This window comes from Leuciscus leuciscus (genome assembly GCF_965113295.1).
Source record: "Leuciscus leuciscus genome assembly, chromosome: 1".
Lineage (NCBI taxonomy): Eukaryota > Metazoa > Chordata > Actinopteri > Cypriniformes > Leuciscidae > Leuciscus > Leuciscus leuciscus.
Window position 1 is genome coordinate 73,634,227 of NC_138725.1, and position 109,522 is coordinate 73,743,748.

General features: G+C 40.9%; 2 protein-coding genes and 4 long non-coding RNA genes across 25 annotated transcripts; 3 read left to right on the forward strand and 3 right to left on the reverse strand.

The window, feature by feature from the left end:
- Positions 1–25,998: 25,998 nt before the first annotated feature.
- On the forward strand, positions 25,999–92,100 carry LOC309509929 (uncharacterized protein). 20 transcript variants are annotated; one of them, XM_082184933.1, is made up of 12 exons: positions 26,019–26,328; positions 26,428–26,557; positions 29,111–29,216; positions 31,545–32,408; positions 40,323–40,406; positions 40,855–42,789; positions 56,824–56,997; positions 68,169–68,342; positions 72,568–72,741; positions 76,989–77,150; positions 91,236–91,282; positions 91,358–92,100. In XM_082184933.1, exons 4-12 carry the CDS (start codon positions 31,600–31,602, stop codon positions 91,912–91,914), a joined length of 4,116 nt encoding a protein of 1,371 aa, XP_082041059.1. In that variant the 5' UTR covers positions 26,019–26,328; positions 26,428–26,557; positions 29,111–29,216; positions 31,545–31,599; the 3' UTR covers positions 91,915–92,100. The 20 variants fall into 20 exon arrangements, with proteins under 20 accessions (XP_082041049.1, XP_082041059.1, XP_082041050.1 ...); XM_082184924.1 differs by lacking the exon at positions 29,111–29,216 and having other exon boundaries at positions 31,545–31,605; positions 31,653–32,408; XM_082184934.1 differs by having other exon boundaries at positions 26,428–26,553.
- On the reverse strand, positions 42,902–43,621 carry LOC309513062. The gene is made up of 2 exons (XR_014211259.1): positions 43,493–43,621; positions 42,902–43,304 (listed from the first exon to the last, which is right to left on the reverse strand). It is a non-coding gene; the product is annotated as an uncharacterized lncRNA (long non-coding RNA).
- LOC309513054 lies at positions 59,342–61,939 on the reverse strand. The gene is made up of 2 exons (XR_014211252.1): positions 59,598–61,939; positions 59,342–59,566 (listed from the first exon to the last, which is right to left on the reverse strand). It is a non-coding gene; the product is annotated as an uncharacterized lncRNA (long non-coding RNA).
- LOC309512604 lies at positions 91,771–92,615 on the reverse strand. Its single transcript, XR_014211101.1, has 4 exons — positions 92,586–92,615; positions 92,386–92,539; positions 91,984–92,032; positions 91,771–91,906 (listed from the first exon to the last, which is right to left on the reverse strand). It is a non-coding gene; the product is annotated as an uncharacterized lncRNA (long non-coding RNA).
- Positions 92,613–94,253, forward strand: LOC309512597. The gene is made up of 2 exons (XR_014211100.1): positions 92,613–93,402; positions 94,083–94,253. It is a non-coding gene; the product is annotated as an uncharacterized lncRNA (long non-coding RNA).
- Positions 94,254–96,200: 1,947 nt separating this feature from the next.
- On the forward strand, positions 96,201–106,268 carry luc7l3 (LUC7-like 3 pre-mRNA splicing factor). The gene is made up of 11 exons (XM_082186115.1): positions 96,201–96,417; positions 97,592–97,658; positions 97,747–97,786; positions 98,480–98,624; positions 99,545–99,619; positions 99,709–99,813; positions 99,920–100,081; positions 100,375–100,709; positions 101,199–101,374; positions 102,966–103,162; positions 105,967–106,268. Exons 1-10 carry the CDS (start codon positions 96,319–96,321, stop codon positions 103,127–103,129), a joined length of 1,368 nt encoding a protein of 455 aa, XP_082042241.1. The 5' UTR covers positions 96,201–96,318; the 3' UTR covers positions 103,130–103,162; positions 105,967–106,268.
- The last annotated feature ends 3,254 nt before the right edge of the window (positions 106,269–109,522 follow it).

Sequence of the window (109,522 nt, forward strand, 5' to 3'; positions counted from 1 at the left end):
TAATAAACTCTGAACTCTAAACTCATTTAAACTTATAAACTCTAAACTCAAAAACTTGTACACTTATAAACTCATCAATTTATACACTTATAAACTCTAAACTCATAAACTCTGAGTGTGTGTGTGTGTGTGTGTGTGTGTGTGTGTGTATCTATCTATCTACCGCTCTGAATACCATAGCAACCACCCAGAACACCCTAGCAACCACCTAGCAACCACCCAGAACACCCTAGCAACCACCCAAAAGACCCTAGCAACCACCCAAAATATCCTAGCAACCACCCAGAACACCCTAGCAACCACCTAGCAACCACCCAAAACACCCTAGCAACCACCCAAAAGACCCTAGCAACCACCCAAAATACCCTAGCAACACCATAGCAACCACACAAAACATCCTAGTAACCACCCATAACACCCTAGCAACCGCCTAGCAACCACCCAGAACACCCTAGCAACCACCCAAAACACCCTAGCAACCACCCAAAAGACCCTAGCAACACCATAGCAACCACACAAAACATCCTAGTAACCACCCATAACACCCTAGCAACCGCCTAGCAACCACCCAGAACACCCTAGCAACCACCCAAAAGACCCTAGCAACCACCCAAAAGACCCTAGCAACCACCTAGCAACCACCCAGAATACCCTAGCAACCACCCAAAACACCATAGCAACCACCCAAAACACCCTAGCAACCGCCTAGCAACCACCCAGAATACCCTAGCAACCACCCAAAACACCCTAGCAACCACCCAGAACACCATAGCAACCGCCTAGCAACCACCCAAAAGACCCTAGCAACCACCCAGAATACCCTAGCAACCACCCAAAACACCCTAGCAACCACCCAAAAGACCCTAGCAACCACCCAGAATACCCTAGCAACCACCCAAAACACCCTAGCAACCACCAAAAAGACCCTAGCAACCGCCTAGCAACCACCCAGAATACCCTAGCAATCACCCAAAACACCCTAGCAACCACCAAAAAGACCCTAGCAACCGCCTAGCAACCACCCAAAAGACCCTAGCAACCACCCAAAACACCCTAGCAACCACCTAGCAACCACCCAAAAGACCCTAGCAACCACCCAGAACACCCTAGCAACCGCCTAGCAACCACCCAGAATACCTTAACAACCGCCTAGCAACACCATAGCAACCACCCAGAACACCCTAGCAACCGCCTAGCAACACCCTAGCAACCACCCAAAATACCTTAGCAACCGCCTAGCAACAACATAGCAACCACCCAGAACACCCTAGCAAACCGCCTAGCAACCACCCAGAATACCCTAGCAACTGCTTAGCAACACCATTGCAACCACCCAGAATACCCTAGCAACCGCCTAGCAACACCATAACGACCACCCATAACATCCTTGCAACTGCCTAGCAAAAAACATTCTGGTCCAAACTTTCTCAAGCCAACTTAAAGTTTGTCTCGACGAACTTTCGCATCTAGTTAAGTTGGCTTGAGAAAGCCAACATATTGAAATCCTATTTAAACTTATTATTATTATTCTTCTGTAAAAAACTATTGACTCAAACTCGCCCTAGAGCTTTAACTCTACATACTCCAAACTCGGCTCAGACACTCAAACTGATCTGAAGTTTTATGCTATATCTTTTCAGACTGATCGGACTTACGGTTTTCCTACAAATGACGATCAAAACTCGGAAAAACTCCCATTGACTTAACATTGGGCATTCAAAAAAAATTCAAACTCACCAACCGACAAAAATTCAAATCTAAATCCCTTGAAAACTAAATCAAACTGCCATTCTATATATATTAGCCAATGAAACTCATTTAAACTAATAAACTCTAATTTCATACACTTATAAACTAATTAACTTAAATTGAATAACTAATAAACTCATGAATTCATAGACTTATGAACTCTTAAACTCATAAATTAATAAACTCTGAACTCTAAACTCATTTAAACTTATAAACTCTAAACTCAAAAAACTTGTACACTTATAAACTCATCAATTTATACACTTATAAACTCTAAACTCATAAACTCTGAGTGTGTGTGTGTGTGTGTGTGTGTGTATCTATCTATCTACCGCTCTGAATACCATAGCAACCACCCAGAACACCCTAGCAACCGCCTAGCAACCACCCAGAACACCCTAGCAACCACCCAAAACACCCTAGCAACCACCCAAAATATCCTAGCAACCGCCTAGCAACCACCCAAAAGACCCTAGCAACCACCCAAAATAGCCAAGCAACCACCCAAAATACCCTAGCAACCACCCAAAACACCCTAGCAACCACCCAGAACACCCTATCAACCGCCTAGAAACCACCCAAAAGACCCTAGCAACCACCCAAAATACCCTAGCAACCGCCTAGCAACCACCCAAAAGACCCTAGCAACCACCCAAAATAGCCAAGCAACCACCCAAAATACCCTAGCAACCACCCAAAATACCCTAGCAACCGTCTAGCAACCACCCAAAAGACCCTAGCAACCACCCTAAATATCCTAGCAACCGCATAGCAACCACCCAGAATACCCTAGCAACCACCCAAAACACCCTAGCAACCACCCAGAACAACCTAGCAACCGCCTAGCAACCACCCAAAAGACCCTAGCAACCACCCAAAATATCCTAGCAACCGCCTAGCAACCACCCATAATACCCTAGCAACCACCCAAAACACCCTAGCAACCACCCAGAACACCCTAGCAACCGCCTAGCAACCACCCAAAAGACCCTAGCAACCACCCAAAATACCCTAGCAACCGCCTAGCAACCACCCAAAAGACCCTAGCAACCACCCAAAATACCCTAGCAACCACCCAAAATACCCTAGCAACCACCCAAAATACCCTAGCAACCGCCTAGCAACCACCCAAAATACCCTAGCAACCACCCTAAATATCCTAGCAACCGCATAGCAACCACCCAGAATACCCTAGCAACCACCCAAAACACCCTAGCAACCACCCAGAACACCCTAACAACCGCCTAGCAACCACCCAAAAGACCATAGCAACCACCCAAAATATCCTAGCAACCGCCTAGCAACCACCCATAATACCCTAGCAACCACCCAAAACACCCTAGCAACCACCCAGAACACCCTAGCAACCGCCTAGCAACCACCCAAAAGACCCTAGCAACCACCCAAAATACCCTAGCAACCGCCTAGCAACCACCCAAAAGACCCTAGCAACCACCCAAAACACCCTAGCAACCACCCAGAACACCCTAGCAACCTCCCAAAATATCCTAGCAACACCATAGCAACCACCCATAACATCCTAGCAACCGCCTAGCAAAAAAATTTCTGGTCCAAACTTTCTCAAGCCAACTTAAAGTTTGTCTCGACGAACTTTCGCATCTAGTTAAGTTGGCTTGAGAAAGCCAACATATTGAAATCCTATTTAAACTTATTAAGTTGGCTTGAGAAAGCCAACATATTGAAATCCTATTTAAACTTATTATTATTATTCTTCTTACTAAAACTGTTGACTCAAACTCGCCCTAGAGCTTTAACTCTACATACTTCAAACTCGGCTCAGACACTCAAACTGATCTGCAGCTATATGCTATATCTTTTCAGACTGATCGGACTTACGGTTTTCCTACAAATGACGATCAAAACTCGGAAAAACTCCCATTGACTTAACATTGGGCATTCTAAAAAAATTCAAACTCACCAACCGACAAAAATTTAAATCTAAATCCCTTGAAAACTAATTCAAACTGCCATTCTATATATATTAGCCAATGAAACTCATTTAAACTAATAAACTCTAATCTCATACACTTATAAACTAATTAACTTAAATGTAATAACTAATTAACTAATAAACTCATGAATTCATAGACTTATGAACTCTTAAACTCATAAATTAATAAACTCTGAACTCTAAACTCATTTAAACTTATAAACTCTAAACTCAAAAATTTGTACACTTATAAACTCTAAACTCATAAACTCTGAGTGTGTGTGTGTGTGTGTGTGTGTGTATCTATCTATCTACCGCTCTGAATACCATAGCAACCACCCAGAACACCCTAGCAACCACCTAGCAACCACCCAGAACACCCTAGCAACCACCCAAAAGACCCTAGCAACCACCCAAAAGACCCTAGCAACCACCCAGAACACCCTAGCAACCACCTAGCAACCACCCAAAACACCCTAGCAACCGCCTAGCAACCACCCAAAAGACCCTAGCAACCACCCAAAATACCCTAGCAACACCATAGCAACCACACAAAACATCCTAGTAACCACCCATAACACCCTAGCAACCGCCTAGCAACCACCCAGAACACCCTAGCAACCACCCAAAACACCCTAGCAACCACCCAAAATACCCTAGCAACACCATAGCAACCACACAAAACATCCTAGTAACCACCCAAAACACCCTAGCAACCACCCAAAATATCCTAGCAACCACCCAGAATACCTTAGCAACCACCCAAAACACCCTAGCAACCACCCAGAACACCCTAGCAACCGCCTAGCAACCACCCAAAAGACCCTAGCAACCACCCAGAATACCATAGCAACCACCCAAAAGACCTTAGCAACCGCCTAGCAACCACCCAGAATACCCTAGCAACCACCCAAATCACCCTAGCAACCACCCAGAACACCCTAGCAACCGCCTAGCAACCACCAAAAAGACCCTAGCAACCACCCAAAAGACCCTAGCAACCACCTAGCAACCACCCAGAATACCCTAGCAACCACCCAAAACACCCTAGCAACCACCCAGAACACCCTAGCAACCGCCTAGCAACCACCCAGAATACCCTAGCAACCACCCAGAACACCCTAGCAACCACCCAAAACACCCTAGCAACCACCCAAAATATCCTAGCAACCGCCTAGCAACCACCCAGAATACCCTAGCAACCACCCAGAACACCCTAGCAACCGCCTAGCAACCACCCAGAATACCATAGCAACCAACCAAAAGACCCTAGCAACCGCCTAGCAACCACCCAGAATACCCTAGCAACCACCCAAAACACCCTAGCAACCACCCAGAACACCCTAGCAACCGCCTAGCAACCACCCAAAAGACCCTAGCAACCACCCAAAAGACCCTAGCAACCGCCTAGCAACCACCCAGAATACCCTAGCAACCACCCAAAACACCCTAGCAACCACCCAGAACACCCTAGCAACCGCCTAGCAACCACCCAGAATACCCTAGCAACCACCCAAAACACTCTAGCAACCACCCAGAACACCCTAGCAACCACCCAAAAGACCCTAGCAACCGCCTAGCAACCACCCAGAATACCCTAGCAACCACCCAAAAGACCCTAGCAACCGCCTAGCAACCACCCAAAAGACCCTAGCAACAACCAAAAAGACCCTAGCAACCGCCTAGCAACCACCCAAAAGACCCTAGCAACCACCCAAAACACCCTAGCAACCACCCAAAATATCCTAGCAACCGCCTAGCAACCACCCATAATACCTTAGCAACCACCCAAAACACACTAGCAACCACCCAGAAAACCCTAGCAACCGCCTAGCAACCACCCAAAATACCCTAGCAACCGACTAGCAACCACCCAAAAGACCCTAGCAACCACCCAAAATAGCCTAGCAACCACCCAAAATACCCTAGCAACCGCCTAGCAACCACCCAAAAGACCCTAGCAACCACCCTAAACACCCTAGCAACCACCCAGAACACCCTAGCAACCGCCTAGCAACCACCCAAAAGACCCTAGCAACCACCCAGAACACCCTAGCAACCACCCAAAAGACCCTAGCAACCACCCAAAATATCCTAGCAACCACCCAGAACACCATAGCAACCACCCAAAACACCCTAGCAACCACCCAAAATACCCTAGCAACACCATAGCAACCACACAAAACATCCTAGTAACCACCCATAACACCCTAGCAACCGCCTAGCAACCAGCCAGAACACCCTAGCAACCACCCAAAAGACCCTAGCAACCACCCAAAAGACCCTAGCAACCGCCTAGCAACCACCCAGAATACCCTAGCAACCACCCAAAACATCCTAGCAACCACCCAGAACACCCTAGCAACCGCCTAGCAACCACCCAAAACACCCTAGCAACCACCCAGAACACCATAGCAACCGCCGAGCAACCACCCAAAAGACCCTAGCAACCGCCTAGCAACCACCCAAAAGACCCTAGCAACCACCCAAAACACCCCAGCAACCGCCTAGTAACCACCCAAAAGACCCTAGCAACCACCCAAAAGACCCTAGCAACCGCCTAGCAACCACCCAAAAGACCCTAGCAACCACCCAAAACACCCTAGCAACCACCCAAAAGACCCTAGCAACCGCCTAGCAACCACCCAGAATACCCTAGCAACCACCCAAAACACCCTAGCAACCACCCAAAAGACCCTAGCAACCGCCTAGCAACCACCCAAAAGACCCTAGGAACCATCCAAAACACCCTAGCAACCGCCTAGCAACCACCCAAAAGACCCTAGCAACCACCCAAAAGACCCTAGCAACCACCCAGAATACCCTAGCAACCACCCAAAACACCCTAGCAACCACCCAGAACACCCTAGCAACCGCCTAGCAACCACCCAAAAGACCCTAGCAACCACCCAAAACACCCTAGCAACCGCCTAGCAACCACCCAAAAGACCCTAGCAACCACCCAAAATACCCTAGCAACACCTTAGCAACCACACAAAACATCCTAGTAACCACCCATAACACCCTAGCAACCGCCTAGCAACCACCCAGAACACCATAGCAACCACCCAAAACACCCTAGCAACTACCAAAATATCCTAGCAACCGCCTAGCAACCACCCATAATACCCTAGCAACCACGCAAAACACCCTAGCAACCGCCTAGCAACCACCCAAAAGACCCTAGCAACCACCCAAAAGACCCTAGCAACCACCCAAAAGACCCTAGCAACCACCCAAAACACCCTAGCAACCACCCAAAATATCCTAGCAACCGCCTAGCAACCACCCATAATACCCTAACAACCACCCAAAACACCCTAGCAACCACCTAGAACACCCTAGCAACCGCCTAAAAACCACCCAAAAGACCCTAGCAACCACCCAAAACACCCTAGCAACCGCCTAGCAACCACCCAAAAGACCCTAGCAACCACCCAAAATACCCTAGCAACACCATAGCAACCACACAAAACATCCTAGTAACCACCCATAACACCATAGCAACCGCCTAGCAACCACCCAGAACACCCTAGCAACCACCCAAAACACCCTAGCAACTACCAAAATATCCTAGCAACCGCCTAGCAACCACCCATAATACCCTAGCAACCACGCAAAACACCCTAGCAACCGCCTAGCAACCACCCAAAAGACCCTAGCAACCACCCAAAAGACCCTAGCAACCACCCAAAAGACCCTAGCAACCACCCAAAATACCCTAGCAACCGCCTAGCAACACCATAACGACCACCCATAACATCCTTGCAACTGCCTAGCAAAAAACATTCTGGTCCAAACTTTCTCAAGCCAACTTAAAGTTTGTCTCGACGAACTTTCGCATCTAGTTATTATTATTATTCTTCTGTAAATAACTATTGACTCAAACTCGCCCTAGAGCTTTAACTCTACATACTCCAAACTCGGCTCAGACACTCAAACTGATCTGAAGTTTTATGCTATATCTTTTCAGACTGATCGGACTTACGGTTTTCCTACAAATGACGATCAAAACTCGGAAAAACTCCCATTGACTTAACATTGGGCATTCTAAAAAAATTCAAACTCACCAACCGACAAAAATTCAAATCTAAATCCCTTGAAAACTAAATCAAACTGCCATTCTATATATATTAGCCAATGAAACTCATTTAAACTAATAAACTCTAATTTCATAAACTAATTAACTTAATTTGAATAACTAATTAACTAATAAACTCATGAATTCATAGACTTATGAACTCTTAAACTCATAAATTAATAAACTCTGAACTCTAAACTCATTTAAACTTATAAACTCTAAACTCAAAAAACTTGTACACTTATAAACTCATCAATTTATACACTTATAAACTCTAAACTCATAAACTCTGAGTGTGTGTGTGTGTGTGTGTGTGTGTGTGTGTGTGTGTATCTATCTATCTACCGCTCTGAATACCATAGCAACCACCCAGAACACCCTAGCAACCACCCAGAACACCCTAGCAACCACCCAAAAGACCCTAGCAACCACCCAAAATATCCTAGCAACCACCCAGAACACCATAGCAACCACCCAAAACACCCTAGCAACCACCCAAAATACCCTAGCAACACCATAGCAACCACACAAAACATCCTAGTAACCACCCATAACACCCTAGCAACCGCCTAGCAACCAGCCAGAACACCCTAGCAACCACCCAAAAGACCCTAGCAACCACCCAAAAGACCCTAGCAACCACCCCGAACACCCTAGCAACCGCCTAGCAACCACCCAGAATACCCTAGCAACCACCCAAAACACCCTAGCAACCACCCAGAACACCACAGCAACCGCCTAGCAACCACCCAAAAGACCCTAGCAACCGCCTAGCAACCACCCAGAATACCCTAGCAACCACCCAAAACACCCTAGCAACCACCCAAAAGACCCTAGCAACCGCCTAGCAACCACCCAAAAGACCCTAGCAACCACCCAAAACACCCTAGCAACCGCCTAGCAACCACCCAAAAGACCCTAGCAACCACCAAGAACACCCTAGCAACCGCCTAGCAACCACCCAAAAGACCCTAGCAACCACCCAAAATACCCTAGCAACCACCCAGAACACCCTAGCAACCGCCTAGCAACCACCCAAAAGACCCTAGCAACCACCTAGCAACCACCCAAAAGACCCTAGCAACCACCCAAAACACCGTAGCAACCACCCAGAACACCCTAGCAACCGCCTAGCAACCACCCAAAAGACCCTAGCAACCACCCAGGACACCCTAGCAACCACCTAGCAACCACCCAGAACACCCTAGCAACCACCCAAAAGACCCTAGCAACCACCCAAAATATCCTAGCAACCGCCTAGCAACCACCCAGAATACCCTAGCAACCACCCAAAAAACCCTAGCAACCACCCAGAACACCCTAGCAACCGCCTAGCAACCACCTAAAAGACCCTAGCAACCACCTAGCAACCACCCAAAAGACCCTAGCAACCACCCAGGACACACTAGCAACCACCTAGCAACCACCCAGAACACCCTAGCAACCTCCCAAAATACCCTAGGAACACCATAGCAACCACCCATAAAATCCTAGCAACCGCCTAGCAAAAAACGTTCTGGTCCAAACTTTCTCAAGCCAACTTAAAGTTTGTCTCGACGAACTTTCGCATCTAGTTAAGTTGGCTTGAGAGAGCCAACATATTGAAATCCTATTTAAACTTATTATTATTATTAATATTATTATTATTATTCTTCTGTGAAAAACTATTGACTCAAACTCACCCTAGAGCTTTAACTCTACATACTCCAAACTCGGCTCAGACACTCAAACTGATCTGAAGTTATATGCTATATCTTTTCAGACTGATTGGACTTACGGTTTTCCTACAAATGACGATCAAAACTCGGAAAAACTCCCATTGACTTAACATTGGGCATTCTAAAAAAATTCAAACTCACCAACCGACAAAAATTCAAATCTAAATCCCTTGAAAACTAAAACAAACTGCCATTCTATATATATTAGCCAATGAAACTCATTTAAACTAATAAACTCTAATCTCATACACTTATAAACTAATTAACTTAAATTTAATAACTAATTAACTAATAAACTCATGAATTCGTAGACTTATGAACTCTTAAACTCATAAATTAATAAACTCTGAACTCTAAACTCATTTAAACTTATAAACTCTAAACTCAAAAACTTGTACACTTATAAACTCATCAATTTATAAACTTATAAACTCTAAACTCATAAACTCTGTGTGTGTGTGTGTGTGTGTATCTATCTATCTACCGCTCTGAATACCATAGCAACTACCCAGAACACCCTAGCAACCACCTAGCAACCACCCAGAACACCCTAGCAACCACCCAAAAGACCCTAGCAACCACCCAAAATATCCTAGCAACCACCCAAAAGACCCTAGCAACCGCCTAGCAACCACCCAAAAGACCCTAGCAACCACCCAAAACACCCTAGCAACCACCCAAAATACCCAAGCAACACCATAGCAACCACACAAAACATCCTAGTAACCACCCATAACACCCTAGCAACCGCCTAGCAACCACCCAGGACTACCTAGCAACCACCCAAAACACCCTAGCAACCACCCAAAACACCCTAGCAACCGCCTAGCAACCACCCAAAAGACCCTAGCAACCACCCAGAATACCATAGCAACCACCCAAAATACCCTAGCAACCGCCTAGCAACCACCCAAAAGACCCTAGCAACCACCCAAAATACCCTAGCAACCGCCTAGCAACCACCCAAAAGACCCTAGCAACCACCCAAAATACCCTAGCAACACCATAGCAACCACACAAAACATCCTAGTAACCACCCATAACACCCTAGCAACCGCCTAGCAACCACCCAGAACACCCTAGCAACCACCCAAAACACCCTAGCAACCACCCAAAATATCCTAGCAACAGCCTAGCAACCACCCAGAATACCCTAGCAACCACCCAAAACACCCTAGCAACCACCCAAAACACCCTAGCAACCGCCTAGCAACCACCCAAAAGACCCTAGCAACCACCCAGAATACCATAGCAACCACCCAAAATACCCTAGCAACCGCCTAGCAACCACCCAAAAGACCCTAGCAACCACCCAAAATAGCCTAGCAACCACCCAGAATACCCTAGCAACCACCCAAAATACCCTAGCAACCGCCTAGCAACCACCCAAAAGACCCTAGCAACCACCCTAAATATCCTAGCAACCGCATAGCAACCACCCAGAATACCCTAGCAACCACCCAAAACACCCTAGCAACCACCCAGAACACCCTAGCAACCGCCTAGCAACCACCCAAAAGACCCTAGCAACCACCCAAAATATCCTAGCAACCGCCTAGCAACCACCCAGAATACCCTAGCAACCACCCAAAACACCCTAGCAACCACCCAGAACACCCTAGCAACCGCCTAGCAACCACCCAAAATACCCTAGCAACCACCCAAAAGACCCTAGCAACCACCCAGGACACCCTAGCAACCACCTAGCAACCACCCAGAACACCCTAGCAACCTCCCAAAATACCCTAGCAACACCATAGCAACACCATAGCAACATCCTAGCAACCGCCTAGCAAAAAACGTTCTGGTCCAAACTTTCTCAAGCCAACTTAAAGTTTGTCTCGACGAACTTTCGCATCTAGTTATGTTGGCTTGAGAAAGCCAATATATTGAAATCCTATTTAAACTTATTATTATTATTATTCTTCTGTACAAAACTATTGACTCAAACTCGCCCTAGAGCTTTAACTCTACATACTCCAAACTCGGCTCAGACACTCAAACTGATCTGAAGTTTTATGCTATATCTTTTCAGACTGATCGGACTTACGGTTTTCCTACAAATGACGATCAAAACTCGGAAAAACTCCCATTGACTTAACATTGGGCATTCTAAAAAAATTCAAACTCACCAACCGACAAAAATTCAAATCTAAATCCCTTGAAAACTAAATCAAACTGCCATTCTATATATATTAGCCAATGAAACTCATTTAAACTAATAAACTCTAATTTCATACACTTATAAATTAATTAACTTAAATTTAATAACTAATTAACTAATAAACTCATGAATTCATAGACTTATGAACTCTTAAACTCATAAATTAATAAACTCTGAACTCTAAACTCATTTAAACTTATAAACTCTAAACTCAAAAACGTGTACACTTATAAACTCATCAATTTATACACTTATAAACTCTAAACTCATAAACTCTGAGTGTGTGTGTGTGTGTGTGTGTGTGTGTGTGTGTGTCTGAGTGAGTGAGTGTGTGTGTGTGTGTGTGTGTGTGTGTGTGTGTGTGTCTGAGTGAGTGTGTGTGTGTGTGTGTGTGTGTGTGTCTGAGTGTGTCTGAGTGTGTGTGTGTGTGTGTGTGTGTGTGTGTGTGTGTGTGTGTCTGAGTGAGTGTGTGTGTCTGAGTGAGTGTGTGTGTGTGTGTGTGTGTGTGTGTGTGTGTATCTATCTATCTACCGCTCTGAATACCATAGCAACCACCCAGAACACCCTAGCAACCACCTAGCAACCACCTAAAAGACCCTAGCAACCACCCAAAATATCCTAGCAACCACCCAAAAGACCCTAGCAACCACCCAAAACACCGTAGCAACCGCCTAGCAACCGCCCAAAAGACCCTAGCAACCACCCAAAACACCCTAGCAACCACCCAAAATACCCTAGCAACACCATAGCAACCACACAAAACATCCTAGTAACCACCCATAACACCCTAGCAACCGCCTAGCAACCACCCAGAACTACCTAGCAACCACCCAAAACACCCTAGCAACCACCCATAATACCCTAGCAACCACCCAAAACACCCTAGCAACCACCCAGAACACCCTAGCAACCGCCTAGCAACCACCCAAAAGACCCTAGCAACCACCCAAAATACCCTAGCAACCGCCTAGCAACCACCCAAAAGACCCTAGCAACCACCCAAAAGACCCTAGCAACCACCCAAAATACCCTAGCAACCGCCTAGCAACCACCCAAAAGACCCTAGCAACCACCCAAAATACCCTAGCAACACCATAGCAACCACACAAAACATCCTAGTAACCACCCATAACACCCTAGCAACCGCCTAGCAACCACCCAGAACACCCTAGCAACCACCCAAAAGACCCTAGCAACCACCCAGAATACCCTAGCAACCACCCAAAAGACCCTAGCAACCACCCAAAAGACCCTAGCAACCGCCTAGCAACCACCCAGAATACCCTAGCAACCACCCAAAACACCCTAGCAACCACCCAGAACACCCTAGCAACCGCCTAGCAACCACCCAGAATACCCTAGCAACCACCCAAAACACCCTAGCAACCACCCAGAACACCATAGCAACCGCCTAGCAACCACCCAAAAGACCCTAGCAACCGCCTAGCAACCACCCAGAATACCCTAGCAACCACCCAAAAGACCCTAGCAACCGCCTAGCAACCACCCAAAAGACCCTAGCAACCACCCAAAAGACCCTAGCAACCACCCAGAATACCCTAGCAACCACCCAAAACACCCTAGCAACCACCCAGAACACCCTAGCAACCGCCTAGCAACCACCCAAAAGACCCTAGCAACCACCTAGCAACCACCCAAAAGACCCTAGCAACCACCCAAAACACCCTAGCAACCACCCATAACACCCTAGCAACCGCCTAGCAACCACCCAGAACACCCTAGCAACCACCCAAAAGACCCTAGCAACCACCTAGCAACCACCCAGAAGACCCTAGCAATCACCCAAAAGACCCTAGCAACCACCCAGGACACCCTAGCAACCACCTAGCAACCACCCAGAACACCCTAGCAACCTCCCAAAATACCCTAGCAACACCATAGCAACATCCTAGCAACCGCCTAGCAAAAAACGTTCTGCTCCAAACTTTCTCAAGCCAACATAAAGTTTGTCTCGACGAACTTTCGCATCTAGTTATTATTATTATTCTTCTTACTAAAACTGTTGACTCAAACTCGCCCTAGAGCTTTAACTCTACATACTTCAAACTCGGCTCAGACACTCAAACTGATCTGCAGCTATATGCTATATCTTTTCAGACTGATCGGACTTACGGTTTTCCTACAAATGACGATCAAAACTCGGAAAAACTCCCATTGACTTAACATTGGGCATTCTAAAAAAATTCAAACTCACCAACCGACAAAAATTCAAATCTAAATCCCTTGAAAACTAAATCAAACTGCCATTCTATATATATTAGCCAATGAAACTCATTTAAACTAATAAACTCTAATCTCATACACTTATAAACTAATTAACTTAAATTTAATAACTAATTAACTAATAAACTCATGAATTCATATACTTATGAACTCTTAAACTCATAAATTAATAAACTCTGAACTCTAAACTCATTTAAACTTATAAACTCTAAACTCAAAAACTTGTACACTTATAAACTCATCAATTTATACACTTATAAACTCTAAACTCATAAACTCTGAGTGTGTGTGTGTATGTGTGTGTGTGTGTGTGTGTGTGTGTGTATCTATCTATCTACCGCTCTGAATACCATAGCAACCACCCAGAACACCCTAGCAACCACCTAGCAACCACCCAGAACACCCTAGCAACCACCCAAAAGACCCTAGCAACCACCCAAAATATCCTAGCAACCACCCAGAACACCCTAGCAACCACCTAGCAACCACCCAAAACACCCTAGCAACCACCCAAAAGACCCTAGCAACCACCCAAAATACCCTAGCAACACCATAGCAACCACACAAAACATCCTAGTAACCACCCATAACACCCTAGCAACCGCCTAGCAACCACCCAAAACACCCTAGCAACCACCCAAAACACCCTAGCAACCACCCAAAATACCCTAGCAACACCATAGCAACCACACAAAACATCCTAGTAACCAGCCATAACACCCTAGCAACCGCCTAGCAACAACCCAGAACACCCTAGCAACCACCCAAAAGACCCTAGCAACCACCCAAAAGACCCTAGCAACCGCCTAGCAACCACCCAGAATACCCTAGCAACCACCCAAAACACCCTAGCAACCACCCAGAACACCCTAGCAACCGCCTAGCAACCACCCAAAAGACCCTAGCAACCGCCTAGCAACCACCCAGAATACCCTAGCAACCACCCAAAACACCCTAGCAACCACCTAGCAACCACCCAGAACACCCTAGCAACCACCTAGCAACCACCCAGAACACCCTAGCAACCACCCAAAATATCCTAGCAACCACCCAAAACACCCTAGCAACCGCCTAGCAACCACCTTAAAAGACCATAGCAACCACCCAAAACACCCTAGCAACCACCCAAAACACCCTAGCAACCGCCTAGCAACCACCCAAAATACCCTAGCAACCACCCAAAATACCCTAGCAACACCATAGCAACCACACAAAACATCATAGTAACCACCCAAAACACCCTAGCAACCGCCTAGCAACCACCCAAAAGACCCTAGCAACCACCCAAAATACCCTAGCAACACCATAGCAACCACACAAAACATCCTAGTAACCACCCATAACACCCTAGCAACCGCCTAGCAACCACCCAGAACACCCTAGCAACCACCCAAAACACCCTAGCAACCACCCAATATATCCTAGCAACCGCCTAGCAACCACCCAGAATACCCTAGCAACCACCCAAAACACCCTAGCAACCACCCAAAACACCCTAGCAACCGCCTAGCAACCACCCAAAAGACCCTAGCAACCACCCAGAATACCATAGCAACCACCCAAAATACCCTAGCAACCGCCTAGCAACCACCCAAAAGACCCTAGCAACCACCCAAAATAGCCTAGCAACCACCCAGAATACCCTAGCAACCACCCAAAATACCCTAGCAACCACCTAGCAACCACCCAGAATACCATAGCAACCACCCAAAATACCCTAGCAACCGCCTAGCAACCACCCAAAAGACCCTAGCAACCACCCAAAATAGCCTAGCAACCACCCAAAACACCCTAGCAACCACCCAGAAAACCCTAGCAACCGCCTAGCAACCACCCAAAAGACCCTAGCAACCACCCAAATTATCCTAGCAACCGCCTAGCAACCACCCAGAATACCCTAACAACCACCCAAAACACCCTAGCAACCACCCAGAACACCCTAGCAACCGCCTAGCAACCACCCAAAATACCCTAGCAACCACCCAAAAGACCCTAGCAACCACCCAGGACACCCTAGCAACCACCCAGAACACCCTAGCAACCTCCCAAAATACCCTAGCAACACCATAGCAACATCCTAGCAACCGCCTAGCAAAAAACGTTCTGGTCCAAACTTTCTCAAGCCAACTTAAAGTTTGTCTCGACGAACTTTCGCATCTAGTTATTATTCTTCTTCTGAGACTAAAAAAATATAACTTTAATACAGCCTAGAGCTTTAACTCTACATACTCCAAACTCGGCTCAGACCTTCAGACTATTCTGACTCGGTATGCTATATCTTTTCTAACTGATCGGACTTACGGTTTTCCTAAAAATGACGATCAAAACTCAGAAAAACTCCCATTGACTTTTTCAAACTGACCAACCGACAAAAATTCAAATCTAAATCCCTTGAAGACTAAACCAAACTGCCGTTCTATATACTATATGAGCCATTGAGACTCATTTAAACTAATAAACTCATCTATCTATCTACTTCAAACTAAATTAAACTTCAAACTAAATTAAACTTCAAACTAAATTAAACTTCAAACTAATTTAAACTTTAAACTTCAAACTAATTTAAACTTTAAACTAATTTAAACTTCAAACTACTAAATTTACTTCATTTAAACTAATAAACTCATCTATCTATCTACTTCAAACTAAATTAAACTTCAAACTAAATTAAACTTCAAACTAAATTAAACTTCAAACTAATTTAAACTTTAAACTTCAAACTAATTTAAACTTTAAACTAATTTAAACTTCAAACTACTAAATTTACTTCATTTAAACTAATAAACTCATCTATCTATCTACTTCAAACTAAATTAAACTTCAAACTAAATTAAACTTCAAACTAATTTAAACTTTAAACTTCAAACTAATTTAAACTTTAAACTAATTTAAACTTCAAACTACTAAATTTACTTCATTTAAACTAATAAACTCATCTATCTACTTCAAACTAAATTAAACTTCAAACTAAATTAAACTTCAAACTAAATTAAACTTCAAACTACTAAATTTACTTCATTTAAACTTATAAACTCTAAACTCATACACTTATAAACTAATTAACTTATAAACTCATGAATTCATAGATTAATGAACTCTTAAACTCATAAATGTATAAACTCTGAACTCTTAAACTCAAACTTATAAACTGTAAACTCAAAAACTCGTACACTTATAAACTCATCAATTTATACTTATAAACTCTAAACTCATAAACTCTGAGTGTGAGAGTGTGTGTCTGAGTGAGTGTGTGAGCGAGTTAGTGTGTGTGTGTCTGTCTGTCTATCAATCTAACTTTATCTATCTATCTATCTATCTATCATAAACTTCAAACTACTTTAAACTACTTTAAACTTCAAACCACTTTAAACTTCAAACCACTTTAAACTTCTTAATTTAAATATACCAGCTCCAAAGCAACGCCATAGCAACCAAACTTGAGTACCCTAGCAACCGTTTTGCAAGACCTATATCTCTGTATCAGAACATCGTATAGAGATGAGGTTTGGCTCTTTTGACTCATGCTAGCAAACAGCACTTTCAACATGCTACACATGCTAGCAGTTAATAGCTACATGCTAATAGCGATTAGTTAAGTAAGAACTCTATAAAAACTCCATAGTAACCATCTGTGACAATTACCAACCAACCTAGTAACACCATATCAACCGCTCTGAATACCATAGCAACCACCCAGAACACCCTAGCAACCACCCAAAAGACCCTAGCAACCACCCAAAATATCCTAGCAACCACCCAGAACACCCTAGCAACCACCTAGCAACCACCCAAAACACCCTAGCAACCGCCTAGCAACCACCCAAAACACCCTAGCAACCACCCAAAATACCCTAGCAACACCATAGCAACCACACAAAATATCCTAGTAACCACCCATAACACCCTAGCAACCGCCTAGCAACCACCCAGAACACCCTAGCAACCACCCAAAACACCATAGCAACCACCCAAAATATCCTAGCAACCACCCAGAACACCCTAGCAACCACCTAGCAACCACCCAAAACACCCTAGCAACCGCCTAGCAACCACCCAAAATACCCTAGCAACACCATAGCAACCACACAAAATATCCTAGTAACCACCCATAACACCCTAGCAACCGCCTAGCAACCACCCAGAACACCCTAGCAACCACCCAAAACACCATAGCAACCACCCAAAATATCCTAGCAACCGCCTAGCAACCACCCAGAATACCCTAGCAACCACCCAAAACACCCTAGCAACCACCCAAAATAGCCTAGCAACCACCCAAAATACCCTAGCAACCACCCAGAATACCCTAGCAACCACCCAAAATACCCTAGCAACCGCCTAGCAACCACCCAAAAGACCCTAGCAACCACCCTAAATATCCTAGCAACCGCATAGCAACCACCCAGAATACCCTAGCAACCACCCAAAACACCCTAGCAACCGCCTAGCAACCACCCAAAAGACCCTAGCAACCACCTAGCAACCACCCAAAAGACCCTAGCAACCACCCAGAACACCCTAGCAACCTCCCAAAATACCCTAGCAACACCATAGCAACATCCTAGCAACCGCCTAGCAAAAAACGTTCTGCTCCAAACTTTCTCAAGCCAACTTAAAGTTTGTCTCGACGAACTTTCGCATCTAGTTTTAAATGCAACAGGTAAAGGCTTTGCATGGGAAATAAAGGGGTGGGTTAATGAAGATGGTCTAGACTCAAAATCATTTGCACCAATAGTAGTAATATCTCCAATTCCACCTTGGATACTCAACCTGAAATTGACATACAATTACACGAGAATAGAAGGGAAATGGATGAAGTTGTTAGTATAAACAAATATGTTAATGAGTATTTAAAAAAACCTCACACTACTCATTTCTTCAAATATATACAGATGGTTCGAAGAGTTTAGAGACTGGAAGGACAGGTACGGCATTCAATGCTCCAGAGTTTAAGGTGAGGAAGGCTGGAAGGATAACAGATGGTACATCAGTATATACAGCTGAGATGACAGCTATTCTAATGGGTTTATGAAGTTAGACCTGATAAAGTAATAATATGCTCTGATTCAATGGCAGTTCTTGGGAGTTTACAATCATTGGAAACAAATAGAACTGACATTTTAACAGAAATCATGATCAGGTTATACAGTTTACGACAGGTGGGAATAATAATTCGATTTATGTGGGTTTCAGCACACGTGGGAATTCAAGGTAATGAGAAAGCAGACAAAATAGCCAAAGAATCAATAAAAATGAAAGAACCAAATATAAACATTTCACTCAGTAGATCAGAAGGAAAATATTTTATTTTAGAAGCGTTCAATAAGAAATGGCAGACAGTTTGGGACTCGTGTCGTACAGGTCGGCACTATTACAAGGTCCAAAAAAACCATAAAGAGAGGCAATATAATTCACAATTAAAAATAATATAATTATTTGTATGTCCTTGCTAAAAAATATCTTTGCATGCCAGAAACAAGTGTTCATTGTGAGAGGATTTTTTTCAAAGGCTGGAGAAATTATCTGTAAAAAAAGGACTAAGTCCTTCCACAGCAGAGAAATTCATATATTTGAATAAAAATCTATAAAAAAAGTGAGACATTGTGGCTTGATTTATTTTATTAATATTCATTTTTCATGACCCAAATAACATTATGCACAGTGAGGAGCCTACAGGTTACAAGCTTCACATATTAGAAAAATACAATAATAAAGAGACCACTAGGTGTCACCGTTGAGACGGGTGTCGGATTGTTTCGAAGCCTCGAGAACTGTTTCATTGTTTCACGAAGCCTCGATCTGCCCACCACTAGCTATAGGCGCATCTCCAACAAGCCTATTGGTTTAAACAAGCGTGATGTATTGTTCTCTTTTAAACTGTTTGATTTTAAAACTCTGATCTCATGTTTTTATGTGTGTATAAATTATGTGTTAGTATTCCCAAACTCTCTGACAGTGTGATCTATGGGTTATTTGATTGTCATATTTATACAAATATATATATTTGTATACCATGTAATTAAAGTAAAAATGATTGATAAACACGTCTTTGGTATGTTATTAAATGGGTGTCTTGTTCATTATAATTATTTTCATATAAAAGCAACAGAACTTAAATTATATCCAGTTTATTAGCCACACTGTGCATGAGCGTGAATCCCGCGATATCCACCTTTGATCTCACAGGTGTCAGATCCACTGCGAGAAGAGAGAACTGTCAGTCTTGCCTGCGCTTTTTCCACTCCTCCTCTCACTGCAGCCGCTCCTCCTCTCACTGCAGCCGCTCCTCCTCTCACTGCAGCCGCTCCTGCTCTCACTGCAGCCGCTCCTCCTCTCACTGCAGCCGCTCCTCCTCTCACTGAGCCGCTCCTCCTCTCACTGCAGCCGCTCCTCCTCTCACTGCAGCCGCTCCTCCTCTCACTGAGTCGCTCCTCCTCTCACTGAGTCGCTCCTCCTCTCACTGCAGCCGCTCCTCCTCTCACTGCAGCCGCTCCTCCTCTCACTGAGCCGCTCCTCCTCTCACTGAGCCGCTCCTCCTCTCACTGCAGCCGCTCCTCCTCTCACTGCAGCCGCTCCTCCTCTCACTGAGCCGCTCCTCCTCTCACTGCAGCCGCTCCTCCTCTCACTGAGCCGCTCCTCCTCTCACTGCAGCCGCTCCTACTCTCACTGCAGCCGCTCCTCCTCTCACTGAGCCGCTCCTACTCTCACTGCAGCCGCTCCTCCTCTCACTGAGCCGCTCCTACTCTCACTGCAGCCGCTCCTCCTCTCACTGCAGCCGCTCCTCCTCTCACTGAGCCGCTCCTACTCTCACTGCAGCCGCTCCTCCTCTCACTGAGCCGCTCCTCCTCTCACTGAGCCGCTCCTACTCTCACTGCAGCCGCTCCTCCTCTCACTGAGCCGCTCCTACTCTCACTGCAGCCGCTCCTCCTCTCACTGAGCCGCTCCTCCTCTCACTGCAGCCGCTCCTACTCTCACTGCAGCCGCTCCTCCTCTCACTGAGCCGCTCCTACTCTCACTGCAGCCGCTCCTCCTCTCACTGAGCCGCTCCTCCTCTCACTGAGCCGCTCCTACTCTCACTGCAGCCGCTCCTCCTCTCACTGAGCCGCTCCTACTCTCACTGCAGCCGCTCCTCCTCTCACTGAGCCGCTCCTCCTCTCACTGCAGCCGCTCCTCCTCTCACTGAGCCGCTCCTACTCTCACTGCAGCCGCTCCTCCTCTCACTGCAGCCGCTCCTCCTCTCACTGAGCCGCTCCTCCTCTCACTGCAGCCGCTCCTACTCTCACTGCAGCCGCTCCTACTCTCACTGCAGCCGCTCCTCCTCTCACTGAGCCGCTCCTACTCTCACTGCAGCCGCTCCTCCTCTCACTGAGCCGCTCCTACTCTCACTGAGCCGCTCCTCCTCTCACTGAGCCGCTCCTCCTCTCACTGCAGCCGCTCCTCCTCTCACTGAGCCGCTCCTCCTCTCACTGCAGCCGCTCCTCCTCCTCTCACTGCAGCCGCTCCTCCTCTCACTGCAGCCGCTCCTCCTCTCACTGCAGCCGCTCCTACTCTCACTGCAGCCGCTCCTCCTCTCACTGCAGCCGCTCCTACTCTCACTGAGCCACTCCTCCTCTCACTGCAGCCGCTCCTACTCTCACTGCAGCCGCTCCTCCTCTCACTGCAGCCGCTCCTACTCTCACTGCAGCCGCTCCTCCTCTCACTGCAGCCGCTCCTACTCTCACTGCAGCCGCTCCTCCTCTCACTGCAGCCGCTCCTACTCTCACTGAGCCGCTCCTCCTCTCACTGCAGCCGCTCCTACTCTCACTGCAGCCGCTCCTCCTCTCACTGAGCCACTCCTCCTCTCACTGCAGCCGCTCCTACTCTCACTGCAGCCGCTCCTACTCTCACTGAGCCGCTCCTCCTCTCACTGCAGCCGCTCCTACTCTCACTGCAGCCGCTCCTCCTCTCACTGCAGCCGCTCCTACTCTCACTGCAGCCGCTCCTCCTCTCACTGCAGCCGCTCCTCCTCTCACTGCAGCCGCTCCTCCTCTCACTGCAGCCGCTCCTCCTCTCACTGCAGCCGCTCCTCCTCTCACTGCAGCCGCTCCTACTCTCACTGCAGCCGCTCCTCCCCTCACTGCAGCCGCTCCTCCTCTCGACTACATATCAGGCGAGGCAATGCGCATCTCAAACAAGCCTATTGACTCCCATTCATTTTGGCGTCACTTTGACAGCTAATAACTTTTACATCTGAGGCGTTTAAAGACTCCATGTGTCCATTGTTTATTTCTAAAGAAACACGACAATGTATAAAAGGCTCCATTACCTTGTGTCTTACGCTATGGCCCCGCAGAAGTCTTTTTATCTATTTATTTATTTATTTTATTTTATTTTATTGAATACAAAATTATACGTACAACCAAGGCAAAAGTATTCATTCTACAGTATGTACAAAATTCGAATGAAAGGCTCAACACAGTTTAACCAAACAATTACTTAAAAAAACTAAGAAAATAGACATATTTGAAATCATATCTTACATCTCACTTAGGGTAAAATAAATAAATAAAATAATTAAATTAAATTAAATTAAATTAAATTAAATTAAATTAAATTAAATTAAATTAAATTCACACCAAATCATATGAAATCAAAAGATCAAGCAGCTTCATCGCACTCCCACCTCTCATTCCCTCAAAGGCTTTAGAAAAACACTTTAGATCATTTTTGAACACAAGTAGTGGACTTCTCTTAAGGATTTAAAAAATCTACATTTGTGAATGAAATATTTTGCCATTATTACAATGTAATTAATCAAATAAAAATGAACACATCAGTCTTTGGAAATTCCAAATAAGATGTTGTAAAGTAAAAGCAAAACCATCAACAACCACCTCCTTTTCTATCAACCAGTCCTGAACTGATATCCAGAAGACTTTGGAAAAATTGCATGTAAAGAAGATATGGTCAGTGTCTTCAGGGGACAATATCTGTATTACATTTTTGATTTAAGAGTTTGTTAGAAGGATAAATCTCATTTAAGATGTTGAAGTGTGTTTCTTTGCTTTAGGAGGAATAGGAAAACTTAAATAAGCTTTTCTAAGATATTTTACAGTATTCTTATTAAACATGTGATCTAGCTTATTTCTTTTAATTTGACAGGGATAACATGTTATTAAGACGACCTGTCTTATATACTTGTTAGTACAATGAACACTTTTAAAATGAATATCTCCAATGAATAAAGTGGGAAGAACTGGTTTAACTTTAGCATAAGAAAGGGAGCATCTCATCAGCATTTTTATGCCAGAAGGTATTGCATTAATGACAGTGAAGAACTCTTTCGGGTGACAGGTAAATCCATGCTTCAATGTAAAAGCATTATAGTCTAAAAGGTTTTCATCCATTAGATCCTTCACCGACCACATACTTCTGCTTAGCCAATTCTTAAAGCATACAGATTTGTTCCTGTGCAATATATATTTGTTGTTCCAAATAGAAACATTATGAGGTGTAAAATTGTGTGTATGTGCCAATTTCCAAAATAAGAGAACTTGATGAGGGAATGTTGATCATTTCACCGGGAGTTTGGATAAATCAAAATCACAATAGAGCAAATATTGAATTCCACCAAATTCTTGAAACAAAGCTGAAGGAACTGTAAACCAAAAACTATCTTCATTACATACAAACATTTTTAGCCATTTGAGTTTTAACAAAATATTCATGTTTTCAAATTCAATCACATTCAAACCACCTTGTTCGTAAGATTTAACAATATCAGCTTTTTTAATATAATGAGCTTTTTGCCTCCAGATAAAATTATACATTTTCCGGGAACATGTTTTAATAAAATTTGCGGGGGGAGCTAAAGAAAGATCGGGATAAATCAATCTGGATTTAATAAAATTCGACCAAAACTTGAAAGGTCTCTTTGTAACCAGCAATTTAAGATTCGGTTTGCTTTTTGTAGATTATTTTCAAAAGTATCTTTTGTACAAATTTTCTGATCTTTGGTAATTGTAATGCCTAAATATTTCACCTTATATTTTACCGGAATATTATGCAGACAAGTGATATCACTCTGATGTAGGGCAAAAAGTTCACATTTGCTTAAATTTAGCTGGAGTCCTGATGCCTTAGAAAAGGTATTAACTAATGAAATAACCAGAGGAATTTGATCTTTGTTTTTTAAGAATAACGTATCGTCTGCCAATTGACTGATTGCTATACTTTTATCAAATACATTTCATTTCTGTATCGTTCGATCATGAATAACTAAAGTAGACAACATGTCTGCAGCCAAAATGAATAAAAGAGGGGATAGAGGGCATGTCTTATTCCACGACTAATAGGAAATCTTTGTGAAGTGCCGTAAGGAAGAGAAATGGAACTGTTCATATCTTTATAAATAATTTTTTATAATATTGACAAAGTGCTCACCAAAACCAAAGTGCTCTAAAGCTTTAAATAATGTTCTAACGTGTCGAAGGCTTTCTTAAAGTCTAAGAAAAGAATATATCCATCCTCCTTTATCAAATGATTGTATTCAACCATATTACATTGTTGTGAATAGATCTTCCTTTAAGGAATCCCGATTGAACCTCATTAATTACCCCATTAAGGCCCTCTTTCAATCGATTGACAAGAACGTGTGTACAATTTTTATAATCATTGTTAAGCAAAGTGATTGGGCGGAGATTATCTAAATATCTATGATCTTTATCTGGTATGGGAATTAAAATAATCAAGCCTTGACTCATTGTAGAAGTCTTTTTGTAAAAATAGGGTAACGATTGCGTCATAACCAAGCGACTCTCTGTCGCACAGAGAAATTACCGTATAGACAGGAGGAGAAGCTCGCAGTCAATCGGGGGGATGTGGAGGCATAAAGTCTGATAAAGTCAAGGGAGAAGCCCATAGAGAGTCATTAAGTTGCTCCTACTCCTATAGCTCATGGACAGCTCCTACTCACGCTCTCCGTCTCTGGAAGATTCGGAAGGGAATGATTCAGATTTCTCTTGGCACAGCTACTAGAAGACTTACTACTGTCAGACAGGTCGTTTACGTCACATCTAGAGATCCAGTTAGTGGGAAAGCTGGATTTGGGGTATATGTGGAACAGCTAGGGTTGGAAATTGGTCGACGTATTTCTAATGGAAGTTCTGTTCTCACTGCCGAATTAATGGCAATTGTATGGGCTCTATGGTGGATTGAGGAAGGAAAACCAAGGGAAGTCATTATTTGCTCTGATTCTGCAGCTGCTCTAGAAAATTTTAAAGTATGAAAATCTAAAGCTCGTCCTGACATTGTAAATGATATCTGAAAAAAAATGATTCGTTGAATTTAATAATTTTTTATATGTTAAGTGGTTGCACACAATTGATTTTAGCTACATTTAAACAAATGCATTAAGTTGAACTCAATAAATGTTAGTTCAACTTAATGCATTTGTTTAAATTCAACAAATAATTTTTTTTCAGTGTTGACTGTTGAATGTGTTTTTTAGAATTAGGTTTGTCTGCAACATGAGGTTTTGCTGTGTTCCCGGGAATGCTGGGGTGAGGGGGAATGAGCGGGTGGATAACATTGCAAAGGAGAGCTTAGGAAGAGAAGTAGATGTCCATGTATTATTAGGGAGAGTGGAACTGAGGGAACAAATTAAAGAGGGCTTAATAAATGAATGGCAGAGAGGGTGGGAAAAGGAAACTAGGGGTAGACACTACTTTTCCATACAACCTAAAGTTAGGAAAAGATGTTTATGTATCATTTTGTCCCGTATGGACTCAGTTAAAATGTGTAGATTGAGGTTGGGGCACTGTGGGTTAAATTATTCTTTGTGCATTGTAGGAAAGCATGTTTCTGGATTGTGTGAATGTGGGAGTCTTGAGACGGTAGTGCATGTTTTCCTAGAATGCAGAAAGTATAGGGCAGAAATAAATATATTATTTATTAAACTGGCAGGACTTGGAGTTAAGGCTTTTTCTCTTTTCTCTTTGTTTGGTCACAGTGACGAGCATAAACTGATCTCCAAGGCAGTTCTTCAGTTATTGCATGATACAGGACTGTATGTGAGAATTTAGTTCAAACTTTGACCTGTGGAAGGCAGTAATACGCTCAGCAGCGTCTACACTGCCGGAATCCTACAAGAAGAAGAAGCTCAGTTTGAGGCTGCACAGTTCGCTCAGTCATCAGGAGTGAGTGTTTCTATCTGACTTCACTTTTCTCCGTTGAACTCTTTGGGGTCGCTGTGTCCATTTCTTATACTATGTCAGTAGTCTATGCAGCAGACAGAACTACAGAGAGCACGCAGCTCAACGTCATCGTTCAGTTCAGTCTGGGAGGAACTCTCCTGTCAACAGTGAAACCGAAAGCGTTCATATCGGATAACCAGACACCATTTCGGGTAAATCAAAATCTAACAATGTCTTTACATGTCACGGTAAGTTTATTAAAACGTTTCACAGTTATTATATCAATGAGGACCGTTTGCGTCTAAACTATTTAAACAAGTTTGTTCGCTTCGACTCTCTCCTGACAGCTCCTCCTATCACGGTAGAAACTGTAATGGCGGATCCCGGACTAGAAGCGCAGGGAGTTTAGGACAAACTCACTCACAGCTACAGCACACCGACTGCGACTCTACTCGTGTGTTCAGCCCAAAACAGTAGGTAAATATAATAATACAGGCAAAAAGTTCACTTCAAAAATGAACAAAGAGGGATAAACGAGTTTTAGCGAAAGCAAATAAACTTAGGCCCATAAACATACTAAACATGTAGGCCTACACACTCATCCGGTCGGTAAAGTTAACGTATATAAATGAATAACTATTTGGGACAGTTATTTAATTGAAAATTAATGGCGTGTCAAGATTTTGAGCACATGAGTTCAGCAGCTCTGTGTCAAAAACATTTTGTAAGCTTATTTAGTGTTTGCCATTGAAGGGCGTGATGGGCTAATATTTTTACCTTAATATTGTTACAAATAGTACGTACCATATGGGCATTTAATGTAAAATATACTGTATTTAATTATAAATAAACAAAGTAATTTAAAATACCAAATAATAATTATATAAACAACTCATAACTGTAACAAAAACACAAACTTTACATAAAAAAATCAGTAAAATGTATTACAAGAACGGTTGATTCTTAAACCCATTTAATCATTGAATTCCTGTAGAAATGAAAAATAAAATTAATATGATTAATAATAATATCTGTTCATATCAATTGAACTGACCACAGAAAAAAAATAAATCGAACTTTAATAATAAAATGAGAAGAAATGCAGAGATGGAGATTCAGTCATTTTAGCAGATAAACGCTTAAATCACATCATGACAGAAATCTTACTTACTAAATATTCCTCATCATGATTATTCTGTTGTCAATGAGCTTTCATCAGACAATGGGTCGATGCTTTCCCGTCGATGAAGCTTCTATCACTACCTCAATCACACTTTGATGTTCTTTTTAGTGATGCACCGATGTGAAAATTGTGGCCGATACCGATAACCGATATTAATGTTGTTATGGCCGATACCGATATTTACCGATGTCGATATCTCTGTATAGAAAACAAATTTGAATGATTATCAAATAAAGAGCTATTTTCCAAAACTTTTTTTTTTTTTTACTTTAGAAATGACTGATATTGGGCACCTTTACCTGTGTGCAAAATATGTCACATATACGACACACATGCATTATATTGCATTGCATATAATGTGTGCTGGTCAACTTGTCTAAAATGTATAAACCCTTAGAAAACAGTAAAAAAACAAAAAAAAACAGGAACAATTAACAATGTACAATTAAGATAGGCTACTTAATTTATTATTCCAATATCCAAATATGATACTAAAAATTAACCACAGGGAAAAGGGCTTCTATTTGTGACGTGCTGTCTTTGCGAAATGTTAGCCAATACAAACATATTTATAGAAAACAGTTGACAATGAATAGACAGGAGTCCAATAATAGCATAACGAATCACTTATTCTAAAAATAATAACAAGTAGGCTTTAAGACGAATCCGACATTACTGTGTTAACAGTAAAACGTCCGTCATTTAACGAATTTTAAAAACACGGATGGATAATACAAAATGCTTTCTGACATTTTGACAGAAAAAAACAAGCAAGAACAAAATTTAAACTTAGCCCGTCAATTTTTCATTTTACAATTATCTTCTCTCTCTGTGTGCGCGCGTCCGTGTTTGTGAGAGAGAGAGCTCGCGCAGCACTGATACAACGGTAGCCTACTTTTTAATCCATAAGTAATGAACGCGCTAGTTTTCATACAAGATAAATATGTAACATAATTAGGTAGGCTACTTTAGTTATTATTAACACAATAACGTAACACATGAAGGCTACGTTTCTCAACACTGAGAATGAATCAATAAACGCCTGTTACTCCAGACTCGCGCTTATCAGTAATCCACAAATCACACGTGCTGTCACTTTTGAGAAAAATCTAATTCGAACGGGTATCAAATATCAAGCAATATATTCAAATATCTACGAGTCAAAAAACGATCAGTCAAAAATGTGTCATGAAGAGGAAAAAAACATAAGTCGCACTGGACTGCGTTAACAATGTTACGGATGGGACAGTTCTCCGTTATGGACGTGAGCGCTCTGAAAGCGCCATTAGAAGACTGATTTAAAACTTTCACAGAGACCTCAAACAGAAAGCACAAAGCCTGTATTTAAATTTAATTTCGTTTTGTATTAATTGTATCTTAATTTTGATCAATGTTTCATCAACCAATTGCCATTGCAATTGCAATTTACAACTAAATATAGTAGAAATATTTAATCAGGACATGGAGGCGACGGCACGTGAACCTGGAGCGCGTCTCATAAATTAACCGAAACCTACTTGCCTCACAGACCGGAGACATATATAGAAAGCTTGAAATGTCTATTTTTAAACAGAACAATTCAAAATGAAAGAAAACAGACTGTTCTCTGCTTATGTCATCTGTATGAAATGTGTATTTCTCTCAGGCGCGTTCACTACTGCTAAGATCGAGTCAGCATCGTCAACTTCATCTTCAACTTCACACGTCAAATATCGGCCTGTTCACATCGGCCATATTTTGACATCGGAACGATACCGATGTGTAAAAAAATGACCATATCGGACGATATTATATCGGCGGCCGATATATCGTGCACCACTAGTTCTTTTGTTTTCTTTTGAGCGTAGAATCTGTTTCTCAGCTGCGCAGCAAATACCCGACACGACTCCCTGTTGCTCTTTGTAGAAATGAAGCTTTATTCACGGCTGGGAGATCACTGGCCACAACAACCAAGTGAGTCTCCTGAATAGAAAGAAATATGTACATTTATATCATACAGTTGAGTAAAAATCAATGTCACTCAAGTCTTCTTCACTGTGATTTGTTCTGGTGATTGGTTTGTAATGATCTGAGCTAGTCATATGACTGTTAGTTATACTTTGTTAAGCACTTTTTGGTTAAGTATATATGGCCTTCGACCTGAGCATCCTTAGTCTGTGTTTCTCTGTACATTTAATGTTGAAAATACCCATTACATAAAACATTTCTATCACACATAGAAGCTAGCGCTGCACTGTTAGGGCATGCTTTATTGCAGGGCTATTCAATTAACTTCATTTTAGGGCCAGATTATTAAATCGAAATGTTGAGGAGGGCCGGTGGGTTTAGCTTATTTATTGAAACATTATTTATTACTTATTGAAACATAACAGTATCAATAAATAAGCTAAAGTAAACCTAAAAAAAGTATTGTATTTACTTGGAAATGTGGTACCCAACAGTATGCAGATTTATGAGTCTTTAATAAATAACTTATTTACAGCTATGTACAAAAATATGATTTATATAAGATCATAGCTATTGGTAAGAATTATTTTATTTATAGTTAGTATTGGCGTAAATGAAAATATTCTGACAGTGAGACTTGATAACCACAGGTAAAACCATGCACGGCTACTCACTCACTACCACTGTATAACAAAATGCCTAAACACAGGTAAAAACTATACATAAAATGAATTGTATATTCCTCTACCCACCTAATTAATCTACTGTAATATAAATAACGATAAGATAGTATTCAGTATAAATATTACACATTTCTGCCCAAACCATAGTAAATTACTACAGTCCATTCATGGTAAATGTGGTGATGAGGGGATTTAAAGTCTTCTAACTTTGTTCATGGCACAATGTTTCTGCTGTTTACCTCATCAGTCGTGTTGGGAATGTTGAGGCCGTTTCATCTGATTTAAAACTAGTTAAATCATTGAGTGATTTGTGGTTTGTAACAGAGGTGTCGAATTGAACCACTTCTCACTGGATGTCGTATTGCTGTTTAATAATAGTGTCCAGAACCGGGAGTAAACGCAACTTCTTTAAGCTTGCGTTCTGTTATCCACTGGGCGGTGCTGAGCAGTTCAAAGTAAACTAAACTGCGAGTTTAACTGAAACTAAACTGAAAACAGCGCTATTTGTTCTATATTTGTTGTTACTGACCGAGAAACAGCTTCAGATGATTCAGTGGCACTGGTGAGAGTTTTTCATTTCCTGAAAGAGCAACACGGGTGCGTTTGCGAAAACGTTTCTCTGGTTAGTCGGAGCGCTCATGGTACGCACAGTGCGTATAGACGTACAGCTGCACGGGCCACTACGGCCACTCGCATATCTAACCAAATGTAGCCACACCGCCAGGAAAAGAGGCGGAGGGAGGTCGGGGTGCCTTTGGGCCAGATGGAGATGATTAGCGGGCTGCCAATTGAATAGCCCGGCTTTATAGTTTCCTGGTTGTGACGTCACCCGCCTTTGATGTTCCGTCACATTTCACATTTGTGATGCTGTGGTCCCACATTTCCGACTGATTTCACACATGCTTCACGACACAATCACGCAGAGCATTCCCACAGCGTCATTCAATGCAGTGCAAGTTCCCTTGAAAGGAAACACAGAACATAAAGTTCTGTAAGTTCATAAAGTTCCCTTGAAAGTTAGTAGATGGTTGTTCCATTAACTAAAAAGAAAAATAAACTACATAAATCAATGTATATGAATACAGAAACTAACAAGAGCAACGTCTATAAAATAAAAAAATGATTGTTTGAAAATAGAAAGTTGAAGTTGGTCTGCAGTATCATTTGGTAATAGTAGATGTAGATATTAATTCAACACAAGATTCATGACACGTCTGTTAAACACAAACCCACAAACTAAGTAAAGCACAATTGAGATCCGTCACACTACCAATCAAATATCCTGAAGGAATGAACTCATAAATTAGCATGATAAAATTGATAGTTCTGGTCCTTGGTTATGATTGACAGAGTTGTGTGCAAAGCAATTGTAAAATATTCTATAAACACACACCTGTGAGCTCATTATCCCAGTATTATTGCATCAACAGTGGGTGTTGCTGTATCTGTGTTTTTTGTGTCATCATAACAACGGCCCTTAACTGGCCTAAAATCCATGTAAACCACAGCTTCTAGGGCCCCAACACACAGCGTCGGCACCACAGGGGGCCCGGCCACTTCAGTCACTGTGCACTCTCACTTCTGGTCACCAGCTAGTACTGAAACTTAATTGTGTCAAAATTCATTGTATGTTCTGTGTTTCCACATACAGGCCTGAAATGAATTCTCTTATATAGGAAGAAGAGAAGTCGAAGTCTGCCTGTAAAATGAATGTGTATGAGGAGAGAGAAGAGGAGGCTTCAGCATCTTCAGGATTCAGCTGTGTGTCCATGAAGAGTAACAACTCCATGCCTCTGCCCCCTGGTCTCAGTGATGGACCATCTCCAGGATTCAGCTGTGTGTCCATGAAGAGTAACGACTCCATGCGTCTGCCCCCTAATCTCAGTGATGGACCATCTCCAGGATTCAGCTGTGTGTCCATGAAGAGTAACGACTCCATGCGTCTGCCCCCTAATCTCAGTGATGGACCATCTTCAGGATTCAGCTGTGTGTCCATGAAGAGTAACGACTCCATGCGTCTGCCCCCTAATCTCAGTGATGGACCATCTCCAGGATTCAGCTGTGTGTCCTTGAAGAGTAACGACTCCATGCGTCTGCCCCCTAATCTCAGTGATGGACCATCTCCAGGATTCAGCTGTGTGTCCTTGAAGAGTAACGACTCCATGCGTCTGCCCCCTAATCTCAGTGATGGACCATCTCCAGGATTCAGCTGTGTGTCCTTGAAGAGTAACGACTCCATGCGTCTGCCCCCTAATCTCAGTGATGGACCATCTCCAGGATTCAGCTGTGTGTCCATGAAGAGTAACGACTCCATGCGTCTGCCCCCTAATCTCAGTGATGGACCATCTTCAGGATTCAGCTGTGTGTCCATGAAGAGTAACGACTCCATGCGTCTGCCCCCTAATCTCAGTGATGGACCATCTTCAGGATTCAGCTGTGTGTCCATGAAGAGTAACAACTCCATGCATCATCCACCTAATCTCAGTGATGGATCTGCTGAAACATCTGGCCCTGTGTGAGTATCATGAAGTGGAATGTGAAGTTTTTTTTAACATGATGATTCACTCACTGATGTTCTTTTCTCTGAATATTAACATGTTAATAATAGGGCTGTCAAGCGATTCAAATGTTGAATCTAATTATTTACATAATTTGGCTGAGAAATTACCCCCAAAAGATCATTTAAAGTCTTCATGTTAAACAAGAAAAGCATCAAATAGACATGAAAAATATAGCTTTAGAAGAAAAATCTTATTTGATTTAACAAAGAATTTATTACACATAAACCAGGGATGTGATTTTTCCATATTTTCCGACCTGTAAAGTATGACCCATATGAATTGCGTAATTCCAAGGGGGGGTTTGGGGGTTAATGATGATTGAAAGCGCGAAATGGCCTTTAACAATTACTAAATAAACTGTGAAATAGGGCTGGGTGGTATGATGGTATTGTTACCACTGTATAATGTCAACTGTAACAGACTTTTTTAATTCCATGTATACTGGAACATGTCAATAAGTGGACGTGGTTAACTCACATGCAGAGACTGAGACACTGATATTTGTTAAAGAAACATGAAGAAAGAAGAACGAGCAGATCAGGAGGATCCACAAAGGAAATAGATTTTATAAAGGATTGTTAATAACGTGATATTGTCAGAACAAAGGCGGCAGCAGTTTAGAGGAGCTTACTTGACAACAACAGTTAATATATCAATATCCTAACGAAAAGAATAGCCTTAAATAATGTATAGTTATCGTCATATTTTCGTCTCTTATGTGTACAGTTACTTTTTACATCGCATTCAGCGTGGACACGTAAGCGGTTACCGTGGTAATGAACAATACCTGCTTGTTAAAGCAAATGTACATAATCCTGTATCTGAGGCAAAATTGCTAAATATTGAGAATGCAACAGCGTGTATTGTATTTTTCTTACTCCAAACAATCGGCCACTGATCAGAACCAGCATAAAATCTTCCTTAGATTTGATATGTCTCTCAACTTTGCATTTTACTGATGCAAAACTAAGCACGTGCTCACACAGCGAGAGGCGAATATGAAAGGCTGAGCGGAGGTGTGTAATGTCTTCACCGGACTTGAGTTAAATAATGACGCGGTTATAAGGTGTGTATCACTACTTAGTCAACACTAACAGTTGCTGCTGTTCAGTTTGCAAACTTACTTCTGAACTCTTCCTTCTCTTGATTAAAGCTCCAGGTGACGGGTTGCCAGTTATCACAAAAATAGCAAAACAAGCCCCTTAAACGCAATATAATAAGCAGACATGGCAAAACTACCGGGGAACACATTTAACCAATATAACTAGTATTAGTATTATCCTACAAAATTAAAAGGAAGTAACTTTAATTTATTATTAATAGAATAGTTCAATATAAAACATTTAGATATTATAAACTGATTGATGAAGTAAAACTTTATTTATTAAGTTCAGTTGCACCCTACGAGTTGTATTTAATATCAGTCAGTTGATGGCAGTTCATTTAAAATTTTAGTGTGTTTCATTTATTATATTTAGCTATCAATATAGTTTACCAAAGAAATCATTTACCAAGAAAAAGAAAAATCAAACTAGGTGAAGTACTTTTCATTTCTAAAGTATTTGAAATTATTTATCATATAAAGCCCTTTTTTGTTGATTTTAAGAGAAAATCTGAGAAATGTATGTCTATTACCTCAGGTTAATGTTTTATCTGTACATCAGCATCAATTTTATCTGTACATCAGCAATTAACATTATAATCTCGTTCACGGTAGAGAAAGCTTACATGTACAAAACTAAATGTGAAGACTTAAATGTAAACACAGCTTTTGTGTCTTTATCAGCTTTTCCATAAATATACTGGCCCTGATAATCATCACAAATACCGCTTGCTTCATTTCTGTAAATCCATTTTTATGAATGAATGACTCTCTCACTCGTTGCTCTATAGTTTTCTCCGTCAGCAGCCGCTTGCACCCCCTGCTGGTGAGGTCGACTAACAGCTATGGAGATTATCAATCGGCAATCTACTGATATTCCTGCCGTTCCCGGATGTCAAAGGTTGAATTTTCTGACGAGTTTGAACCACTGAATTTGTGGAAGAGAATTTGTAAAGCGAAATAAAATGGACCAAAAATTGCCTGTCGAATATTATAGGTTGTATTTTTTTAACAGAATGAATATTTTGGAAGTGAAATCTGAAAGGTGAATATGGATCATTGAATTTTTAAAAATGAAAATGTTTGTGAAATGTTTTGAATTTTCAAAACTAAATATTCACAACGTAAATATACAACCATGTTGAATTTCAGCCCATAAAAATGGAAGCCCTAAAAATACAATGCATTAAAATGCAAGCAGGGTTAGTAACGTTAGGTAACGTGTGTCCACCAGAGAGTATTTAGCCGGCTGAAAATGCCTGGTGCTCTTCTGGGAACAACCAGCTGGTGGTGCTTGAGAGTGCTCTGGAGGCACAGCGTTTTTCCAGCTTTTTCAGTCGTTGTACAAGTAGGATGGTTGGTCAGTGTAGTGTTTGTCCTGTCCCTCCTCCGCTATGATTGGATGGCTGGGTAAAAAGTGACAGTGATGAGCGCTGCATTTCACCCAAAGTTGAACAGTTTCAAAGTTGAACTCTCAGCTACCAAAAAAATAAAAAATAGACTGGGCAAACAAACATGTGAATATTATTATGGAACATAGTGCATCAAAATGCAGTGTCATCAGTTTTCCTAAAAGAACACAGAACATTCTAATGTTTTACGCACCGTTTACACAGTCTACATTTATTTCGTATCAACTAACATTTTGAATTTACAATTTCATGAATCTGAAAATTTATGTCTGAATGGCTTTATGAAAGATTTACACAAATTCGTTCCGCTGGTGTTTATGAATGAGGCCCAATTATACCTTGTCTTCCCCATTTGGTCAGTCAGACATTTCCCTGAAGCCATCTCGCTCTTCTTCTGGTACAGTATCTTGCAACAAAAGACAATAACACACACAATACACGCAGTTTCTTCCTCAAGACTGAAAGCCTGAAACTCTTTAACTCCAGCCGTGGCCAAACGTATGCGCAGTGACATACATCTTGTGTTTTACAAAGTTTGCTGCTTCAGTTTTTGTAGATATTTCTATGTTGTACTGGAAACCACTGATAAGCATTTCATATGTTTTAAAGGCTTTTGCTGGCAAAAACATTAAATAAATACAAAGAGTCAAAATGTACAGTTGATCCTTCTTCATAACCTCTGCAAATCTCTCTTGTTGTGCTGGATATGAGCTTCTGGGCCAAATCTTAACTTATGGCAATCCATTCATGTCTTATTAGTGATTCTCAGTTGATCACAATATGTGGGCATCTGCTTGTCCACTCGCCTTTTAAAGATTGACCCCAGGTTCTCTATGGCAGTGCTTCTCAAACCTGTCCCGGAGAACCCCCACCACAGCACATTTTATTTTTGTGCTAATGTGCTGATGAGTTGTATCAGATGTGTTAGATGGAGACAGGCTGCCTGGCCACAGATAAACATGTAATGTAATAATCTCAGAGCCACTTCATTACCACTCTTGCCTTGTGACATCATGGTTCTCCATCATGCTGGAAAATGCACAGATCATCACCATATTGCTCCTGGATCGTTGAGAGAAGTTGCTCTTGCAGGATGTTTTGATACCATTCTTTATTAATAGCAGTGTTTTGGGCAGAGTTGTGAGAGAGCTCGTTCCCTTGGATAAAAAGCAACCCGACACATGGATGGTCTCAGGATACTTCACTGTTGGCACGACACAGGACTCATGGTAGTTTTCACCTTTTATTCTCCGGATAATCTTTTTTCCAAGTTTCCCAAACAGTCGGAAGGGGGCTTCATCAGATAAATTAACTTTGCACATGTCTTCTGCTTTCCAATCCTTGTACTTTCAGAATTTCAGTCTGTCCTTGATGATTTTCTTGGAGAGAAGTGGCTTCTTTGCTGCCAATATTGAGCAGTTTAACTCAATATTGACTCCTCAGGAGGAGACAGTCCTGACACTTGCTGGACACTCTGGGACGTCCTGAAGCCTTCTTCACTGCAGTTTAACATTTCTTGATGAATTTCCTTGCATGTGAGGCCATTATAATGCAAAGGGATAATGGCACATCTTTCTTTGGATGTAACCATTGCTAACACAAGAACACAATGATTGGAAGCACTTCTTCCAAGGGCTGTGCGATATAGCTAAAAAATGTATCAAGATATAATGTCATATCGTTTGGTATCGATAATTATAGACGTTTTTTATAACCTTTTTCTATAAGACAAGTAGAAAAGTTTGAATTTAAACCGCTGTTTTTGAATTTATCCACATTATTAAGGCAAACAACAAATTATATTAGTTTTAGCAGTCAGAAACTAAACTAAAATGTGAACAAAAATATATTTGTCTTATATTACGATAAAGTAAGTGTTAAAGAAACTCTTGAACTTAAAATGTTACAAAATGTGAAAGTGAAAGTGACACGTGACAGCCAAGTATGGTAACCCATACTTGGAATTGGACCTCTGCATTTAACCCATCCAAGTTAATGCACACACATTAGGAGCAGAGTAGTGAGTAGTTAACACACACACACACTGCAAACGTGGATACACACACCCAGAGCAGCGGGCAGCCTTTGTGTGGCGCCCGGGGAGCGATTAGGGGTTAGGTGCCTTGCTCAAGGGCACCTCAGTCATTTCTCACCGGTTCTGGAATCGAACCAGCAACGTTTGGGTTACCAGTTCAACTCCCTAACCACTAGGCCATGACTGCCCCTTCTAGGCCATGACTGCCCCTTCTAGGCCATGACTGCCCCTTCTAGGCCATGACTGCCCCTTCTAGGCCATGACTGCCCCTTCTAGGCCATGACTGCCCCTGTGCAATGTAAAAGTGTAAACGTAGATCAATCAAGGCAAACTTTGAGGTAGATCAACATCTGTAATAAGTAGGGGTGTAACGGTTCACAAAATTCACGGTTCGGTTCGATAGGACACAGTGGTGTCACGGTTAGGTACGTTTTTGATGCAGCAAAAAGAAAGAGATGCCAGAGAAAGAGTAACCTTTTAAATTTAAGTAGGAGTTTTCCTAAATCTTAAAACTCTTAGTTTTATAAATGGGGGTAATATTTAAAGGATGAAAAGATAATATTTTGGTCATCACATTAAAAATAACATTTAATAAAAAACAAGGTAGGGACGCAATTAATATATTTTTGAATCAAAAGGTCTCTCAAAGTAAACAACTTTAAACCTTCAGTTTACATGCAAATATTTTTATTTATGACCCCACACTGTTTGAACAGGAATTAACATCACATTCAGGAAAAACAAGTGGCTCTAAAAATGTGACTAATGGTGACTAAAACCCATGAACATTTTATACAAATAAAACATTATGGCCTGGTTTCACAGACAGGACTTAGATTAAGGCATTTAGTTGAAGATTAAAAGTAATGAAGAAATGATCAGAAATGTGCAGAGGTTTCACCAAAATGTTGTCTGGGATGCAGTTGCGTGTGTAAATAAGATCAAGTTGGTTACCTGATTTGTAAGTACATGAGGTGATGACCGTTTGAGTTCGAATGAGGCTAGGAGAGATGAAGTCTGTTTTATAAGGCTTCTCTAGATGAATGTTGAAATCGCCAAAGACTACAAGTGGGGTGTCATCCTCAGGGAATGAGTACAGCAGCACATCCAGCTCCTCTACAAAGGTTCCCAGTTAGCCTAGGGGGTAGTAAATAACTACAATATCAGTCTTAATGGGAGTTGTAAGTGTAATAGCATGATATTCAAATGAATTGTTAGTGCATAGAGAAGAGGGAGTTAAGTGTTTCCAATTGTTAGAAATGAGAAGACCTGTACCCCCACCCCTCCCAGACTGGTTGTTGAGAGCAGCAGGGGTTGCTTAATCTTCTGGACGAATCCAGGTCTCAGTCAAGCCCAAGATATTGAGAGTAGATTGAGTTGCAAAGGCTGGAATGAAGTCAGCTTTATTGACTGCTGACTGACAAATCCAGAGACCCACAGAGAAAGAGAGAGAGGTGCGTGAGAGGAGGAGCAAATAGGACGCAGAGAAGCAGTATTGCGCCGCCTTCTGTGTGCGACGAGAGAGCGTTGTTTAGACACAACAGGAATGTACTGAAAGCACATGTTGAGTAAGAGAAAAAGGAAGTGGGAAAGGAAAGGGGAAAAAAAGATAAAGTGTGATACAGGTGTCCTTGCTCGGTGGAGTCGCACTGGTAGAGTCGCAGGTCTTTACCCGAGTCAGTCTTCACACCAGGAGGCTGAACACGAGAGCTGAACGCTTCTGTGGCAGCGCACACACTACATACATATACTGCTTTCCAACGCTTGAGTGAGGACAGATGTGCCCACCCTTGCCATTAGCTCAGCAAAAGCAGATAACCCGTAAATGGGAGAAATAGAAACTAAAGTGTTGGACAGCACGACAGTAAAATTGCAGTAAATAAACAGCAACCCTTAGCAAACGTGGCTGTTATTCAAAATAGCAATGTGTCTAATAAAATACAGATTACTATAATAGTAAAAAATAAAAATAAGCCGATAAGCGAAAATAGTCCTTCCTAGTAGTGAATAATAATCTAAGCACCAACAGAACTGGGTATTAATCAAAAGCCACTTACGCGCTCTCACCGTGTTCACTGTCTGACCGCTTGTCTTGGCTTTCTCCTAAATCTCTCCAGTTAATATTTGCTTATACAGTCGCTGTGCCCGCCCTTACAATAAGCACAGCAAAAGCCTGTAAATGGGAGGAATCGTAACTAAAGTGTTGGACAGCACGACACTTAAGTGTAAAGTGGGAGAGATGATTGATTCTGGTGCGCTCTGTCTTTCCTCTTGAACAGATATGTGGCTTTAGCGATCTACAAATTTATATAAATTGCATTTATCGTTTGAATTTCATGATAAAATTCTCCGAATTTGAAAGCTGAGACCTTGTTCTTATCACAATAACAAAGTAAATATCTTGCCAATTATTGAACGGTAGTAAATTAAACATTTACTATGTTTGTAAAATGATTACCCTCATCTGGGCATGAAACTCTGGATAGTAATGATCCTTACGGTGCTGTAACATTTTAGATGTGTTCGCCGCTTTTGATGACACTTTTCATCTGCATGTTTTACATGTTGAATACTGTCTTCAACCACTTCTCAATTATTTTTTAGATAGTCAAAGGACTTCTAAATAGCTTATTTAATTTTGCTTATTCAGCAGATGCAAGTCCAGGAGATCATGTTGTTCCTGCATGTTTACATTTTGAGAGTTTCACTCGTGCTGAAAGTTCATGCTTTACCCAGATAATCACCTTGTGAACTCACTAGTAACAGCCTCACAGAGCATCCAGGCAGACGCGTGAAGCACGTGCTCAATCTCAGTACGAAAGACTCTTTTTCATGTTTTTTTTTTTCTTCCGTTTTTTAACGGTATCGTCCAAATTATTATGGTTTAATAACTGTGACTGTTTTAATCGCGGTTAATTGAAATCAGGTAATCGCGACGTCCTTGGTCAGTTTAAACTTAAAATGTTTTTTGTCACATATTTCGGGGAAAAAAAATCAAGGAAAACAGTGATCTGTGTCTGCTTCATTCAATTAACATTTATTAGTTTATACATAATATATAATATTTTAAAGAGAAAACAGAGGTTTCATTAACAGTATTGCATTAAAACAACATGAAAATGAACATGCATACTGGCTTAGTTTAGCTTTCTTACATTTCATGTGTACTAGTTTGAAGTTTGTCTTACTGTTGACAAAATCTCGGTTTACTTTACATGTTATACAAGTACTGCTCTATAAACCAGTATTGGTGTTCATTTATTGGAGCACACAGATAATCTGCAAAGAAACAATCTGAAATCTTCTCTCTTTCTCCCAGTATCTTCAGCAGGAAGAGAAAGAGAGCAGCATCTCCTCTACAGCCCCCTGATCTCAGTGATGAAGCAGCGCCCAGCGGCCGTCTGTGAGTATATTCATGTAGAGTGAGACATTCAACACAAGAACACACAGTGTACACACAAACACCAAGAGGGATATATGCAATAAAGTTTTTTAAACAGAATAAGAAAATCATAAACTGAGATCATGTTCTCTTTTTTTAACAACAAATACAACAGAAACTGAAATTGTGATGTAAAGAGAGTCGGTTGGGCCTTTGTTAAATATTGTTTTTATATGCTTCCCTGTCATTTCTCTTTTATATGTCTATATGACACTGTATTTTTGTCACATGTGTTTTCTGCATCAGCGTTATATGGACAGTAATCATATTATAGTCTATTAATCAAACACTTCTTTCTAAATGTGTTTGTGGTTTGATTTCAAATAGGATAATTTAATATTAGAGACATTTAAACAAATTCTCTCTTTAGTTTTTGTCTTTCTGTTCATCATAATGTTTTTTTTTCCAGTGATTGGAGATCTGACCAGATCAGAGATGTGTCCTGTCAGACCAGCTCATCCTCCTGTCAGAAACACATCAGTCATCATGACACAGAAGCAGCCCTGCAGCTCGATTCTCTCCAACCAGTGCATGATGATCTTCAGAGAGTCAAAGACCAGCACAAAACCAGCATGAAGAACAGATATGAGAGAGTTTTTGAGGGAATCAAACTACAAGAGAATCAGACCCTCCTGAACAGGATTTATACACAGCTGTACATCATAGAGGGAGAGAGTGAAGGAGTGAATGAAGAACATGAGGTGCTACAGATGGAGAAAAGTTACAAGACACTTCAAGACACTCCAATCCACTGCAATGACATCTTTGATCCTTCACCTGAACCTGGATATGAGGAGAAGAGAAGAGAGAAGAAAGACAAAATCAAGACTGTTCTTACTAAAGGCATCGCTGGAATTGGAAAAACCGTCTCTGTGCAGAAGTTCATTCTAGACTGGGCCGAGGGAAAAGCAAATCAGGATGTAGATTTCATGTTTGTGCTTCCATTTAGAGAGCTGAACTTGATTAAAGATCATCAGTACAGTCTTCACAGACTTCTGCTGGACTTTCATCCTGAACTTCAACATCTGGGCTCAAAGATTTATGATGAATGTACAGTTGTGTTGATCTTTGATGGTCTGGATGAAAGCAGATTGACACTGAAGTTTTCATACAGTGAGAAAGTTTCTGATGTGACTGAGACTTCATCAGTGGGTGTGTTGATGTCAAACCTCATGAAAGGAGATCTGCTTCCCTCTGCTCTCATCTGGATCACCACCAGACCAGCAGCAGCCAATCAGATCCCCTCTAACTACATCAACCGTGTGACAGAAATTCAGGGATTCAATGACCCTCAGAAGGAGGAATATTTCAGCAAGAGAATCAGTGATGAGCATCAAGCCAGCAGAATCATCTCACACATCAGAAGAGCAAGAAGCCTCCACATCATGTGCCACATACCCGTCTTCTGCTGGATCTCAGCCACTGTGCTTCAAAACATCCTGAAACAAGATCTCAGTGCAGAAATCCCTCAAACTCTGACTGAAATGTACATCCACTTCCTCCTCATTCAAACTCATATGAGGAACCAGAAGTATGAAGAGAGAGATCCAGAGAAACTCCTGCAGTCCAACAGAGACGTGATTGTGAAACTTGCTGAACTGGCTTTCAATCAGTTGATGAAGGGCAATGTGATGTTCTATGAGGAGGACCTGAGAGAGAGCGGCATAGACGTCACTGACGCCTCAGTGTATTCTGGGATTTGCACTGAGATCTTTAGGGAGGAATCTGTGATTTATCACAGGAAGGTTTACAGCTTTGTACATCTAAGCTTTCAGGAGTTTTTTGCAGCACTGTATGTGTTTTTCTGCTATTTACACAAGAAGAGTGAAGTTCTGAAAGAGTTCCTCACAGGAAAGTCCAGAACTCAGTGTGAGAATATTCTTCTGGACGGGCTCCTGAAGGGAGTTATGAATAAAGCCTTGAAGAGTAAAAATGGACACCTGGATCTTTTCCTTCGATTCCTTCATGGCATCTCACTGGAGTCCAATCAGAGACTCTTACAGGATGTGCTGATTCACACAGAGAACAACCCAGAGAGCATCAAGAAAATAATCCAGAACCTCAAACGAGGTCAAAAAAACAATGTCAGTCCTGAAAGATGGATGAATCTGTCACTCTGTATGATTGAGATGAAGGATCATTCTGTTCTTAAAGAAATGCAGGCATTTTTAAACTCTGAAACAAAAAGAAAAAGTCTTTCTCTTGCTCAATGCTCAACTTTGGCAAACATGATCATGATGTCAGAGGAGGTGATGGATGAGTTAGACTTTATGAAGTACAAATTCAAATCAAAAGAGGGGAAATGGAGACTGTTCCCTGCTGTGAGGAACTGCAGAAAAGCTCTGTGAGTGTGAAAATATAAACATAATTATATTTGACAGAAGTTGTGACAGAGGTTTGATGAGTTTTATGGGGGTTTGTGTTCAAAAACACTTCTTTTTTTTTTATACTTATACGTTTTATACTTTGTGAACATAACCAAGCTACCAGTAAAACTAGTCCAACTCTAAGGCAGATGTTGATGCCATTTTAGTCAATATAATTGGTTTATATAATAAAGTACTTCATCATATCGTCGCTGTCGGGCAGAATCCTCGTATCTCCAAAACCATTATTTTTCAGGAAATTAAAAAAAGGCATATTTTTTTAGTTATTAAACATTGTATCGTTAAAGTTGGTATTATCATGTTTAATCGGAGATACGAGATTTATGACTTGGGAGCAGGGAGATACGAGGTTACGCTGTCATTGATAAGAATGGTACGGACACAGACGTCGCTGCTGCCAGCAGTGTTCATAACAGTCTGCGGTCGCGTTCAGCCTTTTGACAAGAGATAAGGCTTTAAGAGCTATTCAAATCTAATGATTGTGGTTACATACATCTTCCTAAACTCCATTTTAAACGTTTAAGAGATATGAGTGATGCAATACCAAAATACTAGGCTGTCTAAAATAGGCGGAAATTAATATCTGCATGCAAACAAAATCGGCGGTCGCGTTGAGCCTTTTGACAAGAGAAAAGGCTTCAATAGTTAACAAAAGCTAACGACTGTGGTTACATACATCTTCCTAAACTTCATTTTAAAGGTTTAAGAGCTATAAGTGAAGCAGAACAAAAAACGATGCGGTGACTAGGCTGTCTAATAGGCGGAAATTAGCCTAATCTGCACGTAAACTTACCTCCGTGGCCCACGGGCTTCCTTCTGCACCGAAGCATTACAGCTGTCGATTTTTAACAAAACAGGCCTACTCAAATGTATCTAACCTAACTATTTTCACTCGTTATTGTCTAAAAAACAGACAGAGTTATCCAAAGATAGGCTTACTTGGCACCAGTAGACAGACCTTTTTTCTCCCATAAATAAAACCTGCTACTTTACTTGGGGTATTTTACATGCACAATGCCAACTTCGAGTCAGTAAAATAATAATAAAAACAATAATTTAATGCTGGTATCCAAAACATTTAATTGAATTCAAGTATTATCTTAGATACATTTTAAAACTTCAATGCACACGTATAATAAGCCTAGTAATAATACGCCTAGTAATAAGTAGACATTTAAAATACATCAATAACTGATATCATAGTTTAACACAGATAAAATCAGAGTTAAGGCTTGCTTTATGTGTTGCTCGACGAGGATTTCTTAATCGTTGCTACTTCCAATTCTGAGGAGACAAAATGCCGCGAAGGCTCCCGCCGCGGAGAGAAGAAGAGGTGGAGTTACGAGGATTCTCAGACAGTTGAAGTGTCCAATGGAGTTGAGAGATTTGCTCTCAAGCTATTTTCAACACTTTAGATTGGTTAATAATTTGTAAAAAATAACAGAATCACGTGGGGACTGACCAATAGCATCGATTTGTGAATCAAATTAACAAAATTTGGACATACGAGGTTTCCACCCAAAAGCGATGATATATATATATGCTGAGTTTAGGACACTGGCCCTCCAAATTTCCTCACAAGCGAATCTTATTCAGATTTACTTGCAAATTACAGACAGGTGTGTTTAATTAGAGTTAGAACTTAAGTCTGCAGGACATCAGCCCTCCAGGACTGGAGTTGAAGATCCCTGATGTACAAAATATACTTTTAATTAAGTCAAATGTTTGTTTTAATTTTGAACAGAGTGAATGTTAAAGGAAAATGATCTTTTATGGTGAATTTGGTTAACTAAGTCAGTGCTTCTCAAACCTGTCCTGGGTCCCCCAACACTGCACAGTTTTGATGTCTCCCTCATTTAACACACCCGATTTTTGGTGTGACTGATGTGAGAGACCTCCAAAATGTGCGATGATGGGGAATAATATACATTAATATACAAACCCGATTCCAAAAAAGTTGGGACACTGTACAAATTGTGAATAAAAACAGAATACAATGATGTGGAAGTTTCAAATTTCAATATTTTATTCAGAATACAACATAGATGACATATCAAATATTTAAACTGAGAAAATTGATCATTTTAAGGGAAAAATAAGTTGATTTTAAATTTCATGGCATCAACACATCTCAAAAAAGTTGGGACAAGGCCATGTTTACCACTGTGTGGCATCCCCTCTTCTTTTTATAACAGTCTGCAAACGTCTGGGGACTGAGGAGACAAGTTGCTCAAGTTTAGGAATAGGAATGTTGTCCCATTCTTGTCTAATACAGGCTTCTAGTTGCTCAACTGTCTTAGGTCTTCTTTGTCGCATCTTCCTCTTTATGATGCGCCAAATGTTTTCTATGGGTGAAAGATCTGGACTGCAGGCTGGCCATTTCAGTACCCGGATCCTTCTTCTACGCAGCCATGATATTGTAATTGATGCAGTATGTGGTCTGGCATTGTCATGTTGGAAAATGCAAGGTCTTCCCTGAAAGAGACAACGTCTGGATGGGAGCATATGTTGTTCTAGAACTTGGATATACCTTTCAGCATTGATGGTGCCGTCCAAACTGAAAATGCCTGCGCTTCTGGATCCTGTTTAGATATGGCTTCTTTTTTGACCTATAGAGTTTTAGCCGGCAACGGCGAATGGCACGGTGGATTGTGTTCACCGACAGTATTTTCTGGAAGTATTCCTGAGCCCATGTTGTGATTTCCATTACAGTAGCATTCCTGTATGTGATGCAGTGCCGTCTAAGGGACCGAAGATCACAGGCATCCAGTATGGTTTTCCGGCCTTGACCCTTACGCACAGAGATTGTTCCAGATTCTCTGAATCTTTGGATGATATTATGCACTGTAGATGATGATAACTTCAAACTCTTTGCAATTTTTCTCTGAGAAACTCCTTTCTGATATTGCGCCACTATTTTTCACCACAGCATTGGGGGAATTGGTGATCCTCTGCCCGTCTTGACTTCTGAGAGACACTGCCACTCTGAGAGGCTCTTTTTATACCCAATCATGTTGCCAATTGACCAATAAGTTGCAAATTGGTCCTCCAGCTGTTCCTTATATGTACATTTAACTTTTCCGGCCTCTTATTGCTACCTGTCCCAACTTTTTTGGAATGTGTAGCTCTCATGAAATCCAAAATGAGCCAATATTTGGCATGACATTTCAAAATGTCTCACTTTCAACATTTGATATGTTATCTATGATCGAGTGACCCTGAAACAACTAAGAGAGAGTAGTCAAAATGGACTGTTTGACATCAGTTTGTTGGACTCCTTTCCGGAAATCCTTCGGGATGTCGGTGCGACACCAGGCCAGGCCCGAGCAGGCGTGGTCCCTGACAACCAGAGCCGAAAGCGGAAACGCGGCAGGCGGGGAGGAATCGACAGGAGGATTCGCCGTTTGGTTAGCAGAGGAAGGCTAACGTTACCGGTCATAATGTTTGCAAACGTCCAGTCACTGGAGAACAAAATGGACGAATTACATGCACGGATATGTACGCAGCGATACATTCAGGATTGTTCACTGCTGTGTTTTTGTGAAACGTGGCTAGGAGATAAAACCCCCGATGAGGCCATAACACCAGAGGGCTACACGGTCTACAGAGCCGATCGCAACACAGTGGAATGTGGGAAAACCCGCGGGGGAGGAACAGCGATCTTTGTCAATCAATCCTGGTGCACAGACAGTAAGGTAATTTCACAGCACTGTTCTGAGGACGTGGAGTTTTTAACCTTGATGTGTAGACCTTTTTATTTACCCAGAGAACTGCAGTGCATTGTTGTGACTGTTGTATACATCCCCCCCCTCTGCCAGTGAGGAGGCCGCATTAAAAAAACTGCATAACATGATCAATGAGTAGGGATGCACCGATGCATCGGCTGAACATCGGTAACGGGCGATATTTGCCTCGTTAACTGCCATCGGCCATCGGGAAATAAAAATGAAATTCGCCGATGATATGTGTCATGAACGCTGTGCTCAGGAGAAACTTTTTTTCCCTCTTTTTATTTGGGCGGGGGGAGATACCGAGACGGAAGAGGGCACCCGCGCACTCTCCTCAGTAACTTAGATTAAGCAAAGAAGATGGCGGTCGTGTGGCAATATGTTACAGTTTCAGAGAAAGATCAGCGTTTTGCAGTTTGCAATACGTGTTCCATTGACATTTCAAGAGGGGGGGGGGGCTGTTAGAAAGTCATTTAACAACTTGGGATCCGCCGCGATACGGTTCTCACTTGCGCTTGAATAAGGCCGGCGACACACTGGCTGCGTGGCATGTCCGTTTTTATTTAGGCTCCCATGTTAACAGGTTGGAGTTTGCACACTGCCTGCGTGAGACACGTTCTTGCAGAGAAAGTGCATGCCTGAGCTTGTGTTTTGGGTTAAGCTGCGTTGCTTTGATAATAACGGGTAAAAAGGCTAATACATTTTGTTTCTATTATTCTATTTTCCACAATGTCAATCTAAATTAATCTCTTTTTTAATTGAACTTAATTTTGTTTTTCTTTATTTAAATTTCGTTTTTTCTTTATTTAAATTTCGTTTTTCATTATTTAAGTTTTGGTTTTCTTTATTTAAATTTCGTTTTTCTTTATTTAAATTTCGTTTTTTCTTTATTTAAATTTCGTTTTTCTTTATTTCTATTTCGTTTTTCTTTATTTAAATCTACCCTTTACTGTGTCAGTAATTTGTTAGTCAGAAAAATATTAGACTACCTTAAAAGTATTGCTTAATTTAACAGACCTGTGTGTGTGCGTTTTATATCACTAGTCCAGTGTCCGTTCTCGGAGCATATAAGTCCTGCCCGCGCTTCCCGCTCGCGCTGTTCTGTAGTTTACTAAAAGTTTATTAATTCTGAACGTGTCGTGTCTCGCGTGTCCGTCTATATTGCACCAAATGCGACACTGCACTCCCTTGTGAAGTCGGTTGGATGAACGGTTCTCGAAATAATAAAAATGCAAACGGACATACAGACACATAGAGATTCCTGCCTTTATTAGAGAGAAGAATATGTTCAGCACCCTCTCTCTCCAAAGCTTTGAATATTCGATGTTCATTACTAACGAAGCTTCGAAGCTCAAAAAATGGTATTCGGACCAGCCCTAATAGTGTGATCAAGAGCCGAAAGACTTGTATGTTTCCGTGGCACAAAAGAAGGAATAAATAACAAAAATAAAAAACATCGGCATCGGCCAAGTTGTTATGTTAAACATCGGTATCGGTATCGGCCCAGAATTTCCCAATCGGTGCATCCCTATCAATGAGTATGAGAACATGTATCCCGACGCTGCTTTTATTATCCTGGGAGATTTTAACCACTGCAATCTGCGGAAGAGTATTCCGAAACTGTATCAGTTTGTAACCTTTCCCACTAGAGGAAAAAATATTCTGGACCAGTGTTATAGTAATATTAAAAATGCTTATACAGCGGAGCCCGAACCGCATTTTGGAAAAGCTGATCATTTAGCAATTCTCTTAAAGCCAACTTATATAAGAAGACTATCCGATCCAGTTACAAAGAAAGTTGTTAATATCTGGACGGAAAGTGCACTGATGAACTTGCAGGGCTGTTTAGAGGCTACAGACATGAATGTCTTCAAAGATGCTTCAGAGGACATTCATGACTACACAGAGACTGTCAGTTACTATATTAACTGGTGTACATCTATCTGTGTTCCTTCTAGAACTGTATGTATTTTTCCAAATCAAAAACGCTGGTTTAATGGTGATATACGTTTAAAGATTAAGCAAAGACAGGTAGCATTTAAAGCAGGGAATGGGGAAGAATATAAGAAAGCCCGATACGATTTGAGGAAGTCCATTAAAGTAGCAAAGAAGGCATATTCCCAAAAACTTGAAAGCCATTACATGCAAAACGACACACGCAGTATGTGGCAGGGAATTCAGTCTGTTACTAATTATAATAAGAGAAGCACAAACAGGATGGAGATTAAAGATGCCACCTTACCAGACTGCCTTAAAGGAGACATATCATGCTTTTAAATTGTTCCTTTTTACATATAAATCATACATTTGTAGTCTATATAAAGCGGAACTGCAATGCTTGGGTCTGAATTCCTCATTATTATAGCTCCACAGGCCCCTTTTTTACCCCTTTTCTAATGTGCTTCTGAAAGCAACTCGTTTTGGTGCGGTCTCTTTAAATAATATTGAGACACTTCATACCCCGCCCCCTCTCCAGGTTGTAGCGGTGACACTCGGTTCAACTCCACCCCGTTCGGCCATTTTTGTAGTCTGGTAGCAGAGATAGGATTATCTAGCGCACAGAAACTTTTATACACACGTTATTAACAAAATGTCAACAACGGAAGACTTGTCCAGCCAGCCTTACATGTTCGAGCCAGAGCCGGAGCGAGATGAAAATGAAGACGACGAACCTGCAGAACAACGTCTTCATATGGATGTATCGCAATGGTGTGTACTGTATTTACACATGAAACTTTGGTCTTCCGACCTTTTACCACCGTGTCGATTTATTTTGATTAATATGTCCGAGGGAGAGAGAGCAAGACAGCGTCTAGTTTGGAGACGGTGATGTCTTGTTTACACTTTCGCCTGGCTCTGAAGAGAGAGAGTGAGCGCGCGCGCGACCGGGTCTCTCTCTCTGCTCGTTCTTTCAGTTAAACATGCTCCTGTCACAAGCGCGGCAGTTCATCTAAATTAGACGGTGTAATGAAGCGTGTGGGTTACTACATCCAACAACCGAACATTTTAACTTACCCTCTCGTAACTTCTGCATCCTTTAGCTTGGACTACAAAATTGCAGCGAGAAATAATAATGGCGGATTGCTCGAAGTGTTGGGCCGGAAGTCAATGTCCTTATTTGGCAGTTCCGCTGCAAATACTGTGACGTGATAGTTCAAAAAACGTCATAGATAACAGAAAAATCTGAACCGGTTGAAAAATATGACCAAAACAGAATATAAAGATATCAACGAAGCACCTGAAGAGAATAATTTCATCTTTTCTGTACTTCTAAACACTCCAAATATACAACAAAATGCATTTAAGGGCTAAAAAAGTGCATTTAGCATGATATGTCCCCTTTAACAATTTTTATGCTAGGTTTGACCGACTGAATGGGGACACTCCATCAAAACTCGGTTTGAATACTGAGGAATGTGCGCTCCATGTCACACAAGAACAGGTCCGAAAGGTTTTTGGGCAGTTAAACCCCCGTAAGGCAGTGGGACCTGATGGTGTATCGCCGAAAGTTTTGAAGGTCTGCGGGGAACAACTGGCAGGTGTGTACACAGACATTTTTAATCTGTCTCTTACACATGGAGTAGTTCCACGCTTATTTAAGTCATCCATTATCATACCTGTCCCCAAAAAAGCAAACACTTCTACCCTGAATGACTTCAGGCCAGTCGCTTTGACCTCAGTCCCTATGAAGTGCCTAGAGAAACTTGTGCTCAGACATATTAATTCTGTGGTTCCTGACACTGTTGACCCCTTACAGTTTGCATATCGCCCTAATCAGTGGCGGACTGGGACAATAATTCAGGCCGGGAATTTGACTCCACTGCCAGGCCACCTCTGCTGCTGCAGTCACCACCACCCTATTCATGTAATCTACTGGACTGATAAACTTGTAGGCTAACCCTATTAATGTAACAGGTAGACTACCAGATGCAATATAAATGAATAAAAAAATAACCCTAAAAACTCACTAGGAATACACCATTTATACTACCAAACCAATGACAAATAGAAAATTGGCTTTTTAAAAGAGATAATAAGAGACACATTCACATGTTGAAATATTTACATTTTATGTATTTTCAGTGCTCAACTCTAGTATATCAAATGTATCAGAAACACAAACACAAATAAACTTAACAAAACCTATGACAGCGTAAGTAACAGATAACAATGTTTACTCAATTATGGCATTATGTGGAACTGACCAGTAAGAGTAAACAGTAAGTAATTAGCACTACTAGTACACCAGTAGGCGACGCAGTAGCTCACTGCTCTCTGCCATCTTGTCAATTATGTCATCTTTATCAAGTTCCATAAGAATCTCCTTCTCAGTTGCCATCAAAAGGAATGCTTCAAGGTTATCTTGACTCAGGGAGGTTCTCAGACGGCTCTTCACTAACTTCAGGGTGGAGAAGGTCCTCTCACAGGCAACTTGAGTAATAGATAGTGTGAGGAGGAACTTGTAGCCCAAACCAATGATGTGATAAGCATCAGTAAGCAGATTGTACTGAGACAGGAGGAGATAGCAGCATATTGGACAGTTTTTGCATGTGGAACAACTTCTGCTTACAAACTCTACACTTTCATCAGGAACCTCAGAGCCTTCCCCTGCTTCATCATTAGAGGCAGCACCCCTAATGTTGTAGTTCTCCATTAGTGATTGTTTCAATCTTTCCCAGTGCTGTGCAAGGCTGATCAGTTCATCCTGCAATGTCTCAAGACTGGCACGTTCATCAAATTGCAGTAGGCATTTGCTGAGCTCCTTCATGGCTGTCCCTGGAAGGCCTTTTTCTCTGATTTCAGGGAAGTTCCTAGGATCCATGCAGGAGACATCTGAACACAGCACTGCATTTTCTGCATAACGGCTATGAAAGCTTTCAATAACAGTGTCCAAGATCACATTGTGGATGTTGATTTTGTAGTCAGTGTCTGCATTAGCAATAGGCTCATCTTGTGCCAGCTCACCTGGTTGCCTCTTGTGTTTTCTAATTCTCTTCTCTGGGAGAGAAGTCTGAACTTCAGCCTCACTGTCCTCAAGCTTCTCCAGAATGCTATTGGCCCATTCAACAAAGTCATCTGCTGCCCTCATTACACCCTGAAAGTCCCGGGCACACTTTCTCAAGCTCTCCTCTGTTCCTGTCACCAAGTGCTGTGCTGAAGCAATATCCATGCCACTTGTTTGTAAATATTTAGAGAGAGGGGTTGTCTGCTCAAAAATCCTGAGGAAAATCTCAGCTGTCAGTATGGTTTCATACTTTAGGAGAGCAGCCTTGTACCCTTGGGCCTTGTTTCGGATGACAGGTTTCATGGTCACATCCTTTTCAATTTTTTCCATAGTGATGACCAGATCTGTGTAAAGTGCATTGTCAGGCTTTGCAAACCTTCCAAATACTTTCCTCAAGGCCTCATCTTTGGCCCACCAGCGCGTTTCACCAATTACACCAAGCCGTCTGTGTCTCTTGTCCTCACTGTTTTCCTCCCATAGCTTCATGCGCTTGTAGGAATCACGAATGAACACTGCAATGTCATTCAGTAGTGAGAAAAGGGACTCACTTGCCACAACAACCCCTGTAGTGTCAGCTAGAACAAGGTTGAGGACATGTGAGTAACACCATATGTGTACTTGGTTAGGTGATGCTCCTGTGAGCAATGCAGAGAAACCTTTGTATTGTCCCTGCATGTTTGCAGCTCCGTCTGTTGCATTACCAATGCACTTTTTGATGTCTATGTCCATCTTCTCTAGGGTCTGTTTCACAAGCTCCACAAAGTACTGTCCAGTTGATGACTCACAGTCAATGACTGCAATGAGTTTCTCGTGGACAACATCAGTAACATATCGCAGAACTACTGCACACTGGTCTTTGGATGTTAAATCCTGTGTTGTCAATTTGTATTGAGAACATCCCTGCCTTTCTCACTTCAACAGCAATTGTCTGTTGAATCATATTTCTTATTAATTCAACTACTTTATTTACTGTTGTTTTGGACATCAAAGTTACCATGGACCCTCTTCCTTTAGTTCTCACCTGCTTCTTTTTCTTCTCAATACAATCACTAACATGTTCCTGTAGGCAGACATCATACTTGCTCAGCAAAAGTATGAGCTCAAGAAAGTTACCATGATTGATAGCCGTGTTTTCAAGGTCATTTGTAGCTTCATGACTGTGCCCTCTGTAGCTTAGCCCACATTTACCAATAACTTTCACTACATCAATCACACGTTCCAAGACCTGCCTCCTCTTTCTAACCTGGTCTCGATGGACGGTCATTTGCTTATCAGTCAGAAGGGTATGGATATCTGCTTTGTTGACTCTAAGAAAAAAGGCTTCAGCACTTTCTCTATGGATACTGCTTCTCTCATGTTCCTGTACTCTCTGATGGGCATGTTTCCAGGCCTGCATACCTCCTTTGACAAATGCACTGTCACTGCCTAAAGGTTTTGCAAATGCAAGACATACTGAGCAGAACAGGGAGTGATTACTTTCATTGTATGTCAGCCATTTTCTGTTTGTGCCATCTTTTGAATGGAATACATCAGGAATGGCTCTTTCAGATGTTTGGATTGGGTGATACTTAAAAAAAAAATCTAAATCCTTAGACTGTGGACGGGCAAAATAATCAAAAGGCATATCAAGGCTTTCACTGTCTCCTTCATCTTTCCCTGAATCCTTCTCTCTCTCACTCTGCACATCTAGTTGCTCTGCAATATGAAATAAGCGTGTTCAATAATCTGTATTTATAATTGTGCAGCCATCAGTTGTATGTCCCCAAAATCACAGTCCTACTACTGATCTTATAAATCATAAAAAGCACATGTTGTTTAAAAAGTATAGCCTGCTGCCTGCATGTTTAGTTTTGCTTATCTTAAACTTTACCTGAAGGTTCCTGCTCTGACTCAAACGCTGAACTGTCCACCACCTCTAGCTCAACAGCAGGAGCATTTGCAGCACTAGTGCTACTGCTGCTTCCTTCGTCACCTTTTCAAAATAAATAAATAAACAAACAAACAAACATTGTAGGCTACATATTGTAGACTAGAAATGAAAAATCTAAATAACTAACACTGTATTCTTTTCCATACCATCTACTTGATTTATTTATTATTTAAACAATTTGACCCACTAACACTATTCTGTCTACTTTTTATTCAATTTTATTTATTATATAAAAAATATGCTACATGTAGACGAAACGAGACTTGACACAGCACAGCAGCACTTACATTTTGTTGCTCGTTTGTTGGTTTAATTTTATCTATTGTTATTATCTAAGTGATTTGGATGAAAGCGTTCGTCTGCCAAATTATTATAAATATAATGTAAATGTAATCTTGACCGACCTGTTCCCTTACTGGCGAACATGGCTGGGATTTTGCAGCAGCTTGCTGCGTCTGTGGCCAGGGCTTTTTTCCTTTTTATACGCTCCCTCTCTGCTCCTCCTTTGCGTTTACGCTCCATTCTTTGAACGATTTAGTCAGATATACCCTGTCTCTGGATATAGCAGCCAGATATTAGGCAGTGCGTCGCTGACGTTGGGTGGGAGTGTCATTTTCACTCCGCCATTGCCTGATTCGTCGATTGGCTGCAACACAGTCACACCCCAAAACGTCATATACTGACGCGTCTTGACCATGCGTCAACATACGACGAAAAGGGTACCCCCATAACGTCCATGTGTGACGATTCGGGTTATGGGTAGGTTTAGGTATGCGTTAGGGTACCGCTAGGAGGCGCTGCTGGTGCGCTTCTGTCTGCGTCTCATATTGACGTTAAAGGGGTACCCTTTTCGTCGTATGTTGACGCATGGTCAAGACGCGTCAGTATATGACGTTTTGGGGTGAGAGATCCGTCAATTAATTCGTAGTTGCACACCAGCCTATCACATGTCAGGCTGATCGTCTGCACAGCGGCAGCCGGCAGGCCAGAACGACCGTCAGGCCACCGGGAAATGTCCCGGTGCTCCCGATGGCCAGTCCGCCCCTGGCCCTAATAGATCAGTGGATGATGCAGTGGCCATGACTTTGCACTTTACCCTTCAACATCTAGACAGAACTGGAACATACGTAAGAATGCTTTTCCTGGATTATAGTTCTGCTTTCAATATGATCCGACCTGGAAAGCTAATTGAGAAGCTGGCTGACCTCGGGGTCCCATCCACCACCTGTAACTGGGTTTTGGATTTTCTGAGTGACAGACCACAAAACGTGAGGATGGGAGGTAACATCTCAACTGAGCTCACTTTAAGCACAGGAACACCTCAGGGATGCTGTCTCAGTCCAAAACTCTTTACTCTTTACACACATGATTGTGTTACTAACCAGAACAACACTGCGATTATCAAATATGCTGATGACACAACTGTTCTGGGCTTGATTAAAGGGGGGGATGAGACTGGTTACAGGCTGCTGGTTGACAAAATTCTGGCTTATGGGGATGATAATGACGTCATTCTTAACTTAGATAAAACAAAAGAATTAATCATGGATTTTAGAAAGAAGAAACCTTATTTACAGCCACTGATCATCAAAGGGACGGAAGTGGAACAAGCTGAGAGTCACAAGTTCCTAGGCCTGCACGTGGCATCAAATCTGAGTTGGACCATAAACACTGCTGTCACAGTGAAGAAGGCCCAACGGCGGCTCTATTTTATCAGGCTGCTAAGAAAGGCAGGACTCAGCCGCAAACCACTTATCCAGGCCTATAGAGGACTTGTGGAAAGCATTTTAACAAATGGGATAACTGTGTGGTTTGGAAGCACTACCCAGGCAGAAAGGAGAGCTCTCCAAAGGGTGATAAAGACAGCACAGAGAATCATCGGATCGGATCTTCCATCTATGGATGCTCTATATACACAACGCTGCAGAAAGAGAGCTAAGAACATTCTCAGGGATACAAACCACCCTGGACATTTAATGTTCAAGCCTAAACACTCAGTATATAACTTGAGATATGGCAGACCGGACAGTATTATATCACACAGGGTGCGGTTTTATAACAGCTTTTTCCCTGCGACGGTTAGACTGATGGCGAAGGACATAACAGGGGAAACATGTGTCAGTCTCTGTTAAATAGACATTTTTCTTTATTATAGTAAGCTTTTAACACTGACAATAATATGTATTCTCTTGGGAAGGTCTTCCTTTTTAACTAAATTAAATCAAATGTGCAATAATGTTATTTAAAGTTTAATTTTAAGCAAAAATCTTAGTATGTGAGTATGCTTGACAGGTTTTGTGCTGCTCTTTGTTAATTGTTTCTAAAGAGTCTACTCATAGTGTGTAGTTTAGTTTATTCACTGTGTGTAGTCTATTTATTGTGTGTAGTTCATTTATTGTGTGTAGTTTGTTAGGTGGTCTTTTATGTTGACTCTTTCTGATGTATTTTCTTTTTATGTATTGTATCTTAATGCTGACTCAAAGAGCTTTGCTACAAAAATTCCTATGTACCTGTATTGCGGTATAAGTACAAATGGCAAATAAAACTTTCAACTATTATTTCAACTATTATCTATATTCTATTGTGAATAAAATATAAGTTTATGAAATTTGTAAATTATTCCATTCCTTTTTTATTCACAATTTGTACAGTCTCCCAACTTTTTGGGAATCGGGTTTGTATTACGATATATTGAATAATGCTGAATAATGTAATGTACATGTTGAAAACATGTAAAGTCTAATTGGTCAAACAAAATTATTTTGAGTTCAAAAGACTCAAAATTCCCATCAAAATAGTTGCCTCGATTGTTTTAGTTAAACCAAGGCAATATTTTTTAGTTTTGAAACCTGTTGCCTTAAATTTCTCAATTATTTCTAACACATTCTCAAGCAAAATATTGCTTTGGTTTATCTTAAAAATAATTGGGGCGACTGTTTGAATGAGTATTTTGTTTATTTTATATCTTTATTATCTATATTTTGTTTGACCAGTTAGACTTAAGTAATACCAACAGAACTTTCCTCGTAAACTCAACCCAAATACTTTGTGTGGCAGAAACATAACTCAAGTGAAAGTAACACATGAATACACATTAGTGCAATAATAAATATATTGTCACATATTTTTCAATATATGAAAAGTGTAAAAAATTCCTTGTTCATTATATTTTAATATATTAACGCAATATATTATTCTTTATATTTCCAATATATTTAAACCATTTAATATATTGATCATAAATACGTGTATGGAAATATATTTTCTTTGCATAAGGGGACATCAGCACAACGGCATGCATTTTAACCAGAGTCCTTGCTGTTTTCAGGTTGGCAGGCTGTAATCTCACAGATCAGCACTGTGACATTTTGGCCTCAGCTCTACAATCATCAAACTCCCCCCTGAGAGAGCTGGACCTGAGTAACAATGACCTACAGGATCCGGGAGCAAAGCTGCTTTTTGCTGGACTAAAGAGTCCAAACTGTCAACTTAACATACTGAGGTTTGTGTTTCACACTGATGATAATTAGTACAGACCCCCGTCAAGCATGTTCAAGAAGAAAACATTTTGGGAAATAGAAAAATTTTGTTTTTCCCTTCATAAGCCTACCACAAATCTAACTGCCCTGCTGGAGATGTGTATACAGTGGGGTCCAAAAGTTTAAGGCAAAAAGTGAAAATGTTTAAATTCTGCACTCTTTTATCATTTTATAAACATATTTTCATGACAAATTACCCTTTTCTAAGCCGTCTTTAAAGTTTTACTGACCAGTCCTACATTAACCACTGTTGCTTTTTTTCCCCACGTTTGCTTTTTTTAAAAACTATATTTATGAATCGTCTTTGTGTTTGGATCATTTTAAATACAAACAAAAATATGCCAAAAATATGCCAATTTGTTTTTGTTGTGTCATCCAAAATAGTGACACAAGGTTTCTAGAAATACAAGTTTTTCCCCCCTTTTCCAAATCTTTAAGACATTCATGCTGTAGATTTGTCACCTTCATTTCTGTGACGTCCACCAGCTAGAGTTCTCCATGATCTCCACCAGAGTACATTCTTTCTGACTCTTTAGCGTCTCCACCATGAACTACATCTCCTATAACCCATTGCCCAGACTCATTATGGTTTGATTACTTCTACCTGTCTATCATTTGCTTGCATAAATTTGTCTATTTAAGCTCTGTGCTTCTACCCACTCTATGCAAACTGTTAGTGTAAATACTGCAGTTCTGAGTACTTGTATTTTCGGCCAATGCATATTGGCGTGCAAGATTTGCATCTCCGTTCTGCCCCGCAGTGTGGGTATAAATATACGGAAGCAGATGCAATGCACATTCAGGTTCTCTTACGAGAGGTCTCTCGTACTGCGTAAGATATCTTACGCTAGGGGAAAATCCTTTTCCGCAAGATATTGAAGCCAAAAATTATCCTTAATTTTTAATAATGCAAAACGCGTTGCGGCAGCATGCAGACATAGGCGAGACAGCTCGCGCGCCTATTGGCTGCTCTGCAGCAACTGCAGCAGCCTATCGAGCGAGGCCTGGCGTGACGCCAGACCCAATCAGGGTGCTTCGCGCCCACTGCGTCACGTCCCGCCGAAACGGGCTAGGCCTATAAATACCGCTCGCAGGCAGCTATTATCTGATTTTTCATCCTTCAAGCGAAGCACACGCATCGCTGGAGCTGTAGATGAAGCCGCGCCGTCTGAGAGAGAGCACCTTCAGCGGGACGAGTCACTGAAGTCGCTGGCCGCGCCGCCTTCCTGCCTTCCTGCTGCGCTTTCCGGCGCTTATATCCTTTCTATTACTCTGTACTCTGTTTGTGTGTGTGTGTCGCCGCCGCGACACACATTCTAAAAGAGCTAGCGTCTTTTTCAAGATGCCTTCCTGCGGCTCGTGCAGAGCCACACTCAGTGACGGGGACCGCCACGTGGTTTGCGTTTCCTGCCTGGGTGAGGAACATGCAGTTCTCGCGCTCGCTGACGGCGGCTGCCCTCACTGCGAGCTGATGACTATGGCGACTCTGAGGACTCGCCTGGCCTTCTTCACCGAGACTGCTCCACCGCCCGCCGCGGCATCGCGCCGTAAGAAGCGCCATGCCCAGCGGGTCCCGGAACCTACCCCCAGCCGCCAAAGCTCGCCGGTTCGCCCGCTTGCTTCACCGGCTTCGTCAGCCTCTCTTCCTGACGGACAGCGGCCGCTGTCTGCCGCCGCTTCCGTTGACATCGCTGACGAGGAAGCCCTGCTGGGAGAGGATGATTCCTGCTCTATCCTGGCGTCAGGCAGTGAGGATTGGGCGGGCTCTGAGGACCCCGCGCCCCCTGCCCACACACCGTCAGGCAAGAGAGCGTCCATCGAGACGGAGCTCATGCGAGTACTCACCTCGAGTGGTCTTCGCCCGAGCAGCCCGCTCACAACCGGCTGGATGGCTTTTTCCTGCCTGGGGAGCGCGCTTCGCCTGCGTCCAGACCAGCGCCTTTTCTTCCTGAGCTACACGAAGAAGTCGCTAAGTCATGGAACGCCCCCTATTCAGCTAGAGTGCGTCCTGCTGTCTCTTTGGCATTCTCTGCAATCGACGATGCCAAGAACAGGGGATACCTTTCGCTGCCGCCGGTCGAAGAGGCGATAGCGGCCCACTTATGTCCGCCCTCCGCTGGACGGCGCGCTAAGCTGGCCCTACCCTCTAAAGCTTGCCGCACTACGTCAAGCCTGCTCCGCCGCGCTTTCGCCGCCGCCGGGCAAGCTGCATCAGCGCTGCACACCATGGCCACGTTACAGATTTTCCAGGCCGATCTCCTCCGTAAGCTGGACGAGGAAGGACCTGACGCGATCTGCGTGCTGGACTTAAAGTCCCTGTAAAGTCAAAATTAAGTATGTGTTCTGAGTTTGTCATACCACCGAAAAATGTGTTATTAGCCACCCAGCCCAATTTCAATGATTAAAAAAGCCGCCAAGTAAATAAAATAAGCTATCAAAATCTCGAAAAAATGAGCAGTAGTCTCAGCTCTCAAACGCTGGGGGCGTGTCCGCTGGCTGCGCTGAAACCACGCCCACTCACGGGAAATATGACTCGCGCACAGCTCGTGCATGTCGGCGCGACGGGAGGATGAAGGCCGAAGCGGACAGCGGGAGATAGTCGGTTCGGCCCTATTCACCAGTAACAGCGGATTATCAGTGAATTCCAGTTGTCTCCAACGAAAGTAAACTATCCTGATCTCTACAGAGGCGGGTGTGGTGGTGATCATCAGCTCTCCATCAAGGTAACGTTAGCTCTTCACAAGATAAATCCACCTCTTCTTGATATGATCATTTTTCGGAAATTTAAATAAGGACACCGATCTGTTTTCTAAGTGATTGCATCCAGGGAATACGCATTTACATGACGAAGGCATAGCCAGAGCCGTGGGCATAGTAGCTAGCAAACTGTAGGCTGTCTGATAGTAACTCGCGATTGAGCGATAGGCTTAGTGACTCCGTGCGTCATCAAGTAGGGGCCCAATCAAGCTAAGGGGGTCGCAGTGCGTCATCGAGCCCCCGTTTTAGCCCCGCCCAAAAAATCCGGCTCACAGCAAGGGTGAAAAACTGTTAAACGGTCTAACTCCACAATTTAGTACTTCACAGTTCTCAGTCTTTGTAACATGTTTTAGCAATACATTTCTAGCACTTATAATGTGTTTAGAATTTTTTTGTAGAATTGCCTTTACAGGGACTTTAAGGAGTGCCACGGACCTCGCTCTCCGTGCTACTAAGTCTGCAGCGCAGGCCATTGGACGGAATATGGCCTCTCTCACTGTGACCGAGAGACACCTCTGGCTGACGCTCTCGGAAATGGCCGAGTCCGAGCGCACTGCGTTCCTCGACGCCCCGCTTTCCACCACAGGCCTCTTTGGATCCTCCTTCAAGGATTTTGCGGAGAGATTCGCAGAGGTACAGAAAGCGTCACAGGCTATGAAGCACTTCCTCCCGAAGCGCTCCAGCTCTGCAGCAGGCCGTGCGAAACCGTCTGCACAGAGCTCACAGCCCCAGGCACCGTCCACTGCTGCCACTTCGCAGCGCCGCCAGGCCCGAAGCGCGAGACCGCGCTCCCGCTCATCCGGTCGCCGCCCCGCTGTGCGTGGTCCGCGACCTAGGATTGCGGTGAAACCCGAGGCCCCGAAGTCGTCCTAGCACGCCTAGGAAAACGACGGTGTTCCAGTCCCGCTGCGGCCGGACTCACACCAAAGGTATTCGCTCGTCCAGTTCCAGCAAATGTGACTGTTCCAGTGTTTTCTGCAGCCAACAAGCCGGTTCTGTCACCCGCTTGCCTGCACACAAATGCCGTTTTCACGGCTACCCAGATAAATCCCCAAAAGAGTGTATTTTCTGGTGTCCCGGCCACGGCCGATGGTGTCTCATGTGTAGTAAGAATGCCCACTGCCCAGTGCCCATCCCTACACACAAGCACAGCCTGTCACACAGGGCTCGCGCACATAAAACCGACTCAGATCGGTTGCGCTTCAAACATGGTGAATGTGCCCACTACCCAGTGCCCACTAACGCCACGTTATGCATGTCTCACGGTTTCTGTAAAAACGAAACCAGCGTGCATTCGCTTCACTCAAGTGAACAATGCTTTCGGTGTGATAAGTGTGCCCGCTGTCCCGCGCCCACATCCACACATAGACATGACAGTTCCTACGGGAACCGCCCAGCCCTCCCCCTCGCGGCTAACCGCCGCAGAGGAGTCGAGCGCGGGCAATCTGCCCGCGGGCAATCTGCCCGCTGTTATCAGCGCGCCCCATTCCTCAAATGTCACGAGCACGACGCTTGTGTTGCAGCACGCCGAAGCTTCTCCATCGCTGAGCGAACGGAGCGCGCTTCGTATTCAACCCCTAGCTATTCATGCAGACGCATGGGCAAAGCTGCCCGGGGTTTGGAAGTGGGTGCTGGACATTATAAAAAGAGGCTATTCGCTACAGTTTCGCCGGCGCCCTCGCCGCTATGCGGTGCGCGTCGAGACCACGGTAATAGCAGAAGTAGCACATTTACTTCGAGCCGAAGTGGCGAAACTATTGAACAAAGGGGCCATAGAGCCTCTCTCTCAAGTTCAGAGCGAAGGAGGGCTATACAGCAGATACTTCCTGGTACCGAAAAAAGACGGGGGTCTCAGACCCATACTAGATCTAAGGCAACTGAACACAGTGCTTGTGAAGCGACGGTTCAGGATGCTCACGACCAGACAAATCCTCGTGCAGGTTTGCCAAGGAGATTGGTTTGTGTCAATAGATCTGAAAGACGCGTATTTTCAAATACAGATAGCGTCACGTCACAGGCGATATTTGAGATTCGCCTTCGAGGGCCAGGCATATCAGTACACAGTCCTGCCGTTCGGCTTATCCCTGGCACCCCGTACATTTACGAAGTGCATGGATGCGGCGCTCGCACCCCTCAGAATGAGAGGCGTGCGAGTACTGAACTATTTGGACGATTCTAGCGCAATCGCGCTCAGTGCTCATAGAACACACAACCATTTTACTCGATCACCTCGAGAATTTGGGTCTCAGTTCTCAATTGGGCGAAGAGCTCTCTGTCACCCAGTCAGAAGATATCTTTCCTGGGCACAGAGTTGGACTCGCTGTCCATGATAGCGCGACTAACACCACAGCGCGCGGTCGACATTCAACGCACAGCGAACTCGTTCCGCTGCGGCGCGTCTGTCCCGCTCAAGAGATTTCAGAAGATGCTGGGTCTCATGGCCGCAGCATCATCAGTACTCCAGCTGGGCCTGCTCCGCATGCGCCCGCTGCAGTTTTGGCTGAAAGCACGAGTCCCACGCCAAGCGTGGGCGTCCGGTTTGATTCGCCTCAAGGTCAATCAGAAGTGCGTCACAGCTCTGAAACCTTGGAGAGCAAACGACTGGTACCAGTCAGGTGTAAGCCTGGGGACTTCCTCGAGGGTGAAAGTGGTGTCCACGGACGCGTCCACCTCGGGATGGGGAGCGCTGCTCGAGGGCAGACCGTTCTTCGGCCAGTGGTTAGAACGGGAGAGGCTCCTGCACATAAACTGCCTCGAAATGTTGGCAGTAGACAACGCGCTGACGCGTTTTTGTCCCCAAATAAAAGGACGCCACGTCCTGGTCCGCTCGGACAACGTGTCTGTGGTGTCCTACATAAATCGCCAGGGCGGCCTCAGGTCCAGGAACCTGTACAGGCTAGCAGAACGCCTCCTGGTGTGGGCCCAGCGCAACCTGCGCTCGCTCAGAGCAGCGCACGTGCCTGGGATCCTGAATATAGGACCAGACAGACTGTCCAGGAACAATGTTCCGGCAGGCGAATGGTCTTTACACCCACAGACAGTCCAACTGCTGTGGAAGAAATTCGGCAGAGCGGAAGTAGACCTGTTCGCGTCTCAAGAAAACGCTCACTGTCCGGAATTTTTCTCCAAGAGCAGGGACGCGCTGGCTCATGTGTGGCCACGCCGCCCGCTTTATGCTTTTCCCCCCGTCTCTCTCCTGCCTCAGGTGATAGAACGGATCAGGGAAGAAGGATGCTCAGTACTGCTGGTGGCACCGTTCTGGGAAAACCAACCTTGGTTCCCAGTCGTGATGCAGTTAGCAAGCACTGTCCCGTGGCCAGTACCAGTGAGGAGAGACCTCCTCTCTCAGGCCCACGGCTCGATCTGGCATCCTCACCCGGAATTGTGGTCCCTTCATGTCTGGGCCATCAACGGGTACATGTTGGACTCCCTAAAGGAGTATTAAACACGATCACGCAGGCTAGAGCTCCATCTACGAGACGGCTCTACTCCTCGAAATGGTCAGTGTTTTCGGGCTGGTGCACAGCCCGTGGCGTGTCACCCACAGACTGTGGAGTGACGGAGGTGCTTTCCTTCCTACAAGAGCTGTTGGATAAGGGCAGGGCCCCTTCCACGCTCAAAGTTTATGTGGCGGCTATAGCAGCGTTCTCAGAAACAACGCTTGGTCAGTCAATAGGAAGGAACGAGTTGGTCATCCGCTTCCTTAGAGGAGCTAAGAGACTGAATCCTCCCAGACCCCCCTCAGTCCCCGTATGGGACCTTTCTACGGTTCTGGAAGCCATGAAAGGTGCACCATTCGAGCCTTTACAGTCAATTGATCTGAAACATCTGTCTTTCAAGACTGTGTTTCTGCTGGCTCTCGCTTCAGTGAAGCGCATAGGGGACTTACACGCGCTCTCTGTGAGCGCGACGTGCATGGAATTTGGGCCTAATGACTCAAAAGTTATACTCAAACCTAAGCACGGTTATGTTCCGAAATCCCTCAACACACCGTTTAGGGCGCAGGTTATCTCCCTGTCAGCCCTACCGGTCCCTGATGAGGAAAGGGACGCGGGCCTCCTTTGCCCGGTCAGGGCATTACGAGCTTATGTGTCTCGCTCGTCTGTCTTCAGACAGACGGAGCAGCTCTTTGTTTCATACAGCGGGCGTTCTAAGGGACTAGCCGCGTCGAAACAGAGCCTATCCAGATGGATAGTTGACGCTATAGCCCTGGCATATGCCTCCAAGGGCATGCAGTGCCCGCTGGGTGTCAGAGCGCACTCCACGAGAGGCGTGGCCTCGTCGTGGGCCTGGTCAAGTGGGATTGCCTTGCAAGATATTTGTACGGCGGCAGGCTGGGCCTCCCCGTCTACATTTATAAGGTTCTACAACCTAGAGGTTCCCGCCCTGCAGGCCAGGCTGCTGTCGGTCTAAGTTAACCAGTATTATCTGACTTGATGCTATCAACTCAGAATGCTGCGTCTGCTGAGCACAGCTCAATGATCGACAATGGACAGCAGTAGCACGAGACGTGCCTGGGCAAACTGTGTAAGACCCACATTTTTCCCATCAGTTCAGGCCGTACCCCGCCCTGTCTGTATGATGAAATTTGCGTCTAAGCGACGCTACCATATGTGGAAGAGCGCGGCCTCGCCCCTCCCTCTTTCCGGACTCCCTGTGAGTTCCCTGAGTGATTGTGCACTATATGAACCCCGGGCTCTCGCCCTTGGGTCTTTGGTGTCAGATCTCAGCATGCACGGCGTTTTGCATTGGGTCCCCTAGCGTAAGATATCTTACGCAGTACGAGAGACCTCTCGTAAGAGAACGTACTCGGTTACTAACGTAACCTCGGTTCTCTCTAGAAGATCTTGCCGTGCATGCACACGCTCTGGTTGCTTCGATGATGAAAAACCAGATAATAGCTGCCTGCGAGCGGTATTTATAGGCCTAGACCACGCCCGTTTCGGCGGGACGTGACGCAGTGGGCGCGAAGCACCATTTATTTATGTAATAAAGTACTTCATCATATATATATATATATATATATATATTAGGGGTGTAACGATACGCGTATTCGTATCGAACCGTTCGGTACGAGGCTTTCGGTTCGGTTTTCGGTACGCATTACGTACCGAACGGTTCGTTGGACCATTTTTTCTGCCGACCAAAATTTCGTTATTTCAAATGAAGGCGCGTCGCGGGTGGCAAGCGCGCTCATAGAGGCTGGCGCGACCACAACATCAACTGGCAAATGCAATGTAAGGAACGAAACTTAGCTACTCTTATTGTGTATGTGTGGACCGTTTATCAGTGTTGACCTGTGAAGCGGGACTCGCGAGCCCTATGTGCGAGCCTGATCAAGCAACACCACACAGCGCTAAGAGATCCAGACCAGTAAAGAAAGCCTTTGAATTTCAAATGCTTTTTGAATTCGCCACTGAAGTAATAACATCGCTGTGAGATCTAGTGAGAAACTGCACATTTCTCTGTTATTAACGGATCAAACAGCGCTGACGTGGAAACCAGGAAGAAACATCGTGCTATGAATGAACTGGCCGGTGTCCACAGATCAGCAACATTCACCGTGGAATGGATTTACTGTAGTAACACTAACTGCAAGGTATGGAAGTTTGTCAGGAATAGTGGGCTATAATGCTTTCAAGTAACATTACGTCTGTTTTATTTTGACATTATGAATACAATTGCTGCCCTCAAATGTTAATCTGAACTAAAATAAACCTTTGTTTATAACTAGCCTACTACTACAATATTACATTTCATTTTGTCCAAGGAGCTGTTTTGTTTTATATGCTCATAAGAAGAGGCAAGTATAGCTCCATTATTGCTCAGTTAAAAAAGCAACAAAAAAATAAAATTAAAAAATCATACTTTATGATGTTAGTTTCATTAAATAAATAAATAAATAAAAAATAATTCAAGGAAATTTCTCTGGCGTTTATTTATTTTTGCTGTTGCCTATGGAAAACGTACCGAACCGAACCGTACCGAACCGTGACACAAGTGTATCGTATCGAACCGAACCGTGAATTTTGTGAACCGTTACACCCCTAATATATATATATATATATATATATATAGCTCCAGTCCTGGAGGACAAGTGTCCTGCTGAGTTTAGGACACTGGCCCTCCAAATATCCTCACACAAGCGAATCTCATTCAGATTTACTTGCAAATTACAGACAGGTGTGTTTAATTAGAGATGGAACTTAAGTCTGCGGGACTTCAGCCCTCCAGGACTGGAGTTGAAGATCCCTGATGTAGAAAATGTACTTTTAATTTAAGGTCCCATTGCATGAAAATTTCACTTTATGAGGTTTTTTAACATGAATATGAGTTCCCCTAGCCTGTCTATGGTCCCCCAGTGGCTAGACATTTTGATGGGTGTAAACCAAGCCCTGGGTATTTTTGAGAAAATGAAAGCTCAGACGGGCGAATCTAGAAATCTTCCCCTTATGTCATCATAAGGGGAAAGGTTACCTCCCCTTTCTCTGCTTTGCCCACAAAGAGAATTTGGCCGCCCATGAGAAAATGAGCTGTGCAAGCGCCATATTGGTTTTTCCTCGAGAGACATCATGGCTCGCAAACGAGCGAAGCATGGCAGTTGCTCAGTGTTTGGATGTACAAATGAACACAAAGTATTTTTTTAGTTCCTTCATCCGAGCCTCTGAAGAACCAGTGGGTTATGTGAATTTCTGATGTGTAATTGTTCAAGTTCAGACAGATAATCTTTCTCTCAAAATCGTTCAATACTGTTTATGCATCAGTAAATCAAGCCAGTGACTAAGGGCGTTTTTCCACTGGGTTCGTTTGCTGCGGTCGGAACCCGAGTGCGCTAGTTCCCGGCGCCCCCCGCAGCGTTGGTCTGGTTTCACACTCAATTAGTTGTATCGAACCCAGGTGCGTTTGCAGTGATCTTACGTCATCGCAAACGCACACGGAAAACGCATGGAGAATACAACTCGACTGAGCATAGCTGTAATTTGTCTGTTTTTTTGGTGCTATTATGCACAACATAGTGAGAGACAACTACGTTTATGTTCATTACATGGTGTAATTCAGCACATATCCAGGGGACGCCGTGTTTCTGCTGCTCGCAGAAGATTTTTCACTGATGCGACAGTGATACGCATGCGCGGGATACTATACTTCCTGAACAAGCACGCACCCGAGTCCGTGTTGCTTGCACATTAACGCGAACCGCGCCACGGTTCGGGAGCAACCGAGCTCAGACCACCTCCTCCAGGTAGTCTCGGGTTCGGTACTCTAGTGCGCACCCGGGTCCGATGACAGCGTTCACATTAGCGATTTTTCATGCGAACCGTGCCCCGGTCCGCACTAAACTGCCAGTGTGAAAGCGCCCTAAAATATCAACTTCACGTCGTTTGTCTTAGTAGGATGAAAATAATCGTACTTAAACGGTGATTAATATACATAAAGTGATCAATGAACAATCCCTTTCCAATCGCCCAAGCTGTCAATCACACAGCGCGAGTTTATCTGGACACTTGCCAAAACTCGTTATGAAATCAATGACACTGTTACACTGCACAACGAAGCTTTTACTGTACTTACCTCATGTTTGCATTGGTGAAAGCATTAATGAGATTACAGAAACTGTGTTGCAATGATAAGATCTTCATTCACGCAATCAACAGGCTGTTATCTGCTCAATGCTCATCACTGCAACCTTTTATGTGATGGGAATAGATCTAAATACTTAAACTTCTCACGATTCGTTAATCCCGATAGCTATAATAGTAAAAACGTATAATAGCTGTAATAGTAAAAGTTTTCGAGAGAGTTCCACATGTACTGCGAGATATTTCATATGCAAGCACGTCAGCCAATCACAGCAGTGGGCGTTTACACTGAAGTCTCACAGCAGACACGCCTCTTCAAACAGAGCGTTCAAATCAGAGGATGAAATCAGGCTAGGAAATATGCCTTTTATTTCTAAATTATAACAACTTTTGATCTAAAAAACATACTAACATTATAAGGGCACCCCAGGAAACATTTTAAAATAATAAAATATTCCATGCAATGGGACCTTTATGTTTGACCAGTTAGACCAACAGAACTTTCTTTGTAAACTCAACCCAAATACTTTGTGTAGCAGAAACATAACTCAGGTGAAAGTAACACATGAATACACATTAGTGCAATAATAAATATATTGTCACATATTTTTCAGTATATGAAAAGTGACAATTCCTTATGTATTATTCATTATATAATAATATATTAATGTAATATATTACTCTGTATATTTCCAATATATTTAAACCATTTAATATATTGATCATAAATACGTATATGCATAAGGGGACCTCAGCACAACAGCATGCATTTTAATCAGAGTCCTTGCTGTTTTCAGGTTGGCAGGCTGTAATCTCACAGATCAGCACTGTGAAATTTTGGCCTCAGCTCTACAATCATCAAACTCCCCCCTAAGAGAGCTGGACCTGAGTAACAATCGCCTGCAGGATTCGGCAGCAAAGCTGCTCTCTACTGGAGTAAAGAGTCCAAACTGTCAACTTAACATACTGAGGTTTGTGTTTCACACTGATGATAATTAGTACAGACCCCCGTCAAGCATGTTTAAGAAGAAATATTTTTTGGGGAAATAGAAAATTGTTCTGTTTTTCCCTTCATAAGCCTACCACAAATCTAACTGCCCTCTTGGAGATGTGTATACAGTGGGGTCCAAAAGTTTGAGGCAAAAAATAAAAATGTTTATATTCTGCACTGTTTTTTATTAACATATTTTCATGACAAATTACCCTTTTCTAAGCCCTGTCTTTTAAATTTTACTGACCAATCGTACATTAACATTACATTACTGTCACGACACGCACACGAAACGGCAATAGTCCAAGTGCAGTTTTATTGGGGTAATCCGTATCATAATCCAGTAACAAGCAAAGGTCGAAATCCATATAGCAGTCCAAAACACAGAAAATAAACAGGCATGAAACACAGAGAAGCAGGTGACACAAAACAAGGATACCAGAATGAATGATACAACAGGCAGGGTATAAATACACAAATACTGACAAGGTAAGTGAGAACAGCTGAGTGCAATGATAGTGATAAGTGCCGACAAAGGATTGTGGGAATTGCAGTTCATGAAGATGTGGTGACGGTAGGGGGAGAGACCTCTAGAGGACAACCAGGGAACACCAACCAGACACTGTGACAGTACCCCCCCTCTAAGGAGCGGCTACCAGACGCTCCAAGACACACACAAAAAAACAAACAAAAACAAAACAAGAGTCCAGGAGGGAGGTGGAACAATGAAGGATCAGGGGGAGGGATGGGGGGGCCAGGTCCATGGAGGGGAACAGGAACAGGGGGTGATGGCTTAGCCGGCTGCCAGGCCGAAGCAGACAGTCCATAGGGCGGCCAGGGCGAAGCAGACGACCCCTCGGGCGGCCAGGGCAGAGCAGGCTGTGCAGACGGCCAGGGCGGAAACGCCAGTCCATCGGGAGGCCAGGGCGGAGCAGTCTGTGCAGAAGGCCAGCGCGGAAATGCCAGTCCATCGGGCGGCCAGGACGGAGACTTTCCCTCGGGCGGCCAGGGCGGAGACTTTCCCTCGGGCGGCCAGGGCGGAGACTTTCTCTCGGGCGGCCAGGGCGGAGACCTTCCCTCTGCCGGCCAGGGCAGAGACGACCCCTCGGGCGGCCACGGCGGAGACTTTCCCTCGGGCGGCCAGGGCGGAGACTTTCCCTCGGGCGGCCAGGGCGGAGACCTTCCCTCGGGCGGCCACGGCGGAAACGACCCCCCGGGCGGCCACGGCGGAGACAACCTTTCGGGCGGGCACGGCGGAGACGACCCCTCGGGCGGCCACGGCGGAGACGACCCCTCGGGCAGCCAAGGAACAGGCACCGGCTCAGGAACGGACACCACCGGCTCAGGAACAGACACCACCGGCTCAGGAACAGACACCACCGGCTCAGTGGCGGCCATCTTGTCCGAAGACACAGGCTCGGCGGCGGCCATCTTGTCCGAAGACACAGGCTCGGCGGCGGCCATCTTGTCCGAAGACACAGGCTCGGCAGGCGTGACGTGAACAGGCTCGGCGGCAACCATCTTGTCCGCAGACACTGGATCTGGCTCGGCAGCGGCCATCTTGTCCGAAGACACAGGCTCGGCGGCGGCCATCCTGTCCGAAGACACAGGCTCGGCGGCGGCCATCCTGTCCGAAGACACAGGCTCGGCAGACGTGACGTGAACAGTCTCTGGATCGGCAGACGTGACGTGAACAGTCTCTGGATCGGCAGACGTGACGTGAACACTATCTGGATCAGCAGTCTCAGCGGAGCAAGATTCTGGCCTGGCGGTCTGGGGAATAGATAGCGCTGAAACTCGTGAAAATCTCAGGCTATTGGCTGCTCGGACAGATCTCAGTGGCAGATCGGCCAGCTTGGACACCAGTCCACTCCACTCTCGGATGGTTCCAATGATAGTGATTGTGCTGGCTGATGGTGCGATCTGTGGTGGGCCACGCTCCGCGGCCGACGGAGACACTGGCTCGGCGGTGGCCATCTTGTCCGGCGACACAGGCGCAGGGTCCGTCCTCCCGTCAAGAGACGCCGATGTGGATTCAGCCTTCCTGTTAGAAGAAACCAACGGGTCTGACGTAATCCACTGGCTACGCTTCTGCAAGTAATTTGTGAACCCCAAAAGTCCAAAGTCTCCAGCCCCATCATCTCACATCGAGGTAAAGGGTTGTCAAGGCATTTGTTAAAAAGGTCTTTTAGTGCCGCATCATTGTACCCCAAACCTCTTGAGAGAGTCCAAAAAAATTGAGCCACCTACCGACTGGCCCTGCTGGCGTAAAGCCATTAAATTACTAAATCGTCCCCTCCTCTCCTTCTCAGTAGTTGGGGGACGGATACGAAAACCCGTACTGCTGGATCTATACATTGTGCTGGTATCCTTCTGTCACGACACGCACACGAAACGGCAATAGTCCAAGTGCAGTTTTATTGGGGTAATCCGTATCATAATCCAGTAACAAGCAAAGGTCGAAATCCATATAGCAGTCCAAAACACAGAAAATAAACAGGCATGAAACACAGAGAAGCAGGTGACACAAAACAAGGATACCAGAATGAATGATACAACAGGCAGGGTATAACACTCGGATTGCTTCATATGAGGCCACTTCAACACTGGCTTCACGGCTGAGTCCTGAGATGGGCATGACAACGCGGAACACACTGAGTGACAATCACCCCAGCCTGTTGCCAAACCTTCAGCCCGTGGTCAGACCCTGTGTTTCTATGGGCAGGAGTTCCCCTAGAGCAAGTGTCTAGGTTGCTGTTGTCTCCACAAATGCCTCCACCGGCTGGGGTGCCACGTACAAGGGGCATGCAAGTTTGGGTATTTGGATGGGTCCCCAACTGCATTGGCACATCAACTGCCTCGAGTTGCTAGCAGTACATTTTGCGCTGGTTTCGCCGCTACGAGACAAACACGCACTGGTCCGTATGGACAGCACTGTGATTGAAATCAACAATCAAGGTGGTCTAAGCTCCCGCCGCATGTCGCAGCTCGCCCGCCACCTCCTGCTATTCAGGCGTTTTAGGAAAAAAGGGTGAACAAATTGCAACAGAATCAAACTCAACTGATTTTGTATCCTCCATATGTCCTGAGGAAGGGGAAAAAAAAAGCCCCGAAGAATCCCATTAGGGGAAAGTTCCGAAAAAGACCCAAATATATCCTATTCATACGCCTATTCATTATTTTTCTCACATGAATGGGGTAAAAAATGTAACCTTTAGATATCACCATGAAAATTTCTGAGTTGATTACTTATATCAAGACAAACAAAAAATGTATTACAAGTTTTTTTTCAAATTGTTTGTTAACATGGACAAACGGTGCATAATCTAATTACAGATGTGCTAATTTGCATAAATACCACAACAGATCTAAACATTGGGTCTAGCCAGGTGAAAATGTCTTGTTGAATCTTGTTGACAAATAACAGTAAAATACTTAATATTAAGGTCTGAATGGAACCCATTTAGACTACCCATGAGCATTAATACATAGAGGCAGGAAGAAGTACTTTAGAAATTAGATTATGCACCGTTTGTCCATGTTAACAAACAATTAAAAAAAAACTTGTAATACATTTTTTGTTTGTCTTGATATAAGTAATCAACTCAGTAATTTTCATGGTGATATCTAAAGGTTACATTTTTTACCCCATTCATGTGAGAAAAATAATGAATAGGCGTATGAATAGGATATATTTGGGTCTTTTTCGGAACTTTCCCCTAATGGGATTCTTCTGGGCTTTTTTTTCCTTCCTCAGGACATATGGAGGATACAAAATCAGTTGAGTTTGATTCTGTTGCAATTTGTTCACGGTTGACCCCCATTTTGGCTTAAAACGCCTGGACTATATGGAGTCAGAAGCATCTGAGGTCGCTACATGCGCATCTTTAGTGCCGCTTCTATATGCTTTTGAGTTTGATGTAAACTTTTTATTTTTATTGTAGCACCTCCAGACCGAAATCTAAAATCATCTGCATTTCTGACATGCTCACAGAATTATTTTGTCTTGTTGGGAATGTTTGTCCCTGTTTTTGTTTCAGTTTTGTTTTTATTTAAAATCTTGTTTATTCTGAATATTTGTGTTTGGTGTGAAAGAACTTTAATGTTCAACAGCAGAGATTGTGTCGATCACTACTGCTTTTGTGTGTGAGACTGTCATTGACTGTCAATGATTTTGGACACTAACATGAACACTGTTGTTATAGATCATCTGGCTGTTTTATGACTGCGGAAGGTTGTGCTGCTCTGGCATCCGCTCTGAGTTCAAACCTTTCACACCTGAGAGAGCTGGACCTGAGTCACAATGACCTGCAGGATTCAGGAGTGAAGCTGCTCTGTGGTGGACTGAATAGCCCAGACTGTCAACTCATCATACTTAGGTTTGTGCTTCATAGAAAATAAAATAAAAATTAGAAAATTTTAAAAGTCTAAAAATGACAGAATCATTTTGACTTATTTGGGGTAGTTTAATTAATACATGGTTTGATTCCATTATGCCAATTATATAATACTCTTCTGTCAATTAAGGCTAAAGTCTATCATGATCTAACATGTCATGGTATTAACCCTTAAAGACCTAGAATATTTTTGGGGCACCTGACTTTGTACTTTTCTTTGTTTTTCTAAACCATTATAGCAGTCAGCATCAAGTGCCATATATCATTTTAACCTTTTCACACACAAGTTTTAAATATTCTGGCTGACCCCCAAGCGTGAGTTTTTCAAGGAAATTATTTCTGTTATTTAGAATGTATCACTTTATTGTTTCCATGGTGATGCATCATTGCTTGTCACGTGACACAAAGCAGCCACAATAGCGCTGAATGACTGATGTTCTTTTTTATTCAAAATAGTCACAAATGTATTATTGTTGTTATTATTATTATTGATATTCCGATTGTCAAATATGTTCAAGTGGATGTTTTGTTGTTTAAACACTTTTATAACGAGCGCAAAAAAAATGACTTGTAAAAATCATATTATGATAATTACTGTCAGTAAATTGCTGAAGTGTTGTATGAATCCATATGCATTTGGATATTTATTTAGACATTATCCAACTAATATCTTTCTAAGTTTGGTACAGGGATAGGAATCAACAAAAATGCCCCTGAAATTTAAGACAAGGATGCAAAAATGTAACCCCACATAATTATTAAACAAATTGTATTATGGCTGTGGCGATTAAAGTGGAATGTGAAAATGAATGAAAAGAGTCAATTGCGGCAATACATTTAAATCATACTTGAATAAATTTTAATCTGAGGCATGTTACCAGTGGTGGACAAAGTACATAAATCAAGTATCTGTACTTTACATATCATACTTGAGTAAAAGTACAGATACTAAAATAAAATATAAAAAATATTACTCCAGTAAAAGTATTAAGTATTCCTTTTCAGTTTTGCTTGTGTAAAAGTACAAAAGTACTTGATTTTTAGTATATTGAAGTATTAAAAGTTAAAAAAAATAATAATATAATTAATTAAATTATTAGTTATTTAACCCTCTGGAGTCTGAGCGGTTTTCTGGGCCCTGGAGGTGTTCTGACATGCTCTGACATTAGTGCTTTTTTCAGTTATTTATAAACATGTTAATGGCAAAGGTGTAAATTCACTCTATATAGCACAAACAGGGCTACCAAAATATGTGATCACCATGCATGTATATTTTTTAATTTTTAAGAGAATAATGTTTATGCGTGGTTATTGAAAAAAATAAAAATGAAAGTTGCTGAAATATGACCACAAAACTCATAATAAATATGTGTCAATAAGACTTTTGACTAATGGATGTTGTTCCTTCGAGTTCTGGCTTCAAACTTATGTGAAAATAGTCTTGCTTTATCGTTCACATAAAACTATACATTGATTTAAATTGATGTAAAACAGGTTTTGCTTGGAAAGCCAATATGCGAGGGGGGCGTGAACAAGGAGTGGTTTACACCTGAAAATACAATGTCCCACCCATTCTGCATAATGATGAGCCATTCACTCAGGTGTGACACTGACTGAGCCACAATGCAAGGACAAAAGATATATTTAGAAGAAGACTTATATTGACCATTTAAGATTTTGCTTACATCTATCTTGTAAATATGTTTTGCTATTTTATTAAAAAGGTTACAATTACAACAATAATTACAATTTCAACAATATTTCAAGTGTACTCTTTCTTTGTAAAAAAAATGATTATAGGCCTACATTTTATCTATGTATTCATTAGTTTGAATATAGCCAACATTGGAACAGCTAACATCTTAGTTGATGACTTTATTTTTGACAAAAATAGTATTTTATATATATAGAAATTGCTAAACAAAAGCTTATTTGATGTGGCAGTATAATCTACAGTAAAAACTGTACCCACATCTAGTCAACAAAATGTTGTCTTTCATATTTCGCCTGACTGTAACGTTGTTTTTATGAAATATTAGGGCATATAAATGTTAATTTGCAGTTTAATACGTTGCTTATACAAATCATTTCGATTTTTACTCATCTCAGTATAGCAATACAGTTTGCTAAAACATCATCATTCATTCACACACGCGATTTAAATTTAAACTGTCTTTTTACGAGCTGTGGTAAACAGCGCGCATCTCTGCCGTTCGTTCATTCATAAACAGAAACCCGATTCACGTGAGAAGGAAAAAAACGTACTACAGTTTTCCTCAGCTCAGTCCTTGCTCCTCAATATACCCGCACTTCTGAGGGACATTTTCCATTATTATTATTCCTCACAGCGCTGCGAGACGGTGTAAACAAAGTAATGATCTGAATAAACTTGTGTTTTCTCGAGCTGATATAGGGGCGTTCACAGGTTTGCGTGGATTGCCTCATTCATTTGCGTTTGAATAGCGCGCGCTCTCCGTAGGCGGAGTCACATTACATTTGAATGAGCTGTAATGAGCTCGACTGGAATCGCTCTCTTTTAATACAGATTTCACAAGATGAGAATATTTGTTTTTTATATAAATTACTTCATTTAAAAGAAGAGAATTCAAGCTTCATGCCTGTGTGTCTGTATGCCTGTTTGACTGAGTATTCGCTGAGCTACAGTTCATTTTCGGACGCGTTTCAGAATGGACTTCACTGGCAGAGAGAAGGCAGAACTCGCTTTGTGTTTATTTTTCTTTATTTGGCAAAAAGCACAACACTTTGTTTTTATTGTGAGTATACACAAAAATAATACACATTTAACAGAATCGATTGATGTATGAAACTCCTATGGAAAATCAAAGTCAACAGAGTATTTATGAGTTTCTTTTACACTGATAAAAAAAAAGCGAGCTGGTATCGCCGGCGATACAGCCGACCTCAGGGGGTTAATGTTTATTTTTTTAATTTTATATACTTTTATACTTTATATTTTATACTTCATATTAATTTTATGACAACACTACAATAAGGTTTCTCCTCTGTTTTTAACCATTCAGATTTAAAGAACCTACACATAAAAGGTAAACCACAAACAAACCCAAATAAAGGTCACAATCAGCTGCTGGGTCATTTAGTAAATGAAATAAATGAAATCCATGTGATGTTTGTCATTCACTCTGATAATCGGTTTAAATGAGTGCAATGAATGAGTGCTATCGGTCACTGCTAATGTCTCTAAAGTCCACATGAACTGAAATTTGTGACCGTTTTCTAACTCGAACGGAATATTAAATGAGATAAAAGTAGAGGTTTGGCTCTTGATTTTAGCACCCCTTCTCTCCATCTCTAGCTCACAGCAGACTGATGGTTGGAGGTTTAAGGATGTTCAGCCCAAGCCATCAAACTGACATCATCAGAGAAAAAACACATTCAAGATTGGAAACAAATTTTCATATTTTGATTAAAGATTACAAAGACTGTCTTGCATGGGGAAACTGTCTTGTATTGCTCCTGCATCACATTATAAAAACTGCATTAATGACAAAGAACTGATTAAGATATCACAACAATCTATCAGTAAAGGCAAACAGCTTGTCTTCTGCTTTGGTGTCATCATTTATGCTTTTATTTATTCTGCTTTTAGCGCTGTCAATTGGAGAACGCTGAATATCTCAGAATTAGAGGGGGATGAGTCAAAGTGAAATATCCCAATATAGTGTTACCCCTGGTTACACAGACAATGCTAATGCTAGTCTCAGACTAAAATGCATGTTTGAGCTGGTTAAACTGCTTCCTTGTTTTGTCACAAGATGCACACCAGTAATGTTTTGTTTTTTTTAAGGCACATTTATAAAAGCTACTTAAATTTCTTAATTGAACTAAGGCCTAATCCTGGCTTAATCTAAGACCTGTCTGTGAAACCAGGCCTTAGTGAATAAATAGTTTGTAAATAGTGACTGCCGCTAATTTTAATTTTAAAGGGGATTAAGGCTTCACAAATTAGTGTACAGAGTTTATTAAAAGAACATTAAGGGGATTAGGCACTTTGTATTCACAATTATTTTTTCTGAATAATTGTTCAGTTCTTTGACAAAGACAAGGTAACAAAACATTCGGGACTTTACTAAAAACAATCGAGGCTTCAACCCCGTTTGCCCACCCTAGCGCAGCCCCTGCCTCAGGCTATATTTGTACTGTACATCTCTAAAAATGAAGCACACTAACATGAACACTTGTTGTTGTAGATTATCTTACTGTATGGTGACAGAGGAAGGTTGTGCTGCTCTGGCATCAGCTCTGAGTTCAAACCCTTCACACCTGAGAGAGCTGGACCTGAGCTACAATCACCCAGGAGATTCAGGAGTGAAGCTGCTCTCGGATACACTCAAACATCTGGACAAACTCAAGTATGTAGAGCAGTAACAGTCATCATGTCTGATGTGTATTTGAGTGTTAAATTTGAGAAAGACTGAGTTTTCCATTAGAGTCTCTTTATTTTGTGGTTGTCATGAGATGATGCTTTTGTTCTCAATAAGACTTAGACTGTACATTAATGTATTGCTCTATCCTATTATTGCATACCGCAAATAATGTTCAGAAATATTACAACACATAATTATCATTCATAATAAATTAACAGACATAGAGATTTAACATGATGACCATAATAATAATAATAATAATAATAATATGATTATATGCCTTCAGTCATAGAGAATTTTTTTAATCCACCTGCTCCATAAAAAAAAAGTCATAATTTATTGGGGCACTGATATGACTGAAGTTATCATTACTGAGTGAACCTAATTTAAACATATTTGTCACAATGAGCAAATTTTCACAAATGTGTTACTGTTATTTTCATATTCTCTATTCAAAAAGCTTCAAAATGATGTATGATTTGTTGGAATCAGACAAAAAAATGACTGAGCTACACCTGTTTAAAGTCAGTAGAGTCAGCAAAGTCAATTTTGAGAAAAATCGAGTTAAAGTTTTCTGAAAGTTCCAAAACAAAATCACCTTAAAACCTTAAAATCCCTGGTAATACCACCAAACTTGGCACACACCAAGTCACAACCAAATATCTGTAGAAAAAATATAGATTTTTTTTTTTTTAATGATAACACAATTGTTTGATTATCATTGAGACAGACAGCCTATATATTAAGACCTACTGTAACGCACAGATGTAATATAATGTTACACATCAGATGTTTTTCCCCAACAGTTAACCAAACATTCACTTAAGACATAACAGATAATGTTTGCGTGAATACTCGCCAAGACAGACATTTTGAAATACTGTAATTCTATGTGTATGTGTATATCGGGATCGCGCGCTGTCTGAAGGCGTCTTTGTGCGCACGCTTCAGATCTGTCAGTCAGCGAGAATAAGATCATTCTGTTTACATCACATTTCATTGGTTCAGACTCTTGCTCTGCTCATGCAACTTGTCACTGAGAATTCGCTATGATTATTCACAAAGTTGAAATGCTGCGCTTTAAAACAATACCAAACTTGTGCTGAGAGGAAGCACCAGTCATCGAAAAGTGAGCAGAGAAAACTGCATTTTTTCATGGATTGAAGGAAAGGTACTCCTGTCAGAAAACGTACAAAGATAGTTTTAGATGTTTCATTGCTATTTGGAGCGTTGGGATCGCTAGAGAGAGCTTAATGAACTCATTTTTTGTGAAAACCTCAAATTCTGCCAAAATGTACATTTTTCACTTATTTTGCCTGTAACTCATTATTAGTCTGTGCACATTTCGACTTGATTTGCCAGCACGGGTCACAATTGTTTACGTCTGTAAGTCTTTAATGATAGAAAATTAATGTGTGCAGCTGTAACACTGTTTTTATATCCATGTGTATGTTTTTACCCAAAAGACATGATACAAACAAAACAAACAAACAAACAAATATGTCAAATGAATATTAAGTGCCTGTGTACTGCATGTATGAAATGGACCAGTAGCACAACTGCTAGTGGACGGTAAGTTAAAAAGTGTAACTGTACAACAAAATAATCAGTGTTATGCTCTGCTCCATGACTATACACTGTACAACCCAGCAAGTAAAGCTAACTCGTTTAATTTGAGGAAACCGATTATCTCAATTCAAACAAGTTTTTTTTTTTTTTTAACAATAGTTATGAGTACTCTTTAGTGAACCTATTTCAATTGAGTCCACTAAAACGAGGATATTTCTTAATATACAATCAAACTATACACTGCATTCAAATACTAAAGTATTTGTATAGCTGAACTTCACTATATTGAGTAAATATAGTGTATGTGTTTATGGCAGCCTCTGTAAATGCCTGCAAGTGAAAATGATTTTCACAAAATGATTATGACTAGAGTAGGGCTGGGCGATACAGCTAAACAATTTATCACAATATAATATTGTTTATATAATATATAATATTGTTTCATATCATACAGTATCAATAATAACCTTTTTTAAACAGACCAGTAGAAAAGGTTTTATTTTAACCACTGTATTTTTTTATTTACTCAATGTATTAAGGCAAATAACAAATCATTTTAGTTTTAACAGTCAACATCTTTCTTATATATTATCCTGTTAACCTTCACGAGGACGTCGACGCACTGAATCGTTCTTTGTTTCATTTAGTTCAAAGTTACTGTTAGATTTAATGTTATAACCTTGACAAACTGTATCATTAAAATGATATAAGACTCAAGCTTTAGTATTTGACGACTATTTTATTCTGAGAAACTTATAGTGACAGTTATGTCTTAATTTGTGTCAGGAGTTACAGTATGTATTAAAAAATGAGTCAATACCTTTTAATATGAATTATGAGCGTCAGCCGCTCCCATTCAGCAAAAACCTCCTGTACGGTCGTCATGAAAGCGCTTGACAAAACAAAGTCCCTCAGGGCTTTTAGCTCAAAATTGTGCAGATTTGGTCTATACGTGAGATTTCTATAGAGATGAATAATATTTATTGAATTTATACCCCAAATTATAGTCCCTCTCTTGAAACCAACACGGAAGTGAATTCAACGGCAATTCATCGGCAATGCTTTTAACAAAAGAAATATGACACAATGGTCTATCAGTTTTATAAATAAAATGTAATGGGTGTGGGCCTCTTTTTTTGTAATATAAATTTATTTATTTATTCCTTTTGTTATTGTTGCTTTCATACCTGTTAGCTAATGAATATGTTTGTTGAACATTCCCCTGAATAAATGCTGTGGGTAATTCACTGGATTCATAAGCTATGGCTTCTCAATTTTCAACACTCTTTAGGAACATTTATGGAGTGTAGCCTACTGTATGCTTTATGCTTTAACTCATTCTTCAGTAACATTAAAATAAATAATAAATAAATGCTTGACATCCCTTTAACCACAGCAGTATTGCTGCTCAATTTAAATTAAGCCACAAATTGGCATCATAACAATAATCTGCGAATACACACGCACTGCAAAGACACAATGCCAATAGCATCATTTATTTAATCTACTAACAGTTGTCATCAGATATTCAATTTCATTGAAACGAATGTAACAAAATAATGTGGGCGTGGTCTGTGTGTCGTGAAATTAAAACACATTAAAACGTCCCTTAAATGCGCCTGAAACATTCAGCGGAGCAGCGACAGAGTAAACAACAGTGTCCTAATATGATACAAACATTTACCAATAATGTGGAAAGCTTTTAAATCTGCTCAGTGAAAAATTCGCTGTGACGAATCTGTAGCCGTCTAACATCTGCTGAAAATCCAGATAAAACTATCTGTGTGCACGCGCGCGTCCCCTCCCCACTCCCAGTTAACACATAGGCTGAGTCCCAATTCGCCTACTTATACTACGACCTAAAAGTACATACTTTTTTTGTGATGAAAAAGTACATACTTTTGAGTGTGTAGCAAAAGAGTATGCACGTTCTGGGACATACTTCGATGACGTCATGCAACGTAAACGAGAACGTGGTTGCCTATAGTTACGCACACCGCGACTGTTAACAGAACATTTTACATTTCATTCATTCTTATATATCCAATATAATTTTATTTACTATTCCCATCTTTTTTTCCACAATACATTTACAATGTGTTTTACCAAATGTAGGAGTGAAGCAGGGCGTCGTAGATCAAACAAACGCAGGTCGTTTGTGAGGCTGCTGGTTCTGACGTTCATGTGCAAATGTGTGTAACGAAAGCTACTTATTTTCTGAGTTAAAATATTTAAAGTTTATAGTGTAACTATTGTTTAACGTATTTTATACTTAATCTTATACTTATGTATAATACTTAAAATACCCAGATGAAAATGAACCATGCTTTTACTATAGTAAAAGTGTAGTAACCCTGTTTCTTTGGTTGGACTGATAAAGTTAACATTTGTACAGCCACAGTATTACTACAAATAAGTCAGACAGAAACATCAAAAGAAATAACGTTACATAAAAAAGACACATGCATGACACTGTACTAGAGCCTTTTTATTTATTGTTTTGTAGCCTGCAATGAGGCGCTCAGTATCTTCATCGGACACTACAAGATAAACACGGTGCTTTATTGGCACAACATAAACCCATTAATATTACGAGACAATAAAATATAACTTTAATTAGGGTTAAACATTTGAATTCTTACACTTAAAAACTGAGGGCGCATCATCCGACTGCCTTTACATCACCACCATCACCGCAAAGCTCCTCCCTCCCGCACGCAATGGGTTGTGGGCAATATTAGCCGTTAGAGTGTGCATTGATCTGCACTTCGAATTCTAACCGGAAATAGTAGACCATCCGGGAATCTTTGGAATACTCATTTCAACATACTACGATTTGGGACGTACTAATTCTAGTTTCGCATACTATTTAGGGCGGATAGTATGCGAATTGGGACTCAGCAATAGACAGTATAAGAAGAGTTAACATGATCCTCAGTTGATCCGGTGTGGTGAACAATCGAGTCCGGTTGAAGAGATGAGTGAGTCCAAGCTGTGTCAATAGCAGAGGAGAAAGACCGCGAAATTTAAAAATACGACTGTTATTGTGTCACGAAATGTAGTTTTGAGAGTTTCGCAGTCGAGAATGTAGTTGTTTGAAGCTCACATATGTTGTTTATTTATTATAAAAAAACACACTAACAACAAGAAATGTTTAATTTCACAATCTATAGCTTCGGTTAAATACTAATATATTAAACATATAAGTTAAAATACATTATTGACTCGTTATTACGTAGTACAAACTTCTTCTATAATAAAGTGATTTTGTATTATTTGTAACCAGGCACTAAAGCGATTACCGATAAAACGTGCTTTGAGCCAATCGGATTGCTTGGGTCCTAAGCTCGGACTCATCTCTTCAACCGGACTCGATTGTTCACCGTAACAACGGCACAGATGCGCGAGATGGTCGAGCACATCCCTTTAAACAGACATCAGTGGAAAGTTTGTAGTTCAGTCGGATGGCAATGAAAATAAAACGAGGCTTGTTGCTTATTATTAACGTTAACTGACGAGAGAGAGAGAGAGAGAGAAAGAGAGAGAGAGCGCGCACTTCTGTTGAATGCTCTTGATTGCTGATCGTTCACTCAGCACGTGTCATTTGGATTAAAACGAAATCGTATATGTAAGTAAAGTAAAACATGAACTGTTACCTGATTTATGTATAACGAGTGGTTCCCTACATTATTACAGGACGTTTGAAGACGTCAAGAAGTTTAATGAACGCAAGCATCCGAAGTGCGCGCCCCGCAAACCAATGTTGATAGACAGCGCGCGCATACAGAATTGAATTGTCTTTCACATCTTGCGCTTAAACGGACGAATTCCGTACGAACTTTATGTAAAAACGCCCGTCTTGGTGAGTATCCTAGTAAACAAAGTCGGTTATATCTCAAGTGAACGTAGCCATGTTCAAATGCGGTCCGTGTGTTCGGTCTTAAAGGGACATCAGTCTAATAATCCTGCTACTGTGTTTTAATGTTAATCAAACAAAGGACAAATAAATTACTCACTCCTCTTGACTAAATAGGCTACCCTTTTCAACTTTACAAAAATATCCATCTATATTTAATTTAGACAGTAATGAATCTGAAAAAAAAACATTTCACATTTGATGACTTTATTCAAATTTCTGTATGTTAGATCTACCCGAAAAACTCTAAAAACACTGTTTATTTCATTGTAGCCTTTCTTTGTTCTATTGTATTTATTTGTCCTATTTGTAATTCGATTATTTGTTCTCATTTTGTTACTGACTGCTTACTTGTCTTTGTACTATTAAATGAAAGATAAAATATGATAGAGCAATAGAATGAACAGTGACAGTAACAGAAGCTCAAACAATACATATTAGCAGGCTTAATTAAGCATGAAAATAACTGAAAGAAATATATATTTGATGAACAAATTAAGCCAACTAATTTGATTTATATTCTTTTGGTTTATCTACTAATACATTTAAAAATGACAAATGCAGTGACAAATCAGGTATCGGTATCGGTACTTGGTATCAGTGAGTACCAAAAATGAAAGTATGGGCATCGGACTCGTTCTGCAAAAAGTGGTATCGGTTCATCCCTAATTAAAAAATATTTGTTGTTGAAAAAATACAATCGTTTCATGCTAAATTAACTCTGCAGCCTGTCAGAGATATAGAGCTATTTCGCATGGCTATGAGCATGATATTAAGTATATGATAAGTATATAATACAACTTTCATTCTTCAGGTCAATCATATATTCATAGGGGAAAAATCTGTTTCAATATCCTTTCAATGGTTAAGGTGGTTTCCCATGCCTGACAGCACTGGTCAATGGATTGATCTCTATGATGTGAAACATTAGATATCATATATGTAATTTGAGTAAAAAAAAATATATATTGTTTGAATAAGTGCTGATTGAAGTCCTTGAAATCCAAAAAAGTAGTGCTTAAAAAGTCTTGAAAGTCCTGTAATTTCATTTGACAGAATCTTTACGAACCCTGATGTAAGAAACGTATCCAAGATGATTATGACGATGAGTACTATTATTTAACTGAAGTTATGATTACAAATGCCTTTATTTGAACGTAGATTTATCCGCCGGGATGATAGAATTGACGTCATTACGTGATGATGTAAAAGAACTGGTGAACCGTTTTTTTGAACCAGTTCATTGAAACAAACTGTCCGAAAGAACCGGTTCGTGGAAAAGAACCAGATTTCCCATCACTATTATGAGCGTTAGATACTCTGATGTACTGTGTTTTCAATTCACACCGACAGCCTGAGGGCGCCCTGTGCACATTTAGTCCATATATGGCACACATGAAGAAGAGCCGTGTCATGTGACAATCCAGGAACTCCTTTACATAAACAAAGCTCCCAGAGATCGCTGTAACATGCAGATAAAGACGTTTTGGAGACAATAAGCACGGTTGCAACGATATATGATTTATCTGTGTTCTTCAAGCTATGTCAGGTATTTTCATAATAATAGATTATATTTATAATACAATGCTAATCGATATAGCCCTTATTATTGTGCAGAATACTATAAAATAATATATTTTGTCAGAGTTTTTGACCCGAATCCAAATCAGATCACAGGAGGTTATTTAAAAAACTCGACTTCGGTTATAAAGTAAGTTTGGAGCAAAAACATGGTTTTAATCTCATAAATTGTCGTGTATTGATTGTGTGCTAAGCTAACATGCTAGCGAGACATAATTTACCTGCCACTGTTATTTTTATGAATCATTTTGAATAGGAATGCTCACTGAAATGTTTCTTTTATTAAGAAGGGAATTTGATACAGTTTCAAATGAGAAGTGAAAAGTTTGATCAAAGAAATTAGATTGAAATAGCGTGAATAGCCAGTCGTTAGTAATTATAATGAAGACAAAAGTATAATTAGAGCCATAACCGGGCCGGAGAGATGTGACTGTGTGCAGGAGAGACTGAGACTGAATCTGGCTCGTTTACACCGCAAAACAAATAGACACAATACACTAAATGGATGCTTAGAAAATGACAATAAACATCTTGAAGATCTTGAAAAAAATTTATTAAAACTCAGTTTTAGACTTTATAACATGGTCACCCAGCAAACACAGAACGTTGGCACAACCTTCTAACAACGTTTTATCAACATGGCCTAAAGGTTGCTGTAAATACGTTGTGTGGTGAAGGTTGTTACAGCGTTGTTACAATGTTGACATTAAATGAAGATTAAATAAGTGTTAATGAAACTTTTGTCTTGTCTCCTGAGGCCACAAGAGGGCGCAATGAGCAAAATATTAATGTACTGCATTCAATTGTTTATTCAAAGCTATAAAATAATACGACTGTCTGTAAAAAAATTGTGTGACTGGTTTTGTGGTCCAGGGTCACATATTTTCTAAAAGTTGAACCTCTTATAACTTTACATGGTTTTCTAAACATGCGGCGCTCTTGTGAGAGACTCGAGTGCGACAGTCAAAGTTTTCTGTCTAGAAAATGCGTAAAATATGTGTTCTGTGTGAATGGTTTGGTTTCGGTTTTGACGTAACCAAGATTTTGTCCGCATTGAGCTTCTCTATTTCTCTAATATGTTGAATGAACAGCGCAGCTGACGAACAAAACATTAATACTCAACAATGACACATAAACATCATCCTCACATCTTGTGTGTCACTGATAGTCTCCTAAACTCTAATGCAGCGTTTTTGCATTCAAATGTGGATTTGTATTTTAAATTCGATGAATATTTGTGTCCTTTTTATTCACTCTCATCTCATCGCAGAACAACAACGGCACTCATTTCAGCTTGTGTCCGTGTGTTCTGATGTCACTAAACCTCACGGCAGTGCAACGTATTGTCTGTTTGCTTGTCACTCATAGCAGCCTTTAAACGAAATGAGCGTTAAACTATTAGTGTTATACCGAATATTTATTCTATTGTTATTGATGAAAGTGCTGTCGATAAATACAGTCACCGTTTTATTGCTGAGGCCTAGACTAGAGTTTAAACTTCAGCATGTCGAGATCTATGTTGGTCAGACCTTATGTTGAGCTTAAAGCACAATGCCATTTCAGTTACACAAATGAGCACAACATGTCATCAGTCTGCAAATAAACTGTGTCCATCATCTTAACACATTTGAACTAATGCAAAACTCAATGTAACGGGGACAACAGAATAAGTATGAAGTGTAATTTACTTTAGGACTAAAAATAAAAATAAAAATATGAATGTACAATTCAAAGGCATTACATCAATATAATCTACGTCTAGAACATTACATTTCTCTGTTAATTCTGAGATTATATTCACATGTCGAGATTATATTCACATGTCCGTTTCCATTCACGATTTCTTATGTGCATTTTCAAAATGTGCATCAAAATAGTTAGATTGAATCCTGACTGAAATTGCGCACATGTTCCCTTTCCCTGTTACTCCACTAATCTGCCGGATCCTTCCGGGATCTCAGAGTTTACAGATTAAGCACTGAGTTTTCCTGAGGTACATCTGATGCTACATGACATGTGTTTAGCAAAGCTGTTTTATTTGACGTCTTTCTGCTGATGAGCGATTAGACATTATACTTTTTAGTAATTTGTTTCTTTCAACATGCCTTTATTTATGCTATAGTTATTTGTTATTAGTTGAAATTCATGATAAAATTCAGACTTTGTTTCATAAAAAAATTAACAAACCCTAGAGAAAAAAAATACTAAAATGTATTTGAAATGCATATACAAATACATTTTATGCTAAATTTACATTTACAATGTATTTAATAAAAATATCCTGCAGTTGTACTGATACTAAATTGATATAATTAAAGTCTGCTAAACTGGAACTAATGTTGTACTAAATGCACTTTAGTTATCCGGAAATAGTGCTGAGGTTCAACTAGATAAACTTCAGTATATTTGATTCTGCTAAAGTGAAACTATTGCAAGTAGATACACTTAAATTATCTTGCATTTAAAGACTGATATTATACAGAGATCATACTGTCCTTATTAATAGTGATATTAAAACACATCTAAACGATTAAAACGGTTCATCTCGAGAAAAATAATCTATATCAGAATCGATTAAAGACAAGAAATAGTTAATCCATGATAGTTAATCCAGCACTAGCGTCCACACAGCTGACATGTTTGTGGTTTATCCAGGTTGTGTGTAAATACACTTTAAATGTCAATGTTTCGGTCAATGATTTTAACTCTCCAAACTTCAACATTTTGATGTTATCAAATGATATCGGCGTAAGAAAAATGTCTTGCATTCACAGTAAATGCTGAAAAGTAGAAAAATAAGGGAAAGTTCACGTCGCATCTTTTGCTCAAATTCGAGAATAGACTTTCAACTTTCAACTTGTCAATATGCAGCAAACACACCACAGGTCATGTGACAAGAACCAACCAATCAGCTTCACCCTTCCCGTAACAACATTGAAAGCTCAGGCAAGATGGAGGAACAGCCAAACACAGTTTTTATTCCTCTTCTCCATTAATAAATCTAGTAGCAGAGCCGCTGCGAGGGGTTTCACTGCTGGAAATCAGTTTATGCTTTGCTGAAAGTTCCTCGTTGTCATGGAGAGCGCAGCTCATGGTTGCTTAGCAACGGTGCAAAGCTCCTGAGCGCTTTAGAAACGTGTTTTAGACGCGACGTGTGAACATGAATTACTCATAAAGAAATAACTCTAGACTTTATGAGCTGCAGTTTGTGAAAAAAAATCTGTAATTTATCAGTATTTTATTTGATCCTCTGCTTATTCTGTCTAGATATTTTCTCTTCATCTTTATTCACTGGAGTTCAGTTGTAAAAAAGCCAGATATATTAGAGATTAGATCGACCCGGACGCCGAATCCCTGCCAGAAGAAACGAGTCTTCATTCAGCCGAGAGTTTGACTGAGAGAGACAGAAGCCGGAGACGAAGTGATGACGATAAAAAGAGCCGTTTATACAATAATCTTAGTAGCGCATGTTTCAATATTCACACTTCGTCCGACTAGAACAAATGAACAAATGTTATTATAATAAAGCAGAATCAAGGCAAGGCAAGGCAAGGCAGGCAAGGCAAGTTTATTTATATAGCACATTTCATACACAATGGCAATTCAAAGTGCTTTACATAGAAGAAATTAAAATAATGAAAAGAAATAAGAATAATTAAAACAGTTTAGAAAAATAAGATAAAATACAGTACTTTTAAAAAATAAAAAAGAATATTTATTATAGATCTTTCTTTCAAAGGATTCCCTTAAGACTTAAATCTTTCAACCTTCTTTTAACCTTCAATCTTCTTACGACTTCCATCTATCAACTTTCCTTTAACTTTCTTTTCTCCCTCATTTACTCACACGTTCTTTTCACTTTCTTTAGCACTTTAGCACTGCGTTCACATTCTTTCTCAGACGAAAACTTTAATATCGTCATTTAAATACTGTTCTACTTTCAAACCCACATTAATCACTTTCACATTATCACCTTCTGAGTGGGCATTTACAGTTTCGGGCTAAATGCCCTGCTGACATAGGAGAAATTAAAATAATTAAAAGAAATAAGAATAATTAAAACAGTTTAGAAAAATAGAGTAAAATACAGTACAGTACAAACAGTCGGACGAACAGCGGCACAGTGCTCATTCAGTAAATGCACAGCTAAACAGAAGTGTTTTGAGTCTGGATTTGAATGTGACTACAGTAGGAGCACATCTGATCTCTTCTGGAAGCTGGTTCCAGCTGCGGCTGGCATAATAGCTAAAAGCAGACTCACCATGCTTAGAGTGAACCCTTGGTATTTCTAGCTGATATGATCCTAATGATCTGAGTGATCTGTTGGGTTTATATTCAGTGAGCATATCTGCAATGTATTGAGGTCCTAGGCCATTGAATGATTTATATACCAGTAATAATACTTTGAAATCAATCCTAAATCTAACTGGGAGCCAGTGTAAAGACCTGAGGACTGGTGTGATATGTTCATATTTTCTGGTTCTGCTCAGAATCCTGGCGGCAGCGTTCTGTATGAGCTGCAACTGTCTTATGGTCTTTTTGGGAAGGCCAGTGAGGAGTCCATTACAATAATCCACCCTGCTGGTGATGAAAGCATGCACAAGTTTCTCTAAGTCTTGTCTGGAAACAAAGCATCTAATTCTTGCAATATTTTTCAGATGATAGTATGCTGATTTAGTTATTGCTTTGACATGACTACTGAAACTAAGGTCTGACTCTAGTGTCACACCAAGATTCCTGACTTGATGTTTAGTTGTTTTACCCCTAGAGTGAAGGTATGCGTTCACTTTGAGAACTTCATCTTTGTTTCCAAACGCAATAACTTCAGTTTTGTCTTTGTTTAATTGAAGAAAGTTTTGACACATCCAACTGTTGACTTCGTCAATGCATCGGCACAGGGAGTCAATGGGGCTGTAATCGTTAGGCGATAGGGCTAAGTACAGCTGTGTGTCGTCTGCATAGCTGTGGTAAGAGATTTGGTTATTTCTCATTATTTGGCTCATTGGGAGCATATACAGGTTGAACAGGAGTGGCGCAAGAATTGAGCCTTGAGGGACTCCGCATGTCATGGATGTCCACTCAGACTTATGGTCTCCTATACTCACATAATAACCTCTCCCATCTAAGTATGACCTGAACCATTTTAGGACTATCCCAGAAAGCCCCACCCAGTTTTCCAGCCTGTCAAGAAGTATGTTGTGATCGACAGTGTCAAATGCAGCACTGAGGTCGAGTAGTACCAGCACTGATAATTTGCCTGAATCAGTATTTAAGCGAATATCGTTTATAAATAACTGATACCAGCTCTCAGTGATGTGTTTTGGGTTCCTGTTATGATAACAGTAACTTTCTCAAATGTTTACAGAACAAGCGGGAACCCAGTGTGCCTGTATCTTTCTCTATTGCTGTTCTATTACAAGATAGAAAGTCTAAGGCCTTCAATAGCCGTACAGCAAACCCAACTAATCTGGTGCCTATTACATGTCAAACTAAGATTGCTGTGGGGACAAAAAGTAAGACTGTTAAGTTAGCACTTTTAAACATTCGCTCACTTAAAAATAAATCACTTCTAGTCAACGACTTAATAACCACAAACAACCTGGACTTTATGTTTCTAAATGAAACCTGGCTAGAAGACAGCTGCAGTGCAACAATCCTCAATGAAACAGCCCCTCCTAACTTTACTTTTATGAGTGTCTGCAGAGCTGTTAAGAGAGGTGGGGGTCTAGCTGCTCTTTTTAAAGATATCTATCAATGTAAGCAAATATCATTTGGGAATTACCCGTCTTTCGAATATCTGGGTACTGTGTTAAAAGGTGCTCCTCGCATTTTACTTATCATTATTTACAGGCCTCCAAAATATTCTTCAGCCTTTGCTGAGGACTTTACAGAACTGTTATCAACAATTACCTCAGAGTTTGACTGTTTTGCCATTGCTGGAGATTTTAACATTCACATAGATAATGCAGAAAACAATATGGCAAAAGAAATCAAAACTGTTTTAAAAACTTTTGATCTGACTCAGCATGTACATGGACCCACACACAATCGTGGACACACTCTAGATTTACTTATCAGTAAGGGTCTAAACATTTCATCGATTTTTATTAAGGATGTAGCACTGTCTGATCATTTCTGTATTTTCTTTGATATATTGATCTCTCCTGCCACTGAAGCTAAATCTGTGTCTGTCAAGAAGAGATGCTTAAATGAGAACACTAGTGTACTATTTATGAAGGCTATATCCTTAACACCAAGCATATCTGCTGACTCTGTTGATTTTCTCCTTGATTCTTTTAACTCAAAAGTTAAAAATATAATTGATGATATTGCTCCTGTTAAAGTCAGGAAGAAGAGTGGCAGACAAAAAGCACCTTGGAGAAACTCAACAGCAGTGCAACATATGAAAAGACAATGCAGAAAAGCAGAGCGCATGTGGCGGAAGACAAAACTTGTAGTCCATTATAACATCTACAAAGACAGCCTGCATGCTTTCAATATGGAACTAGGCAAAGCTAGACAGACTTTCTTCTCAAATATTATAAACAGTAATTTAAACAACACACGCACTCTTTTTGCTACTGTAGAGAGACTGACAAACCCCCCAAGCCAGATTCCTAGTGAAATGCTCTCAAACAGCAAGTGCAGTGAGTTTGCTTCTTTCTTCTCTGAGAAAATCAATAATATCAGAAAGGTGATCAGCACATCCTTGAGTTGCACTGAGGTCAGACAGATCAGACCACCTGAGTCAGTAAGATCTCATGTAAGATCAGTGTTTCTCAACATCGTCCTGTGACGCTCAACACCGAAACATGAAGACAAACATCCCTTCAAACACTCAATCAGAAGATTAAACTACAGAAGGACATAATTATCATATAAATATAAACACATAAAATGGCATAAATTAATAATAATAATATGATTAAATGATTATTAAATCAAATAATAATAATAATATGAATCAATTATTAAATAATAAATGATGTAAATCTGTTTTCTAGTGTGGATCACGGAGGAGAGTTCTGGATGACATCAGGAATACACAAATGTAAGTCCAGAAACACAGATTTAGTGTGTGTTGTTGTAAATGTTGGTGTTGTAATGTGTGTGTTCTTGTGTTCAGATGCCGTTGATCTCACACTGGATCCAAACACAGCACACACTCATCTCGCTCTGTCTGAGGAGAACAGAAAGGTGAAGTGGGTGTCAGAGAGTCAGTCGTATCCTGATCATCCAGAGAGATTTGATGGGTGTCATCAGGTTCTGTGTGGAGAGAGTCTGACTGGACGCTGTTACTGGGAGGCTGAATGGAGTGGAGATGCTGAAATATCAGTGTCATATAAAGGAATCAAGAGGAAAGGAGTGAGTGACTGTATGTTTGGATATAATCAGAAGTCCTGGAGTCTGTTCTGCTCTGATCACGGATTCACTGTCCGTCACAATAGTAACTACACTGCTGTTTCTGCTGGTTCAGGATCCTGTAAGAGAGTAGGAGTGTGTGTGGACGTGTCGGCCGGCACTCTGTCCTTCTACAGCGTCTCTGACACACACACACTCACACACTTACACACATTACACACCACATTCACTGAACCCCTCTATGCTGGATTTACACTTAATTATAACTCTTCAGTGTCTCTGTGTCACATTAAACACACACACACACACACAACTGACTGACACACACACACTGACTGACTGACTAACACACACACCGACGGAAACACACACACACACACACACACACACACACACACAACTGACTAACACACACACACACACACACACACACACACAACTGACCGACACACACACACACAAACACACACACACACACACAGAGACGCACACACACACACACACACACACACACACACAACTGACTGACACACACACACACACACACACAGAGACACACACACACACACACACACAACTGACCGACACACAGAAAACAGTTTGACACACACAACTGACTGACACACACACACACAGAGACACACACACAACTGACCGACACACAGAAAACAGTTTGACACACACAACTAACTTACACACACACACACACACACACACACACACAGAGACACACACACACACACACAACTGACCGACACACAGAAAACAGTTTGACACACACAACTGACTTACACACACACACACACACACACAAACAAACAAACAAACAACTAACTGACTGACTGACTGACACACACATGACTGACTGAGACATACACACACACACACACACACACACAACTGACTGACACAGACAAACACACACAACTGACTGACATGCACACAACTGACAGACACACACACACGCACACAACTGACTGACACACTCACACACGCACTCATACACGATTGACACACACACATTCACTGAGTTTATACACTGATCACAGAAAACACACACGAGAGAAGAAACAACAACAGCAACACTTTGTGTGTTTATTGTGTCTGTTAGTTATTCTCCATGATTGTAGAGTTAGATCAACATGTTTAATTGTAGAGTGTTTCCCTCTAAACCACAGTGGTTACACACTGTCCTCATAAACCACATATACCTGTGTGTGTGTGTGTGTGTGTGTGTGTGTGTGTGTGTGTGTGTGTCTGAACGTTTATTGATGTTGGTTTGAAGATCTTGTTGATCATATTAAGAATATCAGAGGATGTTTTCTGGGTTTTTGTTGTTTCTTTGTGTAAATATGTTATTATATATTTGACTCTGTTGATTCTGTGAGGAAGACGAGCGGAGCTGATTTACATGAAACTGTTCAACTTGTTTTAATGCATATACATATAACTTGTGTATAATACATAAATATAATCTAAATTCAAGGCAAATGCTGAATTGTGTGAATCTCACAAAAGATTTTCACCCCGAAATGAAAGTGAAAATAAGAAATTATATTTTGCTAATATATATTGTGAAATATTATTACAATTTTAAATAACAGTTTTCTATGTGAATATATTGTATAATGTAATTTATTCATGTGATCAAAGCTGAGTTTTCAGCATCATTACTCCAGTCTTCAGATGATCCTTCAGAAATCATTATGATATGATGATTTGATGATCAAGAAACATTTATTATTACAGTCATGTTACTTCATATTTTTTGTGGAAACAGCGATACTTTTTTTTGTAACATTGTGAAGGGTTACAAATTTAAGAATCTATTTCAAATATGCTTCCTTACATAACATCACAGTGAAGAATACTGATTTTAGCATTTGAGGTTTTAATTTAGATTCCAATATAAACTGAGAAAGTTTAGCAGCGGTTATGATGATTATATCAAGAGATTTCCTGCCAATCCTGTTTCTCTAAATGAGTCAATTCCTGAGACTCTCACCCTCACCCTTTGTCCTTATGCATTTCCTGACCAGTAAGCTCAATGTACAGCTGTGCTTTTGTCTCTGTGATAATGTTAATGTATGGGCGATCTAGTCAGGCTGATTGGATCACTGTTATGCTGATGAGATCAGCACACGAATGATTCACTGAGAATCTCACCTTTTGTTCTGCAAATGGCTTTCGGACCCAAATGGCTCTTGGAGCCTTATGCTGATTGAATTAGGATTGGCCAGACCCTCACAGTCTAGGGTGTTACCTTAACCTGTATACTCATTTACATGCTTTGTTTGAACTTGTCTCCACCTTCAAAAGTCCCTCCTCCTAAAATGCCTATAAGACACCATGTAAATTTATATACTTTAGATTATGTTGGACGAAACCGCAGCCGCGCTCAAATAAAGAAACTCTTCTGTTTGAACGTGAACCCAACTGTCTCCTGGTCTCTGCTTCGATAAAAGAAAACTTTACAACAATTGTAAAAGATTTTGCTGTGTGTTTTGATCAATTTAATGCATTCTGAAAAAATATATATATATATACTTTTTAAAAAGAAGATATAAATGCACTTTGTGAATAATACACTTTTCTTGACCAAAACTTTTGAACTGTAATGTATACTATGATAATCATAAAATAAATTCACTTTACAGAAATCTGTGTTCTTTGTTTCTGGCCAGGATATTTAATTTTTTCTATGCATCCCTTTGTCTTTTTTGCTCCTGAGCAATAGGCTTTCTGACCCCAAAGACTCAACTAATCTCTGCAATTCTCCATCTGTGATCCTTGGAGAGTCTTTGGCCACTCAAACGTTCCTCCTCACCGTCCATTAAGACAGTATAGACACACCTGTCCTCTTCCTGGCAGATTCGTAACATCTTTAGTTGATTATAACTTCTTAATTATTGCCCTGATGTTTAAAATGAAGATTTTCAATTCTTTAGATATTTTCTTACAGCCACTTTCTATTTTGTGAAGTTCAACAATCTTTTGCTGCACATCAGAACTATAATCTTTTGTTTTACTCATTGTGATTGATGATTAAGGGAATTTGGCCTTTGTGTTTCCTCATATTTAAACTCCTGTGAAACAAGAAGTCATAGCTGGACAATTGCATGTTCCTAGTCACCCTGGTGTGCTGAAAAAAGGTAAATATTAATGGGAATATACTTCAGAGATATTTTATTCATAAAAAATTCGAGGGGTATGTATAATTGTGGCCAACGTGTTTTGGAGAAAAACATTTATTTCATAATGTGATTTACCCCATACTTTCAATTATTCTTTTACTTCAATGAAAGGTTAGATTTTTGCCAATTCGTGATCTTAGAATTATAAGGTTCTATCTCCGTTTAGGGTAGTTCTGAGATATTGAGCATCAAAGTTTTTACATCCCAGCTGGCAAAACTGTTATGTAGTATAATCTACTATTATAGCTCAACAAGACCATCACCCTACAGGTACTTTGAGGATAGAATATCAAAATCCTGGCACATTTGGAAATGGGACTTTTTAAGATGGCCCAAATGGAGATAGAACCTTATAATTCTGAGAGCTCTGATTCTGTTTGGAATTATAAGGTTCTATCTCCACTTTTACAAATAAAACCCCACATTTCAAAGAATAAATGTATATAACCATTGATTTTAATCAATTTATATATTTATAATACAAGCACACAGCTTGATTGGATTTTTGATTTTGATTGGATATTGAATCTGCTGGAGATAGAACCTTATAATCCCAACTCGGTTTATGTTTTTGTGAGATGGAACCTTTTTATTTGATTAATTATTAATAACTACTAACAATTTATTTTTATTTTTTTACAAAAATAACACCACACAGGCATTAATAAACACGATCAGATTATGTCAAAAACTCAATTTCGACCAAAAGTGGAGATAGAACCTTATAATTCTAAGCTCACGAATTTTTTGAATGAAAGATCAAAAGGATAAACGATGCATATTTATTTTTTACAGCCATTTTTGATCATATTTACCAGGGGTATGATTAATTATGAGCACGACTGTATATTGTGAAATATTATTACAATTTTAAATAACAGTTTTCTATGTGAATATATTGTCAAATGTAATTTATTCCTGTGATCAGAGCTGAGTTTCCAGCATCATTACTCCAGTCTTCAGATGATCCTTCAGAAATCATTATAATATGATAATTTGATGATCAAGAAACATTTATTATTACAGTCATGTTACTTCATATTTTTGTGGAAACAGCGATTTTTTTTGTAACATTGTAAAAGATTTTTGGTGTCTGTTTTGATCAGTTTAATGCATCCATTCTGGAAAAATGAATACTTTTTAAAAAGAAAAGTTATAAATGCACTTTGTGAATAATACACTTTTCTTGACCAAAACTTTTGAACTGTAATGTATACTATGACAATCGAAAAATAAATTCACTATATAGAAATCTGTGTTCTTTTTTTTTTTTCTGGCCAGTATATTTTATTTTTCTATGCATGATTTTGTCTTTTTTGCTCCTGTATTAATTTGAAACGTCTCGTCATCCCGAGCGCTAGATGGCGCACTAACGACTGTTCCTCGCGGTGGATTATGGGTAACTTCCGCTGCGTGCTGCTGATCTGCCATTTTGTTGTGGAGATCAGAGAGCAGGGGACGCGGCGTTCGTTATCCTGTAAATGAATAATACAACTCTCTTCTAGTGGATCAGAACCAGAGCCGAGGCACGATGCTTTCCGCAGCCCAGTTACTCGATGAGTTAATGGGCCGGGACCGGAACTTGGCTCCGGATGAGAAGCGCTGTAATGTACGCTGGGATGATGAGACTGTAAGTGAGATGACGGCTAAACAGCGGCCGCGATTCATTTATTACACACACACAGCTCTGTAGGGCACTAAACCACTTAGTAAACGTGTGTATGTGTGTTAGTTTGTATATAAACTGATCTGAGCGATGGCTGGTTCGCTAGTTGGTCTCGGGTGTTTGGGTCAGTTAGCAGCGCGCGAGGCTCGTGTCTCATTGTTGAACACATGCGCGCGCAGCGTCCCGCCTTCATCTACAGTGTTTGCCAAGACAAATCACTGTTATTAACGCTCAAACTTTTACGTGTAACTATTAGTAATGCTGGGTATTATTGACACACATCTCACGATTCGTTTCGATTCACAAGCTTGCAATTCGATTCAGTTTCAGTTATCAAGGACAAAAGTCTCTCAGTTAATGCTGTTCACTATTTAGGGAACCCTGTCAGTTGTTCACTTTAACCTTTAATAGTTGCGAGCGACTGATGTGTATACACACATTTGGAGGCTGAGTTTTGCTCCACTCGCTTAAAATATACTGCAGTTATTGTTGCTACTGTGAAATCATATAAAACTGCATTATTTTTGATGTTTTAGCTTTGAGTCTTTTTGGAAAAGTACACTTAAGCATACTTTTAAAACCACTTAAGTACTTTAAGAGTGCGACCTGAATGTAATTTAATGTCAACTTTGCACGTTATGTGCAAGCAAGTTAAAATGTATTAAAATGTTACTTTAAATATATCAAATTACACACTACAGTTAAAATTAAAAGTACTTTACATGTGCTTTTATGTTATTCAACACATTAAAATAAAAAGCTTTTTCTAAACAGAATAACTTAATGTACTTACACTTTTAATTTCACATTGTTCAAAGTACTTAAAAGTGCATTTAAGTGTTAAACAGTCATGACTCATGAGTGTCTCTCTTCAAGTACACTTAAATGGCCTTTTATTTCATAATACGTGGTAGGCTATGCAAGTACAGTTTTTAATATATATATATGTAAGATTTGAAGTAATTACAAAAGATTCAGACTTGTGAGAGTTCGACACGTGAATTTACATAATGAATGACAATCTCAACACCTCCAGCAAAGCTCATGCCTTCATCTTATAATGTCAATGTCATTTTTCTAATGTAATAACCCACATGAATGTACAGATCTTGAGTAACCTATGAGTGTTTTCCTGCAGGTCTGCAAGTATTACCTGTGTGGCTTTTGCCCTGCTGAACTCTTCACAAACACACGCTCAGACTTGGGTAAGATCGGCTTCTGAAACACAATCATCTGGTGTTACTCTTGACGTCCACGTTGTAATGAATCGTTATTGATTTTTTTTTTTTTTAGGTCCTTGTGAAAAAATCCATGATGAAAACTTGAGGAAAGTGTAAGTTAAAACTCTGTGTGAATGTCATGGAAATCACATGTCCGGATCACATCAAATCATATGGGAAGAATATAAAGCCTTTTTAGGACCTTCACCGATTCCTGTTACTAAAATACATAAAAACAAATCACATTATTGTAATTATTCTCAGTGTTGCTTCTCAGTGCTGGAAACATGCGGGTAAAAATGTCAGCATTAATTACATTTTATATAATGGTAACACTTTACATTAGTTAACATTTGCTAATGTATTAAATAACATGAACAGACAATGAGCAATACATTACAGTATGTATTAATCTTTGTTAATGAGTTAATAAAAATACAGCTGTTCATGGTGTATTAACTAATGTTAACAAATACAACTTTTGATTCAATGTATTAGTAAATGCTGAAATTAATATCAACTAAGATTAATAAATGCTATATAAGTGTTGTTAATTCTTAGTTCATGTTAACCAATGAACCTTATTGTAAATTGTTAGCCTACACAATTTATATTTTTCCTTATTTTCCTTATTTTTTCCGTATAAGAATTGCTCTTTTTAAAATGTTATAAATGTTTTAAAGCCAAAATTTCACCTCCCCAAATGAATGGTGATAAATTATATTAAATGTGATCTGGACACATTCGTGACCCGTGTGCAGTTGTGCATCTTCAGTGTTTGTAAAGCGTGACTCCTGATGTCTCAGGTATGAGAAGAGCTCCCGCTTCATGAAGGAGGGATACGAGCGGGACTTCCTGCGGTACCTGCAGAGTCTCCTGGCCGAGGTGGAGCGCAGGATCCGGAGGGGCCACGCACGTCTAGCCCTCTCACAAGCCCAGCAGAACTCAGGGGTAACGCTTTTATGTCTTGAACATGTGACCCTGGAAACCTCAAAACCAGTCACATGGGTCAAATTTCTGAAATTGAGATTTATACACAGTCTGAATAAATAAGCTTTCCATTGATGTATGGTTTGTTAGGATAGAACAATATTTGGCCGAGATACAACTATTTGAAAATCTGGAATTGAGAAAGAACATTGAGAAAATCTCCTCAATGTATTAACACATAGTAATAACAATAATAAAATTAAAACAAAAAAGATTAAGTTGATAATGTTTATGCCTTCATTTGATTCAAACATTTTATTTTTTTATTTATTTTTATTAAATCATAAATCCAGCCAAATTTAAACTGAGAACACAGAATTTCTGAAAGAATAAACACTTCATATTTAATTTCTATTGTTTAGTTTTTTATTGTTAAATCATTAAATAAGTTCAATTGATCATTTGGCATGCTTTTTAATTATTACAATTTAATGAAACCATTAAAATGGTGTTCAAAAAAATAAAAACCAAAACACAAAATTTGGGAAAACATTTTTTTTCATAACCTTGTAATTGCATAAGATTCATGAAATTGATTAATTAGATACACCTTTTCATTACTTAAAATTAAAATGGCCAATAAAATAGAATACAAGACAATTTAAATGGAGAAAACAGATTTTGGAGAAAGAATGAAACTGAATTTGAACAAATCAAATTTATTTTTTTGTGTGTTATGATACTCTTATATGCAGATTTTGTAATACTCTAAAGTAAAAAGACCATAAAAACGTATCGATGAGTGAATTATCCCTATATCCAAAGATCACTGGGATACAGATTTTGCAGTGCTTTTCTGCTCTCCTTGTTTATACTCTTTAAGGCCACTTCGTTTGTACCCTGTTCTTCAAACCCGACTCACTTCAGACTCTGATTTGTAGGTGCCGGGTCCAACTGGGAAGAACGAGGAGAAGGCGCAGGTCCTCACGGAGAAGATTGAAGAGCTTGTTCTTCAGGTACTGGTTCTGAGCCTCATCAGCTGAGGAGTGAACATGACTGTGTTGAAGCGGCTCTGAGATGTAACCGTGTGTGTGTGTGTGTTCAGATCGAGGAGCTGGGCTCGGAGGGTCGCGTGGAGGAGGCGCAGGGCATGATGAAGCTGGTGGAGCAGCTGAAGGAAGAGCGGGAGGAGCTCAGCTCCAATCCTTCAGTGAGTTACAGCTTTCTCCTCTTGTGTTTAAGTGCAGAACACACACTTACATCACGAGCTTTCACTCGAGTGTGTTTTGGCACTGACCTGTTTTCTCGTTTGTCAGACGATTGAGAGCTTTGCGGCTCAGGAGAAGCAGATGGAGGTGTGTGAAGTGTGTGGCGCTTTCCTCATAGTCGGTGACGCTCAGTCCAGAGTGGACGATCATCTGATGGGCAAGCAGCACATGGGATACGCCAAGATCAAATCCACAGTGGAGGAACTGAAGGTTTGTTGATGGTCAAGCTTGTGAATTAGAGTACTTTCCTGTACTTCACATTATAGTTATTTTTGTCGTGATTTTGGCTTTCAAAATGACATGTGCGCAATTTCCCGCGAAAACCATCCCGGCAGGTCTAAAATATAGAAGGATTGATGTATTGTGTACAAAGAAAAGTTGTATAGTGTACTTTTAAATCATAAAACACAATTTGAAGAAAACATTATAAGAAAGCAACAGTGTGGTAATGCATGTTTTTGGATGGACTGATAACACTATGGTTTTCTTGTTTGATCCCACAGGAAAAGCTGCGCCGGCGCTCAGAGGACCCGGAGAAGGAGGACCGAGGGAAGAAGGAGAAGGAGGACCGGGAGCGCGAAAGGGAGGAACGCGAGAAAAAACGCAAAGAGGAGGAAGAGAAGGAGAAAGAGCGAGAAAAGGAGAAGGAGAGAGAGCGTGAGAAAGAGAGGGAACGCGAGCGGGAGAGGGAACGGGACAGGGAACGTGAGCGGGACCGGCGCAGCAGGAGGAGTCACTCCAACAGCAGACACTCCAGCCGAGCGTCGGACCGCCGCAGGAGCCGCTCTCGAGACAGGAGGAGGTCCAGGAGTAAGGAGCGCGACAGGAAGCGCAGCAGGTGCGCAACTCTCACAATATACTCCAGCTGAGCTGATCAGCATAGATTTGTTTGTTAAAATGCCAAATTTATATCTTATTATAGCATTTATTACTATTCGGCTTTATTGTTTTAATTTTGAAGATTTAGTCATGTTTGTGCATTTGCCATTTTAAGTATACTTTTTTTCCCAAATATTTTTATTTATCTTTTTTTTGTGTGTGCTTTTGCAATTTTACTTTTTGAAAAAGTTTACTTTTAAAAAAAACAACAACATTATTTAGCATTTTCTTTTTAGTCATTTTAATTTGATTAGTTTAATTGTATAACTTTAGTTTTTTTTTTAAATAATATTTTAGCTTTACTTCAGAAAATGAAATTTCGAAAATGGTTTTTATAGTTTGTTTTAACAGTAATAATACTGGTTGAACGTACTTTACTGTATCTATCGTTCCCCTGTTGTGCCAGTTGAGATCTCGTTGGTTAAAGTTGTGCTGATGATGTGTGCAGGAGCCGGGACCGAGAGAGGAGGCGCAGCCGGGAACGCTCGGACAGGAAGCGCCGCTCTCGGAGCAGGGAGAGGAGGAGGTCCCGCAGCTCTGAGCGCAAGAGCCACCGGCACCGCAGCAGAGACAGAGAAAAGGACAGAGGAGACCGAGACAAGGACAAATCCTCTAAGGACAAAGGTCTGGCATTCAACCATAATTAATTCCTGAAGACTTTTCTTTTTTTTTTTTTGCAAAGTTTTTGATCAGAGCATTGAGTGTTTGTTGGCTTTTAAATAAGACTTAGTGTTTTACTTTGTTAACATTAACTAATGTATTAACTAACATGAACTACCAATAGCAATACATTTGTTACAGTATTTATTAATCATTGTTATAAAAATACTGTTATTCATGTTAGTTCAGTGCATTAATGTTAACACATACAACTTTTGATTTTAATAATGTATTAGTAAATGTTGATATTAACTAAGCATTAACTAAGATTAACAAATGCTGTAGAAGTGTTTATTCTTAGTTCGTTAACTAATGAATCCTGATTGTAAAGTGTTACCCGTTTTGTTTTTGTATCATTTTTGTTTTATCCTTTCAACAGGAGGAAATATTTTGACTGACTTTAACCAGTTATAGTATTTAATGCAAGAAGTGAAATGAAGTAATTATCCTTTAAGGTTTAATATTTACACAGTTTTTCACTACATTAAATATAAATATATATTACATCAGGGTGAGTAAATGATGACTTAACACGCTAAAATGAAAATTAAGTGCCTTTTTTTGGACCACAAAAGGAGAAAAAAAAGTCCTCCTCACGCTTGTCCATATAATATCAGTGAAAGACACAAAAGTTTCACAGAATGATCCCATGCGACACATGCCGTATTCTCCAAGTGTTCTGAGACGTACACTTATAGGGTTTGGTGAAAAACAAACCGAATGTTAGTGTATTATTTAACAAAAATCCTGACCTTGGCCGTTGGTCTTCTGCGCACGGCTACAAGTTCACGACTCTATTAGTGTCGCAGTTCACTCTGACTCGCCTAGAAAAAGCACACAAGCTGTGTGAAAAAGAGCTGAGAAAAACAAGTTATGGTGTGAAAAAGAAAGGGCGGCAAACTGTGTTAAAACAACACCAGGGTGGGTAAATGTTGACTCGCTGAGCTAACCCTTTAATATAAGACTTTTTCAGAAAAAGATTAGCTTTCAACAAATTACAGTTAATGACCATTATTGTGTGTGGTGAGTTTGTAAATAGAATTTAAATAGACACAAAAAAAAAAACGAGAATAAATGTACTGATTTCTATTTAGAAAAAACAGGAAAAATCATGAACGAAAGAAACTAACACTTTAAAGTTGAAAAATGAACTATAATACATATATACAAGTCTTTTTTGTGACATTTTGTGACAAATTACCGTAATAAGCCGAAAAGCACATGTTGTCTACTGTCGGGCAATTTGAATGGTTTTGATAGTGCAAACGGTTGAAGAGTTATGGTCAAATGAATACAGCTTGCTGGTGTGTGTCGGCGACGACACACACAGTTTTAAAGGGTTAAAAAGAATAGCATACTGCATTAAAACAACACCAGGGTGGGTAAATGTTGACTCGCTGAGCTAACCCTTTAATATAAGGAAAATGTGCAGACTTACTTGAACATGACAAATTAAACTTTTCAAAATGTATTGAAACTCTCCAAAGCTATTTCTCTGAATATCGCCCAGAGAGCCATGTACGTTCACCTAATGCGGTTGTGCCTCCTCTCGCAGAGCACAAGGACTCCTCGGATGAGAAACGGAGCAGCAGAAAGGCCTCGGTTGAGAGGTCAATTGAGCTCTCCAAGCCCGAGCCCATGGAGGCCGAGCCTCCCAAAGCGGAAGTGAACGGCACCGCCCAAGAGCTACATTCTGAAGGTGACACACAGTCCAATTAAAACTGATCTGATAGGACCTCAGATCAGCCCCAGGTAAGTGCACCGTCCTCCCCGGCCCCGGTCTCTCCCCCCTCTCCCCTTCCCCCCTTTTTCTTTCAGTTCTGTCTGTGATTTTTCTTCCTGTTTTTTAATAGTGCATCGTAAGTATGCACTGAAGATGGGGACTAGGCTGATGAAACGGAAGAAAAGTAGAAAGAAACAAACCCAGAGGGAAAGGCCAGTGTAGCCCTGAAAAACATGCCTGGAGGTACCTCGTTTTGTATCGGTCATATATCTGTCTCTTTAGACAAGTTCTCTTCCAAATTTACGTGTTTTATTTATTTTTTTCCCTTTTTTTTTCCTTTTTTTAGTTTTTTCCTAACTCTGCCTTTACTACCTCAACCTGTTTTACTCTATGCTCGCAGTAAGATTAAACTAGTGGATAACTTTGTTTACACATCTATTGCACTTACAAAATGATTGTGTGCTCATATGTATGTACAGTACATGCATAAACACACAGCATTTTACCATCTGATGTCTATAAGGTGTTCATAAGAGGTTCATTGAACTGCAATGAATACTGATCTATATATATATTTCTTTTTTTTTTGTTGGAGTTACATGGATATGTTGCACTTTTAATACCGTCTGTTCTTAAAGTTGAGATCCGATAGCTTTGGGATGATGGAAGTGTAGGGTTAATGAATTATTGCAGCTGACTTCCACACCTCACACAGCGTTGGTGTTGTGAGCGACCCCCATGAAAAGCCCATTTAAAAATCAAGGATACTGTCAATCTATGCAGGTACTCACCCAAGGTACTCCTTTCACTACCCACATCCATTTGAATGCTGTTGCCTGTGAACGTGTCTCAGAGCTTGATGTTTATATACCCTATATATCTCTTTTTTCCCAGTTTTAATTGTCCTCAGTTTTGCTTTCTGTTGGTTTTTCAAGTACCAATGGCTTATTCTACACCTAAAACGGGTGGATGTAAAAGTGTCAGGTTTACAGATGAGCCCAATTGATATCCCACTGTAACCTATCAAACCAGATCAAGCTCAAAACAGTTCTTTCTCCTTGTTTGTGTCGCTTATTTTTCATTTTGCCTGTTTTAGTAAAGAAGTAATAGGTTTGAATTAGGGCTGGGCGGTATAGCTAGACAAACGTAGGCTATATCTGTTTATCTTACACGCTATGTTTCCATTCAAAGTTGCAAATATAACTTAATGTCGCCTAAAATATTTGCGAATAAAGCAGCGTTTCCATCCCAGTGTTGAAGAGAAACATAATCATCACTTCCTGGGAAATTGGTGTAATAACAATGGAAGCTGCTGCGATCGAGTAAGAAACTGTGGCTCTTTTATCCTCCATGTTCTCTTGAGTTTAGACGCTTGTGTTTGGAAATGCAATCATGTGAGACGCTTCTGGAGGGAATTAAACCAAATCATTCTGATGACAGACTTTGGCTCAGGCATTTTAGTATAACCTAACCAACATCTGAGAAGCTGTGATGCGATTGGTTCACTGGTTACTCCAGTTATCCAATCAATGTTGAGGCAGTGTCATGCAAGTTTTTGTTGTTGTTGCGGATCGATGGATTTATTTGGGAAATGTCTTTCCATCGTAGTTTATATGCGCATACCGTCTTATCTGGTTAAATTCTGCCTCAATTGAGCAAATACATTTTTAATGCGCTTTTTCTTTTAATTTATGCGCATTTCGATTCTCTTCTAATCTTGGCGTTTCGATTCAGCGTGGGGTTTTCCCCCCCGTCTGCATACAAATCTAAACGTTGGAAACATAGCTGATGATATTCGAAGTACTCTCAAACGGTTTAAAGGAAGTATTTTTTTTAGTTAGTAGAACCGACATTTCAGCCAATCCACCATCGTAAGGTTAAAAATCAATAAAATAATAAAATCAAAAATTAATACAAATATTTGTCATGTGTATATAACAATACACAGAAATAAACAGTAATATTTACCTACTTATGTTGAATCATAGTTTTGAATTCCAATTATAACCATTTCCAATGGCAATTTTTGAACTGGTGGTGGCGCTATAGAGTTGGTCCTAGAGACCCAAAAGTTGGTTAGATTGCTCTTCATTACCATCACTACAAGTGTACCAATTTTCATCATTTTCCTATTTTGAAATGGAATAAATCAAACATGCCAAACCTTTTTGCTACTGGTTTTTTAGAGAAAATGGCAAAAAGCACTAAAATTGTTGCGTTATTCAGAGTGGCGTTTAATTTTAATCTGCCGCTGAGTCTATTGGGCCATATTGGCTATATCTCTCAGCCCTAGTATTAATTAGCTTGTTTTAATGCAGGTGTCTTTTTTAAGTAAACTTTTACTTTCTCTCTCGTGTTTTGTTTAAATTCCCAACCTGTGTTGTCCTTAAGATAGCAGTGCATGCTTTCAGAACGAGATCAGCCTCCTTAATGTCAAAGTCTGGCCGTATAGACGAGGGGATATCAATTCTTTCAATATTTCATGGTTTTATTTGTGTGCTTACCTTCAATCATTTTACTTACAGCTGAGCAGTTGCTATCACTGCTGCTATGTACAATATGAAGACTTACATAATTGATAAGAGGATAGAAATAAAGAGAATGTTAATAAAAGTGATCAAATTGATTGATTTCTGATTGGACAAAAGGACATAATTTGTCTTAAACAAACAAACAAAGAAAAAGTGGTTTGATCATTTTTAAAAAGTTGTGTTAAATGAAAGAATGGAGCTTTTTTTATTTGTTTCCAGAACTTGTGAAATGTACTTAATGCTGTAAATGTTTGTGGTTTCACACACTAATCGAGCTCTCTCTGACCATTTGTGTACATCAGGAGGAGTTTGAACAGCTGCAAGAGGAAGACCTGAAGACCTCCATCCTACAACTCAGCTCCGCTGCTTTAAAACAAGGTGAACCACAGATGTAGTGGCCTATATGATAAAGCTGTAAATGTAAAAAAATGGTTCTGTAGCCCTTTTTCAGCGTTTCCACAGGACCTTCCGTGTTCATTTTATTATGTTTGTTTGGTTTTCTTTGGTCTTACTGCTATATACGCTGGCATAGATGCACATGCAAAGTCCACCATTATTTCTGTTAGTATGCATTCAGAATGAATAAAATACTTTGTGGCATGTTTTGCTCTGTACAGTCCGCTCTCAATTTACACGTTGGAAATATTGAAGATCGGGTTTAGTTCAGTATTTTGACTGGAAGCCTTAAAGGGTCTCTACACTGCTTTATCTCTTAATTTTCCCTCTGTATGCTCAAATCCCAAATCTTTATACGATTTTAGTTTAGTGAAGTGTTTTCATTTTTGTTCCCGTTTTAAAACCTGTATTTGTCTTGAATAAAAACTAAGAAAAAAAAATGCTGGCGTCTGATTTTTCTCCAATGCCATGGGAGTTACGTGGGACCGCACATCTGCAAGAACATCCTTCAACAGTAGAGATGTTCTTCAGTGCTCTGAATGTGATTTGAAGCTTACCTGGACAGGCATGTCAGTTCACTCGATGGCCGTCTGAAGGGGAACGACCAAATTCACCAAAACTGAAGATGAAGTTTAAATACACACTTCGAAACAGACCATTGTTGAGTGACATTAAAATAAGCCATTCTCGTGATTCTGTCAAAATTCACACAGCAAAGGAAGAAACCAGAACCGCTCTGTGCTGTTGTATTGGCTGAACAAGCATCTGATTACATAGCCTACACTTTGACTTCCCATATTCATTAAATACTTATGTTTTTTTGTACTATTTGAACTAAGTACCTTTTTTTTCTCCAGTGGAGAGTTTGCAGGTCTGGTGTGTCAATAACAAATAATTATAAAATCTGATGGTGATGGTATAAGTAAGGGTTAATGCCTGATGAGGTGTGCATTGTCAGGTATTAATGGCACGCTGCCGAAGTCCATATATACCTGACAATGGACACCTCTTCGGGCATTAACCCGCTTATACCATGGTCACTTGCCAAATAACACATTTTTAAACCATTAGTTTATATTTTAATTAGTTTTACAATCGAAATCTAAAGTTTTTACAAACAATAACTTGGTTTCCCTGGTTACGCCTGACGGTTTATTTAGCTACCGGAGATATTTATAGTCCGTATAGATACTTTGACTGCCTGTTGCTATGGTTACTCACAGCTGATGTAGCCAGCGCATTTATTTATTAATTTCGAACGGTAAACAGTCAGTTTCACCAGAACTCCTTTACTAGGTGTCCTCTATCACTTTTTAATGGACACCCTGCAGCCAATCAGAATCGAGTATTCACCCAGACCATGGTATAACATGTTTTTAATGATAAACCGTATGGCTCAAATAATTTTTCTGGTTCAGTTAATGAGCCTGCTTTTGTTTTACACTAAACAAATAATGAAAAAATGAGCCACCAAGCGGCTCATAACAGAAAGTGAGTACTTTTTTGGGTTCCTGACTATGAGTCAAAGATACACTACATGGACAAAAGTATTGGGACACACCTATTAATTATTGAATGGAGGCGTTTCAATCAGACCCATCGCCACAGGAGTGTAAAATCAAACTCCTAGCCATGCAGTCTGCGTTTACTCTGATGGGTGGGTCTGGATTTGGCGGATGCCAGGAGAATGTAAAGGTTGGTGGAGGAGGGATAATGGTGCGGGGCTGATTTTCAGGGATTGGGCTTGGCCCCTCACTTCATTTTGGACAATGCTGTTTCCAACTTTGTGGTTTCCAACAATGCTGTTTCCAAAAAATAAAAGACAAAGCAGGGTCCGTAAAGACATGTTTGGATGAGTTTGGTGTGGAAGAGCTTGACTGGCCCGCTCAACCCCATCCAACACCTTTGGGATGAACTGGAATAGAGATTGTGAGCCAGTCCTTCTCGTCCAACATCAGTGCCTGACCTCACAAACGCTCTACTGAATGAATGGGCAAAAATTGCCACAAAAACACTCCAAAATCTCATGTAAAGCCTTCCCAGAAGAGCTGCAAAGGGGGACCAACTCCATAATAATGTCTGTGTATTTAGAATGTGATGTCATCACAGTCCCTGTTGGTGTGATGTCAGGTGTCCCAGTATAGTCCATAGTGTACATGTACACAGCTCTCTTTTTATACATGAATGATGTCCAAAGCTTTAAGTGTTGTAAGCCGGGCAAATTACAAGGCATTTTGGGGATAGTTTAAAAAGAAGCACGTGTCATTTATAATAATGTAATTATTATGTGCGATCTTAAATCACGCTTAATCACGCAGTTCAATGACGTCGTACACCTTTGTCACGCATTACTCTTCTTAGTGCTGTAAAAGGGTGGACCAATCACAGTCGTTCGTGTTTACTTAGGGGTTTTATTAAAATAACTTGACCTGTAAATGACTTGAATTTGGTATTGAATTAATAGCCCTAAATGAATGAATGATTTCAGTGTACACATACCTTCAGTAAGAGAAACACCTGTGGGTATTTGAATGCTGTCCAGTGGAGAATTGATTGGTTTTCTGAGGTTCAAAGCGCCCCTTGCAGGAGGAAACGGACCATCCCATGGGAGTTACAGCGTCTGCCGCTAGATGGAGGACACCTCAGATCTCTGCTATGTGGGATTAAAACGGGGCGTGTGGAAGTTATACACACAAATACTTGAAGAATGAGCTAATATTATGAGAAAGCAGAGAGATGGCATATTTTACGTTGTTGAGTCCCTTCACACCCGGGCAAGGGAAATCCTCTCCCACCCTTCCCTTTTCCTCTTGGGAAAGTTGGACACCTCACTTCAGATCTTCCGTCTGTCCCCTTGTTTTCACATATGGTGAAGGTACTAATGGCATAAAGCATATCTACTGTATGTATTTATATTATAATTGAGTATGTCAATCATTTGAGTGATTATACTACAAAATAGTAAGGTCTCTGCTGTGGCGAAGTTTGCGCTCATAATTTAATGTTGTACAGTCTTGGGGAAATAAAATGGGCCAAGCTTTTAATGGTCTTAACCACGAGTTATTGACCAGGAAATTACCCGAATGTAAGCAAATTCACAACTTAACTACTGTTTCAGAGAAACGTCAAAGACAGAATGGAGTTTTTGTCAGAATATGGGAAGTGGTGTGTGTGATGAATCACAATGAAACACGAGTTGCATGGTGAAGCTCCAGACCAGTGACTGCTGAGAAAATCTGCTGAGAAATATTATAATAAATCTCATAATGAAACTCGAGGAAGAGGAGTCAGCTGCTGGTATTGGTGAGATGCTTCCCTGTGAAAGGTCATTTCATGCTTTAGAGTACATGAACATATTGCAGAATGGCTTGTTTCCCATAAATGAAAAGTTATCTAAAGAGGAATGATCAGATTTTTCAACAAGACAATGATCCTCCCCAAATTGCAAAGACAACCCAGAAG

Coding starts and splice junctions, on each gene's coding strand:
- LOC309509929 (XM_082184923.1), top strand. CDS start 31,600: ATGAATGTGTATGAGGAGAGAGAAGAGGAGGCTTCAGCATCTTCAGGA. Junction 42,790..56,823: donor AGGAACTGCAGAAAAGCTCT/GTGAGTGTGAAA, acceptor TGCTGTTTTCAG/GTTGGCAGGCTGTAATCTCA. Junction 91,283..91,357: donor GACATCAGGAATACACAAAT/GTAAGTCCAGAA, acceptor TCTTGTGTTCAG/ATGCCGTTGATCTCACACTG.
- luc7l3 (XM_082186115.1), top strand. CDS start 96,319: ATGCTTTCCGCAGCCCAGTTACTCGATGAGTTAATGGGCCGGGACCGG. Junction 97,787..98,479: donor GATGAAAACTTGAGGAAAGT/GTAAGTTAAAAC, acceptor CTGATGTCTCAG/GTATGAGAAGAGCTCCCGCT. Junction 100,082..100,374: donor CCACAGTGGAGGAACTGAAG/GTTTGTTGATGG, acceptor TTGATCCCACAG/GAAAAGCTGCGCCGGCGCTC.